The sequence below is a fragment of the Sorex araneus genome, chromosome 9, assembly GCF_027595985.1.
Source record: "Sorex araneus isolate mSorAra2 chromosome 9, mSorAra2.pri, whole genome shotgun sequence".
Lineage (NCBI taxonomy): Eukaryota > Metazoa > Chordata > Mammalia > Eulipotyphla > Soricidae > Sorex > Sorex araneus.
Genome location: NC_073310.1, coordinates 68,455,022 through 68,596,064, shown reverse-complemented (window position 1 = coordinate 68,596,064; position 141,043 = coordinate 68,455,022). Strand labels below are relative to the sequence as shown.

The 141,043-nt window shown below is 50.2% G+C and overlaps 6 protein-coding genes across 8 annotated transcripts; 2 read left to right on the top strand and 4 right to left on the bottom strand.

Annotated features, from left to right (window-relative positions):
• Window positions 1–5,279: 5,279 nt before the first annotated feature.
• Window positions 5,280–15,674, bottom strand: LOC101543981 (aldo-keto reductase family 1 member C15-like). Of its 2 annotated transcripts, XM_055146910.1 has the most exons (9): window positions 15,549–15,674; window positions 13,799–13,966; window positions 13,292–13,408; window positions 12,409–12,486; window positions 11,597–11,719; window positions 9,055–9,164; window positions 7,883–8,048; window positions 6,188–6,270; window positions 5,280–5,404 (listed from the first exon to the last, which is right to left on the bottom strand). In XM_055146910.1, exons 1-9 carry the CDS (start codon window positions 15,639–15,641, stop codon window positions 5,362–5,364), a joined length of 981 nt encoding a protein of 326 aa, XP_055002885.1. In that variant the 5' UTR covers window positions 15,642–15,674; the 3' UTR covers window positions 5,280–5,361. The 2 variants fall into 2 exon arrangements, with proteins under 2 accessions (XP_055002885.1, XP_055002886.1); XM_055146911.1 differs by lacking the exon at window positions 12,409–12,486.
• Window positions 15,675–29,835: 14,161 nt separating this feature from the next.
• On the bottom strand, window positions 29,836–42,396 carry LOC101551999 (aldo-keto reductase family 1 member C15-like). The gene is made up of 9 exons (XM_004605300.2): window positions 42,266–42,396; window positions 40,022–40,189; window positions 39,509–39,625; window positions 38,997–39,074; window positions 38,208–38,330; window positions 34,189–34,298; window positions 32,967–33,132; window positions 30,816–30,898; window positions 29,836–30,044 (listed from the first exon to the last, which is right to left on the bottom strand). The coding sequence occupies exons 1-9, from the start codon at window positions 42,350–42,352 to the stop codon at window positions 30,002–30,004; spliced, it is 975 nt and encodes a 324-aa protein (XP_004605357.2). The 5' UTR covers window positions 42,353–42,396; the 3' UTR covers window positions 29,836–30,001.
• Window positions 42,397–78,656: 36,260 nt separating this feature from the next.
• UCN3 (urocortin 3) lies at window positions 78,657–82,022 on the top strand. Its single transcript, XM_004605449.2, has 2 exons — window positions 78,657–78,737; window positions 81,558–82,022. The coding sequence occupies exon 2, from the start codon at window positions 81,564–81,566 to the stop codon at window positions 82,020–82,022; it is 459 nt and encodes a 152-aa protein (XP_004605506.2). The 5' UTR covers window positions 78,657–78,737; window positions 81,558–81,563.
• A 2,380-nt stretch (window positions 82,023–84,402) lies between these two features.
• Window positions 84,403–91,979, bottom strand: TUBAL3 (tubulin alpha like 3). The gene is made up of 6 exons (XM_012931972.2): window positions 91,959–91,979; window positions 87,936–88,155; window positions 86,715–86,863; window positions 85,373–86,304; window positions 85,209–85,317; window positions 84,403–84,429 (listed from the first exon to the last, which is right to left on the bottom strand). The coding sequence occupies exons 1-6, from the start codon at window positions 91,977–91,979 to the stop codon at window positions 84,403–84,405; spliced, it is 1,458 nt and encodes a 485-aa protein (XP_012787426.2).
• Window positions 91,980–106,221: 14,242 nt separating this feature from the next.
• Window positions 106,222–130,513, top strand: NET1 (neuroepithelial cell transforming 1). 2 transcript variants are annotated; one of them, XM_004605451.2, is made up of 12 exons: window positions 106,222–106,434; window positions 111,713–111,779; window positions 114,369–114,428; window positions 125,638–125,745; window positions 126,173–126,340; window positions 126,743–126,805; window positions 127,100–127,196; window positions 127,323–127,399; window positions 127,958–128,215; window positions 128,589–128,759; window positions 129,477–129,663; window positions 129,972–130,513. In XM_004605451.2, the coding sequence occupies exons 1-12, from the start codon at window positions 106,310–106,312 to the stop codon at window positions 130,376–130,378; spliced, it is 1,788 nt and encodes a 595-aa protein (XP_004605508.1). In that variant the 5' UTR covers window positions 106,222–106,309; the 3' UTR covers window positions 130,379–130,513. The 2 variants fall into 2 exon arrangements, with proteins under 2 accessions (XP_004605508.1, XP_055002949.1); XM_055146974.1 differs by lacking the exons at window positions 106,222–106,434; window positions 111,713–111,779; window positions 114,369–114,428 and adding an exon at window positions 121,863–122,067.
• A 9,015-nt stretch (window positions 130,514–139,528) lies between these two features.
• LOC101545302 (calmodulin-like protein 5) lies at window positions 139,529–140,104 on the bottom strand. Its single transcript, XM_004605452.2, has one exon. The coding sequence runs from the start codon at window positions 140,075–140,077 to the stop codon at window positions 139,628–139,630; it is 450 nt and encodes a 149-aa protein (XP_004605509.1). The 5' UTR covers window positions 140,078–140,104; the 3' UTR covers window positions 139,529–139,627.
• Between the last annotated feature and the right edge of the window lie 939 nt (window positions 140,105–141,043).

Below are 141,043 nucleotides of genomic sequence, written 5' to 3'. Positions count from 1 at the left end.
AGGTTTCCCAGACTCATGCAGCCCCCTCATCCCCTCTCAAAAATCTCTGCAAAGCCCTCTCCTATCACCTCTGCATAAGCCAAATAGCTTAGCAAGAGATAGCATAGGGAACAAGTCTACCATACACTCAGGCCACTAGCATATGAGTTCCCCTGTCTCCTCTCACACAGCTCTTGTGGCTTGAAAATTGGCCTATAAGTTGAGGACACTGAAGTGGGTTAACTCTCACAATCAGGAAAAGAGAATGAGAGATAAAGAGAGAGAATGTGTGTTGAGTGTTTGAGAGAAAGTGGGTGCATGTGAGAGAGTGTGGGAGTGACAGAGTATATGTGCAAGAGAGATATACTCTGTTTTTGTGAGAGTCTGTGAGAGTGTTAGAGAGTGTGAGAGAGTGTGTGAGTGTGTGCGAGTGAGTATGTGAGAGAGTGTGTGTGAGAGTATATGAGACAAAGTGTGTGAGACAGAGTGTGTGAGTGTGTGCATATGGGAGATAATGTGTGTGGGAGTGTGTATATCTGAGAGTATGTGAGTAGATGAGAGTGTATGTGTGAGAAACTGTGTGTGACAGAGAGTATGTGTGTGAGAGATAGTGTGATAGTTGTGAAAGAGAACATTGTAAGAAAGAGTGTGTCTATGAGAGTATCTGAGGGAGAAAGTGCGTTAGTGCATGTCAGATAGCATGTGTAAGTGTGCGACAGTCTGTGTTAGAGATAGTGTGTTTGACCATGGAGGCAGGGGGAGGGTGGGAAGGGGGGGGGGTTAAACCTGGGATATCGGTGGTGGGAAATGTGCACTGGTGGAGGGATGGGTGTTTGATCATTGTGAGATTGTAACCCAAATATGAAAGCTTATGACTGTTTCACGGTGATTCAATAAAAAAAAAATTTTTAAAGAGAGATAGTGTGTTTGAGTGTGTGAGGATGTGTGAGAGAAAGAGACTGTGTGAGTGTATCTGTCTGAGAGCATACAAGTGTGTGCAAGTGTGTGAGAGAGGGAGTGGGTGAGAGAGTGTGTGTGAGATAGAGGATGTGTGTGAGAGGTTGTGTGAATGTGTGTGAGGCAGTGTATGAGAGACAGTGTGTGAGGCAGAGTTGTGAAAGAGAGTGTGTGTGATAGAGAAAAAGTGTGTCTGTGAGAGTGTGTGAGAAAGAAAGTGCGTGAGAGTGTGTGTGAAAGTGTGAGAGAGACAGTGTGTGAGTAAGATAGTGTGCATGTGAGAGAGTGCTTGTGAGAGTGTGTGTGTGAGAGAGTGTGTGAGTGTATATGAGTGTGTAAGAGAGTGGTAAGAAAGTATTGTGAGAGAGTGTGTGTGAGATAAACTATCGGGAGATAGATATGTATTGTGTGAGTGTGTGAGAGAGAGTATGTATGTGTGAAAGTATGTGTGAGAGAGGAAGTGTGTGTAAGAGAGTACATATATGAATTTGTAAGAGAGTGTGTGAGAGAGTATGTGTGTGAGGGTCTGTGTGAGTGTTAAAGAGTGTGTGTGTAAAAGAGGATGTGTGAAGATGCATGTGAGAGTGTGTGTGAGAGTGTGTGAGAATATGTGTGTGAGGGTGTGTGTGTGAAAGAGTGTGAAAGAGTGTGTGTTTTATATTATCTTAACTTATAGAACAAATATAAAATCACCATCAATTATAGATCACATGAGGGGACTGGAGCAATAGTACAATGGGCAGGGCATTTGCCTTGCACGTTACCAACCCGGGTTCCCAGCATTCCATATGGTCTTGCCAGTGCTGTTTTCTCTGAAGAGGATTTCACAGGGTGCTTGTTGTCAGTGTCCTTGCTAAGAGAGCCATGTCCATCTGGGAGCATAGAACTCAGCATTCTCTCAGGAAATAGGCTAATGAAACTTGGTGCTGTGGGCTTGCTTGCACATCTACTCCCTGCTGAAATTAAGGCTGTGGGGATGCCCCAGTGAAGAGGCAAGAGAGGGTCCCATCCAAGGTAGACTCAGCACCATCCTCTGTCCAGCCGCCTGTAGGACAATCTGTATGTAAAGGGGAAAAAAAGCAGAGACCACACATTGACTTGGTTGATGATAAAAACATTCACAAATACATTTTTTCAATACCGTGATTTCTGTTGTGTGTGGCTAAAATACTTTCTAAATCATTTTTGTGACGGAAACCTTAAACTTTTGTTAAGTGATGCTAGGACAAAGAAACTCCGGGTCTGGGCACAGCTTTTCAACTCCACCATTCTTCCTGCACTAACATACACCTCAGAGTCCTGGGCCCTACGAAAACAGGATGAGAACACTGTTCGGGTATCCCAAAGAGGAATCAAAAGAGCTATGCTTGGAGTATCACATTTCACTCAAGTGAGAAAAGGAGTTCTGACCTCTACAGATGGTCAAGAATCAGGGACGCTGTCTCATTTGCCAAGGCGTCAAAAATCAGATGGGCCAGATACATAATGTGATTCAGAGACGACCACTGGAGTAGAGTGGTTACCAACCAGATTCCATAGGATGTCAAAAGACTCTGTGGCCACCCGAGATGGTCAGACTTCTTTGTCAAAACCCTAAATCAATGGTTTGAGGCTCTTCCTGTTCCTGGAGCAAACATATATCATTGGGCTACACAAGCATGCGACAGGGATGAATGGAGACATTATTGGCATCTGATTGAGCAAATCAAAGATCAACAGGATGACAAGTGATACAAGTGATGACCCCGCAATACCGCTTCTGGGAATATATCCCAAGGATGCAAAAAAGCACAGTAGAAATGATGTCTGTACTTATATGTTCATTGCAGCACTGTTCACAATAGCCAAAATCTGGAAACAACCCAAGTGCACTAGAACAGATGACTGGTTAAAGAAACTTTGGTACATTTATACAATGGAATACTATGCAGCTGTTAGGAGAAATGAAGTCATGTAATTTGCTTATAAATGGATAGACATGGAGAGTCTCATGCTAAGTGAAATGAGTCTGCAAGAGAGGGACAGACATAGAGGGACTGCACTCATTTGTGGAGTGTAGGGTAGCATCACATGAGGCTGACACCCAAGGACAGTAGATACAAGGGCCAGGATTATTGCCCCATAGCTGGAAGACTGCTTCATGAGTGGAGGGAAGAAGGCAGATGGAATAGAGAAGGGATCACTAAGAAAATGATAGCTGGAGGAACCAGTTGGGATGGGAGATGTGTGCCGAAAGTAGATAATGGACCAAGCATGATGACCTCTCAGTGTCTGTGTTGCAAGCCATAATGCCCAGAAGTAGAGAGAGAGTGTGGGGAATATTGTCTGCCATGTAGGCAGGAGGAGAGTGGGAAAGGGGGTGTATACCAGGATATTGGTGGTGGGGAATGTGCACTGGTGGAGGGATGGGTGTTTGATCATTGTGTGATTGTAACCCAAATATGAAAGCTTGTAACTATCTCACAGTGATTCAATAAAATTAAAAAATAAAAAATGGTAAGTGAAGGCTGGCATCCAGCTCAAGGACTGGGCACACGGCCTGCAGCAGGAGACCTGGGTTTCATCCCGGCATCACAGTGTCCCCTGAGCACTCCACAGCAAACCCAGGAGAAAGCCATGAGCAGCTTCTGAACACCACCAGGTGGCACTCAAAACAGAAGAAGAAATTCAAGAAGTGGATAAGAGCATGTTTTGCCAGAGCAAATTCAATTCTGAATTTTAAAATATATATTGAAATATATATATAATATATATAACAATGAGAAATCATTGTTATGTGGAAGAATATATAATCTATGTAACTGCAATTGGATTATGTCAACATTGTAAAAAATATGGGACTGGATGCCACCCCAGGAAGGGAAAGGCTTTTCTCTCTCTCAACCTTTCCTTTTGCCGGTGGCGTGGCAACCGCCATCTTATAAGGCCCACTAAACAGAGGTACAAGCTTGCAGGGACAGAATGCGCTGGAGATCACGGGCTGGAAGGCGTTACCAGCGCTGCTCTCCACCCAGATGTGACCCCGAGTGGCTGCACATGAATGGCTCCTCCGTTCCTGAGCGCCCGTGATCCCGGAGGCCCACTAACTATTTTCAGAACCCAGCGGCTTCTTGCAGAAATGCCTCTAGACTGTGAACTGAGCTACAGCCCCACGCCGCCCCAGGAGGGGAAAGGTTTTTCTCTCTCGGCCTTTCCTTTCACCGGCAGCATGGCAACCGCCATCTTACAAGGCCCACTAAACAGAGGTACGAGTTTGCAGTGATGCGATTTCTGGCAGAAATTTCTGTGGACTTAATTACTAAAATACCAGAAATCTAAAACCACGTGGCCGCTATTGTGTCCAAGCAACTTCATATGATCTTCATTCTCAGCAGTGGAAAACAAACTATCAAATGATGCTTTTTCGGCGGGTCTGATTGTTAGGGGAAAATTCCAAATAATAATAGTGAGTTTTCTGTTGAAATATTGAATGTAATCAAAGTAAATATAAAGTAAAATGAAAATCATCAGCCACACAGGTGGGGGCTGGGTGTGGGATGGGAGGTATACTGGGATTCTTGGTGGTGGAACATGTGCACTGGTGAAGGGATGGGTGTTTGATCATTGTGTGACTGAGACTTAAACCTGAAAACTTTGTAACTTTTCACAGGGTGATTCAATAAAATTTTTTTTTAATTTTTTAAGAATATGGGGCTGCAGTGATAGCATAGCAGGTAGGGTGTTTGCCTTGCACACGGCTGACGGGGTTCGATTCCCAGCATCCTATATGGTCCTCTGAGCACCGCCAGGAGTAATTCCTGTGCTGTGCCGGGTGTGACCCAAAAATAAAATATTGTAAAAAATAATTGCTTAGAATTTATGCATTTTAAAAAGGCTCTCCAAATATTAAAAATAGACCCAAATGTGACCCAGAGATGACAGATTTTTTCTGAGAAATGTGGGACTCTGGAAGATATTCGCCTGATATTTCGATGCACTCTTCTTCACAGCAGACAAGAAACAAAAAACTAAATGCCCAAATGAGAGAGTGTAGCTGAGCCTCCTCAGAGAGGAAGTGGGACAGCTGCCAACAAAATGGAATGATGTCCTTTGTGCAAACATGGTGGGACTAGGGATGAAATTGGTCAAGAGGGGAGAATAAATTACTGCATGTTTTCAAACACATGAGGACAGAATGACACAGGAAATAGCTGACAAGCCAACAAAACCATACTCAACTCTGGCCGAGGAACTTTGCCCCCAATTCCCAAGTTCTAAGCCATTTACATGTTGAAATAGTGACTGAAAAATCAGGACACAAACCCCTTAATCTGAGTCTTTATTGTTCCACGGGGAGAAAAAGACCAGACGGGGGAGGACAGCGGAGCCCTCAGGCGCTGCCCCGTCAGCCGTGCACGCAGCTCTCTTCACGCAGCACACGAAGCCTCAGTACTCGTCAGCAAACGGGTAGTTGGGGTGGCCCATCCCACTGCGGGTAGAGGATGGGTCAGAGTGGTGGCCGCCTTCTTGAGGCATCGACCAGGGTGCTCGAGGGCAGGGGCTGGGCCAGGACCCCCCTTTGCACACTATGACAAATTCTCCAACACATGGAATGGCCCTGGACAAGTCCCCACCCCCTTTGAGTCCCACAGACCAGGGGACATGGCGCCAAGGCCATAGGCGTTAGAGACCCCAGTGTCTGAGCCGGAAGGGCCACAGCCCCAGGCTAGTCCCTCCTCAGAGTTCACGTGGTCCCTGGACAGGAGGAGACCAGGGGGCCTCCCTGCACTCTCACCCTCCAGAACACCCAGCCCTTCCCCCACGGGCCGCTCTAAGGGATTTGGGGCCCCAGAGATACCCCACACCTGTTTTCACAGCTCTTTCCCTGTCACTCAGTGGTCAGCCCTCACTTTTGCTTCCTTCCACACCTCTCTTTTGGGGAGTCCCCTGCCCTGTCCCCCCAGCTGTCCCGCAGACCCTGGGAGTGACCTCTGTGAGACAGAATCAGGAAGTGGGTCCCCGGACACTAAATCTGGGGCTCAGGCCACAATAGTGCTTTCACATGAGGGCACGAGGCATTTTGAGGCAGTCCTGGGCCCAGTTCCTGGTGCTGCCCACTCAGTACCCTGACTGGGCCTTGGGCCTGTGGAGTCCAGAAGCTCAGTTCCACATCTCTGTTAACACCAGCTCATTGACCTGCCCCAGGAAGCTTGTTCCCTACTATCCGCAAAATGCACAGGTGCCCCATTGCAATCGCCTGTGCCACACTTACAATTCCATGCTGAAATAGCGGAAGTTTTTATTAAGGCTCTCTAAGGCTTTCATATCCTCTGGAGATAATTCAAAATTAAATATCTGCAAGAAGAAAAGAATCTCATGAGGACTTATGCCCAATCAGCAATCTATTTAGGGATCTTGCCATCAGCTTTGATGCATTGATTGAGATGTACCTTTGCCTCAGTTTCCCCATCTCCTTTTGTCCCCATTGAACAAAACATAAATAAAATATAAAAGTCACACCACTGGGCCATCATAACTCTGAGTGAATTGCTTCTGAAACAAGTGAATTCCTTTCCTTTCTATTTTGAAATGGAAGGAAAACAGGACCAAATGGACAAAGAAGCTGTTCCTGGAGTCACACTTTGGTGGATCTTTTCATCCCCCATGACCCCTGTGAGTCGATAAGCTCTAGAACTTGAGCAAACAAGGGAGAGAGCGCACCTGCCTGCAGGCTCTCTCCAGGGTTAACTGGTCTCAGGAAGAGACTCCCTGACCAAGGGCACAACCACCCACCTGCCCAGGATGGTCCCCACGCTCTGCTTTCTGCGTACAGAGTCCTCCCTCCACCAGGAGAAGCCCAGTGTGTCTGGGGGTTACTCAAATCTCACAGAGAAGGCCCCTGTGAATGGAGTCTCTCCCCCTCAGCCTAGAGCAGCCTCTATTGGGTGTCCATGTTCTGATTGGAGAGTCCATGAAGCTGACAGAGCAGCAGTAAGAGAGTCCAGGTGGGAAGCAGAGGGATTGATGCATTGGGCGCTTTCATGGAAAGCACAGTGGTCCTCTCTCTGCCTTCGGCCTGTCCCTCTGCGGTCTCCTTAACACGCTGCAGGCAGGCCATGGCGCCGTGGGCTTGGGGTAGCAGGTTGAGTTGCACGAGAGCAGAGGATTTTTTTCTCACTGTCCCAACCAGGCAGACTTGACCTTCAGATGTCCCCAAAACTACATAAAATAAGTCCAGAGCTCAAGAATAGGAATATTTGCCTTATAAGTCACTTGCTCCAATGTCTTCCTCTCCCCAAATAACACATTGTGAAATACTAAGCCCTCGTCTAAAATCAATATGGAGCTCACACAGTTCCTCAAAGTGTGTCCAGGTTCACAGGGAGCGCTGTCCGTAGGAAGCCCCGGGAGAAAGGATGGGGCTCTGGAGAACCCCTCCCCTGTGAACCTCCTTCCAGCCCCGGCCTGCCAGGAGCTGTGTGGGGACAGTGAGCACCATGGCCCAGAGCCTGAACTGCACAGGTCAGGTTGGAGAGCCCCAGGTACCTCCCCACAGATTCAGTTTCAAGAGGAGAAGTTGTAGGTGGGGGACACACAGCACTGAGGCCCAGGGTGGGGCTGAGCATCCCCTCCCAAAGGCCAGACCCCCATGGCTCCAGGTGCAAACAGAGCGTCATGGGGTAGAGAAGGGACGAGGGGAACCAAGGTTTCCCAGGGGCTGTGTAGGGAAGGGCCCCAAGCCTGGTGCTCACAGAGCTAAGTCTGTTCACGTCACACCCAGGAGGTGTCTGAGCTACCCCAGAGGCCAGCAAAACTGGCCCCAGTGCCTGTGCTCTGTCTTCTGCCTGTGGTCTTCCCCCTGGACACCAGGGAGGGCCAAAAAGGAAAAGGATATGTGGGTGTTTGCTCACAAGTGAGAGAGTCGGCGACTCGTCAGCCTCATCACTCTGGGCCACCGTGCCCATACCTGGAAGTTCTCCTTGATCCTCTTCTCCGTAAAGCTCTTGGCCAGCACCACCACCCCCCGCTGCAGCTGGTAGCGCAGGGCCACCTGCCCCGGGCTCTGGCCGTGTTTCTTGGCGATGGTCGTCAGGACCGGCTCCTCCAGGAGAAACGGACTGTTTTCTGGAAAGCTAGAAAAATGAAGCACATGATGGTGTGAAGGGTCTAGATCACAGCACCCAAGGACCCATATGCCCGTAAGCTGGAAGAAAGGAGGAAGAACGTGGTGTTGTTTCACGGTTGATATCAAGGGTATGCATAGATTCATTCATAATCGTAAGTCACTGATTACAACCAAAGTCACCATTAATAGAAAAATGGAAAATAATCAGAGGTAGATGCCCAACAATGAAAGTGACTTGTTGGAAGATGAGATAAAGGGATTAATAGAAAAATGGAAAATAATCAGAGGTAGATGCCCAACAATGAAAGTGACTTGTTGGGAGATGAGATGAAGGGATGGCATGCTAAGCAAGGAAGCTGGGCGCAGAGAGGGCCTCGGTGCCTGCCTCCCCGTCAGCCCATGCATAGGAACTGGCCCAGACTGAAAAATAAAGCCAAGAGAGGGTCATGGGGCAGGAGCAGTGCATGGGGGGCAGTACGGCCGGACTCCTCAGGAGGTGGAAGGTTCTGTCTCACCACAGGCTGCCTGTGGTTCTGTCTCACCACAGGCTGCCTGTGGTTCTGTCTCACCACAGGCTGTCTCACCACAAGACCGACCCCCACTGTCCACCTGTTTGTCAGACTGAGGGACTTAGAGTGCATGTGTGCCACGTGGAAAACACATGCATCACCTCACTTTCTAAATGCACGTAGGCTGTGAAAGGCAGTTCCATATGAGCCTGGCATGTTTAGAACCTGGGCCCAGCCCAGCGTGACATGCTTCCCAGCACTGCTGGTGGGTCCCCCATCAATAGTGAGAAGAGAATATTAGAGTGGGTTGGAGTAGAGAGACACACGGGTGGAACAGTTCTGCAAAAATGTCAGTGAGGATCTCAGCCTGGGAGGCTGCAGGGCGTCTGCAGCTATGATGTTGGCACGTCTGTGTCTGAACTATCTTGCAGCAGAGAGACATGATTTGGGAGAAGAGGTTGCCAGTAGGGTTGCTGAGGCAGGAACTTTAGATGCTCTCATTACAAATGTGGGATTCTCTGCGATCCCAGGGCGCTGTAGGCCACGAGGACGATGTCCCTGGCCCTGCAGAAGTCCAGTAGCTTCTGCTGGTTCAGGTAAGGGTGACACTCCACCTGTGGGACCAAGAACACAGACATCAGGCCCCCGAGGAAGCTCACCCAAGTCAGGAGCAGACAGGGAGCTTGTTCGGGCACGTTCTTCCCAGAGACCCTCTCACAGGCAGGCCCAGGGTGCCAGCATCAGATCTGAGGGAACTGTTTGTTTTCTTTGCTTCGCTTTGCTTTTTGCTCACAAGTGGGAGAGTCAACGACTCATTGATCAAGAGTCATTGATCAAGAATCAGGGGTTACTCCTGGCTCTGCACTCAGGAATTATCCTGGCAGTGCTCGGGGGGGACCCTATGGGATGCCAGAGGTCAAACCCAGTCAGATACATGCAAGGCAATTGCCCTCCCGCTGTGCTATCACTCTGGCCCAAGGAAACTGGTTTCTTCTGGTTCTTTATGAATGTTTGGAAAAACTAGACTCAGACCACGTGAGAACCCTAAATGCCATTTCCTCCTGGGAGAGACCAGGTTGCTGAGACCCATAGTTGATTCTGACCCAGTGCTAATGGAGTCGGTGGACAAACTCACATCACAGAACCGTGCTCCCCGCTGACCGAAAGGTCAACAGTGGGCTCCTCAGAAGGGCAGTAACTGCAGTTGGGACATGATCCCAGTCACAGCTCAGCAACGACAGCAGCGGAGAGATACAAGAGCTGAGGCAGAAATTCAGCTACAGAACCCAGTAAGTGCAATAATCTGTGTGGGGAAATTAAGGGAAAGGACTTCATTTCCTTCAAATTTTTGGAGAGGAGGAGGGAAGAGCAGACAGTGGGAGGGGTGGGAAAGAGCAGTAGAGGAAGTTAGAGAGGAAAGGTGATCTCTTGGCTTAAGAGGGAGATGTGGCATTTGCTAGATGTTCAGTGAAGAGGCTGGGTCCGTCCGCCAGCTTTCAAATGTGGCAGAGGAAGTGTGGCTGGGCTATAAACTGATTATTGCATAACCATGGAGATGCGTCAAGGAAGGTGGCCATTGTTACAGTCTCTTACCATTTTACAGAGATATTACAAAGACAAAAATCTCCTAAAATCTACAAAAAGAATATCCCCATGCTTTATATTTTCTCACAAAATAAAAAATCCATAAAACAAACACAACACCAAAAAGAATCCCACTTAAAAACAAAGGGTAATTTTTCCACCTCCCCATGCTAAAGTTTCATCATGTTCCTCCACAAAGGGTTACGGTCTTTGCAGCACGGCACACGCTGTCTGCTTAGCCAGCCCGACTGTGTGTTGTGACTCTCCCCTCCCCGGGCTCCCTGTCCAGTCCCCAGGAGCAGTGACCCTCTGGCCCCAGCTGCTGCTGATGGCGGTGCTGACCCAGGAGTTGGGCTCCATCAGCAGCGCTGAGTGACCAGGACACCCCGGGGGGCCCTTGCGCAGAGCTTCTAGAGGCCCTGGCAGGTCCTGCCATGAGCAACGCCAGCCTCCTGCAAACAGGAGCCCTGGGCCAGCGTGTCCACCAGGCAGCCTCGCCCCTGCCCGAGGGAGCCGGCCCTCTGTTCCCAGGCCTGTCCGGACCCCCACAGCAGATGCACCCTGACTGGCCAGCCCTGCGGGGAGGCTCCGGGTGTGCAGGGCAGCGCCCGCCTCTCCACCATGGCCTCCCGACACATCCCAGCACAGATCTCCGAAACGCAGCTGGAAACTGCTGGACCTTCCCGTTCTCACAGAAGCTCTAATGGTTTTAGATTCTTTACAAAGCTCCAATTAGAATCTTAGGATAGTTTGCTATTTTTTCCAGATCTTTCCAGGAATTCTCCATAAACAGATCCCTAGAAGCAGAGTAAGAGAACGAGTATACATTTCTGAATGCATTATTAGATCATTTTCAAACTTACTGACTAAGGTTTGCCAACGCGTGTGGGCCATGAGTGACCCTGGGCAGAGCTGGCACGTGTGGAAGGTGTCTGCAGGGGGTGTTCCAGCCTCGTCTGCACCTGCCACGTCACAGCGTCTGTGGGGCTGCACTGAGCCCCCAGCACTGACCCAGGGACTGTCCTTCCCAGCCTGGCGGCTGCTCACTCAGTCCCCCTTGGCTCACTCAGCCCATCAAACTCTCAGACACCCCTGGCTCCCGGCTCTCAGCCTGGCGGAAAATACTCACAGACCTCTGACCGGGCCCTGCCCCTCCCTGGCCGTGAGAGCTCTGAGCTCGCCCAGGACTGACCGTCCAGCTCTGTGAGCACAGTTAACGCAGCGCAGATGGGAACGAGATCCCCTCCAGCTCCTTGAGGGGCTCCGGACACAGGCCCTGGGCAAGACCCCTCCCACAGCATGTCAGAGGCCCCCGCATGCCCGCCTGGGAGAGGGCTCTGCCCCCATCCGCCCTCCCAGCCCGGGCATCTCTGCACTCAGCGGCAGCCAGTGCCCGGCGGACCCCTGGGCACAGTGGGGGCAGGGACGGGGCAGGGGCACACAGGGCCCGCCCAGGCCTCACCTGGTTGCACACGGGCTTGTACTTGAGCCCCGGCTTGCTGAGGATCATCTCCAGCAGTTTGCGGTTGAAGTTGGACACACCGATGGACCTGGTCAGCCCGGCGTCTTTGCAGCTCTCCAGGGCCTGGGGACGGTGCACGGGAAGCCATGTCGTCTGTGTGTGCCCTGAGACCGGGTCCCCTGAGACCGTGTCCCCAAGACCCCTTTTTCCACAGGCGGGTCCCTGCTGTCGGGGCCGTGTCCCCGCACCCCGGCCGTGTCCATGCATGGGCCTGTCCCTGGTTTAGGGGGCCCCCAGGGGGTGCTCTGGGCTCACGCAGGGCCAGGATGGAGTCCAGGCTCCTCTGTGCCAGGCCGTCCTTTGCCCTTGGGCCTTCTCCCTGCCCTGTGGAGATTCCATACCAAAGGGCACCAGTGTCGGCCCTAGAGACTGGCCTCTGGCAGGGGACACGTGTCTGCCTGAGGGAGCAGGGAAAGTTTGAGACGGGCACTCAGGAGAATCCACCCAAAACCAGCCCCCTTCCTGGAGCCCCAGACCCTAACCCTTTGCAGTAACCTGGGGTCCTCTGAGTGAAGGCCCCAACCCTCTGAGCAACTGACACCTTGTTTGGCTCCAGTCCCCACTAAACTGGGTGGCCAAAGGCCCAACAGAGGTGCCCAACACCCTGATAGGATGAAACTGTAGAGGTCACCCCAGCACTGTGGCACGGACAGACACCCCTGCCCTGGGCTCTGGGACTCAGGCCCTGACCCCTCACCCCATTGGTGACTGCTCTGGTTTCAAGCATTCCTTGGCTGTAGGGTCGCACTCACCTCCCATGTCTGACACAGGTCCACAGTGTCGAGAATAATCTTCCCACTGGCGTCTGTGGGCAGGAGGTCCTCCCCCGGCTGCAGGACAGAGAAGACAGGGGAGACATCTCATTCACAGCACCTTCACCACTCAAATATGCACATAGAGTATGTGTGAGTGTGTGTGTTTGAGTGTGCGTGAGTGTGTGTGTTTTTGAGTGTGTAAGTGTGTATGTGTGCTTGAGTGTATGTGACTGTGTATGTGTGTTTGAGTGTGTATGTGAATGTATATTTGCGTGTTTGAGTGTATGTGAATGTGTATGTGTGTTTGAGTGTGTGTATGTGTGTGTTTGTGTGTGAGTGTGTTTGTGTGCCTGAGTATGTGTATGTGTGTGAGTGTGTGTGAGTGTGTATGTGTGTGATGTGTATGTGTGTTTGAGTGTGTCAGTGTATGTCAGTGTGTGAGTGTGAGTGTGTGTCTGTGTGTGTGTGTGTGTGTGTGAGAGAGAGAGAGAGAGAGAGAGAGAGAGAGAGAGAGAGAGAGAGAGAGAGAGATCCCTGATTTCAGTTCTCTGAGTCTTGGATCTGGAATGAAATCAATGGGGCTGGAGCATTAGTACAGGGGGAAGGCATTTGCCTTACAGGCGTCCAATCCACATTCAGTCTCCAGCATCCCATATAGTCCCCTGAGCACCACCAGGAGTAGTTCCTGAGTGAAGGGCCAGAAGTGACCCCTGAACATCACCAGTGTGCCCACGAGAAACAAACCAAATTACAGGTAGAAAGGTGTTTCAAGGGGAGCAGAAGTGGCCATCACCCATATCATCTCCTGAGGCTCCTCCCCCGCCAGCAGCAGCCCGTGCCACCAGAGCAGGGTGAAGAGTATCCTCACGGAGCGGGCTACCTGCAGGGCTACGGGGATGTGAACGAGGCAAAGGTCCACGTAGTCCAGTCTGAGCTTCTTCAGGGATCGGTCCAGGCACTGACGAACCAATTCTGGTCGTAAGAAGGTTCCCCAGACCTGCAGGGTCCAGAGAACTATCAGTAGCTTCTAGTTTTACGCATCTGGGGCACAGATCCGACCCAGACATTGCAAACATGAATACCAGGGGCCTGAGAAACAGACCAAGGGGCTGAAGCTGTCCGTGCGGGACCCCTGCGTCCCTGAGCAGGAGTTTTCAGAGTGGGGGCACTCCCAGTGAGACCCTGATATGGCTCCATCCATGGGTACAGACAGACGACATCTCAGAGCCTGCCCCTCACCTATGACACCATCAGGGGCAGCTCCCAGGAGGGTCCTTCCCTCTCCAAAGGCCTCAACCATCCAGGAGGAAACAGACACTCACACCCAGACTGCCTGGGGGCACCCTCTGGGGTAGCAAGGCCGCAACCACAGCCCGAACCCGCTTACCTTGGTGGTGTAGAACAAGTCCTCCCGCTTCACGGTGCCATCAGCCATCTTCACGCGCATCGCCTCCCCCACCTCCTCCTCGTTTTCATAGAAGTAGGCAGCATCGATGTGCCGAAAGCCAACATCAATGGCCACTTCGGTGGCCTCACGGGCTTTGCTCTTTGGAACCTTCAAAATGCGAGTGAGGAGGACAGTTGGCCTCCCTGCTCAGAGGGAGCATTTCCCCCAGCTCCTCTCAGGGAACGCCTGAGGGCCCCATGTCACCTCCTCCCTGAGGCCCTCCAGCCTCTGCAGCTCCCCCTCCCTGCCCTCACACTCCCCTTCTCCTCATTAGGGGTGACCCTGAGCCTGGGGAGGGAGCTGGTGCCAAGGTCAGCCAGAGTCTCCACCTCCTCAAAGCCCAGTGCAGGCCCATGGGGTCCCCGCAAACTCCCCCCTCCCACAGGAGAACTGCAGCTGTCGCCCCCCGGATTCCCTCTGAGGGATGGTGACAGCCGCCTGGTTGCTTGGACCCCAGAGAGCCAAGGGTCCCGCTGCTTCTGCCCCAGAAACACCAGGCACTTCTGTTGTGAGACTGGCCTCAGCCTGAGGAGACCCGTCCCACACTCTGGTTTCCCCGCCAGGGGCTGTGGGGTCCCTGGGTGCCGGGATCCCTGAGGAAGGACAGAACAGAGGTGCAGGACTTGGAGACCTTGGGCTTATGCAGGACCTGTAGCAGAAGCCTCACGTTTCACCGAGACCATCGTCTCCCCCACAGGTACAAGCCTCCTCTGAGCTCAATTCCTGACTCCGAGGACAGTCTGCACAGGGCCCCAGGGGTCACCTTCCCTGTCCAGGGTCCAGCCTCTCAGCCCTGCAGGACCATCAGCACCCAGACAGAGGCAGCTCCCACAGAGAAAGCAGAGCAGGCGACAACAGGCTTCTTCCTGGGGCCCCACACAGCCAGTGAACTTTTCCTGCAAATCCTGTGATTAAAATTCCTGCTGTACAGAGGGTGAGGTATGGACACTAGGACTCTGGACTGTGTGACCACACCTGAGAGGTGAAGTCTGGAAAAACACTGTGGGTCGTGAGTCCCGAGCTCCTAGACACTCCAGCCCCGGGGTTGCTGTGCAGGTGTGCTGCTGACCACAGAGGTCTCCAGGCTCTGCCTCCAGAGCACGATTCACCCACCCACCCACCCACCCCCCTCCCAGAGCTCCCAGAGGGGCGTCAAGGCCTCAGGGAGAATCCCAGTCCAGCTCCTGGTGCCTGAGCAACAAGGTGCCCTTTGGAGTGCGCAGCCTGGGCCTGTGCAGCCTCTCAGGGGACAGAAGCTCCCGGCTGGGACCCTCCTGCAGCTCCTTCCAAGCCTCAACTGCAGCTGCCAGGCAGCACCAAGATTCTTTCTGCCCCGTCTGAAGCTCAGATGTGACCTTAGAGGAAGGACTTGGCACTGAGCTGCAGACCAGCTGTGTGATCCCCGCACTGAGAGCTGCCCATGCACGTGAAGGGAGCAAAATAGTGTCGTCATGGCAAGACATAAGATTCCAGAAGAGAATCCCTGGGTCACCCAATGCCCTCCCTGTCTCCGGGTCGGTTATGTGCATTGACAGGGACCCAGACCTCCACACGAGTGGGAAGTGACTCTGATGAGTCATTTTCCCCTAACAGCACCTCAGGACACCCCATCTGCCCAAGAACAACCCTGGCCAGCCGCACACCAGGAGAGACCCTCAGAGCCGGGGCCGACCTAACCCCAGATACTTACATCCGGAGTGGCGTAAGTGCCAAAGCCCAGCATCGGCATGCTGTGCCCGTCACTCAGCTTCACACTCCAACTGCCCTTGAGGTCCATCTCCATGCACAGAGAAGTTGGCCAGGGTCCTTCCACTGGTCCAGCCAGAGCCAGGAGTGCTGTCACAGCACGTCTTGGAGTTTTTATCACTTTGGCACAGATAGGCGGGCCGGGGCACGCTGCCAAGGATTCCAAAGTGAAACTGGGCCAGGCGCTGCTGTTTCTGGGCGTCCCCTGTGTCAATAGAAAGCTGCAGGGGCCTCTCACCCCCACGGCCCAGCACCCTGTGAAGGGGCCAGGCCCTGTGTGGCCCCTGGTGGCAGCCAACTGCATGGGCATTTCTTGGCGCTCCCGCCTCCTCGTGGGGAGCAACTGGGCCTGGGCCCCTCTGAGGATTCTTGTCCTCAAGGACAAGCTCTGCCCCCACCAGGCGCCTGTCCCAGCCTCTGCAGATCAGGTGGGTCCCCTCCTGTAGCCAGCACAGTGCCCGCACACGTCCCCCACAACAGAGAGGGATCAGTCCAAAAGACCCTCCACACAGGGCCCTCCTACACCAGGACGCTCCTACACCGGGACCCTCCACACAGGACCCTCCTACATCAGGACCCTCCACACAGCATTTCCCTAGTAATAAGTGGTGGTGAGTATTTTTTATATGCCTACCAGCCATTCTCATGTCTTCTTGGGTGAAAGGTCTGTTTATCTTCTCTCCCCATTTTCGATGAGGTTATTAGATTTTTATCTTGTTGAGTTTTGTATTTGCTTTATAAATATTGGATATTCCCGATATCCAATATTTATCCAAATAGGGTATTTGCCTTGCACATGGCCGACCCAGAGTCAATTCTTCCTCCTCTTTCGGAGAGCCCGGCAAGCTACCAAGAGTATCTCGCCCGCACAGCAGAGCCTGGAAAGCTACCCGTGCTGTATTTGATATGCCAAAAAAAGACAGTAACAACAAGTCTTACATTACTTGTTACTGGCGCCCGCTCGAGCAAATCGATGAGCAACAGGATGACAGTGACAGATTCATCCTTTATCTGACATATTGTGTGCAAATATTTTCTCCCTTTTTATTTTGGTTTTTTACCATGCAAATTGAATCAAAAAGGTATATGCACACTTGTGTTCATCGCAGCACTGAGTACAATAGCCAAGCTAAGGAAATAATCCAAATGCCCAACTACAGATGAATGGATCAAAAATGGGTGGTGTATTTACATAACAAAAGATTATGCAGCAGTAACAAAGATTAAAATCACACAATTAGCCTCTCTGGGTGGAACTAGAGAGTATCACACTAAAGGGAAGTCAGTCACAAGGAAAGGTATGGGGGCCGGAGTGATAGCACAGCGGGTAGGGCGTTTGCCTTGCACCCGGCCGACCCAGGTTCAATCCCCGGCATCCCATATGGTCCCCCAAGCACTGCCAGGAGTAATTCCTGAGTGCAAAGCCAGAAGTAACCCCTGGGCATCGCTGGGTGTGACCCAAAAAGCAAAAAAAAAAACAAAAAAACAAAAAAACAAGGAAAGGTATGGACAGATGATCTCTCTCATCAGGAAGGTACAAGGATACACAGTAAAGGTGAAACAAAAGCCAAAAGCAACAGGAAGGGAGAGTTTGTCGCACAGCACTGAGTTTTGGGTAGGCCTGGCAGGTTCCGAGGGCTGGAAGGGACTGTGGGGGGCCCTGCTGGGAGGCTGCTGGCTCTCCGGGGTAGAGCTGGGGTCAAACTGCGCATGTATGAAACGAACAGTGTTGTAAAGCACAGAATCTCACTCAAATAAATGTCTTAAATTTAGGGTTTATTTTAATTGACCATTTAGTATAAATACCAACCCAAAGGCTTTCAAGTTAACTTGACCGATGATTAATCTTTAGTAAGTAATAACTAATTTCACTGTATCACTGTATTGCTGTCAACCCGTTGTTCACCGATTTGCTCAAGCAGGCACCAGTAACGTTTCCATTAGTCCCAGCCCTGAGATTTTAGCAGCTTCTCCTTACTCATCTTTCCCAACTATTGGAGGCTCTTTCAGGATCAAGGGAATGAGACCTGTTATTGTTACTGTATTTGGCATATTGAATTGCCATGGGGAGCTTGCCAGGCTCTTCCGTGAAAAAAAAAAACTAATTTAATAAAATAAAATTTTGTTACTTGCTAAATTTACTCATGATCACGATCACGAAATCCTGTTGATCATCGAGGAGCTTGAGCGGTCTCAGTAACCTCTACATTTGTCCCATCCCTGAGATCCTAGAAGCCTCTTTCTTCTCGGCCTTCTAACGATGCTGCATTGGAGGCTCTTTCAGGGTCAGGGGAATGAGATTCAGCTAGTTACTGGCTTTGGCATATGGATACACCATGGGAAGCTTGCGAGGCTGTTCCATGTGGGCAGGAATCTCTCAGTAGCTTACGAGTTTCTCCCAGAGGGAAAAGTAGGTTATAAGATATCACGCAGCCACAAAGCGGCCGCGCGCTTCTGGGAGCTTGCTTTTAAGTCTCTGGGTGTTGGCCGTTGATGGGATTACACACACCTGGGTTCCTCTGCCAGTACCGTCATGCATGAGGCTTGTCCGAACGTGTGGAGAGGGGCCTTGATCATGGCTGTGGCGAGGTTCCGGTGGTCTTCAGCCGCCGGGAGCTCTGCTCGGGGCGGGGAGGGAAGCTGGAACCCATCCCCTCCGAGGGGACCCGGGGAAGACAGCCAGGCATGCTGGCAAGAGACTCTCTATTTGTGCCAGCACCATTTGTTAAAGAGACTTTCCTTGCTCCACTTCACATCTCTTGCTCCCTTATCGAAGATTAGATGGTCATACATTTGGGGTTGTGTATAGGGATATTCCACCCTGTTCCATTGGTCTACGGCTCTGCCTTTGTTCCAGTACCATGCTGTTTTAATTGTTACTGCTTTGTAGTAAAGTTTGAGGTTAGGGACGGTGATGCCTCCCATCGTCTTTTTCCCAAGAATTGTTTTAGCTATCCTTGGATGTTTGTTATTCCATATGAACTTTAGGATTGCTTGATCAGTTTCTTTGAAGAATGCCATGGGTATCCTTATAGGGATCGCGTTGAATCTGTATAATGCTTTGGGGAGTATTGACATTTTGACAATATTGATTCTCCCTATCCATGAGCAAGGTGTATGTTTCCATTTTCTCATGTCCTCTTTTATTTCATGGAGTAGCGTTTTATAGTTTTCTTTGTAGAGGTCCTTTACATCCTTGGTTAGGCTGATTCCAAGGTACTTGATTTTCTGGGGCACGATTGTGAATGGAATTGCTTTTTTCGTGTCCCTTTCCTCTGCCTCATTGTTTGTATATAGGAAAGCCATGGATTTTTGGGTATTGATTTTGTAGCCTGCAACTTTACTGTATAAGTCTATTGTTTCTAAGAGTTTCTTAGTAGAGGCTTTGGGCTCCTCTAGATATAGTATCATATCATCTGCAAATAGTGAGAGTTTGATTTCTTCCTTTCCTATCTGGATGCCCTTAATCTCTTTTTCTTGTCTAACAGCTATCGCAAGTACTTCCAGTACTATATTGAAGAGAAGTGGTGAGAGTGGGCATCCTTGTCTTGTGCCTGATCTTAGAGGAAAGGCCCTTAGCACAACTGGACAACCACATGTAAAAAAAATGGGCTTAGACCTTGACCTGACACCATGCACAAAAGTCAGATCAAAATGGATTAAAGACCTCAACATTAGACCACAAACCATAAGGTACATTGAAGACAAGGTCGGCAAAACCCTCCACGATATTGAAGATAAAGGTATCTTCAAAGGTGACACAGAACTAAGCAATCTAGTAAAAATAGAGATCAACAAATGGGACTACATTAAACTAAAAAGCTTCTGCACCGCAAAAGATACAGTGACCAGAATACAAAGACTATCCGCAGAATGGGAAAGGATATTTACACAATACCCATCAGATAAGGGGTTGATATCAATGGTATATAAAGCACTGGTTGAACTCTACAAGAAGAAAACATCCAACCCCATCAGAAAATGGGGCGAAGAAATGAACAGAAACTTTCCCAAGGAAGAAATACGAATGGCAAAGGCACATGAAAAAGTGCTCTACATCACTAATCATCAGGGAGATGCAGATCAAAACAACCATGAGATACCACCTCACACCACAGAGACTAGCACACATCCAAAAGAACAAAAGCAACACTGTTGGAGAGGATGTGGGGAGAAAGGGACCCTTCTACACTGCTGGTGGGAATGCAGACTGGTTCAGCCCTTCTGGAAAACAATATGGACGATTCTCAAAAAATTAGATATTGAGCTCCCATTTGACCCAGCAATACCACTGCTGGGAATATATCCCAGAGAGGCAAAAAAGTATAATCGAAACAACATCTGCACATGTATGTTCATCGCAGCACTGTTTACAATAGCCAGAATCTGGAAAAAACCCGAATGCCCTAGAACGGATGACTGGTTGAGGAAACTTTGGTACATCTATACAATGGAATACTATGCAACTGTCAGAAAAAAGGAGGTCATGAATTTTGTATTTAAGTGGATGGGCATGAAAAGTTTCATGCTGAGTGAAATGAGTCAGAAAGAGAGAGACAGACATAGAAAGATTGCACTCATCTATGGTATATAGAATAACAGAGTGGGAGACTAACACCCAAGAATTGTAGAAATAAGTACCAGGAGGTTGACTCCATGGCTTGGAGGCTGGCCTCACATTCTGGGTAAAGGGCAACTCAGAGAAGGGATCACCAACTATAATGTAATCGAAGGCCATGTGGGGGAAGGGAGTTGCGGGCTGAATGAGGGCTAGAGACTGAGCACAGTGGCCACTCAACACCTTTATTGCAAACCACAACAGCTAATTAGAGAGAGAGAACAGAAGGGAATGCCCTGACACAGTGGCAGGGTGGGGTGGGGGGAGATGGGATTGGGGAGGGTGGGAGGGATGCTGGATTTACTGGTGGTGGAGAATGGGCACTGGTGAAGGGATGGGTTCCCGAACTTTGTATGAGGGAAGCATAAGCACAAAAGTGTATAAATCTGTAAATGTGCCCTCAGGGTGATTCACGAATTAAAAATAAATAAATTAATTTTAAAAAAGAGACTCTCTATGTCGCTCTCTTCTGGGAGCTTGCTTTTAAGTCTACTAGTTTTAAGCTACTAATTTATTAAAATAGACTGATTCAGAGTTACAAGCACTAAGCCCAGAAAAAACATACTTCATTTTTCACCTGTGCTTACTAGTCAAAAAATAGTTCATGGTATTTCTTAAAATATTGGTCAGCAAGAAAAGTGGCTTGGGATAATGGCTCACTTTCTTATGTCTAATGATGCTTTCGTGAATGAGGACCTGAAAATAAATAGATGTAGATGACATAAACATTTGCAAATTATTTTTTCAATAACTCTTATTTCTAATATGTGTAATTAAAATATTTTATATGACTTAAAAAATTTAAGTTTTGTTAAGTTCAAAGACAAGTTAGTCAAATTTATTAACTATCTAATTTTCCAATAAGATCGATGTTGAGGCATTAACTGTCTATGCATAACTAACATGTATTTACCTTCTTCATTTACCTTCTTCATTACATAGAAAACAAAAGATATTTAAGGCTATATGTGAATATGTCTTATGCCATATTGAATGACAATCAAGGACATACTTTCAGAAATTTGAACATTTATTTCTAAGTCTACCAGACCTTAGAATGATAGCATAACTGGGAGCCCATGATTGATTAATTCTTAGTTTGTCCTAGAAATAAGATGGGGGGGGAGATTCTAATGAATGCATATAATCAGAAGAAGACTAGAACCATAGTCCTGTGCAAGATGAGGAGGATTTAGCCTTCTGTAAGAGGAGACGTGAGGTATAGAGATGGATTTGCTGAGGGAAAGATTCTCTACAAAAAACTGGCTATCGATCATGGGGGAAAAGTATAGGAGAAAATCTATAAGAAACAGAAATTTTGAAAGAATTTTGTAAATGAAACTTAAGATAGAAATGTTATATCTCAAGCTGAGTGAGATTTAATAACATCTTTATGAGCATTTTAATATTAACACTGTATTTATATATAGTACCAGGAGGTTGACTCCATGGCTTGGAGGCTGGCCCCACATTCTGGGGAGAGGGCAACTCAGAGAAGGGATCACCAACTATAATGAGGCTGGAGGCCATGCGGGGGGAAAGGGTGTTGCGGGCTGAATGTGGGCTAGAGTCTGAAGACAGTGGCCACTCAACACCTTTATTGCAAACCACAACAGCTAATTAGAGAGAGAGAGTACAGAAGGGAATGCTGTGCCACAGTGGCAGGGTGGGGTGGGGGGAGATGGGATTGGGGAGGGTGAGAGGGATGCTGGTTTTACTGGTGGTAGAGAATGGGCACTGGTGAAGGGATGGGTTCTCGAACTTTGTATGAGGGAAACAAACATGAGCACAAAGGTGTATAAATCTGTAATTGTACCCTCACGGTGATTCACTAATTAAAAATAAATAAATTTTAAAAATGTCCATAAGTGCAACTCAGAAAATACACTAAATATGTTCTGTTGCCTAAAGTTAGCATTTAATGTTATATGACTTAAAAATAAAAATATATTGTAGAGTAAAAAAAAACAAAACACTGTATTTATATAAAACTAAACCTTCATTGCATTTCATGGGCCAAAGAGATAAATTCTCTTAGAAATTGTAAACAGAATCTTCTAGGACTCCTACCTGATTCTGAAATATTTTTATCATTTGGTAATCTACCTAGAAAAACTGGTTTTCGGGGCTGGAGAGATAGCACAGCGGGTAGGGCGTTTGCCTTGCACGCGGCCGACCCGGGTTCAAATCCCAGCATCCCATATGGTCCCCTGAGCACGGCCAGGGGTAATTCCTGAGTGCAGAGCCAGGAGTAACCCCTGTGCATCGCCAGGTGTGACCCAAAAAGCCAAAAAAAAAAAAACAACTGTTTTTCCAAAATAGCTTCACATGCTTTCTGTCTTCATTAGATTCTCGTAAAATGAAGTCTTTTTTGGTAGAAAAAAAATTGTGAAAGGATTTTACTAATAGCTAATTTTCTGTATCAATCAGCAGCTTTGATTTAACATAAAAAAAAAACATGGTGTAAGGGGCTGGAACGATAACACAGCGGGTAGGGTGTTGCCTTGCATGCAGCTGACCCGGATTCAATTCCCAGCATCCCATATGCTCCCCCAAGCACTGCCAGGAGTGATTCCTGAATGCAGAGCCAGGAGTAACTCCTGAGCATCGCCAGGTGTGACAAAAAAAAAAACATGGTGTAAGATAGTGTCCCATGACTCTGTTGAATAGTACCCCATCCAGACCCGATTCAGGTTTTCTCCTTCTCCTGATTTCAGTCATGAACAGATGTATGCTCTTGAGGACTCACTCCTTACTCTCCAAGACTATTGAGCTGAGGACAACAGGTGCTCACTTTGCACATGCCTCATCTAGATGGTGCAAGATCATGATGGCTCCCCAAGCCCTGATGGGAGTGAGCAGGTGTGCAACCCCAAACAGAAAAATCATCAAGCTACATGAAATACTTGTTTATGATAAACTTTTACCTTTTTTTTCTTTTTGGGTCACACCTGGCGATGCACAGGGGTTACTCCTGGCTCTGCACTCAGGAATTACCCCTGGCGGTGCTCAGGGGACCATATGGGATGCTGGGATTCGAACCTGGGTTGGCCACGTGCAAGGCAAATGCCCTACCCGCTGTGCTATCGCTCCAGCCCCAAACTTTTACCTTTTTATGCGTGCGGTATCTGTTATTATTTTGTCCCTGACCTGATTTATTTATTTTCTTTTTTTCTTCAAGAATCTAGCTAAGAGTTTGCCAAAGGTGTTTATTCTTCAAATGTGCTTAGTTTCTTTGACCTTCTGTTTTGTTTTCTTTATTTCTATGTCATTGTTTTCTGTGCTGTTTTATGATTTCCTTCCTTCTACTTATTTTGCAGTTCTTGTTGTTCTTTCTCTAGTTTTGCAAGTTGAGAGATTAGGTAATTTATTTGAGCTCTTTCTCATTTCTTTATGTAAGCCCATACTGATAGGAATTTCCCCCTTAGTACTGCTTTTTCTGTGTCCCATAGGTTCTTACAGTCTGTGTCTGCATTCTAATTTATTCTGAGAAATAAATGTATCTTTTTAGATTTCTTGCTGAACCTGATGTTTACTTAATAATGCCATTTGGTTTCCCAGAATTGCTGGCTTCCCATCAATTTTTTAAAAGATAACCTCTACTGATAAGTACCAGGAGGATTACTCCACAGCTTGGAAGCTGGCCTCACATGCTAGGTGAAGAAGCAACTCTGATAGAGAAGGGATCACCAAGCAAAGGGTGCTAGGTGGGCCCACTAGGGATGGGAGATATGGGCTGAAAATAGACTATCAACTGAACATGATGCCTATTTAATACCTCTGTAGCAAACCACAACACTCAAAAAGAGAGAGAGCAAAATGGAATGCCCTGCCACAGAGGCAGGGTGGGGTGAAGGGGACAGGATTGGGTGGTGGGAGGGATGTTGTGACCATTGGTGGTGGAAAATGGGCACTTGTGGAGGGATGGGTACTGATCATTGTATGACTGAAACGCAAGCATGAAAATTTGTAAGTCTGTAACTTTATCTCACGGTGATTCACTAATAAAATTTCTTTTAAAAAGATAACCTCTACATGCATGACACTGTGGTCTGAAAACATACTTGATATGATTTCTGCTTTTATGATTTAATGAACATTTAAGCTATTCCTGAGCATACAGTGTCTCCTAGAGAATACTCCATGTGTGCTGGAAAATAACATGGAATCAGTTTTGGGAAAGGGAGGAATAAACGGTCCTGTGCGTGTCTGTTAATCCCAGTTCTTACAGTTCCTCATTTAGAGCTCTTTTTTCTTTATTGACATCTGGCCGTTCGGTTTATCTGTCCAATATCCGAGCACGCCAACACACTGACCAATGCACTGTGTGCTGTTGTCAGCATATCTCATGACGTCCAATTAAAACAACTTTGCTGCCCCCTAATTGGAGGCATATATGTTGACAAGAGGTAAATCCTTTTGATCGACTATCAAGTTGTAACCAGTATAAAATGTCCATCCCCGTCTCTGATTATTTTCTTTAGCCTTAAGTCTATTTGTCCAGATACATAAAGGATATGAAGCATTTAAAAGGAGTGGTACTTCCAAGCACATCCAAGGTACAATATGTCTTGGAAAATATCTTGATAAATACAAAAAACCCAAAATGTTATTAATTAAGCAATAAAACATACTTGAATATATAAAAATGAAAACTTTTGCATAATAAAATTTGCTATTAACAGCGTTCATAGGAAAAATCACAAATTTGGAAAATGTTGATAAGAAAGCTGAAAGGGAGCTAGATTTTCAATTTTCTATTATAGTACCATGATTTACCAAGCTATTCATAATGCACTTGATTCAGGCATTACATGTTCCAACCCCACCACCAGCATGATCTTCACGCCACCAATGTTCTCAGGTTCCCACCAGCTCAGCCTGCCCCCTTGCAGGCACAAATAAATTTTCTTCATATTGTTTATTACAAGCCAAAGGCCAATGAAGTTATCATATCTTAGATTAATGAGAATCGATTCGTGATAACAGTTCTCTCATGATAATGTTCCTAAAGTTCTCTCATGATAATGTTCGAGGATCTGCTGTGCTGCTTGGTGCTGCTTGTGCCTTTGTCTGTTTTTTGGGCTCACTACTTGGTGCTCCTCTGCACAACTGTCCATCAGATCTGCAGTGATCCTCCTAGGCTGACCATACTAGGGAATTTGGAGGCGTCGAGCAGCCGCATGTGTGACCAATGGGTCCAGGAACTGTGCTTGGCAGTCCGATGAGGTTCAGCTGTAGAGTTGGGCTGTTTATATGTCAGAGGCTGTTGGGGCGGCTGTGTGCTGCTGTGTTCTTCGGACAGAAAGGGAAACTGTCCCACTCATTCCAGGAAGGCCCCAGAGTTCTCACCCCAAACCAGTCTACCTGGGAAAATTGGGCTGTATCTGTTCCTTTGGAGGTGTGGCCTGGACCGTCTCTCTGCTGGCAAAATGGCAGCTTTGGGCAGGGGCTGCTGGGAGGTGATATTTTATTATCTAAGAGGGCTCTTTTTTTTAATCAACGCTTTTTTTTTAATAGCAACGTGCTTTGCAAAGTTCTTCATAGTTGAGTTTTAGACATACAATGCTGCGTCACTGATTCCACCATCAGTATCGACTCCCCTCCACCAATGCTCCCAGGCTCCTTCCCATATGCTCCCGCCCTTCCCCTCCTGCCCTCTTGACAGGAACTTTTATAAGTTCTGTTGTTAAAGTTTGGGTCTCTTGACTTCAGCGTTGTTGACTGTGATTTGCCCATTTGGCACTATCATTGTTTAACATCACCTTTGTCCCCGACTCCCCACTTGCTTCTCACCTATCTCTTCTCCCACTCCCCTCCACTCTAAGAAGTCTCTGAAAACTGGACAAGAGGAGTGGGCGGCTAGCTCAGGTGGTGGAACACAGCCCAGAGCTTATACCCTGCGCTGTAAGTCCCAAGGACTGGCAGGTGTGGCCCCTAGTTAGAAAAACGACAAGAAAAACACGTGTACAAAGAAATTTATGTTAACATTTGATGAGAGTAATGAAAAGATAGCAACCAGAGAAGAAATGGTCACAACCATATCAAGACATGTTTGGATTTACACATAAGGAAAAGCCACGGGCATTAAGTGACCCCAGGAAGCTACACGAGAGTGTCATTCCCTGCTGCCGGCAGGAGCTTAGGGGAGAGAGGAAGCTCATGGCTACAGGCTGATGTGTGACAGAGAGTAACTTCCACACAGCCTTCAACACACACAGCTGTACCAGGAACAAAATCAAAGGTCCTATGGAGAGGCTCATGCTGAGTGAAATGAGTCAGAAAGACAGGGACAGACATAGAATGACTGCAATCATTTGTGGAATATAAAATAACACAATATGATACTGACACCCAAGGACAGTAGAGACAAGGGCCAGGAAGATTGCTCCATGGTTGGAAGCCTGCCTCAGGAGCTGGGGGAGAAGGCAGCTGGGATAGAGAAGGGATCACTAAGTCAATGATGGTTGAAGGGATCACTCGGAATGGGAGATGTGTGCTGAAAGTAGATAAAGGAACAAACATGATGGCCACTTAGTACCTGTATTGCAAACCATAATGCCCAAAAGTGGAGGGAGAATTAGAAGGAAATTCAAATTCACAGAGGTGGGGAGTGGGGGTGGTGTAGTGATGGCAGGAGGGATACTGGGGGGACATTGGTGGTGGGAAAGCTACACTGGTGGAAGGATGGGTGTTTGATCATTGTCTGACTGAAACTCAAACATGAAAGCTTTGTAACTGTGATTCAATTAAAAAGATAATTAATCGAAGGTCCTGTACTGCACATTTTGCACAACACATTTGAGGAAAAATGCAATGTCCTGGGAAAATCAGGGACATTTGACTATACATTATGTCCTAGACCTCTGGCTACCTAGACCATGTCCCTAGGCTCAGCACTGGTTAAGTGCAAGGGTTCAGTTCTGAGAAAGAAAGAAAGAAAGAAAGAAAGAAAGAAAGAAAGAAAGAAAGAAAGAAAGAAAGAAAGAAAGAAAGAAAGAAAGAAAGAAAGAAAGAAAGAAAGAAAGAAGAAGAAAGAAAGAAAGAAAGAAAGAAAGAAAGAAAGAAAGAAAGAAAGAAAGAAAGAAAGAGGGAGAGAGGGAGGGAGGGAGGGAGGGAGAGGGAGGAAGGAAGGAAGGAAGGAAGGAAGGAAGGAAGGAAGGAAGGAAGGAAGGAAGGAAGGAAGGAAGGAGAGAGAGAAAGAAAGAAAGAAAGAAAGAAAGAAAGAAAGAAAGAAAGAAAGAAAGAAAAGAAAGAAAGAAAGAAAGAAAGAAAGAAAGAAAGAAGGAAGGAAGGAAGGAAGGAAGGAAGGAAGGAAGGAAGGAAGGAAGGAAGGAAGGAAGAAAGGAAGAAAGAAAGAAAGAAAGAAAGAAAGAAAGAAAGAAAGAAAGAAAGAAAGAAAGAAAGAAAGAAAGAGAGAGAGAGAGAGAGAGGGAGGGAGGGAGGGAGGGAAGGAAGGAAGGAAGGAGAGGAAGAAAGAAAGAAAGAAAGAAAGAAAGAAAGAAAGAAAGAAAGAAAGAAAGAAAGAAAGAAAGAAAGAAAGAAAGAAAGAAAGAAAGAAAGAAAGAAAGAAAGAAAGAAAGAAAAGAGAGGGCAAGAGAGGAGGCAGGAGGGAAGGAGGGAGGAACCCTTCCAGACACTCTTTCTGTGGGTATAGATATTTATCATTCAGCATTATGTTATATTTGTGTGCAGAAAATGCTAAGCGCATGCTGGCCTGTCGAGTTTATTGCTGTTAGAGTTGCTAGTAAAAGGAAAATGATGACACAGATCAGGGTCGCAAGCTCTTTAGAGCTGATCTCAGATCCAAGGTTGCTCACTGTCCCGACTCTTGATGACAGCTGTGATGAGGACAGTCAGTTCTTATCAGTCAACACAAACATTAGTCAGACCCGAACAATGACCTCAGTACACCCAGGCCCCCCAAAATAATAAGAATAAACAAGACTTTGCTTTCATGGTCTTCTTCCTCCTCTAGACTGTCCACCTAAGTCCACTCTTACTTTTTGTTTAGAGTCACACCCAGCAATGCTCGGGGGTTACTCCTGGCTCTGTACTCAGGGGATAACTCCTGGCAGTGCTTGAGGGACCATATGGGATGCTGGAGATTGAACTGAGGTTGGCCATGTGCAAGGTATGTGCCCTTCTGCTGTGCTACTGCCTCCAACCCATCTTAGTTTAGTTTAATTCTTTCTGGAGAGTACCCAGGGACATTCCAGGGGCTCTCAGCCAAGTGTGCCTGACAGATAATTGCTAGAACTTGAGCATCTCATGTGGCTCAGGCCCAGGGCCACCAGGAAACACCCCACCCAGCAGTGCTCAGTACTCCCCATGTTGCAGGGTCTCTGAGCAGGGTTGGGCCGAAGAAAGCCCCCCACCTGTCCTGTACTGCTGACTGATTGACTGTGAAACAATCAGGCAAAACAGAATATTTAAGAAATTCTTCCTGCACCAAAGGAAAAACATGAAAGCAATGCCAAAAGTAAACAGAGGATTTTGAAAAACGGTAAGTGAAGGCTGGCATCCAGCTCAAGGACTGGGCACACGGCTAGCAGCAGGTGACCTGGGTTTCATCCCCAGCATCACAGGGTCCCTGGAGCACTCCCACAGCAAACCCAGGAGAAATCCATGAGCAGCCTCTGAACACCACCAGGTGGCACTTGATGGAAAAATGAAATTCAAGAAATGAATAAAAATGCATACTTCACCAGAGAATAATATAACACTGTAATTTTTTAAATAACATATATCTTGGGAAATTATTGCATAATGTGAAAACATTTATAATCCATGTAACTGCCATTGGAAGATCTCAGTATTATAAATAATTAAATACATACACACACTTAGCATTGGCCGCCAGAAAACATTACCAAGATTTCTTTAATTAATTATAGACCTATATATGACCCAGCAATTCACCTTTTATCTAAGCCAAGCAGGACACTGGTAGGAAAGATATTTTCCTGAGATCTCATTTTTGTCAAGCTTTGTGGAAGCCAAGAAAGATAAACAAGTAACCACTGACAGACAGAGCAGCTGAAAACCCCAGAGAGGAACTTGACTCAGCCCCAGACAAGATGGAACCTTTGCACCAACATGGAGAGACCTAGCGGTGATCATGCCTAGAAAATAGTGGTCAGTGAAAGATGACTCTGGGACGGCTTCATACATACATGGACCAAAGATGACAAACTCAAACAAAGCAACAAAACCACTCTCAGGCTGGCAACCGAACGGGGCACACGAGAGTAAGTGGGGGGTGGCCAGAGAGTTTCACACTGCCTGTGGTCTTCACAGGTGAAGCAGCAACTTGACACTCACACAGAATTGTAAGCAGGGGACATCAGTACAAGAAGATAAAAGGAAAATCACAATGGAGCGAACCCTCTACAGAAGTCTTTCCACAGGCCTATTACAGCTCCTTCCATTCATAGACTGGAAACTGAGGGCTCATCAATAAAGCAAGAAGGAAAAAAGGAAAATCATGAAGGAAATATCCCCCCAGTGATGCAGTTTTAATAGGTAAGGTGGAAGTTGTGTCAGTATACTTCTCACCCTTTTACTTCCAACTTAAATGTAATTGGTTTGTGAATAACCTGTGACTAAATAATCGAGACACAGCCCCTCAATCGAAGTCTTTATTACTTTTATGCGAGAAACAGGCCCATCACGAGAGGCTGGGCTGATCTGCAGGTGCTGCCCCTATCAGCTGTGCAAGCGAGGCCCCTATCCCCAGCGCGCAGGGCCCAGGGATGGTGTCCACACTGCACTCTCGCTCAGTACTCGTCAGCAAATGGGTAGTTGGGGTGGCCAACCCCGCTGTGGAGAAGGAGAAGATGGGTTAGTGTGGTGGCCACCTTCTCGCTGTCATGGCAGGAGGGGTGGTCGGGACCCCCCACAGCCTCCTACCCCTGGGCAAGACAAGTCCCCAAATGCACGTCCAAACCAGAGCACTGCTAAACGCTGCTCAGCGCCAGACGCTGCTGGGCCCAGGCCATGGGTCTGACCGAGGCTGAAGAACTCCAGTCCCAGCCTGATGCGCTTCCTCCTGGGTTACGCAGTCCCGGACAAGAGAAGGAGCCCACCAGTCGGCCCTGCACTCCTCCCCTACCCCAACGAAAACCCAGCCCTGCCCCCACAGGCCTCTGTAAGGGACTTGGGGTGCCCCCGGAAACACCCCCACACAGGACCCCAGGGGGCGTGCAGCTCTTCCTCTTGGAATGTTCCTTTCTGTCACTGTGGTCAGCCCTCTCCTCTGCCTCCTTCTACCTATCTCTCCTTTGGGTGCCCTGCCCTGTCCCCCAACTGTCCCGCAGCCCTGGGGGTGGCCTTTGTGTATGAGACAGAATGAGGGAGTGGGTCCCCGGGCACAAAGTCCAGGCTCAGGCCACGACAGTGATTTCACAGACCAGGGCATTTTGCGGTGGCTTCTGAGCCCAGTCCCCCACTGCTGTCCACTCTGCTTCCTGGGCTGGAGGTGAGTCTGCAGAGTCCAGAAGCTCAGTTCCAAGCCTCTGACGCTACAATCCCTGTTCCCCTAAACCTCCACCTCCCCGAACTCCCCAGGAGAGCTATCCACTTCGCACTCACAAGTCCATTTTGAAATAGCGGAAGTTGTTGTTGAGGCCATTAATGGCTTTCATGTCCTCTGGGGTCAATTCAAAGTCAAACACCTGCAGAAAAGAGAGAATGTGCTAGAAGTCTCCCAGCATCCAGCAAGCATCCTCTCCCCAGGACAGGGGCTCCACAGGCACAGAGGGCAGGGTGTGTTGCTTGGCCCTCTGCCTTGGGCCCCCCCCACCCCGCGCCCCGGCTGCCTCCTCTTCAATTATCTACATTTCACTGCAGGAAGCCTGGGTCTCAGCCAAACAACTCTGTCTAGGCGGGTTGCTATGAATCCAGTGAACCCTTCTTTGTCCTTCTCCGTGGGACAGCCAGGCCAACTGAACAAAACCACCAGTGGCACTTGTGGGGTCCGTCCTTCCTGCAGCACCCCGGGAGTTGGATGAGCCTTGTATTTTGAGCAAGCCTGAGATGAGACAGCAGACAGCCTGGACGTTCTCTCTAGAACCGCCGGTCTTGGGAAAATCACTGATCTGGGAAAATCACTGGTCTTGGGAAAATCACTGATCTTCCCATGGGAAAAGCCTCTCTTCCGCAGTCCAGATCAGTTTCTACTCGATGTTTTGGTCTTGATGGAGACGCCATTAGCAGTCACCCGGACAGACACTGGCGAGAAACATTGAAGTGGGGGGCAGAGAGATCGATCCATTGGACAACCTCATGAAGAGCACAATGGTCTTCTCGCTGTCGTGTCTGTCCCTCTGCTGTTTTTTTTTTTTTAATTAGAGAATCACCGTGAGGGTACAGTTACAGATTTATACACTTTTGTGCTTATACTTCCCTCATACAAAGTTTGGGAACCCATCCCTTCACCAGTGCCCATTCTCCACCACCCGTAAACCCAGTGTCCCTCCCACCCTCCCCAATCCCATCTCCCCCCCACCCCACCCTGCCACTGTGGCAAGGCATTCCCTTCTGTTTTCTCTCTCTAATTAGCTGTTGTGGTTTGCAATAAAGATGTTGAGTGGCTGCTGTGCTCAGTCTCTAGCCCTCATTCAGCCCGCAACTCCCTTCCCCCACATGGCCTTCAACTACAATGTAGTTGGTGATCGCTTCTCTGAGTTGACCTTTCCCCGGAACGTGAGGCCAGCCTCGAAGCCATGGAGTCAACCTCCTGGTACTTATTTCTACAGTTCTTGGGTGTTAGTCTCCCACTCTGTTATTCTATATACCATAGATGAGTGCAATCTTTCTATGTCTGTCTCTCTCTGACTCATTTCACTCAGCATGAAACTTTTCATGCCCATCCACTTAACTACAAAATTCTTGACCTCCTTTTTTCTTCCTTCACATGCTGAGGCAGGCCGTGGTGCTATGGGCTCCGGAGAAACACATCAGCCTGAGCCGAAACAGAAGTTGGCCTTTTCTCTCCCTGAGTTGCCTTCATATGTCTCCGTGCATCGAACGATGAAAGCCCAGAGCTTCAAGGCCAGGAACGCTCTATGACTAATTGTCCTGATGTCTCATTCTGCAAACTTTAAACTGAGGCTGCCATCAGCAGACAAGGGCTCTCCAAGTGGGTCCAGGTTCACAGGAAACCCCGGCAGCGAGCACTGTCCATAGGAGCCCGGGAAGAGTGGAGGGGGCTCTGGAAAACCCCTCCCCTGTGAACCTCCTTCCCGCCCCAGCCTGTCAGGAGCTGTGTGGGAACAGTGAGCACCATGGCCCAGAGCCGGCACTGCACGGGTCAGGCCAGAGAGCCCCAGGCACCTCCCCGGGGACTCAGTTTCAAGAGGAGAAGCTTGGGGGAAGGGGGGCGCACAGCACTGAGGCCCAGGGTGGGGCTGGGCATCCCCTCCCAAAGGCCAGACCCCCATGGCTCCAGGTACAAACAGAGCGTCACGGGGTAAGGAAGGGACGAGGGGAACCAAGGTTTCCCAGGGCTGTGTAGGGAAGGGCCCCAAGCCTGGTGCTCACAGAGCTAAGTCTGTTCACATCACACCCAGGAGGTAACAGAGCCAGCCCAGGGCCCCAAGCCAGGATTTGTGTCCAGGAGTGTCCTGTACCACCGAGGCTGGGCCCTTGGACAGCAGGGAGAGGAGTGGGTGTGTGGGTGCTGGCTCACAGGTGAGAGTCGGTGACTCATCACCCTCGTCACCCTGACCTCCGTGCCCATACCTGGAAGTTCTCCTTGATCCTCTTCTCACTGAAGCTCTTGGCCAGCACCACCACCCCCCGCTGCAGCTGGTAGCGCAGGGCCACCTGCCCCGGGCTGCGGCCGTGTTTCTTGGCGATGGTCGTCAGGACCGGCTCCTCCAGGAGATACGGACTGTCTTTGGGAATCCTAAAATCAAAACCCAAACGTGTGATGTGAAGTGTGTGGATGACATTCCTAAACCTCAGTGTCCCCAGAGAGCTGAGAGGAGGCAACATCTGCTCTGACCTAAGGGTGGAAGTTCCTGAGTATTCACAGAGATTCATTTAGCATCGCACCAGAGTGGAAATGACAACTTATATCACTAAGCAAATGGGGGAAGATCTGATGCACCCACAAAATCACACAGCAGGAGAAAGGGATGCACGAATGTCAAGAGCCCGACCTGGGGCTGATGTTGCCTCAGAGTCACTTGTTTCGCTAGGAAGCTTCCCTGAAGACTGTTTTATGACTTCTTCTATAGGTGAGCACTGCAACGTACAGAAGCAGCAAAAGGGTTTCTGTGAGGGGACCAGGGTAGGGGGTGGATGTTCTGTTTTTACCAGTGGGCAATCACATTGTCCACCCATGATTAAACAGGGACAGTTACAATAACCGCACGCCCAGCTGGGTGAGATGCAACCTAGGCTCATTTAGCAAATAACAGATGTGCAGGGCACACAATGCTTGTGGGCATCCCTTGGTGACTCAGGCCCCGGGGTCCATCTCTGGCACTACAGGGCTGCCCGGGTTAGCTGGGTGTGCCCTGCATGACAATAGTAACCAAAAAATATGAATCTGAGCAGACTGATTCTCAGACCAAACAAGGATGAACTGATGGTGAGTGCTTCGTGAAATGATGGCAGAGATTTAAAAAGTCTATTAGAAATGTTAAAACCATTTCGTCATCAATAGCACTGTCATCCCATTGTTCATCGATTTGCTTGGGCAGGCACCAGTAACGTCTCCATTGTGAGACTTGTTGCTACTGTTTTTGGCATATCGAATATGCCACGGGTAGTGTGCCAGGCTCTGCCATGCAGGTGGGAAAGTCTTGGTAGTTTGCAGGGCTCTCTGAGAGGAACGGAGGAACCGAACCTGGGTTGGCCATGTGCAAGGCAAATGCCTACCCACTGTGCTATGGCTCCAGTCCCTAATCATCAATAGATTGCTTAATTACTAGGTTAACAGAGACCCCCTCATTACCATCGAGGGTCCCTGTGGGACCCCAGGGCGCTGTAGGCCACGAGGACGATGTCCCTGGCCCTGCAGAAGTCCAGAAGCTTCTGCTGGTTCAGGTAAGGGTGACACTCCACCTGTGGGACCAAGAACACAGACTCAGGCCAGGCCCAGAGGAAGCTCTCCTGAGTCAGGAGCAGATGGGAGCTTCTCCGGTCGCGTCCTTCCCACAGACCCTCTCACAGGCCGGCCAAGGAGCTGGCATCAGACCTGATGGAACTGGTTTCTTCTGGGCTTTGTTGGTGTTTGGGACACCTAGACCCCTGCTGATAGACACCAGGGTGCTAAGACACCCGGCTGGCTCAGCGCTGGCCGAAAAGCCACAGTTTGGATCCAGAACATCTGACCCCATGGAGACAGGGACAGCGGGTGCCAAGCTTCCTGGGAAGACCTCCTGCTGGCAGTTGGTGATGACAGTTGGCCCTTAGCGAGCACAGCGATGGCACAGCTAAGAAATGTGCTTCTCGTCACGACTCAGAGCCGTGACAAGGTACCAACGTGGTCACATCTTCAGATCTAGCCTCCAACCACAGGAATGGCTCTGGAATCAGTGAGAATAATCTCAACCTTGTTGAAGAATTAAGGGGGAGCGGCTGGGTTTCCTTTGCAAGGAAATCAGAGGAAAGATAAGAAGCAAGAGAAGGGGGAGGGAGGAGAGGGAAGGCAGAGATAAAGATGGGGAGTCAGAAGAAGAGAAGAAACGAGAAACGGCATGTATAAATTAGAGATATTTCAAGTGATCGAACAGCTGTGATGTATGGACCTTTTTTCATACCCCCTGTGAATAACAGCTAAAAACTTAAACAGACAGCAATGCTTCAGTCCGCGTAGGTGTTGGTGAGGAAGCACTGCAGACAGAACCCCGTTTGCTCATCCGCCCTTCCAGGTGAGATTCATCTCTGGCTGACGGGGAGCAGAATCCCTACCTCCGGGCTAAATCCAGCAGTCTCCATGGCCAAGGTCTGCTGTGCTAACAGGCCCACACCACAGCTGCTGAAAACGGGCAGCAGGCCCCATCTTAATCCTTCAGCACCTTCCACTGGGTGCGACCACAACGACCCGCAGGGGCTCCGCAACACTAGGACACAAGTGGGGAAAACAGACGCTTGCCTAGTTCCATAAGCGAAACAGTAACCAGAAGGCATAAGACACCAAGCAGCTCTGTTCATGACCAGACAGCAGAGAGAGGGTGTTCAATGAGCTCCAAGAAACGCTGGCACACGTCGTCTGGGAAGCCTAAGAAACTGCATGGCGATTGTGCTCTTGAAATGAGGAAACTGCCAGCAGAAACCCAGCACGTGGCAGGGGCTACCAAACTCACTAGCTCTGTGGCAGAATCACAGTTACTGAGGAAAGAAACTGAGAAGCTCCCAGGTGAAATGGAGAACACTCTAGAAAACACCAGAAGATGAGGGAAGGTTTGCAAAGGCATGAGCAGTGCACCAGATACGTATGGGATGGCTCAGTAGGGACAATAGAAGAATCAGTAGGCTCCCTGAGGACCAGAAAGGTGAATTTGATGAAGAACCAAAAGTTAAAGGCATCATATATAATTGGAATGATAGTACAGCGGGGAGGGCATTTGCCTTGCATGTGGCTGGCTAGGGTTCAATCCCCGGCACCCCATATGGGCCCCCAAGCAAGGGGCCCAAGAGTGATTCCTGAGTGCAGAGGCAGGAGTCATCCCTGAGCATCCCTGGGTGTGACCCAAAAAAGCAAAAAAAAAAAAAGTAATAAAAATAAAAATAAAGAAACAAACAAATCATAGATAAGAATTACCCAGACTTGGGGCCAGAGCAATAGCACAGCGGGGAGGACATTTGCCTTGCATGTGGCCGACCTGGGTTAGATCCCTGGCATCCCATGTGGTCCCCCGAGCACAGCAAGGAGTGATTCCAGAGTGCAGAGCCAGGAGCAACCCCTGAGCATCGCTGGGTGTGACCCCCTCCAAAAAAAAAAAAAAAAAGAATTACCCAGACTTGTAGAATTCAGGCAACCAAATACAAGAGGTCAGCAGAGTTCCAGGTAAAATAGATTCAACCAGGAAAACTCCAAGACACATAATGCTCAGAATGATAGAAGTCAAAACTAGAGACAAAGTAGAGAACGCAGCAAAATCCAAAGGCGGGAATTGCCATACGAAGGAAAACCCGTGAGCCTCAGGCATCTATCAGACGGGACTCTGTGCCTGGGGAGTCTGAGGGACACAGGACAGGAACACAAGGGCTGGGAACCTCACCACGGACAGCCTCTCGCTGGAGCCTCACTCAGATGTGAAGGACGGCACAGATAGGCAACGGCTCAGGGATTCAAAGCCTCAGAACCAGTTTTACAAGAAGCAGTAAAGGAGCTTCTCGAAAACAGGACAGACTTCCTGCTGGGCCTGGCACTCACGGAACTCAGGGGCTCCCTGCGCTAAGTTTGGAAATGTGTGTTTCCACAACTTGCTGAGGGCTTTTTATACATTTTCAGTATGAATTAAATCCCATTTATATTGATTGTTCTATGTCTGATCAGTGTTTCTTACATGCATAGATTTATATTACAAGTTTTACTTATACTATTTTATTTATGCTATTATTTTATAATTACCATACTCAGATACTATATTAAGCAGTATCAATAATATGTTTTCTAATATAAGGCCAATATTCCCATTCTTAGGATAAACATTTGTATATATGGGGGCTAGATCGATAGCACAGTGGGTAGGGCGTTTGCCTTGCACACAGCAAACCCGGGTTTGATTCCCAGCATCCCATATGGTCCCCTGAGCACCGCCAGGGGTAATTCGTGAGTGCAGAGCCAGGAGTAACCCCTGTGCAACGCTGGATGTGACCCAAAAGGAAAAAAAATTGTATTTGAAGAGGCCTATTCAGATTTTTCATGTTTAAACTTTCTTCTGTTTGTTCTTACTAAATTTGATATTCTTAGGTTTCACCTATCTTATATGTATTAGTAGAGAATCTTTTTAAGTTTTATTTCTGATAGGGAAGATATGATAATTACCACAATAATATTCAAGTACAAAATAAAAGTTAATGCAATGGATTTTAGATGCCAGGGTTAAAACTTATTTGTGTAAGTGACAATAGGCATAATATTATGTATTAAATAATTTGAATTTTTATTGACATAGATTAAAATCATACAACAATCAACCACCAAAAAGGATTTGTTGATCTATTTTCTAATAATCACATTTGTCATTCTTTTAAGTCATGTTGGAGTAAGCAATATGAAATAGATTTGCTATGTGCCTGCTGAGGAAGCAGGCTGGGGGCTGAAGGGAGCTGGGGACTCTGGTGGAGGGGTTGGTGTTGGAATATTGCATGTCTGAAACAACTTTGCAAATCACAGTATCTAAAAATAAATAAATGTTTTAAAGCTTTGCTAAAAGTTACAGTGGTATAATGTTATTACAGCTATGTTTCTTAAAATGTCTGTATTTTAGAAACATGTGAAATACTGCAGATTAAATCTCTCTCTCCCCACAGCTCCTGCGGGGCTGTGCTGAGCCCACGGCACTGACCTGGGGACTGTCCCCCCCCCACCGGCCTGGCGGCTGCTCACCCAGGGCCCCTCAGCTTTCTCAGCCCGTCAGACTCTCAGACACCCCCGGCTCCCGGCTCTCGGCCTGGTGGGAAACACTGATGGGTCTCTGGCCGGGCCCTGCCCCTCCCTGGCGTGCGACCTCTGAGCTCGCCCAGGACTGACCATCCAGCTCCGTGAGCACAGTTGGCCCAGCGCAGACAGAGATGAGTCGCCCTCCGGCTCCTCTGGGGCCTCTGACACAGGCCCTGGGCAAGACCCCTCCCAGGGCACATCACAGGCCCCCACATGCCCGCCTGGGAGAGGGCTCTGCCCCCATCCGCCCTCCCAACCCGGGCATCTCTGCACTCAGCGGCAGCCAGTGCCCGGCGGACCCCTGGGCACAGTGGGGGCAGGGATGGGGCAGGGGCACACAGGGCCCGCCCAGGCCTCACCTGGTTGCACACGGGCTTGTACTTGAGCCCCGGCTTGCTGAGGATCATCTCCAGCAGTTTGCGGTTGAAGTTGGACACGCCGATGGACCTGGTCAGCCCGGCGTCTTTGCAGCTCTCCAGGGCCTGGGGACGGTGCACGGGAAGCCATGTCGTCTGTGTGCGCCCTGAGACCGGGTCCCCTGAGACCATGTCCCCAAGACCCCTTTTTCCACAGGCGGGTCCCTGCTGTTGGGGCCGTGTCCCCGCACCCCGGCCGTGTCCATGCATGGGCCTGTCCCTGGTTTAGAAGGCCCTCAGCGGGTGCTCTGGGCTCACATAGGGCCAGGACGGAACTTGCCCAGGCCAGGCGCATTCTAGACCTCTCAGACCTTCTCCCTGCCCTGTGGAGGTTCCCTAACAGGCACCAGCAAGGGCCGAGAGACTGGGCCATGTCTGCAGTGGGTGTGTGCCTGCCCCAGGACTGGACATGTTCTTTGATGCTTCACCCCAATACTCCCTCCCCTCTGCTGAAGTCACAGGCCCTGCCCCTGTAGGGATGCCAGAGTCTCCTAACCTGACCCCAAGAGCCATGTGTGCTTCAGCCAACCCCACTAAAGCAGGGGCTCAAGAAAGCCCACTGAGACGCCCTGAAGATCAGCTGGGACCCGAGATTGGGCAAACTTGACACTCTGCCACTTACATATGAGAACCCCAGGGCAGGGGCAGACCCGAGGCTGGAGCCCCAGGGACAAACACTCCTTTCCAGAGATCCAGGGGGGCAGGCGTCCCTCACTGCGGGGCTGCACGTACCTCCCACGTCTGACGCAGGTCCACGGTGTCGAGGAGCACGTTCCCACTGGCGTCCGTGGGCAGGATTTCCTCTCCTGGCTGCAAACAGAGACAGGGCAGGGACGTCACACAGCGGCTTCACTGGTCAGCCACTACGTGTGTGGGTGCACTATGTGTGTAGTTGTGTGAGTGTGAGTGTGTGTATAGGTGCACATGTGTGCCTGTGTGTATATATGTTTGTATGTGTGTATGTGTGTGTGTCATTTGTATATGTGTGTGAATGCATGTATATCTGTGTGCATGTGTGCACCTATATGTACACGTGTGTGCATGTATGTGTGCATGTGTATGTCATCCCTGATTTCAATTCTCTAAAGCCTGGGACCGGGAATAAAAATGCAGGTAGAGAGATGTCTCAAGAGGAGCGGGAAATGTCCCATCACCCAAATCTGCCTCCTGGGTGCCCCCCCTGCCGCCAGCAGCAGCCCTTGCCACCAGAGCAGGGTGAAGAGTATCCTCACGGAGCGGATTACCTGCAGGGGGATGGGGATGTGAAGGAGGACCAGGTCTGCGTAGTCCAGTCTGAGCTTCTTCAGAGATCGGTCCAGGCACTGACGAACCAATTCTGGTCGAAAGAAGGTTCCCCAGATCTGCAGGGTCCAAAGAACTTTCAGTAGCTTTTAGTTTTACACATTTGGCAGATAAATTCGGTCAAAAGATTCAAAGTATGAACATTAGGACAGGAGACAATTTCAAGGATGAAAGCATATAAATCACGCGCAGGGTCCATCTGACCCCTTGGTCTCCTGTGCACAAACCGGGGGTAGCCCCCAAGCGCTGAGCCCCAGAGGGCAGGCTAGATCAGGGTCCAATGCAACTCATTCCCGCACAACAGACCCCACACCTGGGCCCTCACCACCATGATTTACAACATCAGGGGCAGTGCCCCGGCGGGTCCTTCCCTTTCTAAAGGCCTTGACTATGCCAGTCTCATGCCCAGACTGCCTGGGGTAGCAAGGCCGCGCCCACAGCCCGAACCCGCTTACCTTGGTGGTGTAGAACAAGTCCTCCCGCTTCACGGTGCCGTCAGCCATCTTCACGCGCATCGCCTCCCCCACCTCCTCCTCGTTCTGGTATAAGTAGGCAGAATCGATGTGCCGAAAGCCAACATCAATGGCCACTTCGGTGGCCTCACGGGCTTTGCTCTTTGGAACCTTCAAAATGCGAGTGAGGAGGACAGACGGTTGGCCTCCCAGCTAAGGGGGAGCGTTTCCCCCCCCCGCTCCTCTCAGGGAACGCCTGAGGGCCCCATGTCACCTCCTCCCTGAGGCCCTCCAGCCTCTGCAGCTCCCCCTCCCTGCCCTCACACTCCCCTTCTCCTCATTAGGGGTGACCCTGAGCCTGGGGAGGGAGCTGGTGCCCCGGTCAGCCAGAGTCTCCACCTCCTCAAAGCCCTGCACAGGCCCATGGGGTCCCTGCAAACTCCCCCCTCCCACAGGACAACTGCAGCTGCCGCCCCCCGGATTCCCTCTGAGGGATGGTGACAGCCGCCTGGTTGCTTGGACCCCAGAGAGCCAAGGGGTCCCACTGCTTCTGCCCCGGAAACACCAGGCACTTCTGTTGTGAGACCGGCCTCAGCCTGAGGAGACCCGTCCCACACGCTGGTTTCCCCGCCAGGGGCTGTGGGGTCCCTGGGTGCCCCTGAGATGGGGGAGGACAGGCCACAGGCCAGAACACAGCGATGAGACAGGCAGAAGCCATGCAATTCTCGGGGACCGTGGCCTCCCCCCCCCCCATTTACAATTCCTGACCCTGAGGGGCAGCGAGGTCTGCATGGACCAGTTTGCCTGGGGCCATAGCGGTCACATGCCCTGATGCCAGCCCAGCCTCTCAGCCCTGCAGGGACATCAGGACCAGGACAGAGAGAGCCAGTCAGAGGAAGGAGCGCAGGCGCCAACAGTTTCCTTGTTTCCTTGGCTCCCCTGGCACAGCCAGTGCATTTTGCCCTGTAACTATTTGCTATTTAAATCTCTGTTCTCTGGCGAGTGAGCTCCAGGGGCCTAAGAGGCGCAGAGAGACTGAGCAACTGGCAAGGCGTCAAGAGAGCCTCCGAGGGAACTGAAGGAAGGACAGGACATGGGCTGGGCACAAGGGAGTGGAATGAAAGATCTGGGCCAGAATCAGAGCAACAGGTGGGGCCAGAGCGATAGCACAGCGGGTAGGGCGTTTGCCTTGCACGCGGCCGACCCAGGTTCGATCCCCGGCATCCCATATGGTCCCCCAAGCACCGCCAGGAGTAATTCCTGAGTGCAAAGCCAGGAGTAACCCCTGAGCATCGCTGGGTGTGACCCAAAAAGCAAAAAAAAAAAAAAAAAAGAATCAGAGCAACAGGAAAGCACGTGGGCGCCGGCCTGGCACATGGCTGACCTGGGTTCCATCCCCAGCCCAACTAGGAATGATCCTTGAGCACAAACCAGGAGGGAGATATGAACTGCGGGGTGTGGCCACAACAAAGAAACAAAAAACAATCTCGGGCACTGGTAGGATTCAGCCCATGCAAGTTGCCCAAAATTATGACAGTGACAATAATATATGAAGATAAGAACATTATTAATATATCTGTGTTTATTGTTTTATCTATAATAGCCTGATCCTAGGAATGATAATAATAAAGATCCCTCAGCATCACAGTGACCACTACTGTGTCCAGAGTCAGCAGCTGGACATCCTGCTTCAAACAGGTCAGCGTTGGTAAGCCTCCTTCCACAGTACGTAGGGGCAGGCAGGACGCCAGGATGAAGGCCCACGACACTAAATATGGTCCCTGAGCCTGCCAGGAGTGGCCCCTGGGCACAACCAGGAGTGGCCCCTGAACCCTGCCAGGGTGGTCCCTGAGGCCTTCCAGGAATGGCCCCTGAGCACCACAGGGTGTGGCCCCAAACCAAATAAAACAAATGAACAAGAAAGCAGCATTCTGGAGAGCACTGCCTCCAGTGTCCTCACGAATCCCCTATGTGTTGGGGCAGTGCCGGGTGACCGTCCCCTCATACACCCAACTGTGGCCTCCAACACCCATGGGTGGTAGAGCCCCAGGTCACCTGGGAAGCAGCTGAGTGACAGAAAGACTCGGGCACTGCCAGGATCACCCGTGTCCCGTGCAGGCCCCACTGGTGTCCTGGGCATGCCCTGGGCAGCCCCCGCCCCCGTGTGCCCTGTCTGCAGGAGGCCCTTGGACCTGCTGTGCCCTGGCAGCCACTCCTGGCCCAGCCCTGCGTCCCCATCCCACTCACATCGGCAGAGGCGTAGGTGCCAAGCCCCAGCACTGGCATGCGGTGCCCGTCATTCAGTGTCACACTCCGACTCCCCTTGAGGTCCATCCCTGCACAGTGCTGCTGGCCGCAGTGCTTCCTCTGACCCAGCAAGGCCCAAAGTCCAGCACTGGCAGGTCTCGGGGTTCTTATTCTCCCCTAACAAATAGGCGGGCCGGGGCACACTGCCAAGGATTCCAAAGTGAAACTGGGCCAGGCACTGCAGTTTCTGGGCGTCCCCTGTGTCCACAGGAAGCTACAGGGGCCTCTCACCCACCATGGCCAGCACCCGGTAGGAGGGGACAGACATTGTGTGGCCCCTGGTGGCAGCTGACCCACGTGGGCGTTTCTCGGCAGTCAGGTGCAGAGCTTGGTCACTGTCCCTGCTGCCTCCTCAGAAACCCACAGAAAGTCGGGGCTCACCATGGGCCGAGCCCGGGCTGACCCCGGGCTGAGCCTGCCTGCACAAATGCCCCAGGCCTGCCCTGAGCCCCTGCCACAGAGCCCCGAGCTGGGCTCAGAACCTTCCTGGCAGGGAGGAGGATACTCTGAGGGACTCAAAGACCCAGGCCCCGCGTTGGCCCCATTCACTCCTGCCTCCTCGTGGGGAAGCAGCTGGGACTGGGCCCCTCTGAGCGCTCTTGTTCTCAAGGACAACTCTGCCCCCACCAGGCATCTCTCACGGCCTCTGAAGATCAGGTGGGTCCCTCCTGGGCCTGCACACGTCCCCCACAGCAGAGAGGGATCAGCTCTAAGAACCCTCCACACGGGACCCTCCTACATCAGGACCCTCCTGCAGCAGGACCCTCCTACACCGGGACTGCCCCCATACTGGGGTACTGAGCGTGTTCCCCTGTGTGACTGAGGGTGGGGACAGCAGTATCTAGAGCCAATCTGGAAGGAAGCTGGTTCCTATCTCGCTCAGCCCCTCCCGTGGCTGGTAGCGGGTGCTGGCCGTGTCCAGTGGCTGACGTGGTCTTAGCAGCCCAGGCCCCACTACATGGAGGGCAGCTGCCTTCTTGGCGATGACAGGGCAAGACAGCACAAGCGTCTCTGCTCAGCCTGGATCTGGACTAAGGCTGCCCAGACTCCACACACACGTGTGCCTCCTCCTCCCTCCCCACTCCCCTACTCTGGACTACAGCTCCTTGGCTGTGAACTTGGCAACACACTCCCCTGTGACATCCTAGACAAGACCCAGACCCCAACTCCAATAAAGCAGAATCCAAGAACCTGTGTGTGTACTCCTCCCCTGCATCCCTTCTCTGTCTCTGTCTCTCTGTCTCTGTCTCTTTCTCTGTCATGCACACACACACACACACACACAGAGTGATGAATGTACACGCACACACAATCTCCTTGTGGCCCCAAATGTACTGTGTCATCTCCAAGTCTCTTAACTAATGAAGCTGAATTTCCCTGGAGGAAGCATCCGTGCTAGCTAAGGGGCACCTTCAGGGCTAACAGGCAGGCAGAGATCACTTGCTTGTTTTCTCTCACACTGCTTGCATTCCCGGCCTACCCCAAGTACTACCAGGAGTATCCCTGAGCATAGAGCGAGCAGTAAGTCCCAAGCACCACCAGGTGTGGCCCAATATTTGTTCAATGCATTTCAGTCATAAACTATCCCCAAGCGTTGGCCCGCAACACTCATGCACAGGCTGACGCAGCACGGAGAGCACCAGCAGGTCGGTTCCCTTAGTCACGCTTGTGCTGTTCACCCCATGAGGTGTCAGCAGAATCCTGGCTGCACCCCTTCAAGATCTGCGCAGAGACCCAGCTGAGCCATGCCTGCTGGGTGTCACCAATCCCACAAGCTGGCATGAAGTCCCAAACACAGGGGACACGCACACAGGATACTGAGAGGACAGGCCGTGGCTGAGCCCACCTGGCCCAGAGTGGGGCAGGCGCTTCTGCAGTGACCTGCGTGGGCTCCCAAGTGACTCACACTCACAACCCCACACACACTCGCCCAGCAGCTCCCACGGTGCCATGCGAGGGTCTCTCCAATGAGCTCACTGCCCAGCACGGGATGGGAGAGTCCAGGAGGGGAGGCAGCGTGGGAAAGGGATCGAGGGGAGAAGGCGGGCAGGGTGTGTGCAGAGCAGCAGGAGGGCTGGGGCCCGTGGCTGGGCTTGATGCCTGGATTTACCCCACACAGAAAGAACAGAAGGCCAGCAGGATGCCAGCAGGGGCGGGTCTGGACCTGGAGCCTGGAGCTGCGGTATGCCAGGTCAGGGATGTTGAAGATGGGGCAGGACCGCGAGAGGCCAGTTTACCTTCCAGGGAATTGAAAAAGCCAGGTGAGATAAGGAAGGAGAGAGAGAGAGAGAGGATGAGAGAGAGGGAGAGAGACAGGTAGAGAGAGGGAGACAGAGAGACAGAGAAAAGAAGAGGGAGGGAGGGAGAGAAAGACAGAGGAAGGTTGAGAGAGACAGAGAGACTGACAAAGAGACATAGAGATATAGAGGTAGAAAGAGAGGGAGAGAGATAGAGACAGAGGAAGAGGAATGGAGAGTGACAGAGACAAAGGAAGAGAGAGAAGCAAAGGAAGAGAGAGAGAGACAGAGACAGACAGAAAGGAGAGAGATAGACAGAGAGAAAAAAAGGGACAGAGCCTTTTGGATCCGGCTGCGGAGCGAGCATGATGGAAGAGCCCAAGGGAGCGCCCTTGGACTCCAGGCAGCCCACTGAACTAATTCCGGCATGGGACCAGAGACCCCACGGTGCGCTGAAACAGTGGGAACCGGGCATCCCCCAATTCTTTTAACCTGTCTCTCTCTCTCAACTCCTCCCTCCTGAACACAGAGCAGGACTTCTCCATCTTATGAGCACCATAAAAGGGTAAAAGTTTGTAGTGATGTTATTTCTGGTTGTACTTTCCCTGGACTTTATACAGAAACCCAAAACCGCGCGGCCTAATGTCATCTTAGCATCAGCAATATGTGATGGTTCGCTTTTAATGGGTCAGACTTTTGTGGGAGATCCTAACAAGAATAGTAAGTCAGTTGCTGAAATATTGAAGGCAATCAAAACTGTAGCCTTCTCTCTAGACTAAACTAAGCTATATCCCCACACCAGCTGAGAAGAAATTTTCTTCTTTCTTGGGAAGAAATGCGGCGTGTCGTCAACTACAATGTGATGTCCATTAAGCAAACAGACCTGGTGGCGTGGGAATGGGATATAAGGGGAAAAATTATGTACATGGAACAGTGGGACCCTGGTGGAATCTCGAGCCGGAGCCGATACCAGCGCAAGACCTTCGGTTCCAGAAACTGCTTGCAGACACTCTACTAGTCTATCAACTAAGCCAGAGCCCCACGTCTGCTGATGACGGGAAATAACCATCCTTTTCGTTTTTTGTTTTCGTTTTTTTTTTTCCCTTGTCAGGCAGCGTGGCGATTACTAAACAGGCGTGAACTCGGTGGCGCGGGGCAAGGGGGAAAAAGAAAAGTTATGTAACAAACAGCGGGACTTAATATCTCTATATTCTTAGTAGTGGAGAACTATCAAATGCCTCCTTGGCAATAGGACTGCTTTTCTTTTTGGGGGGAAACCCCAACAACGGTAGTGAGTTGTGTGTTGAAACATGGAATGTAATCGAGATAAGGCATAAACGAAGTGAAACTTATCAAGTACAAGGGTGGGGACTGGGGAGGTGGGAGGGGGCGGCAGGTATATTGGGGGGGTTGGTGATGGAAGATGGGCACTGGTGAAGGGAAGGGTGTTTGAGAATTGTATAACCGACATAATCCTGAGAACTATGTAACCCTCCACATGGTGATTCAATAAAATTAAAAAAAAAAAAAGAAAAAAGGGACAGAGAGGGGCTGGAGCAATAGCACAGCGGGTAGGGTGTTTGTCTTGCACTCGGCCAACCCGGGTTCAATTCCTAGCATCCCATATGGTCCCCTGAGCACCACCAGGAGTCATTCTGAGTGCATGCGGCAGGAGTAACCCCTGTGCAGTGCCGGATGTGACCTAAAAAGAAAGAAAGAAAGAAAGAAAGAAAGAAAGAAAGAAAGAAAGAAAGAAAGAAAGAAAGAAAGAAAGAAAGAAAGAAAGAAAGAAAGAAAGAAAGAAAGAAAGAAAGAAAGAAAGAAAGAAAGAAAGAAAGAAAGAAAGAAAGAAAGAAAGAAAGAAAAGGGACAGAGAGAGACAGGTACAGTTAGAGACAGACAGGGAGAAAGAGAGAGGGAAAGAGAGGCAGAGAGAGGAAGAGGGAGGGAGAGAGAGAGAGACGGAGAGAGGAAGAGGGAGGGAGGCAGGCCGAGAGAGGAAGGGGGGCACTAGCAGACAAGCCTAAGCAACCAGACTCGGACATTTGACTCTTGCCCCTGAGACACAAAGTGGAAGGAGAAGGGGAACTGAGCTGGTCAGGGCCCAGGGGATGAAGTTGGCTGCAAGGGACGGTCTGGCTGGGGTGGGGGGAGGGGAGAGGAGGGGTCTTTGAGCCACGGGGCGTGGAGATAAGTAGACACAGTCCCACAGAGCAAACAGTGAGAAGATAGGAGAATATGGGGTGAGGGGTTTGAAGTGGGGCCAGAGAAACTGGGTTTTCTGGAGTCACAGCAGGCTGACTCACCCCAAAATGCCATTTTTCTGAGTCTGGGTTTAGTGCTCTGGGGGGCAGTGGGCTGGAGATATTTGATTCCTTGCAGGGGGGGTCTGTGGGTAGGTGGTCTCCACAGCTTCACTGTCCAGAACAAGGTCACTCGCCAGGAGCCCCAGCCCCGTCTCTTGGAGACACCGACTGACCCCGAAGGGGCAGCTCTCCCACAGCTGCGCCCCAGAAGCCCACCAGGGGGCACACAACAGAGACCTGCGTCTGCTTGGGCGGCTCTGCACAGCTCTGCACACCTGTCACACCCACGTCCCAGCTGCTCTCCTTCACAGAGCCCTGCCCCTGCCACGTGTCCAGGAGGCCAGGGGAGGGAAGGGGCGCAGCCCCGGATGCCTCGAACCCTGTGCTCAGGCCATTTTCAAGGTCACACCTGCGATTTCAGGATTTTGTTCCTTACTTTCCTGGTTCTCAGACCCACGCTGGCACACACTTGTGGGAGCCGGAGAACTAAGAATTCCTCTCTGGCCTCAGGGCAGCGGGGTGGCAGGATGGGTCACAGTGGGAAGAGAAGCTTCCAGAACTAGAATGGTCTCCATAACTGACATCCTCGTCACAAACTTGACCCCAGCAGGCAGGGATCATGAGAGAGTGTGAGCAGAGGTGGGAGTTCGAGGGCCTGGACACTCATAGAACCTTCTGGGCACTTCTGTGTTGAGCAGAGGTTTCCTCAGGAGGGACTGGAGCAGGCGTTACACAAGCTTCTCGAGGGCCTACACTCGCCACTCTCTGCTGTTTGTTTTGAAAAGCAACTGGTATCCTGACCGGCCCTTCACCTCGCACCACCCCCGGCTCTTACATAACTACTCACCCTCTCCTGAGCCAACCCCTCTGGCTTGGACAGGAATTATTTGCCCTGCCACAAAGCAAAAGTTTGCAGCATTAAAGCACCCTGGTTTTGGACCTCCCCCTTCAGGTATGGCTCCAGATATGCAGAGTCAGCGTCCAACACCAACTCATGGAGGGGGCAGGGAATCCAGGTCGCCAAATGCTTGAGTGATAACACACCCTGAATCCAGTGTGGCTGCCTGCTGGCAGCCTCGAGCAAGCGACAGGAACATCCCTGCTGTCCCACGGGACAATGTGCAGAGCAGACAGGCAGACCACCCCGCCCCCATCCTCCGAGAAAGAATGCTCTCCCTTTGTCTCCAAACTCTTGCGAGCAGGAAACCCGTGTTCTCAAGACAACACAAGGCCCCAGTGCCAAGCTCCTTCTTGCAGGGTGGAGCTGCAGAGCACGTGAGGGTTAGAGCTCAAGGAGCCCCGAGAAGGGCTGTGTGATAAGCAAACAAGAAGTGAAAACAAAAACCCCGCGTTGGCCCCTTTTCATGAAGGAAGAGACATTCTGTTCCCTCTTTGCTTCCTGATGATTCCTAACGGCCAAAAAGATGCGGAGTCCCACACACAGGCCTCAAGGACCCTTGCTCAGGGGTTGAGCTGGGGACCAAGGAAGAAAAAGGTCTGAGTGAGAATTGGCCATTTGACCTCAAAGATCAACCCTGCCAAGTTCCCTTTGGCAAGCAGAATAGGACAAGTGGTTTTCTCTCCCCAAACATTCCTGCATTTCTGAGAAGAGGAAGATTATCCTACTGACCCAGGGCCATGGTTGGAGGTTCAGGTAGGAAGTTGAGCTTTGGGTAGACCCTACAATGCGCTGAAACAGAGAGCCTCTGGATCAAGTTCTGCTGACAGAAAACAATTGCAAGTTTTCAAAAAGACAACTATACAGACACAATCTAGATTTCCTGGTTAAGGTCACCAAGAGGTGACATAATCCTGGACACAGATGTTTGGGCAGGATGGGGCCAGGGACAGCTTCCTGTGATGGGATGGTGCTGCCCAGTCACAGGAAGGAAGTCCCACATGGGAAGGAAGTATCCCCAAAGGTGGCCACGTGCGGGAAAGCAAGCAAACTCTGTTCTTGAAGGGTCTGCAGTGGCGGTCACGAGGAGAGAAGCCTTGCAGGAAAACAACAGAGAAACGGAGGCGGGAGGAAGGCACAGCTCGGACAGGGGATAGGAGTGAGGGAGCTGGGAAGGGCCCTGCGTGCAGCGGGGGGTGAGGGAAGGGCAGGAGGTGAGTGTGCTGCGTGGGGACAAGAGACAGGTGCAGGGATCCAAAAGGCCTCCCCGGGACTCCTACTGACATGTGAGAACTCTGAGAACTGCAAACACGCTGCTGTGGGCTTAAGGGCTTTGTTTGCTGGCCAGCGAGCCTGCAGAAACAGGTTCTGATGGACACGGTTGCAAGAACCCTGAGCTGACTTCAGAAAGAAGAGGGCAGAAGGCAGGGGCTTAGGAAGCTCAAGAGACAATACTTCTCAACCTCTCGGTCCTGAGGTGCAGAGTGGGGGTGAGGCAGGGACCCCTCCAGAACCTCACCTTCATGTCCCACAGCTGACTCTCCCCTTCTTTTCAATTGTCAAATCTCCATGAGACAAACTGGAGTTGAGAATCGGGCCTCTACTCCTCAGCTAATCCGCCATCAGCTCTGGAGTCAGCCAAGATCAATGAGGTGGTGAAAGGTGCCAGAAGCCCTAAATTCACCAATCTGGAATATGGCTTCTTGTAAGGTAAAGACAGCCACGAGGGGCTGGAGTGATAGCACAGCAGGTAGGGCATTAGCCTTGCATGCGACCAACCCGGGTTTGTTTCCCAGCATCTCATATGGTCCCCTGAGCATCGCCAGGAGTAATTCCTGAGTGCATGAGCCAAGAGTAAGCCCTGTGCAACACTTGGTGTGACCCAAAAAGAAAAAAAAAACAGACAGCCACAAGTTAGAAGACTCATCAGACTCATCCCTGTCTCTTTGTGAGGAATCGTTATCACCCTGCGGCTCTTAAATGCAAAACAAGGCAAACTTTTCTTTTTTTAGTTGAATCACCATGAGAACAGTTACAAAGCTTTCAGGTTTAAGTCTCAGTCAAACAATGATCAGACACCCATCCCTTCACCAGTACACATGTTCCACCACAAAGAGCCCCAGTATATCCCCCATTCCACCACCCACCCTGCCTGTGTGGCAGATTATTTTCACTTTACTCTCTCTTTACTTTGATTACATTCAATTTTTGACAGAAAACCCACTATTATTATTTGGAATTTCCCCCCAACAATCAGACCTGCTGAAGAGGCATCATTAGATCATTTGTTTTCTATTGCTGATAATGAAGAGTATATGATGTCGCATGGCCGCAACAGTGGCTGCGCAGTTTTGGAATTCTGGTATTTTAGTAATTAAGTCCAGAGGTATTTCTGCCAGCAGCCACTGCATTCCAAGATTGGTTTGTGTGCCTCTAAAATCATGGCTGTTCAGGATCGGAAGAGCTGTTCGTGGGCGGCCACTCCAGTTCCCATTTGGGCGGGGAGCAGAGGCCGGTTCTGCCTCCCCCCCCCCCCCCCACATCTTGAGATTTCCTGCATGCCCCATAACTGCAAGCTCCTAATTGGCCGTGAAAGATGGCCGTCGCCATGCTGCTGTAAAGGGGAAAAGACCGAGTGACAAAAACCCTTCCCTTCCCAGGGCTACACGTGGCCATAGCTGAGTTCACAGTCCAGGAGCATTTCTGCCAGCAGCTGCTGTGTTCCGAGATTGGTTTGTGTGCCTCTGGGAACATGGCCATTCAGGGGCAAAGGATGAACTTTTTTTGTATATCAAAAATTTGAAGAAATTATTTGGAGAAATAGTCCTGGTCCCCACATACTGGAGCCATGTTAGTAGAAGCTCGGTGTCACTGGGATTCCATATAGAGAAGGTGGGGAGACTGCACCTTCTCCATCGGGGACACCCTGGTGTTATCAGCTCAGTCTGGGGTCCAGAGCATTCTCTGGTGTGTGGTGCCTGCTGGCCTGGATTCTTCACTGCTGAGTGGGCAAGATGGCAAGGCAAACTTTTTACACTTCCTCCTCTCCCTCTCCCAAAACTTTCTCCCAACCCTGAAGTTCTCAAGTCCTTCTATCTTGACTCAAGTTATAGATTCTTGTTTTCTTAAACTGCCCACATGAAATCCACTTCTAGGTATTTTCCCCATACTAACATAGTTCACTTTTCCATCCCATTAAACTACCTGATTTCTATGTGATAACACAACCATCCAGAGAAGAGCAAATAATGGGTAGGGGGAAATTTCTCCCTTCCTGACTATATATTTGCCTCAAGCCTTCATTGCTTGTTTCCTGCATGTGCCTCTGTTCTTTGGAACTAGACAGTGCCCAGTGGATACATACATTCTACTTTCAGAAAGTTATACTAAGGAGATAATTAAAGGTTATTTGTTTGGAGACGTTTAGTCCATGGCAATACTTACAATAGTCTAATTTGAGGAGGTAAAACTATGCATCTTAACATTTAAGTGCTAATTTGCATAATAAAACTCCAATCAATAGCTAAAACCATGCTTTTGAAGAATATCTCAAGAAACAGGATATGGGGCTGGAGCGATAGCACAGCGGGTAGGGCGTTTGCCTTGCACGAGGCCGACCCGGGTTCAAATCCCAGCATCCCATGTGGTCCCCTGAGCACCGCCAGGGGTGATTCCTGAGTGCATGAGCCAGGAGTGACCCCTGTGCATTGCCAGGTGTGACCCAAAAAAAGCAAAAAAAAAAAAAAAGAAATAGAATATGGACAGGTACACGAGTAATTTTTTAATCAAATCAATAAACAATATCCACATAAGTGCTTCTTGCTGAAGAATTATAATCCATGAGCATTTTTAGGTCCTTTCAAAATCATAACTATGCCCCCCACCCCGAGGTCCTACCTTTCAATCTTGGGGTCTCAGAGGTTCCCCAGTGTAGGTCTCCTGGCTGGCTTGCCAAACAACATTGGTGGGAGAAGCCACGACAGAGCCACCACTTCCTGTGTGCACCATCGTGATGCCCAGGGAGGAGTTCCTAGGGGGTGGACTGGTCAGGTAACATAAACACCTGCATGGCGTGGACACTAGCATCCCACTGGGAAGCTGTGATGTTGAACCACTCGCTCTTCATGGCACAGGAACTGGTCCAACACAGGAGCACTTGGAAGCCCATGGACTCCGGCTGGAGCAAAGGGGCTTCTCTTTGCAGGGAAAGAAAAAGTGTCCTGACCTCTGCCCAGGGCCCCAAGTCCATTATCAACCATCACAGAAAATAAATTCCAGGAGAAAAATCATGAAGTAAAACTGCTTTACTTAGGAGATGAGAGACTCCTAAGTCCTCCTAAGACTCCTGGGGGAGGGGAGGGGAGGGGAGAGGAGAGGAGAGGAGAGGAGAGGAGAGGAGAGGAGAGGAGAGGAGAGGAGAGGAGAGGAGAGGAGAGGAGAGGAGAGGAGAGGAGAGGAGAGGAGAGGAGAGGAGAGGAGAGGAGAGGAGAGGAGAGGAGAGGAGAGGAGAGGAGAGGAGAGGAGAGGAGAGGAGAGAGGAGAGGAGAGGAGAGGAGAGGAGAGGAGAGGAGAGGAGAGGAGAGGAGAGGAGAGGAGAGGAGAGGAGAGGAGAGGAGAGGAGAGGAGAGGAGAGGAGAGGAGAGGAGAGGAGAGGAGAGGAGAGGAGAGGAGAGGAGAGGAGAGGAGAGGAGAGGAGAGGAGAGGAGAGGAGAGGAGGCTAAGAGAGAGGGAGGACAGAGGAGAGGGAGGACAGAGGGGGATAAGAGAGAGGAGGGGGTGAAGAGAGGAGAGATGGAAGAGAGGAGAGAGAGCGGAGGGAGAGAGGAGAGTCTATTGTTACAGTAATGTCTAGGGGAAGAGTTTGAAGCTTTTCATAGTCTTCCTTCACATTTTTGTCTCAACATTTTGTGCTGCTAATGCTTCTCCTCTCCTGGGAAGATTTTGCCTCTCTGGCACCCGATAGAGTCTTACCAGTCTCAGTCCCTGTGCCCACGAAGAGGGACCAGCGTCATGCTTTTACTGACTCCTTGGGATATGGCGACAAAGTGACTTCTTCAAATCACATCTCAGTTTAACTACTTCCTAAGAACTTGTTTTCAGCACTCCCATTTGCTTGCCTGCACCTCTTGGAGAGAAATGAAACAAACATTTCAGTGCTTCATCCAAAACAGTTAGTCAAAATTTCACTTTTCTTATATCTCCTACCAAATTTGATGCCATGTACTAATCCAATTGCCCATGTATTTCCTTTGGTCCTCTGTTGGAAGGTTATCCAAGTTTTCCACTGCCAAATTGTATAAAAATAAAAAGAAAGGGCGCGGGGGAGGGAAGGGACGCCTCACCGCACCGAGCCAGGCACAGGGCCTAGGGCAGCAGCCGTCTCTCCCGCCACCCGAGTTTGGTAGCCTCCGGCCACTTCCCCCACCCCGGGGAGGTTGATGGCGAAGATGTGGCAGGCGAAGGAAGGAACGGAGCCATGATGGTTGGTCTCACTTGCAGTTTATTCCAGTCTTCCCTCTATACACTCTCCGTCCTCTCTACACCTTTCCGCCCCCCATACACTTTCCGCCCCCTCCCTTCTCTCCGAACCCCTTTTATTGATCATGGCCCTTCCAAAGGGCGCAACACATTGACGTCACCAAAAGCACCAAAAGATCTTACAGGAAGAACGTTGAGGCAACATAATTCTCTTGTATCTGCAGGCCATTAATCTAGGCCCCCCCCCCCCCCCCCCCCCCGAAAGAAGATACAAAACCAAAAGAAGCCTTCTTTGGGCTGAAAGCACTCGGATTTACATCCCAAAGACCAGGCTGGGCTGCAGCCTGGAATCTACAATGTCAAATCAAGCCTGGCTAGCACCTTAGATCTGCGGGGGTCAAAGATCAGCTAGGTTTCTGTGACAAAAGGTTTCTGTGACAAAACTCCAGAAGGCAGCTGGAAAAGGGGAAATATTCCAACACCAAATAACTCTGGGAGGAAAGGTTAGTGTTGTTCCCTTAGCAGGGCAGGGAACTCTCAGTCTCACAAAATCATTACGTCTCACTAAATCATTGACCTGGCACTCCCAGGGCAACCATAACATAGTTATTAAATATTTGAACATACAGCAGGGTGGGTTCAAATTGTGGGTGTGTTCAGTGGCCGAAAACCACTGGTTGGCCAATTGCAAAATACAAATGAAGAAACAAGGCCACAAGCTGGTTGGTAATCAGTGACCGTTTACTTCAGTCTCACAGTGTTACACAGAAATATAGTTATATAGAAATGGTAAAGGGTGGGGCATGTAGGTGGGGTTGAACATTATCATAATAATAAACAGATGTAAAACCCTTCCTTCATGGAAGTTCTAGGATATTAGCTCAAGAACAAAATCTCATCTGGGGGTTCTTTACCCTATATTACTAGTAGATCCCTCTTAAGGGGTGGGATTCCATTTAAGGGAGTATTACTTACTCCTTTCCTTAGCTAGTAATTCATTTAAACAATCATACGAAGCACTAATATTTCTAGCCATTTTGTATGAACACATGAAGAGATATATTAAGTTTAAAGCTTTCCTGGAGACATCTCAATATGTATTCCAGACTATTATCCTCAGTCCAGGTTAATCTTTCCTAAGCCCAGCAGGGTCCTTATTAAGTTACTTCTTTTTAGGTCACAACAGAGTTTGTTCAATGACTGTGCTCTTATTATACTTCTCATGGTGCCTAGCTTGTCCCTTTTCGATGCCAGGGTAGCTTACAGCTTGCCCTAGGTCCATCCTTGTTCCTCACCTGGACCCTCCTTTTTGGGGGTGTTAGAAAGTAAGGGCAACTGAGGCTTAAGTCAAGTAAATATGATGGAAACTCAGGAATAAATACCATTTGGAGTCAATTAATTCCCAACTTGCAAAAGTATAGCATTAACTCTCTTCCTATGTCTATACAAAAGCATAGCATTAACTCTCTTCCTATGTCTATACATTGCAAAACCATGAAAAAGACATAAAGAAAAGACAAAAGCAAAACAGGATTAGGAGTGCCTGATAGAATTGTGTATGCCTCAGGAGCACTGTGATGGTTGCAACTCAATAAACCTAAACTCCCTAAGGGAGAAGCAAGGACAAACCAATGTTATACAACATAGCCGCTAATGTTTAAGCTGATAATTTTGTCTAACCCGAAAATAATGTTATAAGTACATAAATGGCCCTTGGCAGAAATAAAGGTTTCCCGCCCTTGCATCAGAGAGATTAAGGTTGCAAGGATAATGGTGTTCCTCATTCCAGGTCACTGAGCAGTCTAAAGAACAAGAGAGGGGGTTGGGGGTATTTCTGGGTACTAACCATGTGACTGAGGTAGAAATTACAGAACCTGATGATAGCCAATGGCAATCTTCTCTTGTTTGAGATATGACTATCAAGTTTCTCCTCACTTTAGAGGAAAAACCACAAACAAGATTGTCTGGCAACCAAATAATTCCTCTCCACACCAGCAGAAGAGAAACACTTTACAACTGAATGTGCCTTAAACCAGATTGAGCACCACTTATAAACAGTATAACAGAAAGAAACCAAATCGATTTATAAAGCCAGGTGAACATATTCTCAAGATAAATGATAACCAGTCCAGGCCAGAAGCCTGAACACCACCATTTGTGATACATCATGCCATGACTCTCTCCAAAATCCATCTGCTAATCAATAGTGCCTATCAGTGTCCATTTATAGCCTAAGGGAAAAAAAACAAGAGTTTTATACCAGCATCAATCGTGGCTTGAGCGACATTCCCAGAGAGACAGGACTATCTTCACTGTTATTCACATTTCAAGGAAAGAGTTTCTAGTCCTTTAAGGAAAACTTTAGCAAAACTGACAAGTCTTTAGGAAGACTGGGCAAAGAAAGAAGTGAGAGAGTGAGAGGGCCAAAATAAATAAAATGACAAATGAAAGAAAGGCATGACAATAGATCATAAAAGTCTGTTGTAAAAAATACTATTATTTAACCCTTGGGACAACCTAGAGTAAGTGGAAAAATTCCTAGAAATATAAAACCTACCGAGAGTGAATCATGATGAAATAGAAAGTCTGAATAGATGAATAATGAGTAAAGAGATTGGATTGGTAACCAAAAACCTTCCAACAAAGAAAAGCTCAAGATCAAATATCTTCATTAACAAATTCCAACAAGAATGTGGGAAAAATGAATTCACACCAATCCTTTCCAAATTCTCTATGAAAAATAGAGAGAAACTTACCTCCCTCAACTCATTTTATGCAGCTAACATCACCCTGTTATGAAAGCTAGGTATTGATTTTACCAGAAAGGAAAAGCATCCTCAATGAATATAGATAAAAACTTTATAGTAAATGTTAGCAAATAAATTCAACAGCACTTGAAAAGGATCAGATAGTCAAGTCAGATTTATCTGTGGAATGAAAGGATGGTTCAATATAGACAATCACATGAATGAAACAAAGATTAAAATCACATCATTATCTAATAAATATATATAAAGCAGGTTACAAAATACAACATCTGTTCATGATTTAAAATAAAATACTCTGGAACAAAGTACAGACAATAGGGTACTTTCCTTATACTCCACCAACCAGGGTTCAAATCATCAGCACCACATACGGTTCCCTGCACTCCACAGTGACCCCTGAATGCCGAGCCAGGACAATCCCTGAGCAACACCAGGCATGCCTTCCTCCTCCCCCACAACCAGCAAAATCAAACAAACTTAACAAATTGGACTTAAAAAGAATGTATCTTGGGGCTGGAGAGGTAGTACAGCGAGTAAGGTATTGCCTTGCATGCAGCCAAACTGAGTTCAATCCCTGGCATCCCCTATGGTCCCCTGAGCATGACAGAAGTGAGTGCAGAGCCAGGAGTATACCCTGAGCATCACTAGATGTCGCCAAAAAAAGGAATTAACCTTAATAAAATTAAGGTCATATATGAGAAGTCCATTGCTAACGTCATCCTGAACAGTGAAAGGTTGACAGTTTCTCCTGGGAGATGAGAAACAAGAAAGGGAGACCAGCAAAGGCCTTCAGCAAAAATCTCTTGGAACTATTCAGCAAATTCAGGAAAGCTGAAGATGCAAAGGTCAATACTGAAGAAATTGGCTAGACTGTTAGACACAACAATAAATCATTCAAGAAAGAGAAGTAAACAGTGATCAGCATTAAGAGCAATAAATACTTGTGAATGAATCCCGTCCAGGAGCTGGAAGGGCCGAAGACAGAGACCAACACACAGACTTGACAGTGTTCGGAGGGACAAGAGACCCTTGCGGATGGGAGGGTGTTTCTCCCGTGGGGCCAGAGGTGCTCCATCTGGGAGCACTCCCGAGCTCGCAGCTCATGACACTCACGGCTCATGCCTGAGATCAGCACCTCAGCGAGGGCTGCCATGGCAGAGCCGCTCCTCAGGGGCTGGACCTCAGCTGCAGATTCCCCAGCACTCTCAGGTGGCCAGTTCCAGGCAGAGGTGCTGTCGTGGCTGGATTTGGTGGGCTGGTCCTCATGCCTTCTCCCCGTGTCGGCAAACAAGGGAGGAAGAGAAGGAGGAAGAACTGGTGGGGGCAGGGATGGCATCATGTCATCTGGTGTCTCTCTTATTTTCCCCTCCAAATTTCATTTGATTAAAGCACCAAACAGTTACAAAGTTATTCAAAGTTAGGTGCTTTACAGGAAATGTTTCATCACCCCTAGCCACTGGTGTCTCTCCTTAGAAAGCCACATTTCTATCGGCTCGGGGTCCACTCTTACACCCTCTGTCACCCGAACCACCTCCCCAAGACTCCGCTCTCAGATGCAGCGAGAGGGAAGGCAGGAACTGGGGGAGAAGCAATTCAGTGCTTAGCGGCCCCTCTCAGCCCGATTGCCCTCAATGTCTCTGTGCCCTGCTGGTTTCTGCACACATCCCCATGGCCTGGGATCTTCAATCACCATCTGCTGGGGGCAGGGAGGACGCTGGCACAAGGATTCTCCCTCCCCTGTGCCAACTCTTTCTGAAGGAGCACAGGTGCTCCAACCCTGCCCCCTCAGAGAGAGCCAGAGCTGCTGCGTCCCTGGGCTCTGGAAGAGGGGGACGATGAGCACCTCTGGGCTTGCATGCCACGCCACGTGCCAAACACACACTCCGGCCTTGGAGCTTTCTCCTGGCCCTGAGGGTGACAATAATTGACAGAAAAACTTAGGAAAGGCGAGAAGGAGAATGGACCCCTGGGAAGATAAAGGTCAACAAGCCCTTGGTTCTGGAGGGAAGGGCATGAGAAAAGTAATCACAGCACAGGGCACCATAGGGCCACGCACCTTAATGACCCTCCCTAAGCAGGCAGGGTTAGCTTGCCAAGTGGCTGGGAGAAACTTGGCCACACAGGAAGGGACAACCTTTCACCCCACTTACGCAGCTGGAAAAGCAGAGCAGGAAAGAAGTTAGGCTCTGCAGACTCTGAAATGTGCCAGAGGGTCTGAGGATCCCTCCTAGCATGCAACCCCCCTCAGCAGGGTCTGCCCTGGCAAGCTATGGGCAGCACAGGACTGAGCCTTGGCGAGTTGTCAGCCGGCAAGGCCTCTGGGCACAGCCAGACCTTGGGCATCTGAACAGAGGTGCCCTGATGGCTACAGGGTCCCTGCTCCACCACTGTGGGTCTCAAATCCCATGTCACCTCTTCCACAAAGTCATCTTTGCTCCCTCTTCTCTACAGCCCTCACCCTTCCACCACCACACTTGCCTCTCTCTCAGGTGACCCTTCCAACACGTTCCCACCACTATTCACCGTTGCAACCAGTCCAGCAGTGAGAGAAAATCAGCCCAGGTGTCTGACGACAGGCGAGTGAATTAGGAAGATGCAGTCTATAGACCCAAGAATACTACACAGCGGTAAGGAACGATGGAATCATGCAATTTGCTGCAACACGGTACGACTGGAAGATGCCATGTTGTGTGAAGTAAGCCAGAAGAAAAATGGACACGGGATGATCTCACTGATCTGCGGTGAATAAAATACTGGGTGAGAAAAAAGGGGAGTTGGAAAAGGAAAAACACCCCTGGGCCCTGGTATTTGGAGAGAAGGGTGGGGAAGGAGAGAATCTAGGGGGAGAGAGCGGGAATAACGGGTGAGCAGGCATCGGGGCTTCAGTTATGCCGTGACAGGGTGAGGGGTTGAGTCACAGACCCAAACACCGACTCAGCAACACTGAAGACTCGAGATCTAAACTCAACCTGAAACTTTGTCATGAGCTTGTCAAGGTGACAGGGGGACGGGGCGGGGGCTGGGGTGGGAGGGAAAATGGGGCAGTCGGGGAGGGAAGCTGACGCTGGTGGTGGGATGGGTTGAAATGTTATACGCTTAAACTGCAACTATCTACAACTTTGTATACCAGAGTTCTTTAATACAAAGTAAAATCTATCAGTCAGTAAAGTGCCCGTCCTCACTGCCGTGCTTTCTAATGGACGGGTGTAGCGGATACGTGGGTGCGGGGGCGCTAAGCCTCAAAGCACTGGCTGCATGCATGCGTGTCAGCCCCAGCCCAGCCCCAGGTCTCCAGACCCTTCTCAGAAGAAGTGTCCAAAGTGCCAGCTCTTGGGCTGTCACCGCCTGCCACATGGCAGCAGAGACAGCACCACCATGTTCCGAACACAGAGAGACCCGGGGCGCTGGGCAGAGCGCCGAGAGCCCGAGCTCATGGGAGTCTGGGGTGCAGTGTCGGCAGAAGGCAGGAGTCTCCCGAGCATCCAAACAGAGGTGACGCTCGGAGACCCTGGAACCCTGGGTCAGTGCCTCCTTGTGGTGACCTGGAAGCAAACAGCAGAGCTGGGGCACTGACCCCTGCAGCAGCCACAGTCCAGGTGGGGCCCCAGAACAAACCTGTGAACTGTCACCGCAACCCCGACCTCACCCTACACCCTGCAGTGACCCGGCAGAGAGGGCTGAGGGGCGAGGGGCCAGGGGGCAGGCAGGAGGAGCCCGCCCTCCTGGCCCCGCTCAGGAATGTGGGGGTGTGGGGACACCAGCTGTAAGGAGAAACCCTCCCCTAGGAAGAGGCCAAGCTCTACCACCCACAGCCTCAGGTGGCTTTGCGGGTGTGGGCTTGCGCAGCCAGGGAACAGGCTGGCCTTGGCACGGTCTGGCACGCACAGCAGTGCCCATTGTTTGCAGCAGTCCCGGCTGAGGACCAGCCCAAGACTCCAGCCCAAGCCTCCAGCTCCACACCCTCAGCCCTGGCACCCAAAGGGCAGGCACCTCCCTGTAGTGAGGACAAGGGCCGCAGGGACTCCGGAGCCTTGTGTCCCCGGACAAAGTGCTTCTCAGAGCAGGGCCCAGCAGCGGGGAGTTTGCTCGGGCCACACCAGAGGTTGCGGGCCTGTGTGTGCCCTGGCGTGGCCCAGCAACTTCCTGCAGGTGGAGCAGGCCAGGGGAGTGCTGGGTGAGCCCACGGCTTCAGCCCTGCCTCTTTGATGGGGCCCGGCAGGACAGGCTGCAGCACCCCTGGACCCCACGATGACTGAGGCACGGGGGCGAGGCCCATCCTGAGCAGCCAGCTCCATTACGGTGGTCCCACTGGAGATGCCCCACCCGCCGTGGCCCCTGAAAAGCCCCAGGGCCTGGAAGGCATGAAGGCCCAGGGCTGGGCCTTGCTGCCTCTTCCTGCCCGCGGTTTCGGGTCCAGTAGGCAGAGGGGCACATGGCAGCCTCGAGGAGTGACCATGGGCCGGGCATGACTGTCCAGAGGGCCCCTGAGAGCCTGGGGCATCCTCAGGCCAGGGGCAGGCCTGGGCGGGGAGGGCTGGGGAGGGGGCGAGGTGGGGGCAGGGTGGAGTGGGGTGCATGGTCCTGCTCCCTTGGCCTCCCAGGCCCTCAGCACCGAGCACTGCGGAAAGCTGCCAGGCTGGAAGGGGATTTTTCCACAAACGGCTGCAGGGCACATGGCCCACCCAAACACAGCCCAGAGAGGCTGCAGGAAGAGGTGGAGAATGGGGCGCGGGGAGGTCTGTGGGGCTGGCAGTGCGGGCTAGTACTGAGATGAACGGCCAAATGGAAGTCGCCACATAGGTCAATGCCATGCAAGCACAGTGCCACGGGAGGGCAGTGCCACAGGAGGGTATTGCCACGGGAAGGCAGTACCACGTGGGGGCTGTGCCATGCAAGGGCAGTGCCACAAAGGGTAATGCCACACTCAGGCAGTACCACATGATGGCAGTGCCATGCAAAGGCAGTGCCACGGGAGGGCAATGCCACAGAAGGGCGGTGCCACAAGAAGGTGGCCCACAGAGCAACAGCAATGGACAATTGGCTTCACGTGCTGGGAAAGTGGCGAAGGCAGGAGAGCCGAGGCTGGGGCGGGGACTGGGCTGCAGCTACAGCAAGGTGCTCACTCCCTACTCTGCAGCTCTCGGGGTGCCTCGATACCGCACCCCAGGACAAGGACACGAGGCATCCTGGCAGGGGCTCACACCCATAGGTGGATGCTGGCCCCTCACCCTCCCAGCGTCCCCAGGAGGCCTCCAGAGTTAGGACTGGGCAGGCATCAGCAGGTAAAGGACAGCCTTGCTCGAGGGACCCCAGGGACACAAACGTGTGCATATGTAAACACACGTATTCCATGTATGCATGCACACACAGGCAAGTTTGCATGGCACATGTACCTGCACACTCCCCGTCACGTGTACGCATATACAGGGACATAGTGTGCACCAGTGTGCACACATATATGTGGCACACGTGGCAGACATGGGGAATTTTTCCACAAACTGTGTGGAGCAGCTTCCACTGGGCCCTGCCCAGCCGACAGCCTGGCTCTGCGGAGCAAGTGACCAGGCACACTCAGAGGATCTGCTGCGTCTTGCTGAAGAGTGTTTCCGGTCAGGTCTGTTGTTTGCTGTCTGCTGAAGGCCTGGTCCAGGGTGGCAGTCCTTGAGCATGTGACATGTGTCCACACATCATCCCTTCCTGTTGGGACACAGCATCCTAAGGTCTCAGGAAGGCGACTTATCTCCATGGCTCCACGGCAACAGGGCTTCAACCCCTCCCTGTGGCCTCCAGCGGCATTTCCTCAGGAAATCAGGGCAGACTCCTCCCTATTGTTCTGCCTTCTGGGGTTCTGGAACCATCCTCTCCTGGCTCCTCGGATCAGGCCAAAGGACATGAGCTGAGAGAAAGCACTTGTTTGGGACTTTCTCTCCCTGCCCTGTCTGACTGGGCCAGCTCTCCCGATTGAGGGCAGGACTCCATTACCTTGGCCTTTTGTGGTGCTCACATGAGCTGGCCTGTGTAGAAGCCCTGATTGGCATCAGCCCAGCCCTCTGCAGATCTTTCCAGAGCTCAGGGAGCCCTCAGGAGGAGTCCTTCTGCCTCCAGGGTCCCCTAGGACTGCCCTTTCTCTTCCTCCAGGAGCACTGTGACTGCCGCACTCTGGCCCTCTCATCACTTTCATCCTCATGGATGCTGTGGTGACGTGAGCTCAGTTACCTCAGCAGGGGCTGAACATGCCTGCAGAATGCACTGGGCACCAAGAAGGAAGCTCCCCAAACACTGGGGTGTACAGATACCTCCCAGGGCTGCCACATGCCTGCCCGCCACCCCCATGGCCCTGGCTCCGGGGGAAGCTAGAGAGAAACTTAACCACGTCCAGACCATCAACCCTTGTTCTTCCTTGTACCCAAGCCCAGGCTAGTCCATCGTGACCCAATCTGCCCATGGAAACTTCAGGCACAAGGAGAAAGGACTACAAGATGCTCTTTGTGCTGTTGCTCATTATGGAAAATCAGAAAAGAGCTTAAATGTTTGACTTGGTAAAGAAAACTATACTGGGGCTAAAAAGATCCCACTAAGGGTACCACTAAAGGCTAAGGTGCGTGCCTTGAGTCAACCGACCCTGGTTCAAATCCCCTGCTCTGCATATAGGCCCCAGAACCACCAGGAGTAATTCCTGAGCCCAATGTCAGGAGTAAATCCTGAGCACCACTCAGAGTGGCCAAATAACAAAAGAAAAAGGGGGGGACTATCCTCTACCAAACTGCAGCATCAGAGACACCCATGAACAGTGAACATCATCTTACAAACCGAGCAGAGATGCCAGGGGCAGGGCTCCCACCTTGCATGTGGCAGACCCAAGTTTGATCCCAGCACCCCAGATGGTCCGCAAGCACCACCAGGAGTGACCCCGAGCACAGAAATAAATCCTGAGCACTGCCGGATATGGCCCCAAAACAAAACAAAAAGCCACGTAAACATGTGGAGACATTCTCTACATCCAATCAGATGTAGAGAAGCGGGAGAAAGCCTAGTGTGTATACAAGCATCACTGTCATGTGACAATTCTGAAGCCGGAATATTAACTTCTGACTGACCGCTGGCAACCTGTTTGTTCCATGGTCATGTGGCCAGGTCCGGGGCACTGCTGGCCCCCACGGTCAGCTCCCATTCCATCCAGTTCCTACAGTGAAAGGCTTCCCAACAGCTGACGGTCTGCAGGATTCGCTGCCAGCCCCACGGGTGTCCGGGGGCCTCCAGCCCGACAGGCCACGGAGCTGGGTCCCTGTAGCCCGCACCGTCCAGCCGTGCCCACCGTGGGAAAGAACCCGGAGCGGGCAACGGGGCTCTGCTTCCTCTTTGGCACGGAGACTCAGTGACGTCTCTGGGGGCCCCAGCAGCTGTGCAACCCAGCACCCAGGGGAGCAGGTGAGCTGCGCCTCTCGCGGGCAATGTCGCCCTCTGGCGGGCATCCGGGCGCTGCACAACCGGGCCTGGGTCATGAGCCTCCTCGTGGGCTCCAAGTTCCCTCAGAGCTCCCCTCTGCAGGGCAAACTGCAAAGTGAGGGGCGCTGCGGGGGTGCGGGCTGGGAGGGGAGGTGGCCTGTGGGCCACACTCCTGTCCCCCACTCTCCTCCTCCTACAGACCCCATGGTTCAGAGCTCCTGACTGGAGGGGCCCTCAGAAATCCTAAACCACAGACGAGAACTGCTCAGCTCAGCTAGGGCCCATCCAAGCCCGTCACAGCGAACCAGAGACACTGGGGGCTTGGGCCCATCTAGGGGTCCTCCTGGCAGATGGGTAGGGCTGCGGGCCAGAGAGCCTGGCAGCAGGAGGAAGGCTGCCTGCAGGGCAGTGGGGCGCAGGTGACTCAGAGAGAGGCAGCGCGGGGCACCCCCTCCCAGCATGGAGGCCTGGGGTGAGCTGGCAATGTCCCTACGATCCCTGAGGGCCAGAGAGTCTCATTGTGCAGGGCACCTGCATGCAGCACCCATGGGACATCCTGATGGAACTTTCCAGAAGGCAGGTCGGGCACAAAGGGCCGGTTTCAGTCACTCATCTTAAAACAAGGCAGAGGGGCTGCCCATGGCAGGGGTCTTGCACTCAGGGGCCCAGGAGAACGCAGGGCCCCACATCTTGTGGGGAACAGGGGCACTTTCTAGTGGTGTGCTGAGTCCCCAATGGGGGACAGAGCGCCCCCGTGTCCCCCACCCCCAGGGTCCAACAGAGGCCTCATCATCAGCACAGCGGCCCAAAGAGGAGAGGACTCTGCAGCTTAGCACGGGGGACAGGGTGGGGCTGGAGGGGCCCTGATATCCCCCAGCAGCTCTGAGAGGGGCTTAGTGACCGCGGCCAGCCTGGGGCACAGGCAGACGAGCTGCTGGTGCTGACGGGAGGATGGGAGGACAGGGCCAGACCTTCCTCGGCACCCAGCCCTGGTCAGGACAGCGGCTGCAGCAGCTCAGCCCTCACACCTACCCATCCCCCACGCGGCTGCCAGTGGATGGTTCCGGGGTCCCTGGCCCAGACCCTCTGCCTGTCTTCTCTCTCGCCACGCAGGCTCCTTAGGCCGAGACACTCTGGGTCCCTGAGAGAACTTCTGAGGGTGCCACCCCCTCCCAGAAACCGGAAATGGGCCTTTGCTGCCCCCAGATTGGTGACTCAGAGAAAGGACACAGGCGGAGGCTGGCAGACGCCGGCCCCTAATCAAGGTGGAATGTGCCACCATCATGGGCTCTTTCCAGGGGAAGGGACCACAGCAGGGAGGAGCATCACCCAAGCTCCAGCGCCCAGAGTCCCTGGAAGGTCCCTCTCCCTGCGGAAACCACCCACGGGACAGTCCCAGGACGGGCTCGGGAATGGGGGCAGCAGAGACAAGAAGTAATCCAGATTCAGCGCCCCATCTCCGTGCTCCGCTCTGGGGCTAAACCGCAGCTGCGCCTGTGTCCCAGACGGTAGTCAAACAGCCGGCCTCATTGGAAACTGACATAAACGTGTGGGCAGGGGACAGCAGGGGACCTTGGGGATAGAGTCCACTTGGAGATCAGCTCCTGCCCTGCCCACAGACATGAGGCCATGGACAGAGCCCGCAATTTGACCGAGTTCCCCTTTGCCTCCTTTGCCCTGATTTCATTTGTGATTTGTGGAGGCCGAGAGCACAGAGACCTCATGGGCTTGATGTGGTTGGAGGTCTGCCTCCCACACACAGCGGCCGAGGGGGCGGTGCAGCCACCAGCCAGCGCAGGGCCAGGGCAAGAGGGCCAAGGGGAGAGGCATTGGGTCCAGCTGCAAGCACAGCCCAGGGCCCAAGGGGCAGCACAGGGTGATGGCACTGGCCTGGCATGTGGCAGACCAGGGATCAACACGTGTGCCAACAGTGACTCACATGTACCAACAGTGGCTCACACATACCAACGGTGGCACACACTTAGACCTGGCTTAATTCACACAGATGGCAGCATAGGCCTGGCACCGGTGTGTTCAGCAATTATCTTCTTGTGACTTTTTTGTTACTCTACACTGTGAAAAATTACATCTTACAATTTTTTTTAAGATTCTGAATATATTTTGCAGATCAAGCCAGAAGACAGAATCCAAAGGAGACTGCCATAAGGGCAAAGGTTTGGGCGTCAGCAGGCGGGGGGCGAGTGGGGGAGAGCTGCTCTGCTCTGCACAGCGTGTGTGGAAATAGAGCAGAAGGCGTCCTGAGTGACTCCACGCGCGGGAATAAGCAAGTCTCAGCCACCTGCAGCCTTGCCTGGGCCCCAAACCTGAAGCCTGGAGAGGGTTCCTGAGATGAGTCTGACCCCGTCTTCCCTCCACTCAGTGCCCCTGACAGGCGTGTGACCCACGTCAACTACACAAGTGGAAGTTGCTGAGGGCTTTATTGTTTCTAGGGACCAGTGTTTGCCTATAGTGTGGTGACATTTATCAAGCTCCCACCAGGCCAGATCAGGGAGCTCCGGGCATGCAGCCCAGTGCCAGAAACTGATTTTCCTTCACCAGTGAGGGCTCTGCTCCCACAGACCCAGCTAACAAGCTGCTAATGAGTTTGCTTAGGGGCTTGTGAAAATGAAAAATCAAGGAATTAGCAAAATGAAGTACTTTTTCATTAGCAAAATGAAAATAATGCAAGATCTTAGCAAAGTGAAAATGTATGTGGTGTGTGATGTATTCATGTGGCATGTGGGGGGGCGTGTGTATGGTGCTGTGGTGTGTGTTTATGGGTATGGGCTTCTATATTATTCTCTCAGTCTGGCACTCAGGTCCAAGAGCACCAACAGAGGACGTGTCTAACACACCCACAGGAAAGAGAGCAGGAAGGAGGCCAGTGCAGAGAGACCTGAGGAAACAGCGACGGCTCCCCAGTATCCCATCGGGTGAAGGGAGGTCTCTCATCCCAGCCTCCATCTGGCATCATTCCCATTCCAAGAACCAAGGGTCTCCAACACCCCATTCCACTCCAAGGAGAGAGAGTCACAATCCTCCAGACCCCTCCCCCCGTCCCTCTATGGGGAGAGAGTCACAATCCTGTCTCTGTCCAAGGAGAGAGAGACTGGCAGTGATGGGGACAGACAGGATCAGGTCCCCACCGACTGAGACAACAGGACACCTGAGGAAACACCCTCCACAAGTCTACCCCGTGCTTTACTACCTCAGCTAGTTGGCGCTGCTTCTGCCTGCCAGTTAGGGCAAAGGTGCTAGGCTGCCCTAAGATGTCAGGACGTGACAAGATCTGTTGGGGCTCTTCAGGGTTAGAACCAGCCCTGCTCCTTCAAAGTGCAGAGTTACCTGCTTTGTTGTCAGCAAGCTGCCTACTGAGGAGAGGAAACCATCTGTCAGAGCTCTCTGCCAGGAAGAACCTGTCAGAATAAACGAGTTTTCCAGAAACTCTTTGTCTCTTTAAGTGAATAATCAAGAAAGGTGAGGGAAACTTCACCACTCACCCAGCAAGACAAATTTTATCCTTGATTTCGGTTAAAAAAAATCAAAATCTTCCTTGAGAATTTACAATCAGGCATCCACACCTCACACTCACGGGGGTTTATAATCATGTGCTTTAAACGGACTGGAAGCACTCAAGCTTAGAAATAAGTATAAAGGGGCTAGAGTGGTAGCACAGCAGGTAGGGCGTTTGCCTTGCATGCGGCCAACCCAGGTTCATTCCCAGCATCCCATATGGTCCCCTGAGCACTGCCAGGGGTAATTCCTGAGTGCAGAGCCAGGAGTGACCCCTGTGCATCGCCTGGTGTGACCCCCCCCCAAAATAAAGCAAAAAAAAAAAAGAAAGAAGTATAAAATGGAGTATGCCCCCTTAATAATACCCTCCCCCATGAGGCTTGAAATACAACCTAGGCCTTACTCCGCTTACACCTCAGCTCCCAAACATGAAGGCAGTTTCTGCCTTAGCTCCCTGCCAGGTGAAATAAGACTCAGACAGGAAACAGTCAGGTAAGAAGGATCTCTTCACAGGTGCAGGGGAGGGTCTTACAATTATGACAAGGGAAACACAAACTCACAACCTTCAAAATAGTTGGACCCTGCCTGAGTCCAAAATTGATCATCTCTAGTTGGAAATGTTCACTCTGGACAAGAACAGAGTGTTGAGGGGGCCGGAGCGATAGCACAGCGGGTAGGGCGTTTGCCTTGCACGCGGCCGACCCGGGTTCGATCCCTGGCATCCCATATGGTCCCCCAAGCACTGCCAGGAGTAATTCCTGAGTGCAAAGCCAGGAGTTACCCCTGAGCATCGCTGGGTGTGACCCAAAAAGCAAAAAAAAAAAAAAAAAAGAACAGAGTGTTGAAAGGAGGTAAAGGGATATGTATAATAATAAACTTTCAGCACCTGTATTGCAAACCACATGCCTAAAGGGAGAGAGAGGGAGAGAGAGGGAGAGAGAGAAGGGGGGAAAGAGAGAGAGAGAGAGAGAGAGAGAGAGAGAGAGAGAGAAGTGTCTGCTATAGAGGCAGGCTGGGGTGGGGGTTCATGATGGGAAGGAAAGTGGGGACATTGGTGGTAATGTTAAACCGGGCTGAGATCTCCCCAGAGGAATCGCATGAAGACAAGTTGTGATGCAATAAGCAAAGGTTTTTTATTGGCTACTTAGCTAGCTCAAGCTAGGGCCCTCATCTGGCTCACCGACACAGGGACAGCCTTCTCAGAATGGAGCGGCCCCAGAATGAGTCTCAAAAGTGAGGGGGTTTTATACCATAACATTATATAGCAGAGACTTTCTGCAGACAACCCTTTTGGCTACAGTCTGAGGGGCTTTTCACTATTTGTACTTAGCTGATTGGTTATAAGTTGGAGTTCCATACGGGTTGCATAAGAGTTACATTAGGGAGACTAACACCTAAGAATAGTAGAAGTACCAGGAAATTGGTTCCAAGGCTTGGAAGCTGGCCTCACACGCTGGAGGAAGGGGCAGCTCACATAGAGAAGGGAACACCAGGTAAAGTGTGGTTTGAGGATCTGCATGAGATGGGAGATGAACACTGAAAATAGAATATAAACCAAACACAATGGCCACGCAGTGCCTCTGTTGCAAACCACTGCACCCAAAAGGAGAGAGAGATCAAAAGGGAACGCCCTGCCACAAAGGTGGGGTGGGCTGGGGTGGGAGGATGGGGTGGGAGGGTGGGAGGGATACTGGGAACACTGGTGGAGGGGACTGGGCACTGGTGGAGGGATGTAAACAAAATTCAATCATGAAATCTCATAAGTTTGTAACTGTAACTCATGGTGATTCCCTAATTAAAAAAAAAAGAAAAAAAAGAAAATCTCGTCTACAAAAAAAAAAAAAAGAGTTACATAAGGGTTATATGGGGGGGTTCCCTACCTGAAACTCATTGGAAACCCTTAGTTGACCTCACCATGGCTGTCTCATTTCAAGGAAATCATTGACTCAATTCTAGGTATCTGTGCTCAATTCCAGGAATTCTGGAACAAAAGCCTAGACTAGTTTCTTCTGTCTTCTTTATGAGCCTGTCACGGCACTGCCTTTGCTTCTCTGTCTCTCAGTAGGAAATGTGCACTGGTGAAGGGGTGGGTGTCGGAACAGCATATGACTGAAACCCAATCATGAACAACTTTGTAACTGTGTATCTCACTGTGATTCAATTTTAAGGAAAAAAATCATTTTTCCACATCAGACATTAGGCTGTAGCTTCTAGGGTCTGAGGACACTCAGACTCAGATGACTCAGATTTTTTGCTGAAAATACTAAAAGGGCCACGCCAAACCTCCTACCAATGAAACTTGAATGATTCCTTCACTTAAGTTTAGAGAAGTTCTGCATTTCAGAGCTTTGTGTGTTTTGCCATTGCAGATAGGAGATTTGGGGTTCATAGTTCAAACAGCAGTAACGGGCCTTTTATTAGCATTGTTTTCAGATGGCAGTGAAGAGGACAGTGGCAGTGGTAAAGTGGTGCCAGTGCTGATGGGAATGGACGTGGTGAAGGTGATGGGCAGCTGGCAAAGGTTTCTCAAATTCCACAATGTCTTCCAGAATGGGGGCGGTGTGGAACTTTTAATCCCACAGTCCTTTGACATCTACCTGAGATGCAGAGGATGAAGAGGAATCCCATCCTGCAGCAGTGGGTGTCCGTCCCCCCGCCCCGGGGGACAGTGCTGCTGGGGACCCGAGTCCTGATGGTCTCCCTCTGTTAGTTCAAGATGTGGGTGCATCCGGTGGCCAAGAACCACCTCCCCAGCCTCCCCCACAGAGGAAGGAAGAGATGGGGACCACAGACTGATGGTGAAAATGGCCTGTTTAATGCTGTTGTCATCCTTATAGCACATCTGAGGGGGTCGAGGTACAGGACAGCACGTAGGTGTGACTGATCATTCACAGAGGTCAAGCGTTTCGGCAGAGACAATTCTCTTGGGGGGATTAACTCCAGGAGAAGCTCTGTCTCCCGGGGACATCTATATTGCTTTTCTCTTTCCCTTTAGTTGTACTTATTAAACAGTGAAGTTTATTTCTTACTTGCAGTTATTTGGATACACATAATAAGAGATATAAGTTCCAAAGCTTTGTTCTCTGGGCTGTGAGGGTAAGCAAGGATTTTACCTTAAATTCCTGGCTATCATGAAACACGAAAACCTCAAGGAAATGGATAAATTCCTATACTCCTATGGCCTCCCAAGGCTGAACCAAGAAGACCTGGAATACCTGAACAGACCTATCACCATCAAGGAAATTGGAACGGTAATAAAAATTCTCCCTAAGCACAAAAATCCTGGCCCAGATGGATTCACTAGTGAATTCTTCCAAACCTTTAAAGAGGACTTACTCCCAATCCTCTTTAAGCTTTTCCAGGAAAATGAAGTATCAAAAACACTTCCAAACAGTTTCTATGAAGCAAATATTACCCTGATACAAAAGCAGACAAAGATACCACAAAGAAAGAGAATTTAGAGATATCCCTGCTAAACACAGACGCAAAGATCCTCAACAAAATATTAGCAAATAGAATCCAACAACTCATCAAAAAGATCATATGCCATGACCAAGTAGGATTTACCCCAGGGATACAAGGATGGTTTAACGTTCGCAAGTCAATCAACATAATTCATCATATCAACAAAAGAAATGATAAAAACCATATGATCATATCAATAGATGCACAGAAAGTATTTGACAACATCCAGCACGCATTTATGATGAAAACGCTCAGCAAAATGGGTATTGAAGGAACTTTCTTCAATATAATCAAAGCCATCTACCAAAAGCCCATGGCAAGTATCATTCTCAATGGGGAAAAACTAAAAGCCTTCCCTCTAAGATCATGCACAAGGCAAGGTTGCCCACTTTCCCCACTCCTATTCAATATAGTACTGGAAGTCCTGGCCATAGCAGTTAGACAAGAAAAAGATATCAAGGGCATACATATAGGAAAGGAAGAGGTCAAGTTATCATTATTTGCAGACAATATGATACTATACTTAGAAAACCCTAAAGTCTCTACAGAAAAGCTCCTAGAAACAATCGGTCGGTTTTGCCACTAAAGTGGCAGGCTACAAAATCAACACCCGAAAGTCGATGGCTTTCTTATATACAAATAATGAAAGAGACATTTTTTAAAAAATCCCATTCACAATAGTACCTCAGAAAATCAAGTACCTTGGAATCAACTTAACCAAAGAGGTGAAGGACCTATACAAGGAAAATTACAAAACACTGTACTTCAAAATAAATGAGGACACTAGGAAATGGAGACACATCCCCTACTCATGGATAGGGAGAATTAACATTATCAAAATGGCAATACTGCCCAAAGCACTATACAAGTTTAATGCGGTCCCAATAAAGATACCCATGACATTTTTCAAAGAAATAGACAAAACACTCCTGAAATTCATATGGAACAATAAACCCTTACAAATAGCTAAATGAATCCTGGGGGGAAAGATGGGTGGTGTCACCTTCCCCAATTTCAAACTCTACTATAAAGCAGTAGTCATTAAAACAGCATGGTATTGGGATAAAAACAGACCTGCAGACCAATGGAACAGAGTTGAATATCCTGTCACAGACCCCCAAATATATGGCCACTGAATCTCTGACAAAGGAGCAATAAATACAAAGAGGAACAAGGAAAGACACTTCAACAAGTGGTACTGGGAAAACTGGATAACTACCTGCAAAAAAATGAACTCTGACCTCTGTCTAATGCCAGGCACAAAAGTCAGATCAAAGTGGATTAAAGACCTCAGTATCAGACATGAATATATAAGGTTCATAGAAGAAAATGTAGGCAGAACTCTCCATGACATTGAAGCTATAAGGATCTTTAAGGATGAAACAGCACTCAGCATGTAAGTGGAAGCAAACATAAACAAATGGGACTATATCAAACTAAGAAGCTTCTGCACTTCAAAAGACACAGTGAACAAATACAGAAAGAACCCACAGAATGGGAAAGAATTTTTACCCAATACCCATCTAAGGGATTAATATCCAGGATATACAAGACACTAGTAGAATTGTACAAGAAAAAAACCTCCAACCCCATCAAAAAACGGGGAGAAGAAATAAACAGAAGTTTCCTCAAAAAAGAAATACAACTGGCCAAAAGGCACATAAAAAAAATGCTCCACATCGCTAGTCATCAGGGAGATGCAAATCAAAACAACAATGAGATATCATCTCACACCACAGAGACTGGCACACATTCAAAAGAACAATAGCAACCACTGCAGGCATGGATGTGGGGGAAAAGGACGCTCTTTCACTGTTGGTAGGAATGCCGACTGGTCCAGCCTTTCTGGAAAACAATATGGACAGCCCTTCAAAAACTACAAATTGAGCTTCCATATGACCCCACAATACCACTTCTGGGAATATAGCCCAAAGATGCAAAAAAGCACAGGTGAAATGACATCTGTACCTACATGTTCATTGCAGCACTGTTCACAATAGCCAAAATCTGGAAACAACTCAAGTACCCTAGAACAGATGACTGGTTAAAGAAACTTTGGTACATTTATACAATGGAATGCTATGCAGCTGTTAGGAGAGATGAAGTCGTGAAATTTGCTTATAAATGGATAGATGTGGAGAGTCTCATGATAAGTGAAATGAGTCAGAGAGGGACAGATATAGAAGGACTGCACTCATTTGTGGAGTATAGAATAACATCACATGAGGCTGACACCCAAGGACAGTAGATACAAGGGCCAGGAGTATTGCCCCATAGCTGGAAGACTGCTTCATGAGCGAAGGGGAGAAGGCGGATGGAATAGAGAAGTGATCACTAAGAAAATGATGGCTGGAGGAATCAGTCGGGATGGGAGATGTGTGTTGAAAGTAGATAATGGACCAAACACGACGACCTCTCAGTGTCTGTGTTGCAAGCCATAATGCTCAAAAGTAGAGAGAGAGTATGGGGAATATTGTCTGCCATGGAGGCAGGAGGAGAGTGGGAAAGGGGGGGGGGGGTTATACCCGGGATATTGGTGGTGGGGAATGTGCACTGCAGGAGGGATGGGTGTTTGATAATTGTGAGATTGTAACCCAAACATGAAAGCTTGTGGAACTGGAGCAATAGCACAGCAAGTAGGGCAAGTAGTTGCCTTGCACAAGTCAACCTGGGTTCGATTCCCAGCATCCCATGTGGTCCCCTGAGCACCGCCAGGAGTAATTCTTGAGTGCAGAGCCAGGAATAACCCTTGTGCATCACCAGGTGTGACCCAAAATTAAAAAAAAAAAAAAAAACATGAAAGCTTGTAACTATCTCACGGTGATTCAATAAAATTTAAATAAATAAATAAATAAATAAATTCCTGGCTACGTTCTCAGGCCAACTTGTCCTTCCCCATGGGGGTCCTTTCTCTTAATTCATAATGGCTTTCATCAAGACCATGCTTTTATGCTTTCTAGACTGTTCCATTTTGATGCCGAGTAGCTTTGCCACTCGCCCCAGGTCCATCCCAGTCCCATAGCAGGACCTCCCTTTGTGGGGTATTAGGAATTATGTCAACCAAAGCCTGAGTCAGGTCACTGTGACAGATGCCCAGGAGTAGGTAAATTTCAGAGTCAATCAACTCTCAAATATTAGGAGCACAGTATTAATGGTCTTTCTGTGTTTAAGCAAAGAGCATTGTTCTATAATAAAATATGAAAAGGCTATAGGGGAAATAGGAAAGCAAGTAATTCACTACAAATACAAAGTCCAGAATCACCAGACATTTTGATGTATAAGTAACCAAGACTGACTGGAGGACTCTAGTAACTAACACAAAGGAAAGGTGGAAAGGTTAAGGGTAAACTTGGGGGACTAAGGGTGCTCATGAGAGCACTGTAAGCCTCTGAGGGGGGAGGAAAAGGGTGATTCACCGATGACGCCTGAAACACTGAGGCTCAATATCCAACACCACTCCATTTTTAATCTCTGCAATCACGATGCCCCCCTCCCCACGGGCACTTAATAAGTATGGTTTGAGTGAATGGATGACCTTGCCAAACACTCAGATCTCCTTTCTCACATAAAACCTATTTTTAATGCCCAGAACATTCCTCTTCGAGTGGGACAATTAAGCAGTCCTGTCACTCTGAGTGGAGAGCGTGGGCTTCCTTTGTTTCCAGCTGATACAGATTTATCCCTGACATTTCCGAGGCCCCCTCCCACTGCCCCCCGATGAAGGAAATCCGCTTCTGGATGAAGGCTCCTCATTTGCACGGCGTTCCCTCAGATGCATGCCAGAGGAGGAGGAGAGCTCTCAAAGGCCTGGCCCTGCAGAAGAGCAAGCTCCGGGCACCAGGTCAGGGTGCGTGTGTCAGCCGCTGGGAGGAAGGAGGAGACAAGAGAGGCAGCAGAGATCTCTTCATGGGTGCCAGAGAAATGGGGGTTCTGTGGACAGCCACTTCCAAGGACACGTGTCTGGTCAGGAAAAGATCCAGGGAGGCACCCAAGTAGGGGGACACAGCAGGCCGACACCGTGATGGCCAGAGCCAGAGCTTTCTGGGGTACCCGGGCTGGAGTGTGGAGTCAGTGCTTCCTTCCTCCTAGACCCTTCTAGAACACAGCATGTGCCCGTGCAAGAAGATCCAATAAACAATACCGAGAAGCTGGTGTCTCGGGTCCCCTGACTGCCCAAGGCATCAGGGCCATTTCATGAACCTCAAGCTGAGCGGGATGAATGAATCTGCGCCAGAAAAGTTTCCCCACAGAACACGTGACTGGCCCCACCGCCACCCTGGAAGCTCGTCTACCAGCCCTGCTCCAGAGACTCACAAACAAATCCCGAAAGAGAACAACTAGCTACCAAAGTTTCTCGGACACCCAGCGCCAGCTGAGACCTCTGAGGCTGTCTCAGGGTGAGGCTGGCCAAGTTCCAGCCCTGCAGGGGTCCTGGCAGCTGCGCCCATACCCCAAAGCCACTACCATGCCTCAGCCCAGTTGAATATTCTCGGTTTTCTGGAGCGGTACCTCCAAATTCTACAACACTGACACCCCAGTAAGAGCACACCAGGGAGGAAGGGAGGAAGGAAGGAAGGAAGGAAGGAAGGAAGGAAGGAAGGAAGGAAGGAAGGAAGGAAGGAAGGAAGGAAGGAAGGAAGGAAGGAAGGAAGGAAGGGAGGGAGGGAGGGAGGGAGGGAGGGAGGGAGGGAGGAGGGAGGGAAGGAGGGAGGGAGAGAGGGAGGGAGGGAGGGAGGGAGGGAGGGAGGGAGGGAGGAGGGAGGGAGGGAGGGAGGACAGGGGAGGAGAGGGCAGGGGAGGAGAGGGGAGGAAGAAAGGCAGGCAGGCCAGCCCACTCTCCCTGCTTGAAACAATTCATCCTCACCCTCAGGAATCATAAGCCCCAAATGCATACTTGTTTATTGTTTTTTTCTCCCTTTCTGTCCCTGTTTTGAATACACACACAGAGAGATACACGCATGCGCACACACACACCCCAACTTTAAACTGTTCTTTCTTCTTTCCTAATAAACACTAATTGCGTGGTCTACAGGATTGAGAGCAAACTTTTAGCAGTATTATTACCCTCTAACCTCGCTGGAGAACTGCACGAAACAAAACACACATTCCTCTTCCTTCTTTGATTATTGGAGATAAAATGGAATCTCAATGTAGTCTGACTCCCTACACTTGTCTTTTTGGATAAATATCTAATAATCTCTACTTTTATTTCATTTTAAAGATATTCTCTTCATTTAGAGGCTCCATGTCTAGAACTATCACTCATTCACAAGGCAAATGTCTGTTTGCTTCTTGTAATCGGGTTAGGGTCGGCGTCCAGCCTCACTGAAGCTGGCCCGGAGGAGTTGGTGTGGGAGACAGCATCTGTTCACTCTTAATAGGAAAGTTCTGTCCCGAGCACACATCCACGTGCGGAAATGAGCATCTAGCTCCACGCAGGGTGGGTCTGCACCTCACTGCCATCTCAGAACACACAAACCTGATCATCAGGGCCCCCAGCTGCCAGGAGATATAACACGACCATCGGCCCACAGCCAGAGAGACCAGCCCAGGCTCTGCAGTGCCCGGCTGCAGAAAGAGTCCCGCTGGCCTCCGCCTTCTGAGCCACCTGCATCCTCGGCCCTCCTGCCTGCTGCCTGCATTGAAGCTGGGAAGGTGGTCTCTAGGGAGGGAGACCGGCCGGCCCCTGCCACCCAGGGCCAGCTGGAGGACCCCGCTCTCTGGATCCCCACACTCCCTCCCCTGCTGGCCCAGGAGCTGCTCTCTCTGGACTTTGCGCCTTCCTTGAAGCCACTGCGGCAAGAGCAGCAGGAGGCGTTCCCGCCGGTGTCAGCAGCGTTGGCCTGCAGACTTACAGAACCAGTCCTGTGGCCATGCCGGAGCCCCACAAACAGAGCCCAAAGCTGCCGTGTCTATGGGGAAGGGGGCACGGGAAAGCCTCCCACTGCCTGTCCTGGACCACCTCCCACACCCGCTCCCATGCACGGACAGATGCAGCCATCAACCCCCCAGGTCCATGAAGCAGAGAGACTTTCCCCAGTGCCAGGAAACAGAAATGCTTCCCAGCTTCTTCCCGGAGCCGGAGGCTGGGAAGCTCGGGGTCCGGGCCGGCAGGGCCACTGGCTGCAGTGCCATGGGTCATCCAGACACCACTGCATGGGGCCATGCTGCCAAGTACAGAAAGCAGAGCGGGGCGGGCAGACCAGAAGGAGTGGGCAGGTCCAGCAATACAGGGCAGTCCGAAGGCGCCCTTCAAAACTGAGGTGACGCCAGGAACCAGGAGGGGAAGGCGGAGAGCGGGCACACAGGCCATGCAGCCCGCAAAGCCAGCTCAGGCTGAACATGTCATCTGGACATGTGGCTGGGTGGAGACACTCAGCCCACAGCTGCTAACCGGGCACAGGAGCAGAGATGACCGTCCCCATCCCAGCCAGCCATTAGAGGGGCTGAGGAGCGAGCTGCGCATCCTCACACTGGAGACCTCCTTCCCGCAGGCCCTCCCACCCCTCCTGCCTGCGCTTTCCTCGGACTGCGCTCCGGTGTAGAGCAGGCAGCTGCTGCCCCGTGCAAGCACTCTGGAGAGCCGAGCTTCCTCTCGAGGCCTCCCCGGGAGAGGCTGACCCGGTTTCCAGCCTCCTCCTTCTGTCTCCCACAAGACTCGGACGCCCTGGCCGGCCCGGAAAAGTGCGCACCAAGCAGAATGCCAGGCCGACGGTCAGGGTCGGGGGAAGGCTGCTTCCTGGAAACAGGCTGGGGGAGGGTCCTAATCTTCCTCTCTGCAGCTCTGCAGTGCTCCCACAGAGCTGGTAAAGGGGGCCCCGAGCAGCCCTGATGTCTGGGAAAGCATTGCCTCTTAGGGCGGTGGAGTCGGGCTGAGCAGGCAGCGCGGTGGGGGCAGGAACAGTGCCTGCGGCCTCTTTCTGATCATCATGTGCTGGACAGCGACCCACCCTATGGACAGTCCCCACTGCACACCTGTCTGCTGGCCACACCAGGCCAGGGAGGGTGCGCCCACCGCTGCAGTCTAGCACGCTGCTGGCCGTACCCCCATACACAGACGCCCTGCCACCTGGCCCCGAGAAAGCCCTGCTCTGGGGCTGCCCCGAGTGTCCCCACAGATGCCCTCTTGGGGGCCCAGAGCTGGGAAAGGAGGAAAGGGCGTGCTCCTGGGTGTGGCCATCTGCTTCTGATGCACACAGCCCTCTGCTGCCCGATTACCTGGCACAGAAGACAGTGCCCCCACGCCAAAGACCAGAAAGGGGGGGAGAGGGGGGAGAGAGGGGATGGGAGCAGGACAGCTCTGTCCTCTGGCTCCCTCAGCTGAGGGGGCTGGCCAGACTGGGGCTGGGAGAGCCTGGTCCTGGTAGCCCATTATGATATGTGAAGCCTGAGGTCCAGAGCGGGCCCTTGTAGGACCAGGGTTCTCACCCTGACCAGCACCAGCACCTGAGTCACCCCTGGCCACTCACTTCTCCCAGAGTCGGGGGTCCTCCTGGGCGAAACAGGGGTGATCTGCCAAATGCCCTTCAATCTCACCATGCATGCACACTCACCACTCATGTACACACACATGCACACACAGTCATTGCACACATGCATGCGTATACATGCACACATACATGTGTGCACACATAAACACATGCACGCATACATGTAAGCACATACACATGTGCATGAACACAATGTGCTGATGCACATACGCACTCACTCATGTTTACTCACATTCTCATGCACACGCACACTCGTGCACACACATGCACACACCTGTGCACCCACACACATGCACACCCTCGTGCACTCTCACACACAGCCTTGTGAGGAGGCAGAAGCAGCATCAGACCTGCGGGAACGAGGCAGCGGGGCCCCCTCGGACAGGCCAGCTCCTGCTCTCCACGGGCTCGGGGCCGAGACTGCAAGGATCTCAGAGGAGGGGCTGCTCCCTGCGTTTCTTTCTCTCAATGAAGCAGGTTGCTAGGGCAGGAGGGTGTGTGGGAGGGGGGAGGGGCAGGACAGGGGGCCGAGCTCTCATGACGCAGTGCTGACCCGCTGCATGCGAGTGGGACTCACCTCCCGGAGTAGATGCAGTGCCACTGGTCTGTGGCACTTCACAGGGGAAACTTCTGCTACCCAGCTGGAAACACAACAGCCCACTGAGCACCAGGACAGGAGCTGCAGACCCCAGCAGAGCGAGCTCAGGGCTTGTTCCCAGGGCAGAGCTCCCAGTCCTGAAGCTGCCACCGACCAGCCCGGCCGCCCACACACACCCTTGGCATCCGCAGCCCGGAGGGAAAGCCACACAGGGTAAGACGGTCGGGCTCCCCGAGGGGAGGCAAGGGGAGGCGTGGGCTCCGGGGTCCAGGCTGCACACCCCACGGGGACGAGGGAGTGGGAAGAAGCCAGGGCAGACTCTCCATAGAGGGGTGGGGGACAAGCCTGACCCCGTGCTCTGCTTAGCACAGGGGCTGCCCGGGAGGGAGGAGCTCAGGGCCTCACCAGGCGGGTGAGCGGAGGGCGCTCAGACCTCACAGCCGGGGGCCTGGTCCTCTGCTCTGCTGGACTCGGTGGGGGGGGGGGAGTCTGTGGGGCTCAGTGCTGCCTGGGAAAGGGCCCGAAAAGTCACTTATGCAGTGTGCCTTCAACATCCAGGTTTCCTGAGCTCCTGTTTGCAAGATCCTGCTCAGAGAACCATCTAGCACAGACACACACAGACACACACAGACACACACCACACACAAACATACACAGACACAACACACACATACCAAAAAGCACATCAAAAGCACATCCAACACACACAGACACACACCATACACAAACATACAATACATACCACACAGGCACACATACAGACACAGACACATACCACAGAGAGAGAGAGAAGCACACACACACACAACAACACCCACCCCGCCACACACACAGATCCCTCACAGCTGAGAATGAGTGAAATAAACAGTGAATACAAACCCCTCTGGTGACCAGAGATCTCTAGAACATGATATATTTCCAGGCAGCACATCAGGTTCATGCACACAGGCACATACATACATGCACACACAAGTACCAGCACACACGTAGGTACACACACACCCACCAGGCAAGCATGAGAGACAAAGCTGGTTAGTGAGGTAAAATCCCTTTTGAAATGCTCACAGCCCATAAATGCTGGTAGGATGGGCACTGGTCCTGCCTTCCTTGTGGGGGCCGGGGTGGGGGGCCTTCCTCTCAGAGGGACATGGGGGTGGGGTAGGGGGCATGCAGCAGAGTGGGGCCATGCTGGCATGGAGAGAAATGGGGGCCCTGCAGGGGGTGGAAGGGCAGTGACAGGCTGGAGGGGCATGGGAGCATGCAGGGGGGCAGTGCTGGCACTGGAGGGGCAGAGGGGCCATGCAGGGGGGCAGTGCTGGCACTGGAGGGCAGAGGGGCCATGCAGGGGGGCAGTGCTGGCACTGGAGGGGCATTGGGGCATGCAGGGGGGCAGTGCTGGCACTGGAGGGGCAGAGGGGCCATGCAGGGGGGGGCAGTGCTGGCACTGGAGGGGCATTGGGGCATGCAGGGGGGCAGTGCTGGCACTGGAGGGGCAGAGGGGCCATGCAGGGGGGCAGTGCTGGCACTGGAGGGGCATTGGGGCATGCAGGGGGGCAGTGCTGGCACTGGAGGGGCAGAGGGGCCATGCAGGGGGGGCAGTGCTGGCACTGGAGGGGCAGAGGGGCCATGCAGGGGGGGGCAGTGCTGGCACTGGAGGGGCATTGGGGCATGCAGGGGGGCAGTGCTGGCACTGGAGGGGCAGAGGGGCATGCAGGGGGGCAGTGCTGGCACTGGAGGGGCAGAGGGGCCATGCAGGGGGGGCAGTGCTGGCACTGGAGGGGCATTGGGGCATGCAGGGGGGCAGTGCTGGCACTGGAGGGCAGAGGGGCCATGCAGGAGGGCAGTGCTGGCACTGGCACTCAGAGCTGGCTCCCAGAGCCCGAGTGCATCTTCTCGGGGTCCTCGAGCCCTCAGGCATCCAGGCTAGGTGGGTTCTGACGGGGGCGGAACAGAGGACAGAGGGAGGCCTGCAGGCGCCTCCAAGTGTGTGCTGTCCTCTGCAGGTGCGGCCCAGGAGTCTTGGCAGGGGTTGGTGAAGATCAGCTTACCAGACAAAAATGGTTTTGCTTTAAAAGCTATTTATTGGTTAGGGCACCAGGATTTTCATCGTTGCTCCCTACTGAGTTTCAGGCACGATGCTCCAGCGCCAGCCCCTCCATTTCTCTCCGCTTCCCTCCGCCAGTGCCCGCAGGTGCCCACTGCCAGCCTGCATCCTTGGCACACGTTTCAATGCTGGTCATTGCAGTTGTGTCTCCAGCTTGCAATGGTGCAGCCCGTGTTCAGATACACACACACCTCGCTGTACACCATGGTGCAAGCCAACCCCATTCCCGGAACATCATCCCTCTCTTCTTACACCCCCTCGGTTTTTCCTTCCCCGCCCTTCTCATTCCTCTGCTCAAGGGCCAGAGGTTAAACGGGCACACCCCCACCTCTTTGGGTCCAGGCACCCTCTCCTCCTTGCTCACGGATACGTGAGGTCGCCCGGAATCTGCCCTTCTTCTGACTCACTTCCCTGGATGTGAGCCCCTCACAGCTGCACCCAAGTGGCAGCGAAGTTCCTGCCTCCCTCCACCCTTCCTCACCGCTGCAGGACCCCCATTGTGTGCACCCCACACTTTCACCATGCATCTTGCTGGGGCGCCTGGGCTGGCTCCACGTGCAGCACCGTGCTCAGTGCTGCAGTGAGTGGGGCTGTGCCTCGTCCTTTGAAACAAATATTTTTGTGGACACTCTCTTCAAACAAAGAGGAAGTGCACTTTCCCGCACTCTCCCCCAGGGCAGGGAACCTGAGTGGGCAGGGCTCAGGGAGGGAGTCCTCAGAGTGGGGTCCAGGGCCCACAGCCTCCGCCTCTCCGAGAGACGCCACCGGCTAGCTTGGACGCTGCTCACCGGGCTCCCACACCCCTGCCCAGGGCTCAGCTCCCACCTGCTAGTTCTGGGCCAAGACATGAGAAGTCTCCGCCTTCGAGGGTGCCGCCCCTCTCCGGCCAGCACTGAGCCCCCTCTCTTCTCCCGCCCTCTGTGCTCCAGGGAGAGATGCTGGCCCTCGCCCGGTTCCTGCTGCTGCTGCTGCTGCTGCCGACCAGCACCCCTGGTCTGGGTTTCTCCCATAAGTTCTACAAAGTCAAGTCATTCTCCAGCTGCGTCAACAAGGCCCTGTCGGAGGCCAAGAGAAGCAGGTCGGAGGAGGCCCTGCTGCTGAGCGCAAGGGGGTTCCCGGCCCTGGGTGAGGAGGGCCACAAGGGGAGAAGGACCCCCGAGGGCTCAGGGGCTGGCGGGCAGGCTGCAAGCTACGAAGGCCCATCCCTGGCGCAGCTCAGGGGAAAGCTGGCCCAGGACAAGACCCAGAGAGACCGGCGAGCCCAGTTCAGTCTGTCCCTGGACGTCCCCACCAACATTATGAACATCCTCTTCGACATTGCCAAGGCCAAGAACGTGCGGGCCAAGGCAGCAGCCAACGCGCACCTGCTGGCCCAGGTTGGGCGGAAGAAGTAGGTGCAGAGAGGCCAGGTGGGGCCCCGGGCCAGGATGGGGTGCAGGGCTCAGGGCTGTGTTTCAGGGGCAAGGGCTGCCAATTCCCTGCCTTGCAGATGCGCACTCAAGCTCTGGCATCACCCACCCTCCATCTCTGCCTCTCCCCAGCCATCCCGGCACCTCTGGAGACAGTTCCCCACTCCACACCAGCCCCAGCTGGGCACGCTGACCCCCTCACCTCCTGCCTCCCTCTGGTCTGATTAAACCAATGGCTTCTTCACCAAGGGCTTGTCTCTTTCTGCCTTCAGCTGGCCAGGGAGGGGGCCAGTCCCTGCAACTCTCCAGCACACAAGGGACATGCTGCAGGGGTCTCCGAGCTGTTCACACTTGCTCTAGCACCTCTGCCTGGCTCAGGTCACTCCAGGGCACCTCCAGGGACCTGCTGCCAAAGCCGCCCTGGGTGGGAGGGGCTGGGAGGTGGCTGGGCTCAACTGCCCCACTGAGGCCCCACCCAATCCTGCACAAGAAGGGTACTGGGGACGGCGTGACCTGAATTAGTGTAGCAAACGGACAGGCAAGGAGACAATGGGCCTGTCCCGGGAGGACAGGCTTGGGGCATCCAAGGGCACACAGGGCACCAACCAGAACTTTGGCAGGGCCGGGGAAGACTCCTGGGGAGGGCCGGGCTGCACTCACTGCATGGCCAAGTATGGAGACACACACAGGCAAATGCCTTTACCTAGGCACACATGTTCACATGAACACCCATGCACCCAAACATGCACACACATATACACATGCGCACACTCACACACACATGTGCACACTGACACACACATGCACACACTCGCACACATACATATCCACACACTCACACACATATACACATGCACACACACATACACTGTGCACACTCACACACATGCACGCAGCACACTCACACACATGCACGCACACTCATACACACACATACATATATGTACATATGCTCGAACATGCACATATACACAAGTGCCCACATGCAAGTGCACACACGAGCCATCTACCATCAAGAGTGGCATCCAGTGACAGATATGCAGTACATCTGGAAAAACATTTGTCTCGTGTAAGTGGGTAAGTTGTGGGTCAGCACCGGAAGGGCTCGTGAGAGAGAGCTGAGGGGACTCTCGGGAGTGGCCCCAGAAGCACCGCTGTCCCCACAGTCAGGAGGCCAGCAGTGCACTCCAGCTCTGGGGGATAGGTCTGAGCTGGAGCCGCCCTGAACTCCACCCAGCCTGGGGTGATTCTGGGAACATGCAGGCTCCCCCATGGGCACTTCCCTGTGTCCCCGTGGCTGTCTGTGGCTTTCTCCCCAGCCGAGGCTCTGACTGATGCAGGACAGATGGCAGACGGTGTGGTGTGGTCAGCACCTGGGTGGCCTGCATCTGAGAGGATGCCTGTGTCCTGTCCCAGGAGGCCCCAACACAGCCGGGCTGTCAGTGATACCTGACTGTGGCCTCTGAGGGCCCCTGCTGAGTGTGGCAGGCTCAGAGGGCCCAGGGGAGCTGAGTTTGACTCACATAGTCTTGCCCAAGAAAGCTCATTCTGCAAAGAGCAGAGCTGGGCGCTGGGAGAGCATTGGGCAATGTGAGGGCAATGTGAGGGCACCACGGGGGCGGCCCGAAGGCCCCCAGAACCACAGGGAGCCAACTGCCTGCTTGGCCAAGAATCACCTCCGGGCACCCCGTGCCTCCTGAGCACCACTTGGGAGCTTCCCCAATCCCCCTATCCACCAGCTCACTCTGCCCGGGGCCCAGCCTGGCCATCCTGCAACACGCTGCCCGGGTGCTGCCTCCAGATCTCTCCTTCTAACTGCCGGACTCGAGCTTCTCTTTGCTCCTTGTCTGCTTAAACACCATGGTCAGTCCTTGAACCCCCTCGTCCCAAGATTTGTCTCAGAGATAAACCTTGATACGTTCAAATACTCCATGTTCTGTACCTCCACCCTGAACACAGCTTGAAACACACATGCACGCACACACACACATGCACACACACAAACACACGTACACACGCACACACACCTTCTCAGTGACCTGTCAGTGGAGACAGAAATGACACTGAGCTCTAAAGAAAATGACTTTTCCACATTTGTTTTATTCTTTATTTGTGTTTGGGTGCAGGTGGCACACCTAATGGTGCTCGGGGGCCCATCCTGACTCTATGCTCAGGAGACCAACAGTGCCGGAGATTCAAACCAGGCTCAGCCGCGTGCAAGGCCAGTGTCTTCGCTGTATTATTTCTCTGGCCCAGGCTTTGCCTTGTCAGCAAGAGCCTCACTCTAGCCCAGAGCTCTCTGGAGGACACACCCAAGGAAAGCTCACGAGGAGGTTCTCCACGGAGTGGGAAGGGCAGGGACACCTCAGTCCTCGGCGTGGGAGTTGGCGGGCTGGAGCCCAGAGGGGCACACGGGAAGAGCCCTGACACAAAGAGGCATTCCATCCTGGGGGTGAGGAGGACTGGGTTCGAGGAGGGAGACATGGCACAGAGCTCGAGGCTGTGGGCCAGCAGCATCTGCAGAGGGACCGGCCTCTCTTAGGGGACGCTTCACACTCTTACAGAGAACAGTTCTGGGTTCGCACAGTCGTCACCGAGCAGGGACCAGAAGGAAACAGGCAAGAGAGAATTCGGGGGCTGGTTCCAAGGAGGGGACTCGGCATAGAGACAGCCACGGAAGGGCGTGGGGCTGGCTTGTCTCTGGAGCGGGCAGCAGGAGCGGGCAGCAGCCACACACACAGAGAGCCAGGACAAGGTGTGGTGCAGGAGGCCAGAACGCAGCCCAGGGTCAAGCCCCCAACCCCAACCCATGATCACTGGGTGCCTCAGTGTCCGGAACCTTCCTTCATGAGCAATGGCAGGTGAGTAAGCAGAGAACCTGAAGGAGGAAGTTCCTGGAGGCACGTGGCGCCTCACCAGCCCCCACATAAAATATTGAGGCAGGCCGAAGGCCCACCAGGGAAGATGTGGAGAAGCCTGGCCATTGGCAGGGCGCCGCACGGCACCCCAGCCCCCGTGGCGGCTCTTGGACACTGACACCTCCAGGCTGCCGTGGAAGCTTGGAAAAGAAGCAAAGTGCCCAGCCAGTTCCCATTCTGACAAGCAGAGGGGCCCCAGGGTGGGAGCCGAAGGGTCTGAGAAGGTTCCAGCGGGGAGCAGGGGCTGCCTTACACAGCGGACAGGGCCAGGAGCACGGGAGAAGCCCAGCGATTGGGGCAGATGGGTCGAGTGCCCCTTCTCTCCTCCTGGAGCTCTGCCCTCGCCCTGGATGGTGTCCTGAGGGGAAGGTTCCCCCTCATCTGGCCCAGAGGTGCCCACCCCATCAGAAGCTCCGGCCCACCTCCTCATAGTCCCTCTGCAGAGCGGCCAGGTCATGCCTGGCCTCCCAGAACTCTGCCTCCTCCATGCCCTCCCGCAGGTACCAGTGCACAAACGCTCTCTTGGCAAACATGAGATCGAACTTGTGGTTGAGGCGGGCCCAGGCCTCCAGCACGGCCGTGGAGTTGCTCAGTGTGCACACGGCCCGTGGCACTGGGGCCAGCTCCCCACCGGGCACCACGGCAGGCGCTGGGGAGCTGATGCCCACCTTGAAACCAGTGGGACACCAGTCGACGAACTGGACAGAGCATCTCGACTTCACGTCAGCGATGGCCGCGTTCACCTGCTTGGGGGCCACGTCCCCCCTGTAGAGCAGGCAGCAGGCCATATGCTTCCCGAGCCGGGGGTCACACTGGACCAGCTGGTGGGGGCCCTCAAAGCAGGCAGTTGTGATATCGGCCACCGACAGCTCCTCGTACCTGGCTTTGTCGGCAGAGACGAGGGGCGCCAGGGCGGTCAGGGGGAAGTGGATCCGAGGGAACGGGACCAGGTTCGTCTGGAACTCGATGAAGTCCACGTTCAGGGGTCCCTCGAACCTGAGGGGTGCGGTGATGGCCGCCACGGCCTGTCCCACCAGCCTGTTGATGCTGGCATAGGTCGGGCGAGCCACACCCAGCCGCCGATGGCAGATGTCATACAGGGCCTCGTTGTCCACCATGAAGGTGCAGTCCGAGAACTCGAGGGTGGCGTGGGTGGTGAGGACGGCGTTGTATGGCTCTACCACTGCCGTGGAGATCCTTGGTGCCGGGTAGACCGAGAGCTCCAACTTCGTCTTTCTGCCGTACTCGGCTGAGAGCCGCTCCATGAGCAGAGACGTGAAACCGGAGCCGGTGCCGCCGCCAAAGCTCCGGAAGGCCAGGAAGCCCTGCAGCCCGCCACACTGCTCGGCCTGTGGGCAAGGGCAGGCACGGTCAGGCCCAGGGCACGCCTCCACGCAGGGCACACAGCCAGAGGACACACCACGGACAAAGGGCCACAGAGGATGGGCTCTCGGAGGACAGGCCCACAGAGGCCCACAGAGGCCCACAAGGGACAGGCTCACAGAAGCCCACGAGGGACAGGCCCACGGAGGACCATGGAGGCCCACAGAGGACAGGCCCTCGGAGCACAGGCATGATAGGCAGCTCGGTGGGGCTCTGAGAAACAGCAGGGTACAGCTCAGCTGCTCTCGCTGCCCCCAGGACTGAGAGCTGGGCCGCATCCACACCAGGCAGAGAACAAGTGCCTGCAAACACACTGTGACCACGTGTGGCTCTGGGCCCAGTCTCCTGTACAGGGCCACACCCCACCACCACTTGCCAGCTTCCGGATCCTCTCCAGCGTCGGGTCGATGGCCTCTGACCCCACTGAGTAGTGACCGCGGGCATAGTTGTTGGAGGCGTCCTCCTTCCCGCTGAGGAGCTGCTCGGGATGGAAGAGGGAGCGGAGCTTGCCAGTCCGGATCCCATCTGCAGAGAGAGTGAGTGAGTGAGGACTCCAGGCCCTGGCCTGGCCCCGTCTGGCTCCCCCTCGCGTGGAGCTCCAAGCCCCGACCTGCATCGGGAGGAAGGAACCGCCATTCACGGAGCAGCTGCACTTCCCCATCCCACCGCTGACGCGTCACTCAGGGCCACCAGGACGGCTGCAGAGAGAGGCGGATCTCCACAGGCTATAGCCTGGGACATTGGAGCCATGGCCAGGGCGGCTCTTGGGAAGGTGAGTGCACAGCCCTGCCCCACCCGTGGGCGTCTCCAGTGTCACCTCGGGGCCGCCAATGCAGGCAGGAGAGCAGCCAGCAAGGAGGAGCACATCTGATTCTACAGGTCCTGTCTCTGTCCCAGCGACACACTGTGGCATTCCAGACCTTTCCCCTGCTCTGGGGCCACCCCACCCCTGGCCCCTGTTCATCTGTCCACAGGACAGACCTCAGCTGTCGGGCACCCTGCTGGAAAGACCTTCTCCTCTCTACGCACGTCTGCAAAGCCCGTTTCCAAACCCGTGCTCAGGGCCTCGGGCGGGCACAGGCACTGAGGAGACGCAGCTCGTGCCACTCGGAGGCACTTCCAACTCTAAAGAGGGAAGTGGGGCACACGCATGTCCAAGCTGCTGGCTTCCTTCCTGGCGCCCCTGACTGGAGACACTCGTCCTCTTGCCGAGGTTTCTGTAAAGGCCCCAGGGGCAGCGCCACCTTGACTCACCTGAGGTACAACTATCTAGAGTGCTTCCCCTCTCCCTTCAGCCCTCCTCAGTGTCCAGGCGAGCGCTGCCCCCTGCCCAGGCATCAAGGCCTGGCGGGAACGTGCTCGGCACAGAGCCGCCCAGGCTGCATCTCCACAGTGTCTCAGCTCTCGTGGCCTCCTCTCCTCAGTCCAGTCACAAGCCTCCTCAGGCCACAAAATTCCCCCGTCCTATTCCCCAGAGAAGGGGGAAGCCATGCCCCCCACCCCCGCCCCACCAAATGCTCTTTAGCTTGTGTCCACAGAAACCCTCCCTGGGACAGAACTTAAGAAGGAGGTGCCTGGGAAGCTGGAGCTGTCCTACCGACAACCGTGGGCTCCAGGTCCACCAGGAGTGCTCTGGGCACTTGCTTGCCAGCTCTCGTCTCACCGAAGAAGGTCCCCACCGAGGCACTCAGGGCGTCCCTGCTGCTGTCGACGAGCGCGCCATCAGGCCCGATCCCATGCTCCAGGCAGTACAGCTCCCAGCAAGCCTCGCCCAGCTGCACGCCCGCTTGGCCGATGTGAATGGAAAGGCACTCCCTCTGAAAGAGGGCATGGGAGTCAGCGCCTGCAGGTGCCTGCTGGAAGCCACGGGTGCCCACTGGGAGCCAGGACCCGCAGGTGCCCGCCGGGAGCCAGAGCCACAGGTGCCCGCTGGAAGCCAGAACCCACAGGTGCCCACTGGAAAGCAGAGCCCACAGGTGCCCGCTGGGAGGCAGAACCCACAGGTGCCCGCTGGGAGCCAGAACCCACAGGTGCCCGCTGGGAGCCAGAACCCACAGGTGCCCGCTGGGAGCCAGAACCCACAGATGCCTGCTGGGAGCCAGAACCCACAGGTGCCCACTGGAAAGCAGAGCCCACAGGTGCCCGCTGGGAGCCAGAACCCACAGGTGCCCGCTGGGAGCCAGAGCCCACAGGTGTCCACTGGGAGCCAGAGCCCACAGGTGCCCACTGGGAGGCAGAACCCACAGGTGCCCACTGGGAGCCAGACCCCACAGGTGCCCACTGGGAGCCAGAACCCACAGGTGCCCACTGGGAGCCAGAGCCCACAGGTGCCCGCTGGGAGCCAGAACCCACAGGTGCCTGCTGGGAGCCAGAACCCACAGGTGCCCTCTGGAAGGCAGAGCCCACAGGTGCCCACTGGGAGCCAGAGCCCACAGGTGCCCACTGGAAGGCAGAACCCACAGGTGCCCGCAGGAAGAGGCCACAGGGGTCAGAGCATGATTAGACACAAGTACATGGTCAAATACATTTTCAAGTTAAACACAGGAAAGTCTTTCAGGTCCAACCATTAGTCTGTGATGTCTGGGTATAGAGGTTCTTTAGTCTTACTTCCACGCTTGTTTTCCGGGGCCAGGGAGAAATCACAGGAGGAGGCCTTGGCCTTTCGCACAGCTGCCGGGTTACCCCAGGCATCCCCCACCCTGCCCCTGCCAGCAGTGATCCCTGAATACCATCTGAGTGACCTAAAGACAAGCCAGCAAGAAACTCTAAGCTGCTCCTTTCCTTCCTCCCCACTAGTCTCCACGCCCCACGTCTCTTGAAATCACCATTTTCTGAAGGTTAGTAACTTAATTCCTGATTTTCCTGATTAAAACAGGCCTAATGGGGAGGTGGGGGGAAGGGGGAGGTATATCGTGATTCTTGGTGGTGGAATATGTGCACTGGTGAAGGGATGGGTGTTTGAGCATTGTATAACTGAGACTTTAACCTGGGAGCTTTGTAACTTTCCACATGGTGAATCAATAAAAGAATTAAAAAAAAAGTAATTAAAATTTTTGTTTTAATACTATTAAAAAAAAAAAAAACAGGCCTAAATTTCTAGTCATCTGAGGGCTAGGGGGCAATCCTGAGCCCTGAAAGGGCCAGCGGGGTCTGGTCTCGGTGTCTGGTCTGCGAGTGTGCACGGAGTGGGTGCTCGGTTGGCACTGGATGGAGCATTTACTGAGTCAGGGCGCCCTCCCAGGCCGGGCCCGGGTGCCCCCGGCCTTCCTCTCTGCCGCCACTCCCCACAGGACAATCTGGCGTGGACTCTGCCCCTTTGGCGTGGACTTTGGCACTGCACTCCAGGGGCAAAACACTCTCTGCCTTCAGAGCTACAGCTTGCTGGGAAGATGGCCCTGCTGTGTGTGTGTCGTGATGCCAGCTCCTCAGATGCCACGACAGCCCTCAGCAGCTCCCACCCACTCACCGCCTCCCCAACCAGAGGGCCGCCCTCCACTGTGCAGCTGTCTGGGGGGCAGCTTTCAAACCACACGTGCCCCTTTCTCTCCCGACACCCCTCTGAGCTGCAGGCTGTCCTTGCTCCTGATTTTTACCAAGCCAGAGTCCTCACTCCCATTGAACATCGCCCTCAGACCACCCTGGCAGCCCTGTGTGTGTCCTGGGCCCCCAGGCTCAGGTGCCTTTCGAAGGAGGAGGAAGAAGGAAGACAGGCCAGCGTGAGAAGCAGCTGAGCTGGGACCCTCTCTCAGCCGTGGTTCTCTGAACAGAGGCTGTCTGCTCCGCATCCTCCCCCCGCCTTTCCTCCCTCCCCAGTGTCCATCACACTTGCCTTCCTGATGATACTCTTTCCCGCCTCTGGAAAAAATGGCCAGCCAACTTCCCTACCTGTCACAAAGCAAGCAGATCACAGTGAAGATAAAAGGTTGCAAACACAACGGCAGTTGGGAACGAAGAGAAGGAAAGGGGGAAGCGTGGCTGGGACATTTCTGACGGGCCAGGGCCGGCTCCAAGATGCTGCCACAGAGCTTACCAGAGTTACAGACATCCATGGCATCGGACGTTCTATTCTGAGTTAAATCTGCATTGTGGCCACACAGACGGTGTCAGAAATAATGCAGCGACTGTCCGTGTCCCCTCGGCCCACTTCCTGCCCTGGCACCACCTCACCAGACTCCATCACAGCACTGAGAGCACTTCTGTGGCCCATCCAGAGCAGACGCCTTGAGAAGAGGACGCGCCTGACAGGCCAAGAGTGCTGCAGCGAGAGTCCCAGGGAAGACGGGAGGCGGCTTGAAGACGGCTTGCAGGTCCAGAGCTGAAGCATCTACACTCAGGCCAGCACCCCAAGGGGGAGGGGCGCTCACAGGGGCCCCCAGACATAACTGTGTGACTCTTCTCAGCTCTGCGCCCCAGACATAAGCACCACTCTCGAGAGCACAGAGTCAGCCCTTGGCCGTGCGGCTTCTGTGAGTGTAGCCAGCAGCCCTGGGTCGAAGTCCCCAGAAACCAAAGGGAAACCAAAGCAGCCAAAGGGAAGGGGAAGGAGCTGGTCTGTGGGGAGAAACCAGAGGAACAAGAAGGCTCTGGGAATGACATCCCCTCCCGTCCCGTGACTTCAGCTCAGAAGTGAAAGGCAGGGACAGGTGTGAATGGGGAATGTCCCCCCGACACATACACACACAGATACACACACGCCTCCATGCAGCTCAAGTGCAGTGAGGCAGAAAAGCTCCAAACACGCAGATCCACTGCAGGAAGAAAAAACCCCCGTCCAAGGCTTCTTCTCTGAGGAAGAGCAGAGAACTGTTCGCTGGGGAGAGGGCCCAAAAAGAAGGAGGAAAATTAGCTGCCACGCCCAAGCCCAGCTGTCAACAAGGCACGGGTGCCCCGAGCACTCACCATGCTGATCACAGCGGCCCTCTGCCAGTGGGTGTGACGAGCAGCCTCAGGTCGGCGGCTGTGTCACGGGGCAGGAAGTGACCCCACCTGGCACGGATGTTCGACTCCCAGGAGCACAGCCTCCTCCTGACCTCCTCTCGGCTCCTCTGCCTGCAGGGAGGGCCGGGAGCACCTGAGACCAAGGTGGGCCAGCGGCAGTACCCACTGCCAACCTCCGCCTCAGTCAGAGATCACAAATACCTTTTTCTAAATTTTCTGGTGAAAAAGGATCTAGACAGTGATCGGGAAAGAAGCGTATGGTAAAATTTCCTTTACCTTTTTCAACATCCAGTGTTCAATACTACCCGAGCCCACAATGCCGCCCCCGTGTCACCTGGTGCCTGTGGGTCCCAGGAGGTGCTTATCCCCAGCCAGCTGGACAGGGAAGCGAGGCCATTGCTCCCTTCCTCCAGTGCAGAGCGTGAAGTGATGGATGCAAACCCAGATTCCTAAGGAGTCAGCCTGCATGTTGATGAATGAAAGGCATCACTATCATGCTCAGAAACCATGCTGTCTTTCGAAAGACGACCAGAAAGAGAGCAGGAAAGCAAGAGTGTGGGCACACGAAAAACACAAGGTAAGGTAACGTAGCCAGCTCCAACCCTGGCCCTTCTTAGAGTTTACAGGGTTGAGATGTCATTCTGCTCAGGAAGAACTCTTGTGGAGCCCAGTGTGCCTTTACCATCATCTTCAATTCGGCCATGTTTTCAACATGTTCTTTTGTATCTTCACATTTTTGTTTTATTTGCTGATGATCCAGATGACTTCCCACGTCCTACCACTGGGATGACAGTCCACTTGCTGATGTCTAAGTTTGTCATGGGTGTGTGTCACTCTTTACAATGGTAAAAATCTTGGTTTTTGAAAGAAAATGCAATTCACTGACATTTATTATTATTTGCAATGTATTGGGCTTATCCTGATACCTTACTTCATGCTTTCAACTGACTTGTTTTTTTCTTTTCTTACTTCCCTTCTTTTTGATAGAGTAATTTTTCCTTGAACCACAGCTTCTTGTCTAGTTGTATATGTTGTAAAACTTTTTTTAGTATTTTCACCTGTGACTCTTAAATTTGTATGTGACTCTGCAAAGTCACCTCCAGGCCTCTGGCCAGATTCCATTGTCTTGGGACCAGACCTCACCCAGAAATTAGCTTGCTGAAAAATTCAGATATGCTGGTCTTTGTGACTGAAGTCTCCAGGCTTTCTCCAAGTCGGGATGGGCTTCCTGCCCCGCACCTCCATGCAGTTCCAGAAGTCCCAGCACAACACCTCCAAACTCTACAGCACTGATAAACCAGTGAGAGTACACCAGATTGGATGGGCTGTAACACAGAAAGCAATCAATCTCAACTAACCAAACTAGCACAGAAGGCTTTACTGTAACATTTTCTTTCAAAACCCAGCCCCTTTTTTTAAAGTTTTATTAAAATAGATAATGCATAATTACCATAGTGAGATCCTAATATAAAATAAAATATAATGCAATAAACTATAACAAAAATAAAATTAAATGCTTATATAGCTATATGCTAATACGTACACATTTAATATGCTCCCTAAATTTTCTCCCTAAAACACACACACATACTCGCATTTCAATTCCTTTTTTAATTTCCACCATCATGTTCATTGCTTCCAAAATTGATATATAAAATTTAAGTGCCAGAATATTTTTAAAATACATTTTTACACCAGGCATTCAAATTGATAGTTCCATTTCTCAAGTCACAGTTTTTCCTGACTCCAGGCTTCTGTTCCCTTGATTATCCTCAGCTCTCCATGCTGCCTTGCTGGCTGTTCTCGGTCCTGAAATTCCTGTGAGACACAGGTGGGAACTTTCCATTCTGCCCTTGCCCCCCTTCCCACACATCCTTCCCTGCTCTCCACACTGCACTCTCCAGACCCGCCCCGCTAGTGTTCTGAGCTCACCAGCTTGCCTTCCTATGGTGGGCTCTGCCCCTGCTGTCTTCAGGTTGATGTGTACTTTACATGACTGGACAGTTTGATGTATCCTTATCTTGTGCCCACTTTGGTCTCTGCCCTCTCCTCTAGCCTTCCTCCTCTCTCTGTTTATAGTATCTGCCCTGGTATGCCTGAGCCCTGACACTGGGATATCTTTCTCACACAGGGAAGCAATTCCTTAAATCTTCCAGAGTTTTGTCCTTTATTCCTGGCTTGTCTCAGAGCCCTGTTGTCCAGCAGATGCTACTTCCCACAGACTCCAGTGGGGAAGGGGGGAGGGTCGGAAAGAGTGCCCCCCAGAGTGTGGTTTCTGTTCTGCATTGGTGCTGCCCCACATCCTGGAACATCCAGCTTCCTGAGCTCTGCTCTGCATCTCCAGCTACTGGGAATGGGGAGTGGGGTGGGTAACGTGTTCTCCTGAACACATCCCGAGCTCTACTTGTCTCCACATAAGCTTTATCAAGTCAACCCTCTCTGCGTCTCACTCCCCATAGTTCTCCCAAGTGCCACAGTCTTGGAGTGTTCTATGTAATGAAGAAAAAAATCAGTAAGTTCCATTGGATAAATCCAGAGTATTCATTATTTTATTGCTGTTAAATTTCTCCCATTGGCCTTTGGTATTTTTTATCAGAGACAAGGGAAAATTGGATGATTTGAGTATCTCATTTCTGAGCTACTAGTACACTCAGACTTTTCGTTACCTTTTTTAAAGTTCTCAACCTCATGTAGAACTATGATTAACTTACATTTGCAAAGGAATGAGGAGACACTTAGAAAACTATAATTAGAGAGAGAGAAAAAAAAAGAAAAGTGCCTGCCATAGAGGCATGGGGGTGTGGGAAAGAAACTGGAAACATAGGTTGTAGGAAATGTCCCTGGTGAAGGGACAGTTGTTGGAACATGATATGACTAAAACCCAATCATGAACAACTTTGTAACTGTGTATATCACTGTGATTCAATAAAAAATATTTGAGTAAAATGTCTATAATTTAAGAAATATATCTTAATTTTTGGTTATAATTCTGGTTTTCCTTGAAATAGTCTTGTCAGAGGGGAAAATAATTAGTTTCCTGAGCATTCACCATTGGAATTTCCAGACTGAAGATCTAGGATCACAGTCAGCTTTTCTCTATCATTTTGATGAGGATATAGTGCCCAGTTACTGCAGCAAACATTAGCCCTGATTCCTGCCCCAGGGTATTTGTTAGATGCAGTTAACAGAGACAATCAATCGATCTTCAGTAAAGAAGATTAGTTACCCTTGATCCTAGGGAAGGAGTGTATCCAATAGAGAAAATCCTGAAGGACAAAGGCAGCTTCAATTTTTGTTCTTACTCAAGAATTTCCCATCTGCCCTCCCAGCTCCAAGTTTTACAGCCCCACAATCTTAACATGAAGCAATTCTTGGCAGTCAGTCTCTTCATCATCGACTACCCCCTTGCTCCATGCATGCGAATGTGTACCTTTAAGTGTCCACAACTATGCACATTCCATACATAGATTAGCTAGAAGTACACACAGATAACCACAGGAGGAAAGAGATGGGACGTGGGAAGAGAGAAAGAAAGAGGGGGGAGAGTGAAAGAGGTTGAGACAGGGGAAGGAATCCGACCTCTGGCTGATCCCTCACCATACAAACAACAGCAGGGCCACTCTTGGGATCTGAAAGCAGCGGGAAACTCTGTAAGCATGGAAGTCTTGTGCTTAGAGTCAGGGTTTTCTTTATTCTCAAAGTTTCATTCTTCAGCATTTTTTAATATAGGCCAGTCAATTAATTCACTGACAAAGTCACTGTCACTGTCACTGTCAGCTCATCGATTTGCGCGAGCGGGCACCAGTAACGTCTCTATTGTGAGACTTGTCGTTACTGCTTTTGGCATACCGAATATGCCACGAGTAGCTTGCCAGGCTCTGCCACGCGGACGAGATACTCTTGGTAGCTTGCTGGGGTCTCTGAGAAAGGCAGAGGAATCAAACCCGGGTTGGCCGCGTGCAAGGCAAATACCCTACCTGCTGTGCCACACATCTTAACAACAAGATCCTTGAAAAGAATTTTCTTTAGATTGGGGGTTCCCAAATGGTACGGAGACCCCACCCTCTTACACCTCTCACACACACCTGGTCAGCTGGGCCAGTGGTTCCCTGCAGGGGCTTGAGGAGGCGGTGCTGTGGGAACCCCACTGTGCCAGGGGGACTCCAGAACTGCTCCCGGAGTACAGAGGGGTCCATATGGTGCCAGGACTCAAACCTGGTCCATCTGTGCACCCCGACAGCTGTACCATCTCTCAGCTCCCCCCTATAGGGGGGCGGAGGGAATCCCTTTGTAAGGAGACTTGAATGACCTCTGGCCAAAAGTGGATAACCAATTTAAAAAATGAAATAAAAATGGGAGATGGGATGGTAGTTTGGGCAAAATCCAACCTGCATTTGACTCCCAGCAGCACTGGTCCCCCCTGAGCATCACAGGCCCCGAGCATCCCCAGGAACACCCAGCAGTGCTGGGAACACGTTCTTACTCCACAAGACTTCCTGGGAATATATTATATGCTTCTGCATTTCCTTTCCTAAATAAGAGCAAGGCTCATAAGCAGCTAGAACAACCAGACTTTGTCTCCCAGGACATTTCCTATCTGAACTGAGGAAGACACTCTTTCTAAACCAGAAAATTGAAAATTCTTAGTCCCCATGATCATACATGCCTTTTTGAGGAGTAAACTGGCCAGTGGCTTATGGGCTAATCCAGCAATATATAGACCTCCTCCACTTTCGTTTCTTTTTCAGGCAGTTTCATTCAGAAACAGGGGCTGGAGCGCTGGAACAAAGAGTAGGGTATGTGCCTTGTGTGTGACCAACTGGGACTTGATCCCCAAGCACCAGGAGTGACCCTGAGTGCAGAGCTGAGCCAGCAGTAAGCCCTGAGTTTTGTTGGATGTGCCTCCCCGCTGCCAAAAGAACCCAAAACAAAACAAAACTGAAACAAGATAAAACAAAGGCAAAAAAACAAAATCATGTTTCTTTAATCATACAAACTTCCAATTGTACAGATATGAATATCTCCAAAATGTATTTCCCATGAAATCGGCACACACCATATCTGAAAGCCACACCCTAAACTCTTAAAAGTCTTGGCTTTGCTACTTTGCTTTAGTGATTCAAAGTTGAAAAGGTGAAGAGAACTGGTGTCCTGTACAAGCTTGAGATTTCCAGGCATAGCCCATTTGGTGTGGAAAATAAAAAGCCATGCACAAAAGCGTCTGAGAATCATGCCAGCAGGGGTTAAAGGTGACTTCCTTAACACAATGTGCCGCCAGGACTGATGAAAAAGAGTCGCATGTACCAAAAGCTTTTGTTTCAATAATCACTTTCATTCCCTTTCCGCATGCAATTGGGAGCCATATTGGCCACTGGCAAGAAGCAGCGGTCCGAAACAGCCCGTTCCGCCAATGAACACTGACTTCTCCCTGAAATTCAAGCCCACTGATGGGAGGAAGGTCATTTTGGCCAGAAACAATCTGATGAAAACATTAGCATCTTGGCCTCTTGATAGGCTTGTGACCAGAACTTGGTCCTCCTCTTGAAATATTAAGGAAGCTGCTGTGATTCATTGTCTGGAGGAGAGGGCTGGCACCAGGCTGCTCAGAGCACAGGACTGCCAGAGAGGGGACTGGTTCCAGGCACTCACAAGTTCCATCTGCACACATTCCAGTGTGTACTAAGGAGCTGCCTGTCCCGAGGAGGGGACTTGGGGACAGAAAGAATCATGATGACAGCTCCACAACTCATCTCGAAGAGAACATGGTGCCACTGCGTCTTCCCAGGGGCGCTGGGTCAGGGCTGACGATTCTGGGACCTTCTCAGAGTGAGAACAGGCAGTCCCCTTTCTGCCGGAAGGCACAGCAGCCCACGAAACACCTGAGGCCCTCCGCCATGGAAATGGCCCAGCTCCACAAGTGAACCTCCTCAAACTGCCACACCACCAGATTGTTCCAACTCCATAGCTCCTGGACCACGCAGTCACATACGCAGCTGTGTGACACCTCCAAACTTCACAGTACTGTCAGCCCAGGGGGATCACAGCAAATCTGATGGGAAAGTTGCATAGAAGCCCACCAAGCTCAGTGAGCCTGAACGGAAGGCTCAGAGCACCAACCAGCCCACTAGATCTGCAGACAATGACTTTAGTAATAACACCATTATTAGATATAGCAATTATTACCAATTGATTCGTATTGATCCAAGTTGTGATAATTCCATTTTCCTTTGTGCTGTCACAAACAATATGAAGTAAATTTGTTTGTACCTGCAAGGGGGCAGGTTGGGGTGGTGGGTGGGAATCTGGGAGACATAGAAATGAGGGGAAAAAATAAACAAGGGATTCTTTGCAAGCAGAAAGTTCTTCCCCCCACTAGAATTCCATGGGCTTTATGACTTTTTGGGGTTGTCCTGACTGAGTGTCCACTGTCAGTCACACTCAGAGCAAGTCACAAGCCCAGTTGTCACATCCCTTCCCTTACCTCCCCATCCTCTTCCCCTTTTCTTTCTTTCTTTTTTTTTTTTTTGGTTTTTTGGGGGGTCACACTCAGCGATGCTCAGGAGTTACTCCTGGCTCTGCACTCAGGAATTACTCCTGGCAGTCCTTGGGGGATCATATGGGATGCCAGGAATAGAACCCAGGTTGGCCGCGCATGCAAGGCAAATGCCCTACCCACTTACTATCACTCCGACTCCCTCTTCCCCTTTTCTGACAAAATGCAGCATCCTTAGCCTTCAAGGTTCTCTTACCATGAGAGAAATGTGTCTGTTACTGCTGACAATAACAGTCATGTGCTTCTTCCTCAGACATTAAATTAACTCCTTAAACCTAATAGCTAGCACTCTGTGAAAAATCACAAGGGGATGAACACGCAGGATGGGGAGACACAATGTTGTGTCCTGTCGTTCCGTTGTCCGAGGGCACTCGGGGCAGCTCTCTCTCACACACGTTTTGTGCTCTCAAGCCGCTGTGTAAGGACCAGATCGGGACGGCTCCTCCTTGTGCTCTGCTTCTGTGTGTGCCGCTGTGCTCTCTTCTGTCTGTCTGTCTCTCTGTCTCTCTGTCCCTGTAGTCTCTCCTCTGGTCTCTTCTGACCTCTCTCTGTCTCTGCTTCTGTGTCTTCTCTGTTATTCTCCTGTGTCCTCTCGTGTGTCTCATTCTCTGTCTCTTCTGTCTTCTTCTTTTGTTTCTTCTTCTGTCTTTCCCCAGTGCCCTCACAGTCTTAGTTTATATACCAAATTACATAGGGTGGTGACACAAAGGTGGGTTGAACATTAACAAATCAACAAAGAAGGGTAAGACCTTTTTTTTTTTTTTTTTTTTTTTTTTCTTTTTGGGTCACACCTGGCAATGCACAGAGGTTACTCCTGGCTCTGCACTCAGGAATTACTCCTGGCGTTGCTTAGGGGACCGTATGGGATGCTGGGGATCGAACCCGGGTCGGCCGCGTGCAAGGCAAACGCCCTACCCGCTGTGCTATCGCTCCAGCCCCGAAGACCACTTCTTGAGGAGATTAACAAAATCTCATCTAAGGAAATCTCATCTAAGGAGATCTGCTCAAGAGTGGGAGCCAAACAAGGGTGTGCCAGGGTGTGTCCCTTTCTTCCTTCCTCAGCTAGTAATCCGCTTAAATAGTTATAGTGAATTTATGCCTGGCTGTCTTCCCTGGGGCCCCCCGGAGGGGATGGGCTCCAGCTTCCCTTCCTGCCCCAAGCAGAGCTCACAGCGGCCAAAGACCACCGGAACCTAGCTACAGCCATGCTCGAGGCCCCTCTCCACATGATTGGATGGGCCTCACACATGAAGGTACCGCAGAGGAACCCAGGTGTGTGTAATCCCATCAATGGCCAACATCCAGAGACTTAAAAGCGAGCTCCCAGAAGTGCGTGGCCGGCCGCAAAGCAAAGATATATTACACCCTACTTCTCCCTCTGGGAGAAACTGGCAAGCTTCTGAGAGTTTCCTGCCCACATGGGACAGCCTTGCAAGCTTCCCATGGTGTATTCATATGCTAAATCCAGTAACAAGCTGGATCCCATTCCCCTGACCCTGAAAGAGCCTCCAGTGTGACATCATTGGTAGGGCTGAGTTGAGAGAGACTTCTAAGATCTCAGGGAAAGAACAAAAGGAGAGGTTACTGAGCCGCTCGAGAAATCGATGATTAACGAGATTTCATGACCGTGATTGTGAACATGAATTTACTTCAAATATTTCTAGCAATGTCATTCTGTATGAGCACAGTAAGAGATATATCAGTTTGGTTCTTCCTGAGGACATCTCACTATATATTCCAGACCACAACCCTCAGGCCAGATTAGTCTTCCTAACCCTCAGCAGGGTCCTACTCTCGTCGTTACTTTTGGATCATGACAGCATTTGTCTATGACCATGCTCTCAACTTATAGTTGAGTATTGTGGCGCTTTGGCCTGGCCCATTTCGATGCCAGGGTAGGTCACAGCTTGCCCTGGATCCATTCCATCCCTCATCGGGACCCTGCTTTTGGGATGCTAGGAACTAAGGGTAACTGAGTTGAGAAAGCAGATGCCTGGGAGTAAATATTATTGGAGTCAATCAGCAACCAAGTTACAAAGTATATTATTAACGGTCTTCCTGTGTCCATACAGAAAGGCTATTGCTCTAAGGTAAACTAAATTCCCTGAGGCAAGGCTGAAAGGACAAACTTCATGTTATCCAACAGCACTCTAAACAAAAAAAAAAAAAAAAACACTTTCCTCTCACCAAAATAAATTTCTGAAAGGAAACTGATATAGTAAATAGATGATAGGTAGATAATAAAATCAGCTTACCATAAAAATGACCTTATTATTGGTGGTATATGACAAACTCCAGTGTGTATCATACAATTCCAGGCAGAGTAAGACACTGAATTTGGAGGTAGGGGCATCCAGACACCAGAAAGCCTATCTCTGGCAGAATCACTGCTCTTCTCCAGACTTTTTCATGTCTTAAATGATTAGCCTCAGAATGGTTCCACGTTCTCTTTATGGCACAGTAAGATTTTCTGATAAAACTTCATCTTCTATTTATTGTTTCCCTAAATAATAAAACACTGTAATAGTACAGCAGGTAGGGAGTCTGCCTGTATGCAACCAACCAGGGTTCAATGCCTGGCACCCTCTATGGTCTCCCACGGTCCTCCACAGAGCTCTTTGTTCAGGGGGCAGTCCTAAAATAAGCCCTGAGCACAGCTGTGAGTGGCCCAAAAGCCAAAAATATTGTTTCTGTAAATAAAATCCACAGGCATTATGTAGTTTGGATTCAAGAAATGACTGTTTGGGGACTGGAGCAATAGCACAGCGGGTAGGGTGTTTGCCTTGCACACGGCTGACCCGGGTTCGATTCCCAGCATCCCATATGGTCCCCTGACCACCACCAGGAGTAATTCCTGAGCACAGAGCCAGGAGTTACCCCTGTGCATTGCCGGGTGTGACCCAAAAAGCAAAAAAAAAAAAATGACTGTTAATGATTGAATGAAGTAGTAAGCTCACACACGTCTGGAAAGAACTGACTGTAGAATGCAACAGCATCCTGGTCGCTGGAAGGAAAGAGCGCTGGTGAAGAAGTCCTTGTTGACAAATACCCTGGACCGGGAATCACTTCGGGAATTAAGTTTCCAAAGGACTGGCCACTTCTAATTACACCATAAAATAGCCTCAGGACCTGAAGAACTGAGAACAAACCCTGCAGATCTCTGCAGTGAAGTAGAAATGATGAAGTGCAGATATAGGTAAAAAGACCAAATGTCAGTGATTTCATACAATTTAATCTAAACAGTGTACTCTATGGAACTCTGGCTGGAAGGACACTTAACTGCACAGATGACCTGTCTCTCTGGGGCTCAAAGAAACAATTCATGCTGCAATTGGGGGAGGATAGAGTAAGGAGGAATAGAGGTGGTTCTCAACAAAAGGCCTCATACTCCTAGTTTCTTACACATTTTCTCCTTGTGACATTAAAAAAAAATGCAAGTTCAGTACCTCACTATTTTTTAAAACTGTGAAAGACAATAAAGATTTTAAATGTAATACACAAAGTCTAACTACCCGCAGACACTGTAATATATTGATTTATTGATTTCATTCTTTTCATCTGGTAAATCTCACACAACTAACAACTCAAAATCTAATGCAACAAGTCAAAATATAGTGCATATACTTCTATCTTCGTGTTTACATTATTAAAACTGTAATATATTATTCCATTACATACTCTTATTACGTATATTACATAGGATAGAATATTCTAGTACACACAGTATGTGCATGTTGCATATTGGAACTGAAATACTTCCAGTGATCAGCCATAGCCAAACATCTTCCCATCATTGTTTAATTGTATCATCTTGAACTTTCCTGGTACTGTAAGCAACAATACCTATTACTATCCTCAGGGGTATAGGACACACAGCTTTTCTTACACTGTCTTAGGGTCTTTTAACTGGTCATGAGAATTAAAACCATAGAAAACAGAATAACAGAAGAAAAGAATTCATTTCTGCTGTGTACAAGGAGCTCCCTGGGAAATAAAGCCCCAAGAAATGCCATACCTAAGTAGCTAAATGCTTGGTCAAATGGAGACAGCTGTGGAAAAGTAACTAAATTTATGCAGAGACCAAGAGAAAAAGGATTATTTTAATAGTCTGTTTACGGAGGAATTCCTCTGCCTGAACTCCCATCTCCGGTGATAAAAATGTGTTCTTCCTGTTGGTATGCTGCCTCATTATTCAAGGAGGAAGAACGCTCACTCGACTTTGCTGTGGAGAGAATGCGTCTTTGGACTGTGTGGCAGGACATCTCATTGTTATTCGATCTTTCTAATGTCTCAAGTCATTTCCAAGAACACATTTGTTACCTTTGCTAATTAGCAATTTAACTCACATTTTAAATTGCTAATTTAAATTGGGGTAGGGAGAAATTTCCTCTAGGGCCTGCAGCCACTTACTTGACCTGTTCATACTGCTCCTTGCCCAAAGCAATAAGCAACTGTAGAAGGGCCTGCCTTTTTCACTTTTTCAAATATGGCTCTGGGTAGCACGCGGAAACCAATACCTTGAGTAAGATGAGGAAAATGCTCCCCTCTTCACATCCTCTGCCCTTTCCCCTTTGCGCCTGTCAATGCCAGAGTTCAGTGTTTAAACTGTCAAAATACAAGTATTGAATCCGTGGTTCTTTTGCCGAATCCATTTGGCAGGAATAAGCCACCAGCTTTCAGTATACCTGCCTGATTTTAAAAATTCTTGAGGCACCCTCTCCAGAGTGTTCTTTTTATCACCTGAAAATCTCCAACGTGATACATTTTAGCTTGTATCTGACCAATCACCAAACTTCATTTTAGGGCATTACTTTCAAATTCTCTTCTCCTCAAATGCTAAGAATGATCCATAATGCTTCCATGATTATGAAGTGAAAGAATTAATATTGTGTTTAAGAATATGCATACTACCCCAAGACAGTGCACAGATTTAGTGTAAGTCCTATTAAAATTAAAATGGCATTTCTTACCCCTCCTCCCAATGAAATAGAACAAGCAACGCCAAAAATCAGAATGACCAAAAAATTAAAAAATCCCCAAATCTTCAAAGCAATTTAGAGAAAGTAAAACCTAGTCGGAGGCATCATGTTCCCTGGTTTCAAGGCTGTAGTGTTCAGGTTGGAAAAATAACACAATGGTTTATGGGGCCAGAGCAATAGTATACTGGCTATGCTGCTTGCTTTGAACATGGCTGACCCGGGGTTCAATTTTCTGTACTCCATATGGTCCCTTGAGCACTGCCAGAAGTGATCCCTGAGGTCAGAGCCACAAGAAAGCCCTGAGCACCTCTGGATATGGTCCAAAAACAAAACAAAATTTTTTAATATTAATAACAGAGACTTAGAGCATGTCTTGCAGCCTTACAAGTGTATGATCATGAATTCAAAGCTCTGTTGCCCCCTCTATACCAGGTAGATGCTAGCAGTTCTGTCATTTGAGTTTGTGATTCTCAGCACTCACAACATTGTTTGTTTGTTTGTTTGTTTGTTTTATTGAATCACCGTGAAAACAGTTACAAAGCTTTCAGGTTTAAGGCTGGTCATACGGTGATCAAACACCTATCCCTTCACCAGTGCACATGTTCTACCACCAAAAACCCCAGTATACCCTCCATTCCACCCCTCCTCCTACCAGTGTGACAAATGATTTCCACATTACTCTCTCTCTACTTTGATTACATTCAATTTTTCAACAGAAATCCCACCATTATTATTTGGAATTTTCCCCCAACATTCAGACCTGCTGAAAAGGCATCATTAGATAATTTTTTTCCTATTGCTGATAATGAAGAGCATAAGATGATTTTGGATTTCTGATATTTTAGTAATAAGTCTGGAGGGATTTCTGCCAAAAGCCGCTGGGTTCTGAGATTGGTTTGTGTGCCTTTGGGATCATGGCCATTCAGGAGCCGGCAGAGGCATTCATGGGCGGCAACTCTGGGTCTCGTCAGGGCAGGGAGAGGACAACAAAAGTTTTTTTAAAATGCAAAGCTATAGTAACCAAAACCACTTTGGAATCAGCATAAACGCATAAATGCAGGTTATAGATCAATGGAACAAAATAAAGAGTCCAGAAATAAAGTCACACATATATGGTTTGAAGGTACCGGCAGAGGAACCCAGGTGTGTGTAATCCCATCAATGGCCAAGATCCAGAGACTTAAAAGCAAGCTCCCAGAAGAGAGCAATGCTGAGAGTCTCTGCCCGCATGCCTAGCTGTCTTCCCCGGGGCCACTCGGAGGGGATGGACTCCAGCTTCCCTCCCTGCCCCAAGCAGAGCTCCCAGCGGCCAAAGACCACCGGAACCTAGCTATAGCCATGCTCAAGGCCCCTCTCCACATGTTCAAACAGGCCTCATGCATGAAGATACCGGCAGAGGAACCCAGGTGTGTGTAATCCCATCAACGGCCAACATCCAGAGACTTAAAAGCAAGCTCCCAGAAGTGTGGCCGTGCAATATCTCGTAGCCCACTTCTCCCTCTGGGAGAAACTGGCAGGTTTCTGGGAGTTTCCTGCCCACATGGGACAGCCTTGCAAGCTCCCCATGGTATATTCATATGCTAAATCCAGTAACAAGCTGGATCTCATTCCCCCGGACCCTGAAAGAGCCTCCAGTGCGACATCATTGGGAGGGCCGAGTCGAGAGAGACTTCTAAGATCTCAGGGAAAGGACAAGTGAAGAGGTTACTAAACCTGCTCGAGAAATCAACAATTATCGGGGATTTCGTGATTCGTGATTTGTGATACATAGTTAATCAATTTGCGACCCCTCCCCCCCTAAAAAAAGAATTTACAACAGGGAAAACAGAATCTCTTCAGTAGATCATATTGGGAAAACTGAACAGCCACATGCAAGGCAATGAACTAGGCCACAATCTTAAATCATGCATAAACATTTACTCAAAAAGGATTAGAAATGTGACCAAATGTCTGGAGACCATAAAACTCCTGAAAAAAAAAAAAAACTTAGGCTGTGAACTCCTAGATATTATTTGTGGTGGTGAATTTTTATTTTTTGTTTCTGACTCCAAAGCAAAGGCAATGAAAGCAAAAAAAAATAATAAACAAGCAGGACTACATCAAACTAAAAGGTTCTTCATAGCAAAGAAAATAATTAACAGAATGAAAGTACACTACTAAATTTGGGAGAAGAGGGGGAATGCAAATTATATATCTGCTAAGGATTAATATAAATGTATAAGGAACCCATGCAATAGCAATAAATAAAAATAGCAATTTTAATAATATTTTAATATTTTTTATATTTTAATATTTTTAAAGATTTGAATAGACATTTTTCTAAAGTGAACACAGAGATGGGCAAGTCACATAAAATGTGCTCACCATAACTAATAAGGAAAAGCAAATTAAAGCCCCCCCCCACATACACACAAACACACTGGCAAGGATGTGGAGAAAGGGAGTCCTGTGTCTTGTCGGTAGATGTCAATTTTGCGATCACTATGAAGAACTATGAGGGTGTTTAAAAAAACATTTTAATGGGACTACTATGTGTTTCTGCAATTTCACTTCTGGGTGGAAAAAATCAGAAAATTTTAGAAAAAAAAATAAAGAAAATAAGAACACTGATACTAAAAGGTAACTCTACTGGCATGTTTACTGCATTATTTACAAAAGTCAGACAAAGAAAAACTTGCCCATCAACAGAAGCACAGAGAAAATGTCACTTACATACAATGATCTATAAATTCAGCAATTAAAAAGGAAAGTTCCAGAGGCGCTTGAGCCCCTTCAGACGTGATCCCTAAAAAGCAGAGCCAGGAGTGATCCCTGAGCACCACCATGTGGTTCCCAAGCTAAACATGAAAAATAAAATTGAATAAGGAAAACAGCACCACTGACATCAACACAGATGATGAGTCTTTAGGGCTCAATGCTAAGCGAAATAAGTAAAAGACAAAAAGAGACCTCAGCTATGTGTCTAGCTAAACTGGCTGACACCGAGAGAAGATGAGCACCGCATCCCCTGCTGGCGAGCGGCTAAGAGAATGAGACTTAGACGTCTCATCACAGGGAAGCAACCGCCCTAACTCTGTATGTTGATGGTTACTGATAGAGGAACCGGGGCACCATTTCACGGACACGCAGACGGGAGCCTGAGAGGAAGGGTGCTGTATGTCCACGCCGTCTCAACAAGGAACAAATCAGGTGAGATGCTACCGATCTGCCTGTCTGCCCTCGCTCCAGGATGCGCTCAAGATGCAGGGGCTCAGCAGGACAGGCGCATCGGCCCGCCCCTTCCGCCCTTCTCCTTCCGCCTTCCGGTCAGGCCGGTCCGGGGGCGGGGCCTAGCGGCGCCCCGCCTCGCTCGCGCGCTCTGATTGGCTGGCCGCCGCGGCCGCCATTTTCAAAACCCCCGGAAGATGGCGGCGGCGGCCCTCTCCTGACAGGGGCTCGTCTGCGGGACTACGCGGCGCCGGGTCCGTCCCTGTGGCCCGCGGGCTCCCCGCCCCCCGCACCATGGAGCCCGAGCTGGCGGCCCCGGAGCAGCCACGCCTGCGGAGGAGAAGCCGCCGGACCTCGGGGCTCGGCGCGGATGGCGCTGAGGGGCCAGCGGACACCCCGGGGCCGGCGCCCTCGGGCAGGTGAGGCGGGACGGGGCGGGGAAGCGGACGGGGTGAGGCGGGACGGGACGGACGCCCGTGAGGGGGGTGGGGCCGGGGCCGGTGGGGGACCCAGCGTCGGGAGGGCCGCGGTGGGCCTTCCCGGCCCCGCTGCATTCGCGGGCCGCGACGCGGAGCCACAGCAGGCAGAGACTTGGAGCGTCCCCTTCTCCCAGAGGGTCAGGGACTTCGCGTGCACCAGGAGTGGCTCGCGAGCACTGTGCCAGGAGTAAGCCCCTGAGCCACCCAGGGGTGGCCCGGCACCTAGGGTGGAGAGTGAGAGGACCCCAGAGCCGCCCTGAGCAGAGCGGGGAGAGGAGGGGCCCTCCGAGCCGGCGGGGGCCCTGCGACCGCTCAGTCAGGTCAACCTTGTGATTCAGATTCTCCCACACTCGCCCCTTCCGGGTGAATCTGAACACGAGCCGGGAGCAACCGGACACGGTGTGATCTCTCTGTCAAAACGTCGCTGTGACTTGGCGAAGCTGCCGGGGAGGAAGGGAGAGGGTTCGAGTCTGGAACGCATTTTGAAGATAGTGTTGGCACAGTTCGCAGTTGCGTTAAATACAGAGTTGAGAAGGAAAGAGGGTAGTCACACCCACGAGCACCTCCGGCACCGGCCAAGCCATGGTCCAGACTCATAAATAAGTCTCTGCTGAGACCAGCACGGTGCAGGAGATCCTTCTGGACTCCGTACAAGGCTGGCTGAGTTGTCCAGGTACCCCAAAGCGGGGAGGGTGGGCCCAACCCCCACCTAGACAGAGCCCCTGCAGCCCAAAATCTCCACAGTTGCCACCGCTCTCCCAGCCAGACTCTACTGCTCCAGAGGAGCCTCATCAAGAAATTAATCTGTTGTCAGAGTAGGAGACTAATACCCAAGAATAGTAGTATATAATACCAGGAGGTTGGCTCCATAGCTTGGAAGCTGGTCTCACATACTGGGGGAAAGGCAGCCCAGATAGAGAAGGGGACATCTAGTAAAATGTGGCTGGAGATCCCACGCAGAAAAGGAGATGCGTGCTGAAAGTAGACTAGAGACTAAACACCTTGGCCACTCAATACCCCTATCGCAAACCACAACACCCAAAAGGAGACAGAGAACAAAATGGAATACCCTGCCACGGAGGCGGGGTGGGGTGGGAAGGGACGGGATTGGAGGGTGGGAGGGATACTGGGTTCATTGGTGGTGGAGAATGGACACTGTTAGAAGGATGGGTTCTCTAACATTGTATGAGGGAAATGCAAGCATGAAGATGGGTAAATTTGAAACTGTACCCATATAGTGACTCACTAATTAAAAACATAAATAAAATTAAATAAAAATGTATACAAGGAAAAAAATTAATCTGTTGAAAGATTCAGGTTTTGTGACTGGACTCTCCAGGCTTTCATGGACTTGAGAATGGACTACCTCCCCCCATCTCCCTGTACTTCCAGAAGCCCTGGCAGTCATGCACACGCCCAAAAATGCCACCCAGTTAAAAGTTTAATTCCAGCTGGATCACCTCATTAAAAAGTTTGGACTTCCTGGAGCAGTATCTCAAATTCTACAACACTGATACACCAGAAATAGCAGCCCAGATTGTACGGGATATAATGTAGTAGGCATCCCATTTTTATTAACAAAATATCAAGTTTTTTTAAAAGCAAGGAGAAAAGCAAAAACAATTGTGATGAACCTAAGAGGGCTCTTAAAATACTGCCTACATGTTCAATGACAATGGATTATGAAGAAGTGGTATATGTACATAATGGAATACTGTGCAGCTGCAAGGAAGGCAGGCTTAACTTGTAACAATATTTTAGTAATCCCTCATACAGGGGCTTAATAAGTCCATACTAAGATACACAATCTTCACTTCCTTTTGAGGAAACAGTTTTTGATCATTCTTTTAGCAGATTATAGCAAGCAATATAAAATTATTGAGGGCCTGCTATGGACTTGTTTGTTGACAATGGTGAAGGGAAGGTGCCATGGTGGTGGGATTTGTGTTGATATATTGAATGTAACAAGTCATCATGAACAACTTTGAAAACTACAGTGCTTATATACGTTATAAGAGGAAAATAGGGCTGGAGTGATAGTACAGCAGGTAGGGCATTTGCCTTGCATGCGGCCGACCTGGGTTCAATTCCCAGCATCCCATATGGTCCCCCAAGCACTGCCAGGAGTGATTCCTGAGTGCAGAGCCAGGAGTAACCCCTGTGCATCGCCAAGTGTGACCCCAAAAAGCAAAAAAAAAAAAAAAGAAAAAAAATAATTGGATGGGGTTAATTAAAAAAAAATACACTAAGTATTTCTTCAGATACTGCTTTTTATACCTTGAACATAATTGTGTATATGATAAAAAAGGATTGTTTGAAAAATTCTTGAAAAGCCAGAACCATCACTTATTTCAACTTTTAAATCCTCCCTTGGATTTTACTGGGTATCCTCTAGAAAGCCACTTAAATCATAATGTTTTGCAAAATCAAGACTTTCCCACAAGTCTTCAAAATAGCTCTTCCATCTTGACTCTGGCCCCCTAAAAAATGACCATTCTTTTCCAGGGCTTTTTTTAAGTTGGCATTTGTCACATGATTTCTGGGCACAATTTTTTTTTTGGGATTCTTTTTTTTCCATGGGCATTCAAGATAAATAGATACTTGTTATTGAAGTGGGGGAAAAATAACACTACTGTAAAGCTGATGTACAGTTAATGCTGGAAAAATTTTTGCCGTTCAGTTGGAAATATTTTTCCAGTTTTAGGCTGTTTAAAATTCCTAAGAGCTGTTTTTCTTTCCAGCATTCATCAAATTCATTCTGAGGGCAACATGGTCAATTCTAGAGGATAAAGAAATGAATGGTTTTGGTTTTGTGTTCTCCTTAACACTTGTTTTCTATCTGAAAGGAAATGTTTGTTGACTATTTCAATGACATATGAATTTTGCTTTGTAAAGAATATTTATATTAGATTTTAAAAACTAATAAAAAATCATAATCACTGCTTCTCAACCCAGTCTCCACTGATGGCTTTTTTTCTTTTTTGAGTATAATATATTAAATATAACAGCATTTGTAGATGCTGCTAATGGATCTTTGTCTACCTCCTGTTTTCCCACTGCAATAGGGTGGGGTGGTCGCTACGGTATTAAGGCATGACTGGGGACTTAGGATGTGGGGAGACTTTTCTTTCTCTGTTGTCACTGACCCCATCACCCTATGGCCTACTCCTCTGCTTTCCCACTGTGAACTTTACTTAGCTTTCTCTGAGTTGGTCTAAATAACAGTAAAGGTCACCAGCTCCCCTGCTTTTGCTTCTCCTTTGCACCTTCATTTATTTTCACAAGGAAAATAACATCTGAAAACATAAGTTTTTATAACTTACAGGCTATATTTTCTGTGAAAGCTGTGTTTTGTGACTTTTTCTAAATATTTTTAGGCATAAAGATTCTGGAAAAAAAGACAGACTTTAAATGGATTAAATGACATTAAATACTATTGTAAAAAACAGAATTCTAGTGAGGTCAATTTTGGGGAAAGGGGATGGTTTGGGTTTTTATGGGTCACACTCTGCAGTGCTCAGGGGCTACTCCTGGCTCTCTGCTCAGTGACTCTTGATAGTGCTCAAGAGAGAACCATATGCGGTACTGGGATTCGAACCAGCATTGGATACATGCCAGGCAAATGCCTTACCACCTGTACTCTCTCTGGCCCTCAAGTCAAATTTTAATCTTGAGAACTTTATCTCAGGTATAGTTATTAAAAGCTTTTTGTCTTATTAGATCATAACTTTTTGTTTTGTTTTATCTCGGAGCCATACCTGGCTGTGCTTAGAAATTACTCCTGACTCTGTGCTCAGGGATCACTCCAGGTGGGCCCAAGGGATCATATGGGGTACAGGGTTTTGAACCCCAGGTCAGCCATCGATTTCCATGGTAAATTAGTTCTCCTTGGGTTTTTCCCCCATTAGAAATATACTTTTATTCTTGGGGGCAAGAGAAATAATACAGCATTTGATCTCTGGCAAAACATACGGTCCCCCAAAACCGGGCCAGCAACACTGGGGATCCGGATGGAGGAGGTGCAGCCACAACCTTCTCAGATGGAGCCCTGGCGACACTGAGCAGCAACTAACACGGCTCCAGCTTGCGGCACTGGGACACATCCGAGCCACGTGGCCGCTAATGCGGCCGCGCGACCTTTTCTAAAAACTGAAAACGTGCAATCTTTTAATGGAAAACCAATTATCGAATGCTTCCTTAGTAGGGCTGTCTTTCTTTGGGGGAAACTCCAAGAACAATAGTGAGTTTTGTGTTGCAATATGGAACGTAATCAAGGTAAAGAGAAAATGAAGTGAAATTCTTCAGTTATACAGTTTGGGGTAGGGGACGGGGGCGGTGGGTATACTGGGGATTTTGGTGGTGGAATATGGGCACTGGTGAAGGGATGGTGTTTGAATATTGTGTAACTGAGACATAAACCTGAAAACTTTGTAACTTTCCACATGGTGATAAAATAAAAATTAAAAAAAAAAACCATACGGTCCCTCAAGCACACCACCCAGAATAAGCCCTGAGCATTACCAAATGTCGTCCCAGAATCAAAATAATAATAATAATAACAATCACTGTCATCCCATTGCTCATCGATTTGTTCGAGCGGGCACCAGTAACATCTCTCATTGAGAGACTTATTGTTACTGTTTTTGGCATATCCAATACACCACAGGTAGCTTGCCAGGCTCTGCCGTGCGGGCTCAATACTCTCAGTAGCTTGCCGGGCTCTCCAAGAGGGGTGGAGGAATCGAACACGGGTCGGCCGTGTGAAAGGCGAACGCCCTACCTCTGTGCTATCGCTCCAGGCCACAATAATAGCAATAATAATATCCTTTGTTAATTTTTTTAATTAGCCATGAATGTTGAACTTAAATAATCTTTACATCCCCTGAAGAGTACTTTTTTGTTTTTTATTTAATCTGCTAACCAACAGATAATTAGGCTTTTAATTTTTGAATCATCTATGTCTATAAAATAAACTTGATTTGGTAAATTCTTTTTTACATGTACTTTCGTTCTGGTCACTGATTTAATAAAGACTTATTTTTGTCAATATTCTAAAAGTGATGAGTCTACTGACTTTGTTTTGTTTTGAATGCTCTCTTTGATTCTGTGATTGAATGACTGATAAGACAGTAGTTCTGAAAACTATGAAAGGGATCGCTTATTTTTCATATATCTAGTGCTTTGTCAGACTAAAAGTTCTCTATTATTGTATTGACAGGTACTCCCTTCGGAGGGGCAACTCCTTCACGTTTTTAACACCTGGCCCCCATTGGGATTTCACTTTGGTGAGAAGATAATTATAGTTTTTATTTTAAGACATTAAGTAAAATTAATTCCTGGACTGTCTTTCTGTTGGGGGTAAAGCTCAATTGCATAATTTTTGAATATCTTGAGGTATAGAGTTTCTGTTGATATCTTTTAAGGAACTAATTTCCAGGAATAAGTGAGGAAAAAAATTATTGCAGTTAAATATAAAACTTTTTGAAAAATAGCAACACTGTTCATCGCTACCTATGAATGTCCTCCTATTTGAATTAGTGTTAAAGGAATGTGTTACAAATAGCATGAAATTATGAATTTTTCTTAGAGTTTACAGTAGTGTTAATATTGACAGTTTTGAGGTACATTGTGACATACTTCCCCACCATCAAAGTGCTCAAGACCTGCCACACTTGTCCTTAGTTACTGCTAATCCACTTTTTCATTCCCCCACTTGGTAACATCAATTCTGTAATCTGAAGCACAGTTTGACACTGTCAGTGTACACCACAGGTGAACAAGGTCAGCTAGTATTTGTCCTTTTCCTTCTGACTTATTTCACTAAACATGTTGCCCTCCTATTCTATCCAGGTTGCAACAAATGGAGATTTCATCTTCTCTTAGAGTTGAATAGTATTCCATTGTGTGTAGATATATAGACCATGACTTCTTTATTCATTCTTCTGACTCCTGGACATTTGGAGTGGTCCCATAATCTGGCATTATCCAAGTGCTGCTGTGAACAGTTTTTTATATATATGTATACACACATATTTTCGAGTTTATATATTTGTGTTTTGGGGGGGAGGTGCCAAGAAGTGGAACCACAAGGTCCAATAGGAGTTATGTCCTTTTTTGAGAAATCTCACTGTTGGTTTCCATACAGCCTAAACCTAACTACGTTTCCACCAACAGTGAATAAGGGTTGTTTGTCCCTGCCAACACTGGTTGTGTCTAGTTTTTTTTATAATATGGTATGAGATTACTATCCATTTTCATTTTGATTTGCATTTCCCTGATAATAATTGATTACATAATAATTGATAATAATTGATTACTGGCTATCTGTCTGTTCATGCCCCATTTTTGATGAGATTATTAGTTCTTTTGTGGTTGAGCTTTGTGATGAAGGGTAAATATCCAAAAAGGTATCTTGGACATTTACCCTTCATCTAACGTATATGAGCAAATATGTTCTCTTGTTTAGTAAGGTATCTTTATTTTAGCCCGTTTCGTTTAGCACATAAACACCTTTAAATTTGATGTAGTTCCCATTTTGTTTTGTTGTTGTTTGCCTATAGAGTCAGATCAATGAAAACATCTCTGAGATTCGTATCCTGTAGAATCATGCCTATGAGTTTTATTGGTTCTAGTCTAATCTCAAGGTCATTTGTTTCTTTGTTAGTTTTGGGGTCATACCCAGAGATGCTCGGGACTTACTCCTGACTCTACACTCAGGGAACTCTCCTGGAAAGCCTCAGAAGACCATAGTGGGTAGCAGGGTTTAAACCCAGATCAGCTATACACAAGGCAAGCGCCCTATGGCTATGCTATTGGCTCCCCTAATCTTGAATTTTTTAATAATCCACTTTGAATTAGCTTCTGTGGATGAGATAGCAATCAGATTTCACTTTTCTTTGTGGCTGCCCAGTTTTCCACCACCATTTGTGATTTTTTTTTAAGTTTATTTTAATCGGGGGCCACACCCAGCTGTGCTCATAGGTTCTTCCTGACTTATGCTCAGGGTTCACTCCTTGCAGTGCTGAGGGGCCCATGTGAGGTTCCTGCAGTTGAGCCAGATCAGCCATATGCAAGGCAGCCAATGCAACATCTGTACTCTCTCTGCTCCTCAGTACCATTTTATTTTTCTTTTTGGGTCACACCTGGCGATGCACAGGGGTCACTCCTGGTTCTGCACTCAGGAATTACCCCTGGCGCTGCTCAGGGGACCATATGAAATGCTGGGATTCGAACCTAGGTCGGCCGCGTGCAAGGCAAATGCCCTACCCGCTGTGCTATCACTCTAGCCTCAGTACCATTTATTGAAGATGCTTTCCTTGCCCACTTCATGTACCTAACTCCTTTGTCATAGACTAAATTGTCCATAAATATGGGGCTTTCATCTCTGGACTCTCAGTTCTGTTCCATCAGTCTGCCTTTTTTCCAGCACCCACTATTTTGATTATTATAACCTACAGGGTGGTTTTTAAGTCAGATAATAAATTTTTTTTACTTTTTTATACAAATTATAAAGTTCTAAGCCCTTGACATTATGTCATCAGAATTTTGATGGGAGTCACATTTGACTAATGATGTCATCATTTTCAGTGATAATTTTTCTAACTTACAAACATGGACTATCTTATTCCATTTCCTGGTGTCTTCTATTTCTCACAATGATGATTTAGAGTTTCCAGTGCATAATTTAGAGTTTCCAGTGCATAACTTTCATATCCTTTGCTAAGTTGATTCCTAGGTAAGTGATGCCTTTGAACGCTATTTTAAATGAGATTGTCTTTTTCTTTCTCTACTAGTTTGTCAGTTTTATGTAGAAATGTATTGAAGTAGATGAGTTCCTTCTGTAAAAGAATGAAATTCTTTTTTATTTCTTATAGAAGAGAAAACGAAGAGAGAAAGATGATGACGTTGTGAGCCTCAGCAGCCTGGATCTGAAGGTAAGCCTGACTGCTCTGTCAAAGATTATTTCAGAGACTACAGACGGCATTTTATTCTGCTCTAAGAAGAATTAGTGCTTTTCGTCCATTGTTTTTCTTCTGCATCTTAAGGGCAAAACTGAGTAATACGGGCTTTTCAATATATCCTCATTTTTCTTTTCTACTTCTTTTTTTTTTTTTTGCTTTTTGGGTCACACCCAGCGATGCTCAGGGGTTACTCCTGGCTCTGCACTCAGGAATTACTCCTGGCAGTGCTTGGGGGACCATATGGGATGCCGGGGATCGAACCCGGGTCGGCCGCGTGCAAGGCAAACGCCCTACCCGCTGTGCTATCGCTCCGGCCCCTCTTTTCTACTTCTTTAAGAATAAGGAGAAACCTCTCTCAAAGTGGTGTTAGGGGCTGGAGCGGATAGCACAGCATGTAGGGCGTTTGCCTTGCATGAGGCCGACCCGGGTTCAATCCCCAGCATCCTATATGATCCCCCGAGCACCACCAGGAGTAATTCCTGCATGCAGAGCCAGGAGTAATCTCTGCGAATTGCCGGATGTGACCAAAAAAGAAAAAAAAATATCAAAGTGGTGTTAGCTAAAACTAGTGGTCACAAACTCAGGTATCCAACAGGACAGGGCCCACACTCCTGTGACAGAAGGGACAATGGGACTATGGGGGACAGAAGTGTCTGCCACGCTCTCTGGGGATAGGCGGCTACTGCTGTGCCCCAGCCAGGGCTGCAGCCCTGTCACAGCTGTGGGGGACTGAGGCGTCTGCCACGCTCTCCGGGGTCAAGCGGCTATTGCTATTCTCCAGCTGGTTTGCCTACAGCCCTTTGACTGTTGCATGTTCACGTGGGAACTCATGGATTCTGAGTGATGACTCTAATCTTCCCTAGAAACCAAGAAGCCAAAGCACTCACCTACAAATTAGCTGCGACCTTTGACCTTCTAGAATCTGACCTATGATTAAACTAATGATGTATACTTTACAAAAGCAGAGGGCCAGAGAGATAGTGCCAAGGGCGGTGCATTTGCCTTGCACACAGACAACCCAGGTTCCATCCCTGGCAACACATTTGGTCCCTCGATCCTCGTCAGGAGTGATCCCTAAGCATGTAATCCCAGAGCACAGACTTCCAATTAAGCACTGTTGAATGTGGCCCAAAAACAAACAAAAATAGACACTATTTTCTGAAATTATGTTTTTATGTCTTCCCAACAATATTTTAGTAAATCCAGCAAGCCAAGCTAAGTGTGTATATGTCTGCTCCAATGTCCATAATATCTGTCTGAGAACCATGCTTAAATGTGTTTCTTTGTGCAAAACAGCTTAATAATTACATTTCTTAAAACCTTACATTCAAAGAAAGAAAAAAGTATTAATTGACGGCCCTGAATATTTTAAGTATGAATCAAATCAGATACAGATGTAAGATTTGCAGTTCGCTACATTGAAATCCATGGTCGAATCTATTTAAAATCAATCCTTTCTTCACCTTAGGTTTAGCAATCACCAGTATATGATCTTGGAAATCTTCAATCTACTTGTCTACCTTCCCCTGCATCATTTTCAAGCAAATTTTGAACATTGTCCAATTTTGATGTATCATCAGTTTCCCTAGACATACTTTAGCTTACATATTTTTGGCTTTTCATTTTATCTGAATTGTAATTCAAGTAAGGTTCATACATTGATTTGTTATAGCTCTTAAACGTCTTTTAATCTTTAGTTCCTTCTCCAGCTCAGTTTTCTTATATAATATGTATATTAGCGTTTTGGGCCACACCCGGCAATGCTGAGGGGTTACTCCTGGCTCTGCACTCAGGAATTCCTCCTGGCGGTGTTCAAGGGACCATATGGGATGCTGGGAATCGAACCCGGGTCAGCCACGTGCAAGGCAAACGCCCTACCCACTGTGCTATCACTCCAGCCCCTTCTTAGATATATTTTGTTAAGGAAATCGTGTCCTTTTTTTTTTTCTGGTAGATTTTGAGAGCCTGAATATCCAAGACTGTCTCTTCTATATTATTGCCTTTGTTCATCAATTCCTTGTAATTTTGATGAATTGGTGGTCCGAGGTGGAGATTGGGGCTGTGTACTTCCCTCAGGAGAGGAGTATAAAAGTTTTTTGTGATATTTCTCAAAATTATTGCTAGATTCATTTCTTCAGAAATTACCAGGTAGTGATACGAGGCCAATAGCAGCCCTTGTTTATTAACTGGGAGTATGTCTAGCGCATATAAAACTCATTCTCATCCTGTGTAATGCTCAGGCTGTTCTTTATGTCAGTACTTGCCCGTGGCTTGGGTTTTATGAAACTTACTGTGTAGTGTAGGGGGTCGGTAAGCCACAGCCCACAAAGGACATCTGACTCACCTGTGTGAGCGTGTGATCACCCCTTTGCTAGCAGTGACCCAGTTCTAGACCCCATCCTGTGTGTCTCATCTCTAGGGTTGGATGCACTGGCAGTGCCTTAGCCAGGTTCCCCCTTGAAGACAGGCCTGACGTGAGAGCTAATTAGCAGGTGCTTTGTTCTGAGGTGTGGACTCTGGGAACAGGAATGGGGAAGTGAAACAGGAATGGAGACAGCTAAGGCTATAATTAACTAATCTCGTCACCACTGTAGGCAACTTTAGCTTGATCCTGCCCCAGCTTTGAAGAGCCCTGTAATCTACACTGGACTCTTCTCCAGGGGGAGAGCTGGTCTTAACCACTCCCTGCTTTGCAGTAGCCAGCACTGGCCTGGTGGGGTGTTGAGCCCTCACATTAGCAACCTACCAGTGTAGATGCAATAGTCTGGCATCATGGAAGCCCATAGGCCGTGAAGGGGTATCAGGTCTCCCCTGCATGGAGCTGGCTGGGAAAGTTGGAGGCTGGAACAATGCTGCATTGTCGCAGGTTTGGGCCTTAGGTGGGTTTCAGGGGTACATCCCTCTCAGCACCTTATTACTTACGTTTAAGTGACCTTATTTAAAGCAAGAATTATCAGTTGCCCTTCGTGCTTGCACAAAATAAAAAAAAGCTAAAGTCACCAGTAGGGCTGGGGAGACAGTTCAGAGGCATGGTGTGCACTGTCTCTTGTGGGAGGGCTGAGTTTGGCCCCCAAGCGCCAGCACCTCAGGGGTATCCCCAAAACAAACCAGTAACAGTAATACTTAACTGTGCTGAATTGGTCTTTTCCCAGACCAGATTCTTACTAAAGGAGACACTCAAATTTCTAATCCAAAATATTTTTGTAAACATATCAGTAGAGGGATGAGGAGATCTTGCACAGCGAGGGTGCACGCACCCAGCCTGGGTTTGGTTCCTGGCTGTGTCGTCATCGGCATCGCCGGGTGCAGCCACAGACGCACCCAGCACCATGTGTGTGGCCATGGAGCCCAGGGAGCATCGAATCCCCAGGCCTGTCCACTGAGCTGCCAGCCTGCGTGGCCAAGAATGGCTTCCTGCACCCTGCTCGGGGCCTCCCCAACATCCAAAACAAATCCAGTTATGGACTTGCAAGGCATGTGTGAAGCCCTGGGTTCAAGAACCTTCAGCACTGCTAAAAATAAAACAGCTAAATAAATTCCTATTTTTTCAAACTCATCTCTAGTCCACATGTAACTGCCTCCCTCTTTTAGCTTATTACCAGATATTTTGGAAATCTGTATTCTCAGAAGTTCAATTTTTTTATCCTTTCAACTTGTTTTTTAAGATTTGAAATTCTGTTTTTAACTGACCTATTTTTAGTGTGACATAGAATCATTTGTAATCTTGGACTATAGTTTTAAAGTGGGTCATAGTTTTCTTATATTTAGGAAAGTTCTTAAAATACTGAGCTGTGGAATCTTTTTATATACTTGTATTATTTTTAAATTTTCTATTTACTCATAAATATGAGTTACACAAAATCAAAGATAAAATTTCTTATTCTCAGAAGTTCTGTTTTTAATGAAACATATAATCATTACTTGTACTCTTGAATTGCAGAGTTTTAAAGTGGGTCATAGTTTTTTTACATTTTAAAAAAGTTTTTTAAAAAACATGCCATGGGAGGTCGGGGGGAAGGATACTGGGGACTTGATATTACTGAAATCCAATCATGAACAACTCTGTAACTGTATCTCACTAGGAGTCAATTTAAAAAAAAAAAAAGTTCTTAAAATTATGGTCGGTACAGCAGGTAGGACAATTTTGTCTTCTATGCAGCCAATCCAGGTTCAAACACCAGCATCCTGTATGGTCCCCTGCATTGCCAGAAATCATCCCTGAGCTCAGAGCCACGAGTAACACCTGAGCATCGCTGGGTGTGGCCCCCCAAAACAAAATTAAATGTTAAAAGTTCTTAAATACTGAGCTGTGGAATCTCTTTTATATACTTATATTATTTTTAAATGCTGTAGTTACTCATATATCTACTCATATGAGTTATACAAAATCAAAGGTAAAATTTTTTTCTGTTATCCATATTTCTTTATGAATTAAAAGATTGTAGTTATTTAGTTACCTATATAACTATATAAACTTACGTAGTTCTCTATATAAGAACTATATAAGAACTCTATATAAGAACAATAGAGAAAGCGGAGAAAAACGTAGGTGGCTGTTGCATTTCCCAACATTCCCTGTAGAGGGCAACAGAGCTTAGTCTTTGCTTTCTTTACCATAGATGGCCTTCCAAGCCTGATTTCTGATTCTTTGCTTTTGTTCCAGGCAAAAGTAAATAAAAATAAGATATGCATAAGAGTAATGATCATTCTTAAGCTCTGATTTATTTCTAAATTCTCGAGTTCTAATTTCACATTAAAAGGAGGAAAAGAAGTAGATTAACAGGTTTCGTTGTAGATAGGAGAAATTATGTCAGAATTTCTCTCTTTACCTTAGTGGTATTCTAGGAAATTAAGTATTAAAAACCGAATTACAAGCTGAACAAAGGCTACACATCAACCTGGTCTTCGTTGTCTTATTTTATTTTATTTTGAGCCAAATCTGCCCGTGCGCAGGCGCTGCTCCTGGCTTGTTGCTCGGGACTAACTCGCAGTGGTGCCTGAGGGACTGTAAGCCCAGGGCTCCTTCGTGCAGAGATTCACATCCACACTTTCAGCATGGCTGACCCCGAAGTCTGATCTTTTGAAAACCAGTAATTTTACCATTTCTCTTTTACAAAAAAGCTACATTACTATTTTTAGATAGTGCAGTTGTTTTTATATTTATAGGTTCTAGTTTCTATGCAAAATAAATATTAATCTTGTTTTGGGGCCACTCTCAGAGCATATCCTCACTCTGTGCTCAAGAGAGCGCTGTATGTGGCACGGGGGGGGGGGGGGGCGGGGGGTGAGCCCAAATGGCCACAGTGGTCCCCAAGGCAAGTACTTTAACCCTCAAACTATCCTCTCCCGCCTTCAAGCTTTCTGTTTTTACACATAAAGACTCCTACCTTTATTGTGGGAGTCTTCTTAGCAGCAGGAAAGAAATGAGAGATGCCCTTTCCTTCACTATCTTGACCATGGCTTTTTTAGAAGTAAATATATGACAGAGTTTGGAGAAAGATGCAGGCTAAGTGGCCCCAGAAAGGCCTCGAAGCTTAACTCTCACTGTATGTGGAAGTCCTTGTTCCCTCCTGAAATAAAGTGGCATAAATGATTGTGTTTGTACCTTGGCAGCTGGTAGGGGGAGAAAACACCCACATGTGCCCAGGACTTACTCCTGATTCTAGACTCAAGGATCACTCCTGTCTGCATCATGAATTGTGAGTCTTTTCTTTCCCTTTGTTAGCCTTTTGCTATATTTCACACCTTTTCTCTCTTTGGCTTATTGCATTGTTTCTGTCCTCTGTCTTTTTATGTGGATGGCTCTTTCTTTTGGCATTCCTCTAAAGTTAAGCCCATTGGCACCTGTCCATTCTGCCCCAATTTCTCTCTCCTGGACATCTCATTCTCTTGGAGAGCTTTGACTCTTCCATCTCCTTTGCCGTAAACCGCTAAGTCCTCTTCCAGCATTTTCAGTACCTTATGTTTTTGTGTTATGTTCTTTTACCACTACAGTTATTTCTGAACTAAAACCAATTTTCCTTCAAAAATTGTTCCTCCAACTTTATTCGCACTGTTATTAGCCCTCCTTGTTTTCAGAGGCACATCCTCACATTCCTTTGAAAATGTATGTTGGCTGCGTGTTTTCTCTCCCCTCTGCTCCATCTCACACAGTTTTAGCTAGTGATGATTTCTGATTGTTTCCAGTCATCATTCAAGCCCTGTGAAAGGACAGTTGAGAACTGTCCTCATCCCTCTCACCTGCTCACTTAAAGCAGCTGCTCCTGGGGCTGGAGTGATAGCACAGCGGGTAGGGCGTTTGCCTTGCACATGGCCAACCCGGGTTCGATTCCCAGCATCCCATATGGTCCCCCGAGCACGGCCAGGGGTAATTCCTGAGTGCAGAGCCAGGAATGACCCCTGAGCATCGCTGGGTGTGACCCAAAAAGCCAAAAAAAAAAAAAAAAAAGCAGCTGCTCCTGCAGCCCCTGCGCCTGACAGCGTGGGCTCCCTCCCTGAGAGCCTGGCCTGCCCCTCCAGACCCCTCAGCCCAGCACAAGGACCCCTCCCCACCATGGTCCAGCCCATCTCAGCTCTGGAAACCACCGTCACATGGGCTTCCCCTTACTTCCTGGCCACTCCTAGCCAAGTTCCCAGTTGTTTTGGAATTTTCAATAACTGTTTCTTGTTCCTTCTCTCTTCCTATGGCTTATACCTCTACCTGGAAGCAGATGTGAAACATCGTTTTGTGCCACTCATTGTATGGAAACTAGCGCCTTTCACAAGTCTTCCAGCTTTCTCTCATCCTAATAGATCCTAAAAATAGAAATGGGTTTGCAAGTGAGTAGCCTTCTATCATGTGGTGCACAGTTAGACAAAGTTCTGCCTTTCCAACCGCGGTACTTGATATGAAGGAAGCCTGCCCTGTGGCAGACCCACGCACCACCTAGAACAGAAACGTCGGGCAGACTGGGGCCGGGTCCGAGGAAACTTCTCCCGTGAAAGCAGTACTTTCCCTGTTAGGATAAAGCAAGATGAGGCCACGTGAAAAACATAAATGATCCGCCTGGAAGTCTGAGAAACAGGTACGGAGCCCTGAGAGCCAGCCGGATCCTGGCGGGGCTCTGGGTAGCTGCGTGTGCCCACTGTTGGTCTGTGTCCTCGGGGGCGAGGGGAAGCCTTGGCCCAGCCAGGTATGCCACCCCCGAAAACAATGAGATGGGGGGTGGCAGGAACCCATTTATAGGGACTAAGACTTTAAATCCCCAGTGTTCGCAGCCAGGCCAAAGGCGGGGCCGCGCGTGGTGGGGCTCCCGGGAGGGTTTCCGCGGCCGCCCGCCCTCGGCGCAGGTGAGCCCGAGCCGGTAGGTGCGCGCGCGGGCCGGCGCGTCACGTGGCTCGGGCCCCGCCCCGGGCCCGCCCCCGAGGCTGGAGCCCGGCGCGGCTCGGGCGGCTCGCAGACGCGGGACGGACGCACGGACGGCGGCGGCGGCCCTGGCTGCCCGGGCAGCTGAACGGCCGCCGGGGCTCCCCCGGCAGCATGGTGGCGCACGATGAGGTGGGAGGCCTCCTGCCCATCAAAAGGACGATCCGGGTGCTGGACGCCAGCAACCAGGGCTTCCGCGAGCAGGAGGTGAGCGCGCGGGACGGGGTCCGCGGGCCGGGGCGTTCTGGGGGCTCCGCCTCGGTCCCGGCGCCTGGGGCACTGCACGGGACGCTCGGGGGGCTCCGCCTGGGGTCCCCACGCTTGGGGCACTGCACGGAGCCTAGAAGTGAGGGTGCTGCCGCGCGCGCCAGCGCCAGCCGCCAGAGCGCCGCGGAAATGCCATCTGACCCGGCGCTCACCTTTATTTTTCGTCCCAGACCCCATCCTAAGGCCCGTTTCTCACCCCCATTCTAGTGCGGACGCGAAGAACGCGGTGAAGGTGTTGACCGACGCGGTATTAAGTGGGCGCTTCTGCCGCCCTTGCTTTCGGTTTTCCGAAGTCAGATAGGGAGGGGTTCTTTTTCATTTTAAGACTTTATGATCTTTTTCCAAAATGTGTCAAGTGATTTTTATGCCATCTTATTTAATTTTGACAGGTCCAATTTAATACTATATATGGACATTCTATGTAAACTGCATGCTCCATTACTCTCTGGCCATAATAGTCACTTCCATGAAAGGGTAGTCCTCTACACTTTGTTAACCGTACACTTCTTAATTGTGATTTTTGTGGATGTGTACATATATCAGTTTATCTGATTATGCATTTTATATATTGTCCATTTACATACATATACTTCAGTAAATCTTCATTGTTCGTACACCTGTGTGAACGACCAGTGACACCGTTTTTAGGTGATAATACTGTTTTTGTTGTGCCTTGGCTTCGGTTTTTGTTGGTTGGTTTGGGGTTTTGCCTTCCATGTTTTTCGGAATATATAAGTGTTTCTTGGAGTGGAAAAAGTAGTGTGTGGGCATCAGTGTGCCTAGACAGATGGACAGTGTTTGTGCCATCACAGACTAATCTTGTCTGGTTTCAGACTCGGGGTCACCGGCTTTTAATACTAGCAGTGCCATCTTCCAGGGCAACCACACTTTGGTGATTTCCATGGCTGAGTAGGAGAAGGGAAAAGTCCTCTGTGGTCATAATTCAGATTTATCTTTTTACAAATGACTTCTTAAGTCCTTGCCAGATAGAGAAGTTTGTTTATCCATTAACCAAATAAAATTACCCCTGACAGACTGTTTTTCTGCAGTGCCTCAACTTGACTGGGGAAGAAATCTGAGACTCTGGCCTCCTGCATGATGTCATTAGAGGAAAAAAAACTTTTAACCAACAAGAAAAAACTTACTTGAAACAGCATTTTTCTGTTACTGTTTTTATGAGCAAGGCATGCGTTTTAATAAAAGACTTAAAATGTGATAATTTTGTTTATAAATAGAAATATTTTGAGGCATAAAACTTAAATATAAGTAGATAGATAAAATTTATTTTCCAAAAATTTGGTTTGAAGGGAGATTCCCTATAATCATGCTTATGATTGCCTAATCTCTTCTGGTTAAAAGCTAACCTAAATAAACAACATAAATTTATATGAGAGGGGGTTGGGCTTTTTTCCAACCTAAGTGAACCTTAGCCCCAGTGAAAGATTACCACAGTGGAAAGAAGTTCCTTGAGTCTAATGTGCTGATGTTCTTTGTTCAGTCCTAGGGGTTGGGTCTCCAGAGAGGAGTGGAGCCTTTCAGATTCATACCATTCTTTGGCTTCCTGGCTTCAGGGCCTCCAAAACAAAAATAAATAGAAGCGGGAACAAAGGCCCGGTGTGAGCTGCTTTTGGGGTGATAGAAATCTAGGCCGGCCCCTTCCTGCTCTCCCATACCTGAAGCTCATGCCCACAGAAGGGCGAGGCTGGGTTGAATGCCAGTTCTCCAGAAGCTTTGTCTTGGAAGTATGTGTTGTGGCAGTGCAAATGCTTAAGTTAGTAATAGTTCACCTGGACCTCTACAGAAAACTATTTGGTTCTAGGTTACAGAGGTCAAATCCTAAAGACACATTTTGTTGCTACTATAGAGATGACCCACTTAGTACCCTAACCCAGACCCCTCATGCAAAAAACATTCATTAGTTTGGGGCTGCACCCAGTGGCCTCGGGACTTACTGCTGGCTCTGCTACTGGCTCTGCTACTGGCTCTGCGCTCAAGTATCACTTCTGGAGGGGCTGGGGGGAGGGTCACATGGGGTGCTGGGTCAGCTGTCTGCAAGGCAAACACCTTACCCACTGTTGCAGTATCTCTTCAGCTCCTGCTTTCAATTTATGCATTAAAATTGTACTTTTGAGATATATATGCTAAAAATTTGCATCTTCCATGGATTCATTACATGCATCCTTATTAAGGTAGGAAAAAGTGGAAAAAGTATGTGCGCTCCTCCCCCACCATTTCCTGACTTAATCCTAGGCTTCCTTACCTCTGTATGTTAAGAGTCTTGTGCTCGATTGGCTGGGCTATGTGGCTGCTTTCTTACGTTTCAGATATTAGATTAGATGAATTTGGAGTAATGTGTTCTTTGTAAAGAAGTGAATTACGGTGGGTTTTGGGTATTGTGGAACCTATCTAACCACATATCACCATATCCTGCCACCTTAAAGAGACAGTATTAAAAAAAATGAAAACCACATTCCGTTCAGAAAGATTTCTTGTCATAAATTTAGTTTTTAAGTTAGAAAGTGTTTATCAAAAATTCCATTGCTCCCAGCTAAATTTGGAATTGCAGTCTATTGGGGAGAACACCATCTCAGAGACTTTTTCATTGAAATTAAGTAGTTTGTGATTCACTAGGATGTCCATTTGTTACACTTTCAACAAAGAAGAGGAATCGACCTCTTGCTCAAAAAGGGGAGCAGACCCTTGCAGCCAGTGCCGTGTCTGTGGCCCCCCTGGCATGTCTTCTTTGGGAGGTGATCGTATCTCCTGCGAACAGAAGCCTCTTTGTGGCGCCTTGGCTAAACAGAAAGGAATGCCTTCTGCTGGCCTCCTGCCTGCCCGTGTCACTCCGGGCCTCACAGATGGTGCTGCAGAGGCATTCACACGTGTCCTTGGCCACACACTGGGTCAGTCCACTGCGTGACTTAGAGGTGACTTTGTCACTTCATGCAACCTTTGTCCACGAATGGCTCTCTAGTCACAGTTTTCCTTTGGTGTTAACTGCTGGGGAGGTGAGGGGGTTACAACTTGCCCCTTTTGGTTGTTTGCATGCTTTTGTGAGCCGCTTTAGAGGAGACAGATCAGTCCTTGAAACCCATTATACTGTTTTCCACTTGTGTGTGTTGAACTTGCCTTTCTTGTAATATTTATGTATTGATTTTCCATATAGTGAAGTGCTTTACTGAAAATGCCCGTAACCAAGGGGCTAGAGCAACATAGTACTGCAGGGAGGGCGCTCGACACACTGGCCTCTCGGCATCCGCCTTATTCCCAGGTTCTAAAATACCTATAACCTTTTTATTTCGTTTTTATGTCATATATATATATATATATGTATATATAATGGTTGCTAACCAGTGGTGCTTTCAATAGGTTATCAGTGAAGGGCAGCATGCATCTTCGATTTCCTGAATTTTACAATGTATATTTTTTGAGAGCTAAACTTTGTCCATACTTGTTTGAAATCATTACACCTCAACCCACATTTCATATAACCTGTTTTTGTTTTGACAGGAGCCAAGTAATAAAAGAGTTCGACCTCTAGCTAGGGTCACATCCTTGGCAAATCTAATCTCTCCTGTGAGAAATGGGGCAGTCAGGCGCTTCGGTCAGACAATCCAGGTAAGTGGGTGGGGGGGAGCTGGGCCAGGTTAGTGTTGGGAGGGACTTTCTGCGGAAGCCTTTAAGCGCTTCAAAGAAGTTTGCACAGTTAGACTTAAGTTTTAAGCCTAAAACTTGGAATATACTTGCTAGGAATATTACTACCCAAACAATGTCTTTATGGCCATGTTGTATTAATGATTTTTCAGTCAATGCATAGTCATAAAGAGTTTTCATTTCTGAAAGGAAATTTGGACTAATAAACATCTTAGAATGATAGATTGAATCTTGGATAAATAATTCTTTCATGCACTGAGAGATCCCAGAACTGATTTTCTCTTGCTTTTTAAAACCAAACTGATGGGTGGGGGTTGAGGGGGAGGGGGGATTAATTGGTATAGACTCCAAATCTTTCCTCTTCCCACTATTTTTTTTTTTTCCTTTGAAGTCATTTTCCCTTCGTGGAGATACCCGATCTCCGGCTTCTGCCCAGAAATTGTCGAGCAGATCCACAGTCCCAATGCCTTCCAGGAGGAGAAGCAGCGTGCTGTGGTCGGAGATGATGGATGTCAGCATGAAGGAGTCTATGACTGCCAGAGAGATCAAGCGGCAGGAGGTACGCCAGCTCTCGCCAGCGAGGGACAAGGCTGGATTCTTAAACATTGTTTTGATTTGCCCAAAGCATGGTACACTGATACAGCAAAATTAAACCATCCTTTCCTCTCTGATCATGAATCTGCATACGTGCTGGCCACACGTATGCAGCACGTGTGACAGGTGTGACAGGAGGTGGCTGTCATCTGGCTTCCCTGCTTTCGATGATGACATATATTGAAGCCACATTGGAGAGCGCAGTCATCTCCCATTTGCATTTCCATTTAAATCATAGTTTCACACTGAGTTGCTTTTTAAAAAGCACCATTCAGAGCACTAATTCAATAACAGTAAATATCAGTCATATAGATTTACCTTTCTCAGGGAAAGAAATGACCAACCTGTTATTTACTTCTTTTTTTAGGCAATATATGAAATGGTCCGAGGAGAACAGGATTTAATTGAAGACCTCAAGCTGGCGAGAAAGGTCCATTAGTAATTTATTATATTTTTTTTATCTTTCTTTTCCAAATTTCACACATTTTAGATGATTTTTTCTTACCTTCAGAAGTAGAAAATATCTACGAGGGATTGCTTACTTTAGATGACCTTCAGACATGTCTCTTTAAATGTGAACATTAGTAAGAGAGTGCCTGGGGATTAATATAGACTTTAGTTTCTGTAAATGTCGCAAATAGAATACCTGCCAACTTTTCTATCAGTCATCTCCCCTCCCGTTTTTCTGCCTCTCTTCATGTGTTCCATTCTTTCCCACTGGCAGGCCTACCATGACCCCATGTTAAAGCTGTCGATCATGTCTGAAGAGGAGCTCACCCATCTGTTTGGCGATCTGGATGCTTACATCCCTCTGCACGAAGGTCAGGCAGGCCACATGATGTTCACTAGTCTCTGAATGGCAGTGGCACAAGTCTCTTTCTGGCCTGTTGCTGAATGATTTGTTCAATCAACCTGTTTAAGGGTGTGTCTGCTATTGTGCGTTGCAGATTTGTTGGCAAGAATAGGAGAAGCAACCAAACCAGGTGGGACCGTGGAACAGATTGGTGACATTCTTGTGAATTGGGTACGTGGCAAGTTGATTACTCTGGAAAATTTTTGACAGATTTGCCATACTTTTAATTTGTGGTTAGTATTAGATTGATTTGATCCATTAACTGGATTCTACAAGCAGATAAAACACAGCATCAACGACATTAAGCCATTTATGTAACCTTTACGTAGTAACAGTTCGTTTAAGAAAATACAAGTGGTAAGCACTTTTTTTTAAAAGTGTTCCGTCTTGGACATAATTCTCACATATATAATCCCCCATTTTATTCTTTGAGGTATCTGTCAGGTTGTGGGTTCTGCTCTGGGAGTGTCGTGAAGGAAGGTTGTCTCTGCATTTCTCACCAGTGGGAGAAAAGGCGTGGGAGTCAGCAAACCCTGGGTGGGTGGGATGTGATAGAGGACTTGGGAAATCAGAGGAGGGCATTCTGATGTTGCCCAGAAGACTCCTCCATTAGCACCAGCTGCATTTTCAGAGCGTGTTAAAACTTTCAAGAATGGCTGTAAGTTGCATGTTCTTCCGCTTACTAGTGGATTCAGCAGTAATTGAAATCTATGCTTCATTACTCTGCAGTTACCACGCTTGAATGCCTACAGGGGCTACTGTAGTAACCAGCTGGCAGCCAAAGCTCTTCTCGATCAAAAGAAACAGGATCCGAGAGTCCAAGACTTCCTCCAGCGCTGTCTGGAGTCTCCGTTTAGTCGGAAACTAGATCTTTGGAGCTTCCTAGATATTCCTCGAAGCCGGCTAGTCAAGTACCCTCTGCTGTTAAGAGAGATTCTGAAGCACACTCCGAAGGACCACCCTGATGTTCAGCTTCTGGAAGAGGCTGTAAGTCATCCTGTGATGGAGCCTTGGGTTTTCCACGCGTGGGATAGAGCTTTCTTTCCGAAGGGAGGTTTCCGTTCTGCAGCTCCACAGCCCCGTTTTCTTAGCACTGTGTAGGCACTGAGCAATGTGGAGATGATCCCGTTCTCTGTTTCTGTTTCAATCAAGGGACTGGACGGCAACTCTGGTTGCTCTCACTAGCTTGCTGTGTCACTGTAGGCAGGTCACCCAGTCTCACTCGGGCTGTTTCTTCATCTAGTTGATTTCTAGAGTCCCTTTGAGCTTTAAAAACAGTTTTTTACTGTGATCTTCGGGCTAGTAGGGAAATGGGATAATTTAATGTGCTAAAGATCATTGGTTTTTAAAATTCTTGTAGATCTTAATCATACAAGGCGTTCTTTCCGATATCAACCTAAAGAAAGGCGAATCAGAATGCCAGTATTACATTGACAAACTGGAATATCTGGATGAAAAGCAAAAGGACCCTAGAATTGAAGCAAGCAAAGTGCTACTTTGCCATGGGGAACTGAAGAATAAAAATGGACACGTAAGTATCTATGACACTGCTAGGAGTGAGCTGTTACTCTGCTTCCCTACCCTGGTAGGGTTTCCCACATAAATTATGTTACAGGATTGTAAAATGCATCACATAATGAAAAGCAGCACTGATTTTTATTTTGATAAAACAGTATTTGATTTCTCTAGTTACAGAATTACTTAAATGTCTCAATAGATAATCATCAGTATTGCCTTTTTTGTTTTGAAGCATAAAATGATACTTTATTGTCTAGAGATTCCTTTGAAAGGGTTTTAGAAATAGTGATTTTTATAGAAGTACCTGCTAGAATTAAGTATAATCCTGTAAAAGTACATTTGTGTTTCAACTTGAGGTTGTTTGGCCAGGGGACATTGAAAGCTAATATCTGATTTCTGTCTTAAAGCCAGATTATGTGGGCCCAAGTAGAACCCTTAGCATTGCTGCCAGGTTACATCTTGATCCTTTGTCAGGAAACTAGTCTAGAGCTCTGCTATTCTCACTCGCGTTACTGTTGCATCTTCCTTAGCTGCAGCTGACTCTGAGGCTACTGGTAATGAGGATAGAAAAGCTCTGTGATGAGAATGTACACAGCCTTTATCATCTTTCCTAAGGATTAACTTGAGCAAATTAACAATGTTAAATCAAGTTATTTTAGCAATGGATTTTCATTCCCCTCAAATGACAGAGCACCTTATTTAAAAAGCATTGGTTTTTCTGTTTCTCTAGAAACTTTACATATTCCTGTTCCAAGACATCTTGGTTTTGACTCGACCTGTTACACGGAATGAGCGTCCCTACTACCAGGTGTACCGGCAGCCGATTCCAGTGCAGGAGCTGGTCTTGGAAGACCTCCAGGACGGAGATGTGCGGATGGGGGGCTCCTTCCGAGGGGCTTTCAGCAACTCGGACAAAGGTAAAGCAAAGGAACTCTGAGCCACTTAAAGTCTAAAGGGAATTCTCTTCTGACACAAGAGTTTTGTTCATGCCTGGGGGTCAGGTGGCTGCCTCTTGTGTGTGAGGTGCTGGGTTCAGTCCCCGGCGCCTAGAATGTTTGGGAAGTGATATGGTCCCACAGGCCTAAGCCCACAACCTCAGTGCATTGCCAGGCAATGTCCCTACTCTTCCGGCTGGGCAATGTGGGCAAACTCCTAACACTGCTAAGATTGTTAAGTGCTTTATCCAGGATGGACTACTTTTAAGTTCTTGCTTTTATTTTCCTAGCTAAAAATATCTTCCGAGTTCGCTGCCAAGACCTCTCTCCCGGCCAGTCACACACGCTGCAGGCCAACGACGTGTTCCACAAGCAGCAGTGGCTGCACTGCCTGCGGGCTGCCATTGCCCCCACCCAGCCGGCCACCAGCCCCGGCGAGCTGCAGGGCCTGCCCGAGCTCCATGAGGAGGGCGAGGAGAACGATCCCTCTGCTGGCAACATCAGAGCCCAGAAAAGGGCGTCCACCACCTCCACAGCCACCCATCCCCACAGCACAGGGGGCACGGCAGAATTTAACTCCCCACTGCATGCAGCAGACAGCACACGGGCCGTGAGAGGCCACCGAGCCCTGGCTGGGGCCCGAAGATCAAGGGACAAGGGCCACTTCAGTGGCAAACGGAAAGAGACCCTGGTGTAGAGGGAGCGGGGGCGTATTTATAAGTGTACAGTTGATTCCCGTGACATGGCATGGCGGCAGCAGGGGCTCACTGCCAGTCTTCTGGGTTCTAGGCTTGGGGTTGGTTTGGTGGTTCACTTTCTTTTTTACTGGCAGCTAAAGAAGTATATACCATTTACTGCTGAACTGCAGTCCCTTTCATTGTTTAACTATGTTCTCAGATTATTTAGAACATGTAAGCCTGGTATTTTTAATCAACTGTTAGGAAACGGGTATTCTTCTCATTTTGCGTTCATCGTGACTTTTCAGTATCCACCAACCGACATTAAGAATATTGGCCCAAACTTAAAATTTTACAGGTACTGGAATTTTTCCAGTGCTTCTTTTTTGAACCTTTCGTATGAGTAAATTTTGAAATTTTAACATTGGCATCTAAAATTGACATGGAATATTTCAGAATTTACACTGAAGCCTAAGTTCCATGCAGAGCAAACTATGAAACGTTTCCTCAACTGGAATGTTGTATACAGTTGTTTTTCACTGCACATTCCTCGTTTTGCATTCATTTATCCTGCCGATTATTTAATTTTTTTTATTGTAAAGTAGTTTTTAGTATGTCCTTTTATTTTTTTACTTTGATGCCTTTTCAAATTGGCGTGTCTTTTTTTCTTAATTAAAAATGTGTGTGTATGTGTATATATACATATATACATATATATATATATGTGTGTGTTAAATCCTATTAACTTTACAAAGTGAATCCAAGCCATACTGTTTTTGAGCCAATTAATAATTTTCAACTGCAGTTTGGAAAGTAGCATTTTGGAGTAGTGAACTGTGCGTGAAATGACTGTCATCTGGATCGTATTGGGGATTTTGCTAAAAATGTTAATGTTGTTTGAAAAACGAGAGAAGGTGTTGACTGGTGATTAGTTAGAAACAGGAGAAAGGAGAGTAGTTTTCATCCTGGCTCTAAGTGTCTGGCTGAGCCAGGATGTGGAAGGAAAGGGGAGAAGTTCAACTTGAGGGTGTGAGGTAAGTTGTTGAAGGGTTGAGGGGAAGTGAGCTTTATTTGCCTTGGTCTTTAATACCTGTGAATAATGGACTTGGAAAAAAAACGTGAAATGTGTTGGAAATTTTACCATATTAGATAAATTTGCTGGATGTATTCATATGATGGGGAAAAATTTATTCAAGTCAGTGTTGACTATTATGTGAAATATATTTGACCTGTAGAAATGAAAATTGTGGGGGGAAATCTGTAAATAGATAATCTGGGTGATTCTCTGTATAAATGAATTATATAATTAAAAACCCACACACACACACACACAACTCCCTTAAATCTTTCTTGTCTTCATGCTGGGGTACAATTTACCAGAATGTGTCAGTGTGGCAAAGGGTAATGGCAAGTGGCTGGAGCAATAGTACAAAAGTGGCAGGGCATTTGCCTTGCACACAGCTGACCCAGGTTCAATCCCCAGCATCCCCTATGGCACCCCAAGCACTGCCAGGAGTAACTCCTGAGCATCGCCAGTTGTGACCAAAAAAAAAAAAAGAAGCACAATATATACAAAGTATAAGAACATATTTTAAAAAGATAATGGCAAGTCCCTGTGGAGTGTTTAAGAATCATAAATCACAGATCTTTGTTTTTTGGGTTTATTTTTAAGCTTGTGCTTACATTTTAGTCATACAATGATTGAGTACCCATCTCTCCACCAGTGCCCATTCTCCACCACCAATGATCTGGTATCCCTCCCACCTACCCCCATTCCTCTTTCCCCTCCCCCCCCATGGCAGGCACGTTCCCTTTTACTCTCTCTCCCCCTTTGGGTGTTGTGGTTTACAATATAGGCATTAAGTGGCCATCATGTTCGGTCTATAGTCTACCTTCAGCACACATCTCCCATCCCGAGCAGGCCCTACAAGCACCCTTTACTTGGAGATCCCTTCCCTATCTGAGCTACCTTTTCCCTCAGCGTGTGAAGCCAGCTTCCAAGCTGAAATCACAGATCTTTGAATCCATGGTTGCAGCAGACCCAATTAGGTCAACTTTTGTGAATCTTAGTAGTTAGAAAGCAGCATCATCAAAAATAGTGATGGGCTTGAAGGCAGTGCAACCTCCTCATCCAACCGCATCCACTGATTTCACAGTTTAATTCAGGTCTCAACTGAAATGCAAAGAAAACTTCCACACTTTGACCTCCAATCTTCTCTCCCTCTGGTAATGTCACCAAGGCCCAGACTCCCCCCCCCCGGCTCGGCCCCCTGTTGCCCAACACGCTGTCCTCTCTGGGCTCCCTGTAGGTCAGCCTGGACTCCTGAACTGGAGTATAGCAACATCTTAGACTCCAGACCAAGCGAAGGGCAGGCAGAATGCCAGCACAGACACGGTGGCCCACATCGTGTCCGGGGGAGATGCAGAGGCACAGAGGGGATGCCCGACATCCCTCCTAGTGCAGGCCACTGGTGGGTACTGAGCCACCCCACCCTCCAAGCTCCACGCACCGCCATGAACAGCCACAGCATGGGGAAACCATCGGGAGTCCAGGTCATGACATGTCAAGCAGGACCGGCAAGTAAGGGGTTTCTGCACCCTGCGAAGACCCCAGGAACTTGGAAATGTATCTCACTGAGTGAAAGGCACTCATGTCACCTTCTGACTCGGACATTCCAGAACCCGCAGAGCTGTGGACAGGAAGAGGGGCAGGCGGGCCGGAGGCTCCCACTCCAGGAAACTGCTGTGCCACCCAGCAGGCTGGGCCTGAGTCTGCCCGGCAGCCCTGCTGCTCCAGCTGGGAGCCAGTGAGGGCGCAGTCGCTGAGTCCCCTCCCCTGGAAACTGCTCGGGGCTGGAAACTCTTTATCTGCCATCACTCACCTCTGCCAGGGCTCAGCCGGGCCTGCCTGTCTTGCCTGTAGGCCAAGTCCAGGCGTGACTCAGCCTCCCCCCCGCTGCCAACACCCAGAGCTGAGTGCAGGGGTGGGGGGTGGCAGGCATTGCCCCTATCACGGGATGGAATGGAGTAGGGTTTTCCTTTCTCCCCACTTTCCCTCCTGCTTCCACCGTTCCCAGGCAGTGCCCCCTAGGGAGGGGCTGGAGGGAAGAGCCGGCCCTGGGTGGGGTGGCTGCAGGGCCTCCCCAGCTGTTACTCGTGCCAGGACAGAAGTCCCTGCACCCCCACGTGTGCCACAGCCCTGCCCCCACCCACCTGAGGGCCCTCTCCCTGCAGTGCCACCCACCACCCCCATGCCCCCAGAACTTTCCGTGAGCTTCTTGGTTACAGGAACAGACAAGTGTGCTGCTTGGCCTCTGCCAGCCTGGGAGCACACAGGCAGCCGGTGTGGAACTTTCCATGATGGCTTCCGGAAGGTTCTAAAACCAGCCTGCTCAATGAGGGTGCGGCTGACCCAGGCAAAGCCCAGTGCCTGGGACCCCAACTCTGCTTCTGCTCACACAATTGGGTCCCCCCACTTGGACCGCCTCTTCTGCACACGTTAATCCTCGAGACCCAGGTTAACCCAAAAGGTTCTAGTCCACTCAGCATTCTGACCCCACATCAGCCAGCCCCCCGCAGGAGAGCCGTGACACCGAGCACAGCCGGCGGGAAGGGTCTCACGACACGTCTCACAGACACCTTTGCTGACTGAGCCAGGAAGTCCGAGTTGGCTCCCTGGGACAGAGCCCAGGCCGCAGGCACCAGCCTCGCCAGGGCCCCGAGTAGCGGCCTCCCAAAGAAATGAGACTGGTGACACGGCCCCTTCCCAGATGCCCGCCCTGCTCCAGGCCCACAGATGCGGAGGGGGAGGTCACTCAGCCACCCACGGCCAAGTCCCTGGCACACTGGCCACAGAAGCAGGCACCTCCCCGGACCCCGCAGAGATGCTGCTCAGCACTGCCAGGTAAGGGGCTCCCCGGGACCCAGAGGACAGTCGTAGGTGGTTTTGCCACAAGACAATTTTCTGGGCAGCTGCAAACAACAAATCCAAATCCCACTGTGAGCGGGGCTGTCAGATTGTGGCCGTCACTGTGGGTGAGGGCCTGAAAAGGCCTGGGGACCCCTGAATGGGCACCAAACCGGGGACACCAAATCAGGAGACGTTTCAGAGAAACCGAAGGTGGTGTCCCGGTTCCCAGAGGCCAAGCCTGAAGCACTGCCCTTTGGCCCTGCTTCTTGCACCCAGTGGACACGGGAACAAGCTGGTTGCCAACACCCAGCCTTGCTCAACCTCGTGCTCTCAAGGGAGGGCTGAGCTGGGCCTGGAGCAGCCGCAGGCTGAGAGCCGGCTGGGCAAGACTCAGTGCAGTCACCGATACAGTGCCCCCACACACACCGTCCTCACTGCCCTCCTCCTCCTTCTCGCCTCCTCCTTCGCCTGCCCCCACACACCCAGGACCCCACCATCCAGGCCAGACCTGGGCGCAGACCTGGTTCGAGACAGCCAAGAAGACATGGTCGGCACCCGCCTACCACAGGGCTGAGCCATCAGAGGACCAGGACACAGGTTCACTGTCCCCCTTCTCCCCACTCTGCCCTACACACACACACACACACACACACACACACACGCACACGCACATGCATGCACGCACCCTCAGACACACCACACACCTTCCACACTACCTTATTGATTCTGGCAGCGGGTGCTAATGGGCGCACAGTGCTGGGAGCAAGGGGGGACTCCCAGGCCTGCACTCCCCCTCTCCATCCCTCTCACACCAGCCCCATCCTCTGTGGGGCAATGACTCAGGGACATCGTGTCCCAGAGGTCCTGCGGCCTGAAGGGGTGCTCCTGGGGGCAGGTGGGGAGATGCCCGTGCCGCACTGGGAAACGCTGCAGGACATTCCCCGGCTGCAGCTGCCAAGCTGAAGCCCCCACAAGATGCCTGTGGTGTGTGGAGGAGTCCAGCAGGCGCGGCAGCTTGGGCAAGCACTGCTGCAGCCGTTCCAGAGCACAGCCGGGTGGGAGAGATAAGGCCCTTCCGGCCTCCTCCAGGGCTGATACCACCCAGTTCCCAACAGGAAATCCCTCTGCCTCATGGAAACCTCTGCCTCGCCGAGGGGAAGTACCAGGCCTGCTCCCTCCGCCCTGGTGTGGGCAACACCTACAGGAACCAGCTCAAATCCACCGTCCCACCCCTGGTGTGAAAGCCCCAGAGCTCTGCCCTTCTGGTTCTTCCTAGAGGTGCCCGGTACCCACCAGGGGGATTGGCAGATGCTGGGACTCCCTGTGACCCAGGATCCTGAGCACTGAAAGTGTGCTGTTTGGTTAGAGCACTCCTGTCAGGATTCAGGGCACCATATGTGGTGCCAGGGACGAACCAGGCTGGGTAGCACACGAGGCAAGTGCCTAAACCAATGCACTTTCCCACCCAAATCTCGGAAGATGCGATGTGTTGGCATCCGTTCCTCCAGGCTGGCTTCAGCTCCTGTTCATCCTGCCCAAAGCATCCTCCCTCAACACATTGGCATATACCTCCTCTGAGCTGGAGCCTTCCATTGTCTCCTGGCAGAGAACACGGATGGATGGGTGGGTAGATTGGCGTGGGTGGATGGATGGCTACGTGGATAGATGGATGGATGCTTGGGTTGACGGGTGGGTCATTGTGAGACATGGGTGAATAGACAGTTGGGTGAAATGATAGCCAGGGGAGTGGGTGGGTGGATGAATGAGTAGGCTGGGGGGTAGATGAAAGGCTGAGTAGAAGGGCACAAGGTGAGTCTGTAGGTAGATATGTAGAATGAGTGAATTAATGTGTGGATGAATGGGTGGGTGGGAGGATGGGTAGGTGGATGGATAGATGGATAGATGGATGAATGTGTAGATGGCTGGGTAGATGGGTGGATGGGCTGATAGATGGGTGGGTAAGTGGGTCAACAGTGGGCAAATGGGTGGGTAGATGCCACCATGTGACTACTGCCACCAGCATCACCTCTGCCACACTCTTATGACCACAAGCTCTGAACACAGTTCCTCAGGCTTAATGACTGGCACAGTTTTCTGAAGATCTCCCTTCGCCTAGGTCAAAGGTCTACCCAACAGGAGGGCAGTTCTCTAACCCCAGTTCCCTAACTATTGCAGTTCCTGTCATCCGGTGCCCCTGGGTGGCAAGTGGGTACTGGGACGTGTGGGTCACCAGGACAGTGACAGAATCCACTGTGCTTCTGAGCCTTCCTCCCCAGAGCTGGCACAGCCAGGCCCCTTCCCGGCTCTTCCCACGCTCTGCCCATCTGCCCAGTGGGCAAGGGCAGGGCCGGGCAGGGGCACCTGGGGCGTCTCAGGTCCAGGGATGCTTGCAGCCTTGTTCTGCAGTTCTGGTCCTCAACCAGAAATGTCACAAAGGTAGCCAGGCTTGGGCCCAGTCCAACAAGGGGGATCCCACACGAGGGGGTAACCAGAGCACTGAGGGCCGAGCCCAGGGCCCACCCACGCTTCCTGTCCTCACTACGCAGCCAGACCCCGGACTGTCGTGGCCCCGGTTGGCAAGGCAGAAGAAGGGTGGTGAGGGCATGCCAGCTGCCACAGGGAGCAGAGAGCTGACCCAGTGGTCAGTGCTGCAGATCAGCAGGAAGAGGCGGGGGGGGGGGTCTGTGAGATGCAGGTGGGGTGCAGGGGCCCTGCAGCAGGAGCAAGTCTGGCCAAGGCCACCCCACATCCTCATGCAGGAGGTGAGGGGCCCTCATTGTCACCCCAAACCCGAAGGCGGGGCAATCCTCCCAAGCCCTGCGGACCTGGAAGCGCCTTCCCGGGAGTGAGTCAGAATCTGCTCTAGGAGACCGTTTGGGGGCAGCGCGGGAGTGTCAAGGGGCCTGGCATTGGGGGGCTGCCCTAGAACCCGGCCACTGGCACGTGCAGGGTGCATTTCACAGGCCCTCTCTTGGCCCTTAGGGGAGAGTTCCAGGGATCAGCACGCGAGTGGGGAGCAAGGAGGGCACTGGCTTCCATTCAGAAGCCTCGCTCTGGGCCCTGGGACAGTCACCCCCACTCCACACCTCAGGGGGGACAGATACAGCCAGCAGCCCCTCCCAGGCCGGCAGGCACGCTGACCACCCCGCCGCCGACTTGTAGGCTGCAGATCAGGAGACTTGCCACCCCCTAAAGGGGGCTCCCATCCCTACAGCAAATCTCTCGCTCTCGACCCCTTCTCTCTTCCTCCTTAGTGAGGCCAGAAAGAGGCTGAGCAACCAGCTGACCTGGGGCAGAGGTCAGGCCTCCTGCAGAGGGAGCCCCCTCTACCCCCTGGGGCTCTGACAGTCTTGCCTGGATTCAGAGATCTGTTCCCAGAAGCAGACAAGGTCAGGGGAGCGTTGGTGAGAACTGTGCAGGTTGTCAAGGCCTCCTGGGGCTGTAGCCTCCCAGTTCTGGAAAGCTTCCTGGAAGAGGAAGCATTTGATCATGTCCTTGGTTCATTGGTCCTGGGGACAGATAGAAACTAGATCTAGAGGGGATCTGACCAATAGAGCGGGTGGGTTGGTGTTCGAATTTCCGCGTGCTCGTGTGGATGAACAGTTCCGTGTCAAAGGGACGGGATAAACGAGGTCACCTACAATCATCTTGCAATTAACAAACACAGCTCAGAGGGTCCACAGTTGGAGTTTGGATGCCCTGGTTTCCCCCGGGGCTCTGCACCCCCTGCTTCCCCCAGTCTCTCTGCTCACCAGATGCTTGATGGCTTCATGTGTGATTTTTACTTGACTGTGTCCCAAACATCTAGAACACACAGACTCGCCATCCCTGGGCCAGCCCTGAGGGCAGAACAGACAGCCGGAAACGCTCACAGCAGTGAGGCGTCCCCAGTCCTAGAGCCCAGCACATCCGGCCCACAGTCAGCTCTGGGTCTCGGGACACTGCCCAGAGCAGAGAGCTGGGCAGGTAAGTGGGCGGTGGCGGGGGAGGGAGTCGGCGCTGAGCACGCCCCCAGGAACACCCTCCGCTGAACCAGGTGTGAGTGGAGCCCCAGAAGCTGCTGGAACATCTGAGTGTGAGTTAATGAACCCAGTGGACTCCCCCAAGGGCCCTGGAGGGGCTGTAGTCCGGCCAGCACCCCCAGCCCCACCCAGCTCTGCACCCCTTCAGAGCTGGGAGGGAACCGGCTGTGAGGCTCTGCACGGCTCCACCTGCACACGGACTGGCACAGAAGCCATTCCCATCTCTCCCTGACAGTCCGACAGCGAACAAGAGTGTCCTCAGGCACGGACCCCCTCTGCTCACCCAGGGCCTCTCCCCCTCTCCTACGATGCACCAGGCGACCTCTCAGCACCCGGCTAGTTGCTGAATGCACAGCGTGCACACCGTTCCCTTCAGCCAGAGCTGCGTGCACACACATATACACACACACACGTAAACATGTATGTGTGCTCACATATACTACACACATGTACACGTGTGTGCACAGTGACGTATGCATACTTATCCACATGCATGCACACATGCAAGCACATACATATATAAATGCTACATACACGCACATATGGCATACACTCAGACACACACATGCACGCTTATACATACCCTTGCACACACACATGCAAACATGTACATAGACATGCACACTTACACATATGTGTGCACACATGTGTACACATGCACAGATACACTACACACACTACACACAGATACACCTATACACATGTGCACACATGCATGCTCACACAAACTTGGGGCCAGCACATAGCCCCTCCATGGCAACAGACAGAACTCCCCAAGTCAGGCTGGCCCAGCCCCCATCCTGCAGGGCGGGGTCCTGTGATTCTAATGGGGGCTGGAGATCTTGGCCCCTCTCCAAGGCAGGGCCCTGTGGGTCAGTGGGCACCCAGGCAGAGGGGAGGGGCTGGGGCAGAGCAGAGGGTCCCCCTCCTCTCACGGGTACCCTGAAAGTGTCCAATAGGGGAACTGAGACAAGGAAGAGCAGGGCCAGGCCCCGCCCCCCGCCCCCCTCCCACCTGACAACTGAAGCCTCGTAACCCCCAAACCAAAGCTGTGAGTTTCACCTTAAGTAACCCAGACCTGGACTTCCGGTCCATCTCTGGTCCTGACCCAAACCAAGCAGGTCCTGGCCAGAGTGGCACGTGCCCCCACAGCCCCTGAGGCTGGGAGAGCACAGAACTCCCACCCCCAGCAGACACCGGCAGCACCATGAGATTCACTTTCCTTTATTCCCCCCAGGGTCCACGGGGTGCTCGGAGCACTGGGGGCCGGGCAGCCCCTCGCACTCCAGTCTCAGCGGATCCCGCTGCAGAGAGCCCAGCCCCACCTGCTCCCGCGGTCACTTCTGGGACATGACCTTCAGGAACTCCTCGTAGTTGATCCGGCCGTCCTTGTCCAGGTCGGCCGAGCGGATCATGAGCTCCAGCTCCTCCTGCGACAGCGGCATCTTCATCTTGGCCATGGCCTGCTTGAGCTCGTCCACGTTGATGTGTCCGTCGCCGTTGATGTCGAAGGCGCGGAAGACCTCCCGTATGTCGGGCTCGCCGCCGTGCCCCTTCATCCTCTTGGTCATCTCGGCCAGGAATTCTGGGAAGCTGATGGCGCCGTCTCCGTCCTTGTCCACCCGGGCGATTAGCTCCTTCAGCTCCTCCTCCGACATCTTCTTGCCCAGCGCCTGCATGATGGCGCTCAGCTCCTGCACGTTGATCTTCCCGTCCCCGTCTGTGTCGAACCTGTTGAAGGCCTCCTGGAACTCCGCCACCTGCTCCTTCGGCAGCTCCTCGCCCATGGTGCTGGCACTGCTCTGGACCCGGCTCAGCGCAGCAAGACTCGGGCAGAGAGGGAAGGTGCGCCAGGGACAGTCATGCTCCCCTTTTGTGCAGTCGGAGCGAAGGGAGGAGAAAGGGTCCCCACCCTCCTCCTGTCCTGGGGCCAAGGCCTCCTCCCAGGGAGGGAGCCAGCTGCAGACCAGAAATGCAGGAACTGGGCTGGGGCCCGCCCACAGGGCTGCAGCCCATCGGGGCTGCCTGCGTACCCCGGAGGCCCGGGGAGGGGGTCACTGTACTGGGACCCCCTGCTCTCTGGGCCCCGGAGGGCAAGCTGGGAAGGGCCCGGCAGGCCCAGTGCAGGCCACTGCAGGTCAGGGGTGACCGGATGAGTCTCCATTGGCTGCAGGGAAGAGCAGGCTTGCGCCCGGGGGATGGTCAACTGATTGGGTCACAGGTGACTCTCCAGGGCATGGACGCACTTTGGGTCCCGCCATGTCCACTGATGTCCTGTCCCTCCCGGTCCCTCCTACAGTGAAGGCCAACACTGTTCGGAGACCCCAGAGAGGTGGGACCCATCATCCAGGAGAATTGCCTGGGAGGTGGGGACACAGGCAAGCGACCGGCCAGTGCGTCCTGGACATGCTCGGCACAGAGGCCGCTGGGTTTGGACTACGAGGAAAGGTCGCCAGCACTGGAGCCCCCATCTGGGCCCCCCAGGTCTTGTCAGTTCTCGGGAGGACCCCGGCCCCGCACCAATGCCAGGAAGGGTCCCCCGTCCCCGTCCCCCCTGACCAGTGCAGGGAGCAGCAGAGGTCAGGCCTCGGGACTGTCCCCCCGATCTTGGCAGTGACACACAAAAGGTGGGGAGCAGGGCGCTGCCTCTGCAGCCCTGCACATGGCCCCGGTCCCTCCTGGTGCTGCCGAGATGTGACACACACAGCCCCTCACGGGCCCTGGAAGGGTTCTAGGACATTTCTCTCAGGGTC

Excerpts from the sequence above, each read along its gene's own strand:
- LOC101543981 (XM_055146910.1), bottom strand. The coding sequence starts at position 15,641 with ATGGAGATGGACCTCAAGGGCAGTTGGAGTGTGAAGCTGAGTGACGGG. Across the intron at positions 11,720-12,408 it reads ACCTGTGTCAGACATGGGAG|GCCCTGGAGAGCTGCAAAGA; the intron begins GTGAGTGCGACC and ends CACCGTCCCCAG. Across the intron at positions 6,271-7,882 it reads GGATCAAGGAGAACTTCCAG|ATATTTAATTTTGAATTATC; the intron begins GTATGGGCACGG and ends TTCTTCTTGCAG.
- LOC101551999 (XM_004605300.2), bottom strand. The coding sequence starts at position 42,352 with ATGGACCTCAAGGGGAGTCGGAGTGTGACACTGAATGACGGGCACCGC. Across the intron at positions 40,190-42,265 it reads GCACCTACGCCTCTGCCGAT|GTTCCAAAGAGCAAAGCCCG; the intron begins GTGAGTGGGATG and ends CGCATTTTGAAG. Across the intron at positions 39,075-39,508 it reads ACATCCCCATCCCCCTGCAG|CCAGGAGAGGAAATCCTGCC; the intron begins GTAATCCGCTCC and ends CTCTGTTTGCAG.
- UCN3 (XM_004605449.2), top strand. The coding sequence starts at position 81,564 with ATGCTGGCCCTCGCCCGGTTCCTGCTGCTGCTGCTGCTGCTGCCGACC.
- TUBAL3 (XM_012931972.2), bottom strand. The coding sequence starts at position 91,979 with ATGGCCGAATTGAAGATGATG. Across the intron at positions 88,156-91,958 it reads TGGCCGAATTGAAGATGATG|AGGGAGTGCCTTTCCATTCA; the intron begins GTAAAGGCACAC and ends GCCCTCTTTCAG. Across the intron at positions 86,305-86,714 it reads TGGAGAGGATCCGGAAGCTG|GCCGAGCAGTGTGGCGGGCT; the intron begins GCAAGTGGTGGT and ends CCTTGCCCACAG.
- NET1 (XM_004605451.2), top strand. The coding sequence starts at position 106,310 with ATGGAGCCCGAGCTGGCGGCCCCGGAGCAGCCACGCCTGCGGAGGAGA. Across the intron at positions 125,746-126,172 it reads GCTTCGGTCAGACAATCCAG|TCATTTTCCCTTCGTGGAGA; the intron begins GTAAGTGGGTGG and ends TTTCCTTTGAAG. Across the intron at positions 128,216-128,588 it reads TTCAGCTTCTGGAAGAGGCT|ATCTTAATCATACAAGGCGT; the intron begins GTAAGTCATCCT and ends AAATTCTTGTAG.
- LOC101545302 (XM_004605452.2), bottom strand. The coding sequence starts at position 140,077 with ATGGGCGAGGAGCTGCCGAAGGAGCAGGTGGCGGAGTTCCAGGAGGCC.